Source organism: Strongylocentrotus purpuratus, unplaced genomic scaffold, assembly GCF_000002235.5.
Source record: "Strongylocentrotus purpuratus isolate Spur 01 unplaced genomic scaffold, Spur_5.0 spur5_scaffold_18, whole genome shotgun sequence".
NCBI classification, from domain to species: domain Eukaryota; kingdom Metazoa; phylum Echinodermata; class Echinoidea; order Camarodonta; family Strongylocentrotidae; genus Strongylocentrotus; species Strongylocentrotus purpuratus.
In genome coordinates this window covers 17,446,898-17,547,935 of record NW_022145603.1, presented here as the reverse complement: position 1 = coordinate 17,547,935, position 101,038 = coordinate 17,446,898, and the positions used below count along the sequence as shown (strand labels likewise).

General features: G+C 36.9%; 3 protein-coding genes across 4 annotated transcripts; all 3 read left to right on the top strand.

Moving 5' to 3' along the window:
- The first annotated feature begins 36,845 nt into the window (after positions 1-36,845).
- Positions 36,846-56,709, top strand: LOC576421 (beta-1,4-galactosyltransferase 5). Of its 2 annotated transcripts, XM_003725521.3 has the most exons (9): positions 36,846-37,431; positions 45,188-45,325; positions 47,039-47,263; positions 50,238-50,333; positions 51,021-51,289; positions 52,908-53,024; positions 53,485-53,672; positions 54,536-54,763; positions 55,226-56,709. In XM_003725521.3, the coding sequence occupies exons 2-9, from the start codon at positions 45,199-45,201 to the stop codon at positions 55,389-55,391; spliced, it is 1,416 nt and encodes a 471-aa protein (XP_003725569.1). In that variant the 5' UTR covers positions 36,846-37,431; positions 45,188-45,198; the 3' UTR covers positions 55,392-56,709. The 2 variants fall into 2 exon arrangements, with proteins under 2 accessions (XP_003725569.1, XP_779931.2); XM_774838.5 differs by lacking the exon at positions 47,039-47,263 and having other exon boundaries at positions 36,847-37,431.
- Positions 56,710-64,243: 7,534 nt separating this feature from the next.
- On the top strand, positions 64,244-89,851 carry LOC105437633 (beta-1,4-galactosyltransferase 5-like). The gene is made up of 8 exons (XM_030989320.1): positions 64,244-64,537; positions 79,159-79,302; positions 80,871-80,966; positions 82,874-83,142; positions 85,120-85,236; positions 85,917-86,104; positions 87,409-87,636; positions 89,604-89,851. The coding sequence occupies exons 2-8, from the start codon at positions 79,170-79,172 to the stop codon at positions 89,767-89,769; spliced, it is 1,197 nt and encodes a 398-aa protein (XP_030845180.1). The 5' UTR covers positions 64,244-64,537; positions 79,159-79,169; the 3' UTR covers positions 89,770-89,851.
- A 6,613-nt stretch (positions 89,852-96,464) lies between these two features.
- Positions 96,465-98,832, top strand: LOC587880 (tyramine/octopamine receptor). Its single transcript, XM_787590.5, has 2 exons — positions 96,465-96,605; positions 97,477-98,832. Exon 2 carries the CDS (start codon positions 97,485-97,487, stop codon positions 98,721-98,723), a length of 1,239 nt encoding a protein of 412 aa, XP_792683.3. The 5' UTR covers positions 96,465-96,605; positions 97,477-97,484; the 3' UTR covers positions 98,724-98,832.
- The last annotated feature ends 2,206 nt before the right edge of the window (positions 98,833-101,038 follow it).

Sequence of the window (101,038 nt, the reverse complement as noted above, 5' to 3'; positions counted from 1 at the left end):
AGAGAATTTGAATATTTATGGTTTTTATGAGGATTATTGATGAATGTTCAAGAGGTTTGAGTATATCAAAAGCTCTTCTTACACATTTTGTTAACATTTTAATTCATACTCTCGATTTTGAGGTTTTTCCATATGTTTCTTAGTTAGAGCTCATTTATTCAAGTTTTTGCTGTGTAGTATCCCACATACTGTAATTTGTGTAGGTAGATCAAGCCTTATTCCCAGCAGGTACATGCAGTATGACTCTGAACTGTGAATTTTCAGAACTTTTATTTAGTTCCAGTAACTCCGGTATGAGATAATTGGCGGTCACATTTATGAAATATAATATCTTTTCTTGAAAAGAATTTTTGCCATGTCATTTTACCGAGCAAAATGCATGAACGTTGCAACTTTCTGTAGTCCGGAATTGTAAGTCATATTTCTTTTCTTATGTGATATGCATGTAAATGTTTGCTGGATAACAGTCAGCATAACCATTGAATGTAATTAAACCTTCATTAATTATGGACCATGGATTGTTATTTTAAAAATTTGTTTAAAATACCGGTATTCTTGAAGTTCTAGATATACCTGAGTTGCAAAATGACCTTAACGTCTGCTCAGAGTCCAGAGGGGTGTTTCACAAAGATCCTAAGTTGAACTTATCTTTAAGTTCGTTTTAACAAATATGGAAAGCCGTTAGCATCTATGAAAATATTTGGTAAAAGTTATTTAAAAGGCATAAAATGTTGATTAAAATCATTCATATTTTCTATTATCAAGGAGATTTCATGTTCTTAATGTGGAATTTATAAAAAGTCTAAAATACATGATTTTTCGCTTTTGAATACATTTTTATGGCAAGAACTGTCCTACTTGCTCCCTCTATATAGAAAACTTCCCCAATTGGTTCCTGTTGGTCCCCCATGATCCTCTATTTCTTATGTTATTTGAGAGCTGAGTTGATGAGATAGCCACCTGTCAGTCACCTTGCTGTGTGGTCTAATCCCTCCTAGCCACACTAGCGTTCATAAGCTTTAAGGCTACAAATGGCTCTCCATAATATTTAAGTCCAACTTAGAGTTAAGTTTGACTTTGTGAAACACCCCCCAGAGGGCGTTAGTTATCCCATAGCAGTTCTGGGCCCGGTTTCATAAAACTTGTTATCAATAACAAGTTACATTTACTGTTATAAGCTACTGAAATCATGGCATTTGATTGGCTGAGAGCTCATTTGTCATAGAAATGTAGTATTTGTTATTGAAAGTAAGTTTCATGAAACAGGGCCCAGACTCATTAGCATCCTTTACATACAACGTGCCCCAAGTAAACGAAGAAGGGAGAACAAATAAGTGAATGATTGTTTTGTAGATTATCCATGATGTTTACTTGAGGTAATGAGTACAGCAGCTGTGATATCATCAAAATCTATGTTTAGAATTTCTCAATTTGAACTTCATTATCCAAAAGAGCATCAAAAATGATGTCCAAATGCCAAATGCCAAATTGAATATGTTCAGTATTGGCTGAGATATGGCCATCCGCATAAATAGACTTCACTGTTATTTTGCTCTGGTTCGTAATGTAATGATTGTTTTTCTTTTAATTGCCATGTTGTTAAGTTTTTTATCCCTGAAAACAACATTCATGGTTGAATCTTGAAAATGATCTTGATAAATTGAAAAATTGATAATTTTATCAAATACAACTTTTTTTAATTTCTATACGTGTTACCAATTTAAGGATTTTAAAGATTATATTCCTTTTCAAAATACCTGGTGTCAAACGCAATATGGTCATGCAACTAAAGTGGACACAATGTGTGCCCTATCTTTTCATGCACCTGGTTAATTTCTAGGGCTGTGTATCAAAAGTTATCAAGGAAAACCAGAAAATATGGAATGCTTTGTCGTGAAATGGATATCATGGTTTACAACATCATTGTTATAAAACATGCACCTTGTTAATTTATAGGGCTGTGTATCAAAAGTTTTCGAGGAAAACCAGAAAATATGGAATGCTTTGTCTTGAGAAGGATATCATGCTTTAAAACATCATTGTCATAAAACCACTAACGGCGACTTCCCCCGTCATATGCAGGAGTGCCAAAAGGGGTAATATTTTCAATACAAAAACTTGCAGCATTATGAAATAATTTTTGAATTCTAGTTGGTAATAATCTGATTCTAGGCACATAAAGTAGTGATCTTCCATTCGGATGCAATATTATATATGTTATCTTCCATGTTTTTTGTATTGTTTGGTAGATAATATTGGGCTTGACGTTATTGCATTAAAAAAAAAAACACTTTTACATATTTTTGTTGTTGTCAGTGGCGTAGCTCCGTTCCGCCCATGTATAAAGGGGCACTGGAATGAGGGGGGGGGGGGGTCTTACTTTGAAAATGTAATGCAGGACAAGGCTTCTATGATGGAGGATAGTGCATGAAGTGGTCTGGGAATCTTTTTTTCCCCTTCTCCCTCTTCCTTTCTCTCTATTCTTGCCTTTTATTTCTTATTCTTTTTTGTTTGTTTACCTCTCAATTGGGAAGGGAAAGGCATGCCCCCCCCCCCCTCGCCCCATTTGCATCATTTCCCTGTCTCTTTACCTTTTTTTTGCTTTTCTGCCATTTATTATTTACACCATTTATTTCACAAGGCTAGTCTCGAACAGCCTTGATGTATAAAATTAGCTGCAATCTCAAAACTGGGGCAAAAAAATAAACATTTTTTAAATGTATTTTTCATCATTTTTACATTTTCCATGTACCTCTATACTCGTGACGATTACAAAAATAGAAATTTTCTGAGTTGTAACATGTAGAATGTCTCCATTTTTTTTTCTTCATGTTTGTTTTTCACCCTGCTGTTCCTATTCAGTTTTTTAAATAAATGTACAATTTGTTTTCCTGAACTTTAATCTTGTAAATATATCCTTCAATTATTTTGCTTGTCATGAATTATACCTAAAGCCTCGGTCACAAGTGCCATTGCGAACTGCTACGAACGCCGTACGAACGATTTTCAGACAATGGAAATTCGGGAAGACAATGGAAAAACTGGGAGATTCGTACGAATCATCGTTCGTACGAACCTTTGTGACCGTAGCATAAAGCCTCGGTCACAAGTGCCATTGCGAACTGCTACGAACGCCGTACGAACGATTTTCAGACAGTGAAAAAACAGGGAGATTCGTACGAAATAATTGTTCGTACGAACCTTTGTGACCGTAGCTTTAACAATCATTTTTTTTCCTCCTGGCGTTGTGGAAGTTTTGTGTACATGAGTAAAAAATAAAATTGAAAAAAGGAGTTTATTGATACTGAAAGAGTGTTGTATATTGATGAACCTATTTATTTATTAACCAGTGGATTTGAATGGGATTAAAGTATGATGAATGTTGTAGAACATTTGTAAGACATTTTGTGACTCTCTTAAAACAATAAGCCAATAAATAAAATAGATACATCCAGTTTTTTCAACATTTCCTCGGTCCTCAAGATGTTATTTATCATGACTTGCAAATCTCTTCTAGTTTAATGTGTCTTTGAGGTTTTTTCTATTGTTTAAAAAATATGATGGCTTAGACTGCATGGAATTAACTCAAAGCTAATTTCAATACACTTCAATACACTTCAGACAATAAGCCAATAAATAAAATAGATACATCCATTTTTTTTCAACATTTCCTTGGTCCTCAAGATGTTATTTATCACGAATTGCAAATCTTTCCTTCTAGTTTATTGTTAAAAAAATATGATGGCTTAGACTACATGGAATCAACTCAAAGCTAATTTCAATACACTTCTGTACATTCCATTTGATATGTATGGAAAGTGTAACAGTGGCGGATCCAGGGGGGTCGGCTCCCCCCCCCCCCCCGGGAAAAAAACCCATAAAAACACGTTAATTTTACCTTTTTGGGGGAGATGAGCCCCTCCCCTGGCGCTCAAGGGGGGGGGGGTGCGATTTTTCAAATTTTCGAGGGCAAAAAAAAAAAAAATAGTACTCACTACCCCCTATGTTGGGCAAACCTCTGGCAAGCTTGCAGCTTTATGCATATAATTAGTAAACCGGTCTGTTATAAACTGTTATCGGAAGCATGAATTCTCTTTTCTTTGCTTTTGTAATTACGAGCCGTATTTCACTTAAGGAATTGTGGACCTTATTTCGTTTGCAGAATTATGAACCTTTGGAGTGTAAGACAACTACATCAGATGTTCAGACTTATGAACCATATTTCATTTGTGAAATTACGAATTCCTGGTTTACGAAATTGTGTTTCAAAATCACGAATCTCCAGACAATATAAAGCTTTTGAAAGACGAGAAACCACCCCCTCCCGTTCCACAGTATATTATAGAAAAGTGTTTCGACAAATTCAAGTAACAAGGTTATCTTTGTCGTATGAGGACAATAGCCCCCCCCCCCCCCCGGAAGTTACCCCCAAAGGACACTACAATTACCCCCAGAAAAATATCCCCCCGGAAATTACCTTAAAGAACAATTACCCCTCGGACAAGCACCCCCGGTAAAATTCTCCCCTCCCCCCGAGGACAATTACCCCCTAACACAATTGTCAAAAGACAAGATACCATGTTCGACGACGACACCCCCCCCCCCCCCCATTACATATACACTCACACACACAGGGGTGATTTCCAGAGGGTAATCATCAAATGGGGTAATTTCCCGGGGGGGGGGATTTTCCAGGGGTGATTGTCCCGCTGGTAATTGGTCGGGGTGATTGTCCAGGAGGTAATTATTGTCGTAGAACCATTTTTTAGCCAATCCCCTTCTTTTGGAACCTGTCGTTAATGAGCTGCAAAAGCCTGCAATGAATTCCATGAGCAAATCTTTTACAACCAAATGAAAGCAATGTTTGAGAAGGGAGTAGTGGTACACCCCCTCCCCTGAAGATAATCAAGTTCTATTTGTCACAAATTGACCGTATTTAGCTAGGCGCCGCGATACATGGTATGTAAACGAAATGTGACATGCGCCTAAGTTTACCCCTCTACAATGCTTTCTTTCAGTTGTGTAATAGAATAAAGTAATGTTTTAGAAGGTGGTGTACTTTAACTTCCCTACCCCCAAGGAATATATATTTATACACACTGACCGTGTTTAGCTAGGCTCGCGATACATTATGGTATACATTATGTAAACGAAATGTGACATACGCCTAACTTTACCTCTCTGTCTAGTTTTACAATGTATATAGTGTATTGGTAGTATTTTCAGATTGGGGGGAAATGGATGATAAATTATGGATGATTTGGGTCAATTGTGTAGAACTTTATGTGACATGATCCGATAATAAACAAAGAATTATAATGCGCCTAAATGTACCTCTCTGTCTAGTTTTACAATGTATATTGGTATTATTTCAGATTGGGGAAAAATTTACGATTTGGGTCGATTTTGTAGAACATTTGGATGACCGTATCCGCTAATAAAGAAGAATTTGTGGATTGTCAACATAAGGGACCAGTTTCATAAAGCCTTTTTTCAATGACAAATGACAAAAATCAGTGACAAACCTGCAGATAACCAATCAGAAGCAAGGATTTCAGTAGCTTATAACAAACTCTGTCATTTGTCACTGATGACAAGTTTTGTGAAACGGGCCCCTGGTGAAGCTGATCGAGCCACCCCCGTTTTGTTATGTGCTCTCTGTAAAACGAAACTCAACAAAGTCTGGCCGGTATTCTTATATAAATTGTCAGCAGGTTAAAAAAACATTCTTGAAATTGATCTTATTTGAATTACTAAGGATGGGCATGGGAATCGCCATCCTGATTGTGACGTCAGAGGATCCGGAGTTCATAATAAATATTGTAATGTAACCAAATGTAATGAAGAAGTTTGTGTGAAACCTCGATACATAATTCACCAGCAGTAATTGTATTCCAAAAGTCAGAATGCAAAATGCATGTGCTACGTAAGGTAGGGTAATTAAGCCATATTAGCCGTGTTCACACGATGGCAATTATGGTCGGCGTAAAGGTCGTGTTTATAGCTAGTCGGTGTAAATCCGGGGCGTAACTATGGTAAGGTCGGCGTACAGGTCGGTGTAGAGACCGTCTGAACGAAATAAATCGAATTTTAATTCTCAATACCATTCACAAACACACAAGCGCCCGTCAAACTATCGCCATTATTCTGAAAAATAGCAAGACTTAGGCCTACTGCGCACTGGATCATGATGCGAATCGTGAAGACTTTTAGTGAAATTATTCTGTCCACACACGCAAAAAAGAAAGATTTTTGGATTGCGATGCAAAAATCTGTTTTTAAATCTAACTTTGTGCTGTAGGTGTGAACTCGCCTTATAATTGTGTGTGTCTTTGTCACTCTTTGAATATGGTTGAGCTTTGCAAAAGCTGTTTTTAAATCTAACTTTTTGCTGTAGGTGTGAACTCGCCTTATAATTGTGTGTGTCTTTGTCACTCTTTGAATATGGTTGAGCTTTGCATGACCGAACCATAATTTATGCGTGCGAAACGTTTCTTTGTATACAAAAGAAACCGCTCAACTGAGGCAAACAGCTGAACTAAAATTCCTGTCACAAATGAGATTAAAGAATACCCATTCGTCAGAATGCATTACTCAAAATGGCGTATTATTAAGAAACCATTGTTATATCTGTATTTTACAAGTGAGTGACCTACATCTACCACCTCCCTGCCTAGCTACATTGTAATTAAAATACAGTTCAGTGGGTATCTAACCTGTTGTAGGCCTACTACTCTGACATCACTATTTATATCAAAATCGCAGTTTCCACGGGGTCGAGCAAGAGTTAGCAAGGAAACTGCAAACTTCCCACATAATGTTTTTTTTTGTCAAAAGAATGAAGGTAATCACAAGATTTTTTTTGTTAATCTGGCCGACAATTTGAATGAAATAAGCCAAGATTGGGTCATCAAAACAAAGAGAAAATCATAAATTTTAATATAATTTTGAAAGTATAAATTCTTATTATTTAATGAAACTTGGACTAACGGATTATCAAGTAGCCCCAATCATGTAAGTAGGCTTTCAGGTCACAAAGTCAAGGTCAAATGTAATTTCAGGTATTCAAACTTTGTTGTGGCATCAACATAAAAACTTGACCAAAGGTTAAGATTTTGAATTTTTGTCATAATTTTGAAAGTATACATTTCTTTTCCATGAAACTGAAGCATATAAGGCCTCAAATATCACCAATCATGTGATTAGTCTTTTAGGTGACAAAGTCAAGGTCAAATGCCATTTCAGGTCTACAAACTTAGACTTTGTTGTGGCATCAACATCAAGATTATTATTTTTTTCTTCTAAATTTCAAAAGTGTTTGTTCAAATTCCATGAAACTTGTACCCAAGGGTTATCAAGTATCACAAATCATATGACACAAATTCCAGGTCGCAGGGTCAAAGGTCATTTTAGGTCAGTAGACTTGGATTATGTTCTCACAACTCAATAAGAGAATTGATAAATTAATTTTTTGAAATTTGTTCATATTTCATTAAAGCTATCAATCTTGGTACAAATAATAGTAAATAATTCTTCTGATGATTCTTAGTCAATATTCACTTCAAAATGCTGAATATATTTCAAAGGATTTCATTTTTTGGGGCCTGCTAATAGGGCCACCCTGCATATAAATAATGATCCAATCTAAATTTTAGTGTCTTCATTAACAAATTGCGTAATGTAATGCAGGTGATCAAGACCGCCGAGAGCGTTTCCCTTGCTATCTGTAAATGGGAATCAATTTAAGTTGGGTATACTTTTGTCATACGAACGGTATGCTTAAATTATAACTTCCAAACAATCTTAAGTCTACGTCGTACTTAAATATATCCTTTAATTCTCCCTCATTCGCCCTCTCTCGCTCTCTCTCTCTCTCTCTCTCTCTCTTGATCAGGCTACCGTGATTAAAGGCTACTCAAGTGAACGAGAAGGAAATGTTTCGATGAATTTTGGTAATGACCAAAAAAAAATAACTAAGCACACGTAAATAATATCATTCAAACAATCTTAATATCTTAAACTGGGGCATTTGTGCCGACACCAGCTTGTTCCATGCATGCAAGCTTACTCCCATATATTTGTTTGTGCGCATGTGCGTGAACCTTCCACATCCACTAACAAACTCGTATAACCTATACATACACAGATATGCTTCCACACTTATTTAATTCAAAACCACAATCATGCTTTCCCTCACTTTTCTCTCCTAATTCCGTACATTTTCACCATCGATCTCCCACTACGAACATGACTTACAAAGAAAGAGGACAAAATATACAGTTCCTCATTAGACAAGGGAACATCCCTTCACTGATATAAACATGTGCAAAACAAGTGAATATGCATGTGACACCTGTTCTACACATTGTACTTAATAGCAGTGAAGGGATGTTGTTGCGGGTAGAATGAGGAACTGCATATTTTGTCCTCTTTCTTTTTCCGTCATGTTTATAGTGTCTACCGGTTTCTGAATAGTATGCTGCACTGTACTAGGCTATTCTCTCCCCCTCTATCCATTTCTCATCATATCCACAAATAGAAACACCCCCAAACACACACATTCTCTTTCAAAATGCACATCCGTATTATTCTCTCTCCCTTAATCATACATGGCCTTTATTCCCAGCCCACAGATCAAAATTCCTCTATAATTATGTATATATATGGGCAACAATAGAAATGTAAGGGTTTGCCGTTTGCAACGGATGCGTTAAAGGTACTATGTCCCATTTGCAGGCCAAAAAATGAAAACGTTAAATTCCAACGGCATTTGAAAGACAATACTAATTTAGAGCTTCCCTAAAAAAGGGGGGCTTGAAAATGTCTTTAAGTGGGAAAATAATGACTATTAGTTGTCGAATCGACTTAGAAGCTATAGAGCCAGTAAGTAATAGTCTGATTTTTCAGACCATTGTACCGAATGGTCGTACGTTTTATGCTGCGCAAAGATTCAATCAGTTGAATTTTGGCCGCCATCACAAGAAGTGGGTTATTGATGTAGACAAATGCCCATGTACCCTTTACAGCTCTTTTATGTATGTTGAGTACCAAAGATGAAAAAGCCAGCCATGCAGTCACTCAATAATGTCTGACAGTGAAGTTTAGCAAGTAAACGGGTTTCCTTGTATAATTTGAATATTAGGACACTGCTAACGTTAAAATTTCACAGATAGGACGTACATGACATATTCATAATTCCTGCAAAGTTCTACAGAATTTGATGTTGGCTGCAAAAGGGACATAGTATCTTTAAGCCAATTATTGTCTATGCGACGCGGGAGGGGGGGGGGGTACAAATTATCAATAGTAATACACCATCATTTTTACATTCATATCGTGTTTGGTTTGCACGCATACAGCGCATATACACGCGACTCCGGAAAGAGTCAAGGCTACGGGAGGGACGCATAATTATATACATGTATATACGGGGAATACCACGATGATCGACTTGTGTGTAGATATAGCCACCTTGTTCGTGAGACAGGCCCACAGCGCGCGTCGTGACGTGTCCTTCTTTCACCCAAATCTATTTGTAATATAAAACAATATCTCATGATTTTGTTATTTATTTATTTCTGATATTTAGACAGGGTGACTCATTATCAACAATAATGGTGGTCTTCCATGAGACCCAAGTTTAACAAATATATATATATATAATAATAATATTAACAACAAAATCTTGAACATAAATTTATTACAGCAATAAACAATAAGTAAGAACATGTATACACATATATACAAAGTATTTGGTATCCTCGTAATAAAATGCAAAATACTGCTGCACGTATTGTCACACTTTCTTCTCGTAGAACCCACATCACCCCCATTCTCAAAACTCTTCACTGGCTCCCGGTATGTGACCGAATTATTTTTAAGTTGTTGTTGCTAGTTTTCCATTCCTTGTATGACTCTGCTCCTTCCTACAATATCAAGTTGATTGTTAAGTATAAGCCTACAAGACATCTTCGTTCATCTCAATCCTCCTTATTAGTTGTCCCTAAGACGCGCAGTTCCTGGGGGGATAGAGCATTTTCTCATTCTGGTCCGTCCCTTTGGAATAAGCTGCCAGTTAGTATTCGTAATTTAACTACCCTTCATGCCTTCAAAGTTGCTCTAAAAACCCATCTCTTTCTAAACAGTGCTATCTAATCATGTCAATGTAGCGTTATAATTTGTGTTTTAGTTTACTTTATTTTAGTTAAGAAGTTATATTTTTGTGATAGTAATACATGTATGTACAGCGCCATGAGCGTCAGAGCCTGGCGGATACCGGCGCTATATAAATATCCATATTATTATTATTAAAAGAATGGTTTGTTTGACATTATAATTTAATGTTTCTAAATAAAAAGATTTTTCTTGTTTTTTACACTTACACCAAACCATACCATATTTGTAACATTATCGGGTTAGCATTTCAAAATCGGCCGATAGGTTAGGGTAAAAATGTGTTACATGGCTTGAATGTCGTTGATATTTTATTTTAGAATATGCCAGAGCCTAAATAAATGTCATCAACAATGATTAATAAGTACAATTTACCTGTGATATTTCGTACCGGGGTCGGAGGAATCTAATGTGATCATCTAAAGTGTCAACAAGTGAAGTATTGAAATACGGACCCGTGTGTATTTCTCAATACACATGATGTATATGCCTACTTTGTCTAGTTCTGATATTCTTTTACTAATGTAGAACGTTGCCAAAAAAAAAAGTTTCTGTAAAATTCAGTTTTCCCAATGTATTTAACATCAGCTTTATAACAGTTTTTAAAAAAGCCTTCTTAGGTTCGAATGTAGCATATCAGATAGCTAAATGCATAAATGTAGTCTGGTATTTACGTTTTAGGGTTTTCACTTAATATTTCCCGAATTACATTATGATACATACATATTTCATAATAAGGGACATATTGCTAAGGAGGGTGGACCTGAATATCAGGATAAGTGTCATAAACAGAAGCCAAATTATTTCTTTCAATTTTTCACTTCAGTTATATGCCCGTCTGAGTTTTTTCTCGTATATTATTTAAGCGAGAAATGTTTGTATCAAAGCGAAACGAAGTAATACCCTAATTTGGAAGAGCCCTCACTTCAAATAAGTTTCCATTGTAATTTTACTCTAAAGAAACTATTCGACAAACACGTTTTGAGCTTCTCAGGTTAAAATTCGTGATGTATACACTGATTTATTTCAATGTAAAACTTACCAGCGTGAAAATCATTACAAAGGATTTCAATCAGGGTGCGTTTCCTTTCAGAATGTTCCTTTCAAATTTGTTTTTCTTTCTTCTTTTACCCTTGTTACCAGCTCAACCGTATGACATATCTTATTTACCTGCAGTATTCTGACATGATATAACAAGTGTGCCAGTCCGTAATGACTAATGGGGATCGGTCATATAGATTTGTATGGTTTCCAGGCAAAGTCGCTCTTGTGTCTCTCCTTTTCTCCCCCCCCCCCCCCCCCCTCTCTCTCTCTCTCTGTTAAAACAATTTAGAGTCCATGAGTTTAACACTACACACAAAATCAGTTCATGATGTTTTCAGTGATTCAGCTTTTGTTTCTTCTAAATATGTTTTTAAAGTTACATAACCTTGTAATTTCTTTGTAATCAGTTTTGTACATTATCATGTTTTTTTGTAAATGAATTTCTCGATCTCAGTTGGCGGACTCTGGGATCTGCTTGATTTGAGGACTCTGGGCGCGTGAGACTGTATCGTTTCCATAATAATAATAATAATAATAATAATATGTCTTGTTTACCCAGGGTAGCCTCATCAGTATTCATACTGTTCTCCCTGAGGGCCCTGCAATCTTATTATTATCGTATCCTACTATTTTACATGTTTTAATCGCGCAGATCCTTGAAACACGTTGGTTTCTTTGCCAATCCACCGGGGTTAAGAGGTCCATCCCTTCAAGGGGCCCCAGCCCGGGCCCCACTCACAAGCATAGCTTTTTGGGGTCCCAGTTTGGATCATGTTTGTTCGTCGTGATTGCTATGTCTGGTGTTCTTTAATAAACTGACACTGAAACTGATAACACAATATTTTTTAATTTAGAGAAGAAGATTCGTCATGCTGCGAGCAAAGTTACATGTAGAATCGTCAAATGCCGGGTGACTTTACACACCGGACTTTCGCTGAAAGGGGGGGGCGGGTACGTTCCCCTTTACCAATAATCAAAATCACCATCATAAAAGCAGAAAAACGAGAGAAACAAAATAGTAAAGGATTGAGCAAAAAAAATAGGAAAGATTCGTTTTTAAAATGTCATCAGTGAAACACTAATTGGCAATACTGTCACGTATCTTGCGGGGTCCTTTCCAAATGTACTCTGTACAGAAAATACCATAAACCTTCGTTCTCTTACTTATTAATGTCGGAATAGATTTGTTTCATACAGGGGTTGTACACAAATATATTTCCAATAATTATATTTTGATTTGATTTGCTTTATATTGGTTTAATATGTAGGGTGCACTGAAATTTTCTCTAAAGAGAATGCAAATTGTTGATACTTTTAGTACAAAGCAGGTTGGTGGGGGCCAATTTGCGTTTGATAGATCACAACTTGATCACAACTTAAAGACTCCTAAACTTTAATAAAAAATTGTTCGGATTTTAATTAACTTTTCACTGAGTAGACCTGTTCCTCCCATATTTTCTGTTTCTATCAAAAGCGACTTTTTATCAGGGTGGACTTTCCCTTTAATAAGCCACTTCGGAGATAATATCTTGGGCAGATGAAGGTCATTTATTTATTTTATTTATTTATTTATTTTTATTCATTCGGTTTAAAAACATCAACACGTAAAGTTCAGGAACTCATAATCGTTGATTTACAATGAAATTGGATAGTGTGAACAAAATTGAACCCAAATATATACACTTAAGAAAAATGTGTTGTTTTACGCTCACGAAAACATGGTTACAATACAATATTCAACGGCTGGCTAAATGTAGCAAGACCAAAACGAGAGATGATGAGGAGATCGAGAAAGAGAGAAATGTCGAAGGAGAGAGAGAGAGAGAGAGAGAGAGAAAGAGAGGGGCTGAAAAGGGTAGGGTAGAAAGAAAGAGAGAGAGGAGGAAGTGGAGATACAGAGGGGTAGTGGGGAGAGAGAAGGAAGAGAGAGGAAGATAGATGAAGATAGAAAGAGATAGGAGAAGAGAGATAGGGAGAGAGAGGGTATATAAATAGAGGGGTAGGGAGAGGGAAAGAGAAAGAGAGAGAGAGAAGAAAAAGAGGGAGAGAGAGAGAGAGAGAGAAAAGAGGGAGAGGGAGAGAGAGAGAGAGAGAGAAAAGAGGGAGAGAGAGAGAGAGAGAGAGAAAAGAGGGAGAGGGAGAGAGAGAGAGAGAGAGAAAAGAGGGAGAGAGAGAGAGAGAGAGGGTGAGAGAGAAGGGGATAGAAGAGAGAGAGAGAGTGTGTAGGTGAGAGAAAAGCGAGAGAAAGAAAGAGGGAAGGAGATAGAAAGAGAGACACGGAGGGAGAGAGAGAGAGAGAGAAAGAGAGAGAGAGAGAGAGAGAAAGAGAGAGAGAGGGGGAGAGAGAGAAAGGAGCGACCTTTAAAAAGCGCAAAAGAAAAAAGGTTCGAAAACGAAGCATTAAAACATTAATACATTTCTTCTTCACATCTACACAGGAGAAGGCGCACCGGAGCGTTCAGAAAAGACAAACAATGGATTGACCTGCAACCCATCGTCGCGTCCAAGGCCACGGTGCGCCTGCACATGATGGGCAACATTTCAGCATTTTTCAAGAAGTTCAGAGGACTTTTAGATTTACACGACGAGAGCGTGGACTGCCGCGTGTGACATTACGTTAAGGCACTGGGCCGTGCCCGGCAGTGCCTTAAAAGGACGTCACATTACCTTAAAAGGATGTCACACGTGGCAGTCCACGTTCTCGTCGTGTAAATCTTAAAGGTACTATGTCCCTTTTGCAGCCAACCTCAAATGCTGTAGAACTTTGCAGGAATTATGAATATGTCATGTATGTCCTATCTGTGAAATTTAAACATTAGCAGTGTCCTCATATTCAAATTATGCAAGGAAAACTGTTTGCTTGCTAGACTTCACTGTCAGATACTATTGAGTGACTGACTGGCTTTTTTTTCTTCTTTGGTAATAACATACATGAAAAGAGTGTAAAGGGTACATGAGCATTTGTCTACATCAATAACCCACTTCTTGTGATGGTCAAGATTAAAGTGATTGAATCTTTGCGCAGCATAAAACGTATGACCATTCAGTACAATTGTCTGAAAATCAAGACTATTACTTTTGGGCTCTATAGCCCTAAAGTCAATTTGACAACTAATAGTCGTTATTTTCCCACTTGAAGACATTTTCAAGCCCCACCTTTTTTAGGGAAGTTCTAAATTAGTATTATCTTTCAAATGCAGTTGGAATTTAACTTCTTCATTTTTTTGGCCTGCAAATGGGACATAGTACCTTTAAAGTCCATATTGTACTGTCATTTGTAGAACATTATAAAATTCATCGAGACGACTGCTGGATACGTGTTCAAGTGTGTTTCGTAATCATTACTCATTTATGCATCTCTGATACACAGGTGGAAGTATTCTTTTCCAAAGGACAAACAAAAGCCGGTACAGATGTATACATCACGATGGCATTTGATTGTTTTAAAACGCACAAAGTGAGACCTCTCCTGCCGTAAAAGTCTTTTTGTAGATATTTTATGTGCATGGGGACATTTGTCTTGTGAAGAGGCTTATTTAGGGCTTTTAGATTGTCGCTTCAATATGGTGAACTACGACGTGACGACGTCATTCTGACGATCTGCGAACGAGCCATGTTTTTCCCCGTCCGTTACACGCTGATTGGCCGAAAAAGCATGGCGTCACCAGTAGAACGTCAGTGACGGTCAGTCGCCATCTTTTTTTCGTCTAAAGAATTCCGGAACGACGCAGCTGCCGTTAGTTTCCTCCCGGTAATATTTTACCAAATTTGTATCCATACATTCATTATCTGTCTTGAAAGATTGATAACACAAAGCTCCAACATGTAGCTATAGTTTGAATCAAGTAAAAACAAAAATGAATATTTCAAGGTTTTATGTATAACATTTTCCTTAATATGTTCTGTCAAAAATATTTAAAATCAGACACGTTACGTCATGTCTTTATGTTCCACAAATTAGTAAAGATCCATGAAAGCCTTTTCTTAAAGTAGATATTCATTGATTTTCAAAACTAACTTTATTTTCATTATTGCAATGTCGAAACTTTGATTCGACAAGGTTATCAAAATTCGATGCTTGGAAACATTCGAGGTAATGATTATTATAAATTGCAAAACGCTTAAATACAGCCCCGGGATAGCACCTGTAGAGCTCTCCGAACTCTGCTGAGGTGTTTGAGATCACAGGATGGACATGATTTGCACAATATCAGACGATGTCCCATGACATCTCACACCTTTTCAGTGCCCCAGGCTGGTTTCATCTTCTCTTGAGTTCTTTCTCTTATTTCACTACCGTCAGGCTAAATGTATAATCTGTTGCCTCACTCTAAACCCCGCGCATGGTTTTATTTTGATGACAAATGCAGCGATTCAAAAATAAAGGAATCTGTCGCTTGTAAATAAAATAAGACGCCATTGTATATTCAGCTGCACACACCGCGGTATGTTCGGCGTTTCAAGAGGGAACAAATGCCGTCCTAACATTCCGGGCGTTTTTCAATTTGAAAGTCTGGTCTCTTTGATTGTTAATTAACCCATATATATATCCTGTGTATTTACAAACAAAAGATTTTAGTTATCATAATCGGTATCACATCCGCTTTTGAATGGTTTGAAATGTCATCACATTCATATACACTAAACTCATTATAATTTGAGAAATAATAGCTTTGCAATTATGTTCATTCTTTATGGGATGTCGTCTGCTTGGGCAGTTTTGTTCCCTTATGTGACGTCAGTAAAAAATCGTTGTTTTTTCTGGCGAATCTCTCGTATATCCCAGCTGCTATGGAGGTGGTTGTATTTGTATTTTTGTAAATCACCTAATATGTAGGTGACCTAAAACTTGTACGATGGCCATCTGTTTGCTCTCTCCATTCACTGGCATTGGTCTCTCAAAGGACGTACAAATCATGATCACAAAATTACAGAATTAACAATTTTTTATAACTTATTATTGAAGGAAAAAAAATTATCTAAAGGTCATAACGGTGAGAGCAACCAGTGTCATGAATGGCCCATCATAGTTAAGTCCAACTTAAAGTCGATCTTAGTCTTTGTGGAACACTCCCCAGAAACAGATTTAAAAGTAATGTTCTATGAAATGCAATGTAAATGAAAGTCCGTTTTTCAAATTGTGGTTGATGGACTTGTCGATCTCAAAGTTACCTCGCTGTGATAGTGTTTGTGTGCTCATGGCGAAACTTTTATGTTATGATGTTGCTTTATTTCTCATAAACATTCAAGAATTGTGTATTGTTCGCGATGTGATATTTTCGAATACAAAGCCTATGAAAATAGAATCTTGTATCTAAAATTATAGGCTAGTTATCATGTAGTAATTTTGTTTGTGGGTGACTTGTATTTTTAACGATTGACACTCAGTTATTAATAATAATAATATTTAATTTAATACAAATTTCTCTAAGCGCTTAAAAAAATATACTATTACCCCGGTCATTGGATTCAGTGCTTGCCCGCACACACTATGTGCACAATCTCCACTCCCTGGGGAGCATTCCAGCCGGGCCTTACCGGGTACCCATTTAACACCTGGGTGGAGAGTAGCAAGTGCAGGTTAATATCTTTCCAAAGGATATTAGTGCCGTGTCGGGATTCGAACCCTCGACCTTCGCATCTCCAGTCAAGCGCCTTAAACCACTCGACCACGACACTCCCACTTTTCATTCCATAAGTGCGCTCGCGATAGGGCGTGGACGCAAATTTGTTACACTTAGGAAATATCAGGATTTACAATAGAAAATCTCCTTTATATCACATATTATTTGGAATATCTAGTGAACACCTACATCGCAAGAAGGAATCACAAAGGTAAGCAGACATTTTGTGGGCAAATTGTTTATACTAACACTGTTAAAAACTATCGAATCTTTTTGAAACTCCCGCCTTTTTGTAGTGGCGCCACGTCACTGCAACCATGGCGGCCTCCGCTCCGGAGCAATTAGGCAACGAAACAGAAGATGTTTTTATGACTGTCAGTCCAGGGAAAAAACAATCAGCAAAAAGACGAAGAAAAGAAAGTAGAGAAGTGGAAACACTTAAAATGCACGATACTTCGAATTCGGATAAAGAAAATGATACTTTCTCAACCCCCAAACCACCTGACTTAAAATGCTTTTTAGTCCCAATAGACAAAACGAAAAATCTAAACAATCTGAATCTCCTAGTGATAGCTAAAGCTATACATGCAGTGGTGGGCAATAATCCAGTGGAATTCGTGAAGCATGTAAGGAATGGAATCATGGTAAAGTGTAAAAACTCCAAGCAAATGAGAAGTGTGAAAGAAATTGAAAACATCGGAAATATCCCCGTGAAGGCGGAAGAGTTGAGAAATTGGGTGAAAGGAGTGATATATGGTATCCCCATCGAAATGACAGAACGAGAAATCCAAAATGAACTGACTAAACAGAAAGTTGTGGGGGTTAAAAGAATGATGAGTAGAAGAAATGACAAAAAAGAAAATGGTTCTCAAGGAAGAGAAGACAAAATAAAAGAACCAATTCCCACTAGGAATATCATTCTATCATTTGACCGCACCAACCTCCCCTCTGAAATAACGTTTTGTTACCAATTATTTAAGGTTAAACAATTCTTTCCACCCACACTCAGATGTTTCAAATGCCAACGTTTCGGCCACGGAATAGCACAATGTCAAACCAAGCCCAGATGTGTTCGCTGTGGGGAGACGCACTCCTTCGACGAATGTCCCCACAAAGAAACGCCAAAATGTGTTAATTGTGGAGGCGAACACTCTGCGGCATATTTGGGATGTCAAGAAGCCCAAAAAGCAAAAGAAGTGCAAAGAATCAAAATAGAAAAAAAAGTAAGCTATGCTCAAGCTGCCAAAGTTTGGAAGAATGATCAAGATCAAGCAATGGATACAAACCAAATCCAACACGCTCCTCTTTCACAAGAAAGACAAGCGGTAGACTTTCCGGTACAGATAAACAAACAAACACCCCAGATAAAAGAATCTGAGAAGGAAATTAAAACTTATCCCAAACAACTAAAACAAAGCGAAGGCAGACAACAAAACAGAAATACGAAAGAAAATACTGCACACCAAGATTATTCTGGAACCACGCAGTATGTTCATGAAGGAGGAGAAGTTTGTAAAAATGAGAAAAACTTCGTTGTCAATGCCAGTAATGAAGAAATAATTTCATTTATTGTATATATTCTTGCAAATTTTAATCAAAAGAAAGATAATCCAATAAGCCTGATTGTAGGAGCAGCTCTCAAATTTTTCAATCTCACTAAAGAAATGTTAAATGAACAAAATGTTATTGACCTGGTATTTTAGTCTGTTCGCCTCCGTGACCCTAAATATACTGCAATGGAATGCGCAGGGCATAAATGGTCACGGAGACGAACTGAGACTTCACATTAATAATAGACAAGAAATAATTCATTTAATTTGCGTGCAAGAAACTTGGCTATTAGAAAACGAAAATTTTGATATAAATAATTATGAAGGAGTTTATAGAAATAGAAAAACAGGCATACGAGGTGGATGTGCTATATACTTCCATAATTCGTTAGGACATAACAAAGTTACAGAACATGAAGACATAGAATGTCAAACGGTGAATATATATTTCAATCAATGTATATACACAGTGGTGAACTTTTATAACCCATGTAAAAAGATAACACCACAGATATTGGATAATATAACAAAAAATGCAAAAGAAGCTAAAAGAAAAATTATATTAGGAGACTTTAACGCACATAATACTTTATGGGGTAGTGACAAGACCGACGGAAATGGAAAAATAATCGAAAAATACATGCTGAAACATGATTTTACGATTTGTAACCTTGGGGAAGGTACAAGAATTGACCATAGAACGACAAAGCGTTCAGCATTAGATTTATGCTTTTCATCTCCTAATATTTCCCATAAGATTTCTTGGAGCGTAGAATCTACCACTTTAGGAAGTGATCATTTTCCTATATTGATAGAAATAGGAAATCAAAATGATCTTCCAAAGATTGATCCGGAAGAAATAAATTGGTCACTTGCTAATATTAATTGGGAAACATTCCAACAAGCATGTGAAGAAGAGATGATAAATATAGACGAACATAATGTAGAAGAAGCTTACATTATATTTGTAGAAACTTTGAATAACATAATGATACGTCTAGGAAAAGTGAAATCAAAAAGAAGACAAAATCCTGTTCCCTGGTGGAACAAGGAATGTTCACAAAGTATAAAAGAAAGAAATCACCTGAGATATCTAGCAGAGAAAAGAAAAACTGGAGAGTATGTAGAAGATTACCTGATAAAGAAAGCAGAAGCACAAAAGATCAAAAGACAAGCAAAACGAGACTATTGGATCACCTATTGTAAGGAAATGACTCGTTTCACATCAATGACAGACATTTGGAATATGATACGTAAAATAGAAAATAGTAAGACTAATAAGAAAAATAAAAACATTAAATCGATAATATACGAAGAGAAAGAAATAATAAATCCTCAAGAGGTTGTAAATGTGATGGCTAATCATTTTGAAAATATTAGTGAGAGTACAATAATAAACAATGAAGCCGAAAATATAGTTAAAGAATATATTATGCAAGAAAATGTAAATGACGATCAAGAACAACGTAGAAATCAGTCTTTGAATCAAAAATTTACTATGCAAGAATTCAATCAAGTCCTGAAAAATCAAAAAGATACAGCACCAGGAAAAGATAAAATTGGATATGAAATCTACAAGAAGTTACCAGTACAGATTAAAAATAAAATGTTAAAAATTATGAATAAGATTTGGGAAAGTGGAAACATCCCCCAACAGTGTAAACACGGAATCTTGATACCGATACTAAAAGCAGGTAAAGATCCACAAAAACCATCATCGTATAGACCAATAACATTAACTCCCATCTTTATAAAGATATTGGAAAAGATGGTTTATAGAAGACTAGATTGGTATTTAGAAAATAAAAGTATTTTTCCGAGCATACAGAGCGGATTCAGAAAAGGAAGAAGCTCTACAGATAATATTATACTACTTGAAAATAGTATTCAGCAAAGCTTAGGGAACCATGAACATACTCTAGTCTGCTTTATAGATGTAACAAAGGCATACGATAAGTTGTGGTACAATGGTTTATTATATAAATTACTCAAATTAGGAGTGAAAGGAAACATGTATACATTTATTCAGAACTTACTACAGAAAAGAACCTTCCAAGTGAGGAATGGACAGACATTATCTAAAATATCTACCCTAGCCAATGGATTACCACAAGGAAGTGCCCTTAGCCCAATTTTATTCAACATTATGATGCATGATATGCCATTGGAAAAGGAAGTGAATTTATCATTATTTGCAGATGACTGTGCTATATGGAAATCAGGTAAAAATGAAACGTTTGTTCAAGACAAAGTTCAAACATACCTACATCGGTTAAATGAATGGTTTAAATACTGGGGAATTTCAATATCTCATGAAAAAACAGTTTCGCTTCTATTTACAAATAGTAATAAAAAATGTGAACTGAATCTTGAAGGAGTACCCTTGCCTTTTGTACAGGAGCACACATTCCTAGGCTTAATGTTTGATAAAAAATTAAGTTGGAGACCACATATTCAGGATATAGTAAAAAGATGTAAAATAAAATTGAATATTTTGAAGAAAATAACTGGTATATCATGGGGAAATGACTCCCACTCTATGCTTATTGTATATAAAGCATTAATACGTTCACTATTTGACTACGGATGTGAAGCATACGATTCAGCTTCAAACTTAGTAAAGAATACGTTGAACTCAATACAATATCAGGCTTTAAAAATTATAACTGGTGGCCCTATTGGAACTTCATTACAATCCCTGCTTAAAGAAACAGGAGAAGAACCACTAGATATAAGGAGAAAAATGCTGACGAATAGATATTATTTTAAAGTGAAATCTACTCCCGAACACCCAGTCCGAAAATGTACAATCAACTGTTGGCAGTATGAAAATCTTAAAAAAAAGAAAGGAAAAAAGCCCTTTGGTTTTAGAATTCTAAACGAGAAAATAGTTCAAGAATCGGATGAAGTTGAAGAAAACAGACCAATACCATTTCCACCATGGCATTACATTCCACCCACCATCTCCACTGAATTACATACTTTAATCAGCAAGAATGACAACCCACACTATCAAAAAGCCAAATCTTTAGAAGTAATAAACACTAGATATAAAACACACCTACATATATACACAGACGGATCTAAAGATCCTAAAAGAGGCAACGCAGCAGCAGGCTTCTACGTACCAGCGATGAAAATTCATGAACAGAAACGATTACACAATGACACATCGTCATACAGGGCAGAACAAGTAGCCATTATTATGGCATTAGATTGGATTGAAAACTTGAATATTTATGTTGGTATAGTTATTCTTTCAGACTCTCTGAGTACAATAAATGCAATAGAATCGCAGATAAAAGAAAATTTCGTAATAGAAATACTGATAAAAATAACACATCTTCATTATAGAGGTATAAACATAACGCTAGAATGGATCCCATCTCACTGTGGACTAGTAGGGAATGAAGTAGTAGATAGTTTTGCTAAGAGAGCATTAAAGAAAAACATAGAAATTAACAATGATCTTAATGTACAAGAACTGAAATCAATACTGAGTAAAAGAGTACGAGAAATTGGGGAAGAAAGATGGAAAACGATAGAATCACCTTTAAAACGATTTGAGAATCATTCATGTATATCAATCAAGGTAAACAGATACAGTGAAGTAATATTACATAGATTGAGAATGGGTGTTCTTCAACTGAACCAACAAAAGGCTAAAGTGGGTTTAAGTGAAACAGAATATTGTGATTATTGTAACATCAGTGAAACAGAAGAACATTTTATATTTTATTGTAATAAGTATATCATTGAACGAGCAATGCTTTTCTCAGATTTAGACACCAAAACAATAGAAGAAACAAAAAGAATACTTTTCAAGTTTTCACAGAAGACTCAATATGCCATCCTACTATATATCCATAGAACAGGTCGCTTCAAATAAAACAAGAGACCTAATAAGTTTACCTACAAGTAAAGTAAAATAAGCCAAAAGTACTTCTTTCCCCTATCGCTTCTTTAGGAGATTCTCATAAAGAGAATAAAAGGAGGAATAAATAAAGAAATATAATGTAAGTAGGTATGTAATATATAGGCCTATATAGGTCATATATAATATTAAATAAAGACGTTAATTTTTCAATTGTTCTATTTTTATGCATTGATACTAACAAAGAGCCCACTTAAATGTTTGCTTACAAAAAGTGATAATGTGATAAGATTTGTATATCAATTTACTTGAATGGATTGGAAATTCGGTTTCAGGAGCGCCCCTGTACGATGTGTCTCAATTTATAGTGTTTCTGTGTTTCTGAGTGGTCTAGGCACCGTGCGTTATAAAATTAAAAGATCACTGCGCACGCACGCCGAGTAGCCGAGAAGCCTGTTTCACATCGGGCAAAGCTAGTTTTCCATGCCATCGAAACCGGGCTGACCAGATTAAACTTTAAAAAAAAAAAAGCAGAAACACGAAGTTGCAAACCATCCAGAGACTCCTAAAAAATTGCGTTACTTTTTAATTATATCATTACAAATCTTTATCCTCAGTTTTCTTATTTATAACTGATTTTCCTTATAAAATTAAAAATAATTATGGCGTATATATTCAACATTGAATGAACGCCAATAAACAATTACCCAACAACAACAACAACCACTTATTGGAATCACTGGATGAACCATACCTCTGCTGAATACTTCTTAATTAAATTAGTAATAACAGTAATGACATTGATAATATGCTATTAGGTTTATGCTCAGACAATGACAATAAGAAATGTAGTTCTGTTTGTGGAAACAAAATTATGTTTGATAAAAAAACACATTCAGGCTACTGGAGAGAAAAAAAAAGTTGGAAAAAAATGAGTCTACATTATGAAATCTCAGTTGTTGTTTATTGTCATCAAATATTAAAGCATTGTAGAGACGATGAACAAATGAGAATATTAATACGACGTCGTTAATCACGAGACTGTCTACTTCTATCTATCTTTTATCTTATACCCCGCAGGGTCACCGTCTTCGAACCAGGAAGAATGCGATAAACGACATATTTTTGTTATTATATAAAAATTAAAACAAATAATGTTATAATAATTATGATGACCTTTCCGTCTAGTTCATGAAGTTCAATTCAATTCAATTTCAATTTATTTGCTCATAAAAATCCAGAAAACACATGCAAACATTCATAAATCAACATGATACAAAGGGTAAAATTCACAAGAAAAATTAATAACAAAGTATACATTTGGATTAAGTATGAGAGGGACAGCAAGAAAGGAACAAGCCTTGTGATTAGCTGACCCTGTAACATAATACATTAAGGACGCTACAAAAAATAACAAATCACTTACAACAACATAAAGGGGGGGGGTATGCCTATACATTTAAACAAAAAAAACTTGGTGAATACCTGTCTAAAATAAAGTGCCTAGATTTTGACTTAAAAACATTTAACGAAACTGCTTGTTTAATATCTGAAGAAAGAGAGTTCCAGATTTGGGGTCCTTGAAATAATATTGTGTTTTTAAAAGATGAGAGCCTCGGTTTGGGTAAATGAAAATCATTAGCATTTCTTGTATTGTATCCATGATATTCATTATTGAACTGAAAGAATGTTTTTATATAGTCTGGCAAGAGGTGATTGTTACATAAGTACATAAATATAAGTACCTGAAATACATACATATCATGAAATTTCAAAACACCTGATTCAATAAATAAAGGGTTGGTATGGGCAAGGTAAGGTGCATGAGACATATTTCGTATCGCACGTTTTTTGTAAAATAAACAATCTATCAATGTGATTATTACTTGCATTACCCCAGACAAGAATACCATAATTAAGGTACGGATATACAATTGCATAATAAATCATTTTTAAAATCTCCTTTGGAAATGATCTTAAACAATACATTATTCCTGTATTTTTTGCCAGCTTATTGCACAGACTATCAATGTGATTTTTCCATGTAAGTTTATGATCTATTGTAATGCCTAAAAGGTTTACTGACGTTACACACTTAATATCTGTATTGCACACTCTAATTGAAAGATAATCTGGTATAAATAAATTACTAAAAATAATATTATTTTTGCTACATTGATTATCATTTTATTTGCGTAAAACCACTCAGATATTAATTCAAGTTCAGAATTGAATAGATTATGTAAGTCCTGACAGTTAGGATGGGATAAAAACAGACTGGTGTCGTCAGCAAACATAATACAATGTAATAATTTAGATACTTTACTAAGGTCATTTATAAATAAAAGAAACAACAGTGGTCCTAAAATAGAACACTGTGGTTCCCCACATGAGATACTCCCTTGCTGTGATTTGCATTTAGAAATTTCAACATATTGTTTTCTATTTGATAAATAACTTTCAAATAATTTAAGTACAATACCTCTTATGCCATATAATTCAAGTTTGTGTAATAACATAGCGTGATCTACTGTATCAAAAGCCTTCTTCAAATCTAAAAACATTGCAATCATATATTTCTTGTTATCAAGAGCATTAACAACAGTGTGAACAAAATCAATAAGAGCCGATGACGTCGAATGTCCAGGACGGAAACCATATTGGTTCAAAGATAATATATTGTACTTGCTTATAAAATCAAATAATCTATTGTACATACATTTTTCTAAAATTTTAGAGAAAATTGGCAAGACTGATATGGGTCTGTAATTTGCAACATTTTCACTTGAACCATTTTTATATACAGGAACCACACGAGCAATCTTTAATTCATCAGGAAATATACCTAAATCTAAGCATTGATTGAATATTGCACAGATGGGTTGACATAAAATATGTATAAATTTCTTTATAACCTTGATACTTATATCATCTTACCCAGGACTGCAATCACTCTTTATATTAGACACAATATCAATGATCTCGGAACATGTGATTGGTTTGAAATAACACGTACTAGAATTCCTATCCAAATAACGACAAGGATTCAAATTTAAATTATTGCCCTGATCAACAGGATATTTCAATTCAGATACAATATTAATAAAATACATTACAAATTTTGGAGGTATCATGTAACACCTGATCATTAGATATCAAAAAATTAAATAATGCACTTTTTATTTACACGACCCATTGCACAATTCACTATGTTCCAAGTCTTTTTCATATTCCCTTTGGCTGTTGCAAAATTTTCCATAAAATAGTGTTTTTTTAGCTTGTTTAATCATATTATTGACTTTATTCCGACATTTTCTGTACACTTCTTTTCGATACGGTGTTGGGTTTCTCAGATAAAGTCGATATGAACGACATTTTTTCTTTGACAACTTACGAATATCAGGATTGATCCATGGTTTATTTTTTGGGGGTGTTTTTTTCAAACATTCTAAAGGAAAACACAGATTATATACATTTAAAAACCTCTCTAAAAATTGCACATAATTTACATTTGGATTGTTATTATGGCAAGACCATTGGACCATCTGAAGGGATCTTAAAAAACAATTTATAATTTTATCATTGATTATTCTTAATGGCTTACTCAAATTTTGCTGAGATTGAATATCACTCCAGCTAATACAATATACAGGTAAATGATCGCTGATGTCTATTATAAATATTCCTGATTCAACATTGTCTACATTATTAGTAATTATATTATCAATCAAAGAAATTGTGTCGTCAGTGATTCTGGTAGGATGGTCTCTTAACGGATACATATGATGCGACAATAGTAAATTGATGAAATTATCAACATGTTGCACTTTACCTACATTCAATAAATTGATATTGTAATCACCTAATAAATAAATTATTTTATTTTCCCTATTTACAACGCTAAAAACATTTGAGAATCTCTCTAAAAAAAAATCAACAGACTGATCCGGAGGCCTATAAATTGACCCAACAATTATACCAGATTTCTTATTGACAATTTCCACAAATACACTTTCAATACAGCTATCGGTCTGTTCTAAGTCGGGACGTCTTATATATTGCACATTATTGTTTACAAAAATCCCAACTCCTCCACCCCTTCTTGACAAGCGGCTAACGCCTTCAAATTCATAACTATCTATATTACACAAAGGGTGTATAGTGTGCTCCTGGAACCAGATTTCCGTGACACATAGTACTGTAGGCTCTAGTTTCACACTGTTTAAGAATTCAGTGATATTATCAAAACTATTAAGAAGACTTTTTGAATTCAAATGGATACATGAAAGTGGATTTGGAGATTTTGCTTTGTTTGTAATGTATGTATTAAACTCATCAGGTGTAAAATATTTCTTACAAGGACAAAAATCAATATTATCAAGCGATAAAAATTCATGCAAGGTGTTTAAGTCATGGTTGCATTTACTTAGGCATTCTCTCAAATTGTTACAGGTAGACATTTAACAACAACCAAAAAAAAAATCGATGTTTAAGAAAACAAACAAACAGTACTGAACAAAGGCTAAGTCACCTTAAAAATGTACTTAAAAATGTACTTAAAAATGTATTTAAAATCGTACATAAAAATGGACATAAAAATGGAGTATGTAAAATAATTAAAATGCCTATATAGGTATGGGAGGAATGGATTGGTATATTTTAGTAGTCTGCTTTATAAAAAAGCTGCATAAGTTGTAGAAGTGAGACATTCCAACAAGGTGTTATACAGTATATCATGAATGTGTTTTAATGTTTTTAATATCTCCTTCACTTGCAATAAGTTTGGTGATGCTCTTACCTCCGGTTGCGTTGATAAGAGCAATGATTCGACCGTCGGAAGACCATGCAGCTGTGACACCTGAAGTCTTACGTGTTGCAGACAGAAGTTTCTGATTCTCAACTGTCAAGTCTTCGACAATTACTACCCCTGTTCCTTTCAATATCTTTCTATTGTAGATGACCTCTCTCCTCTTCCTGTAGGTTGTCAACTTGACAATTATGGGACGTGATCGGGCCTTCCTAGCTGATGAAGCATCAGTCGACGATGTACCTGGTGCTGGTGGCTCACTGTTATCATGCAGCCTTCCTGTACGGTGAGTGCGATCTAGGTCTCTCACTGGATCCAAGGTTACACCAAGCTTGCGAATGATGACGTCAGCTACAAGGGCATCTGTGTTTTCCCCTTTCTTTTCTTGCAGACCAAATATCCGGATATTTGATCGTCTAGAGTACTGTTCCATTGCATTGATGGCAGATTCCATTCGGTTGATATCATGTTGTTGATGAACAATTGTTTCTTTCAGGTGTATAACTTCTTTCTCTTTCTCCTCAAGGTTCTTCAGGACATCAAACATATCTCCCCGGAAGTTCAGTGCACATGTTTCAGTGTAGCTCTAATTCCAATGTGAACTGCACTCTCAGTTGATAACTTGGGGGAGGGGGAATTAGATATGATGTTCTTTCTTAGGAAAAATCGTGGGGGGGGGGAGGCGTGTCCCACCCGTCCCCCGGATTGACGCCCATGCATGCAATGACACGACCTTGTGTGAGGAATCATTGGTGTTTACGCTTTATACTGCAGGTCGTGCAGAAGCAGTTGAAGAAAGTCAACAGGAAAATGTTATTTAAAGGTAAAGACTAGTATTGAAAACGCCCCGATTTCAAAAAATGAAATTGAAGCTCTTATTACCATTCATGTGAAAGAATATGTTTTTAATAATACATGATGATTACAATTTTGCCGGGAAAGCGCCTACTAATTGATATATTTGGTAAATTAGTTTATGTATTGGTGTGTGAGAGATAAAAACGCATGTGTCGCGCACGTATGCGTAGTCCCATATACATCTTTCTGTGTACAGTGCTTGTAACTTTATGAAGACAGGGCCAAATTTCTTATCATTTTGATGTTTCAAGAACCTTGCAGTACATTTATGCTAGATGATCAACCTTTTCTGATCGATTTCACAACGTTTCTTTCACAATGCAATCGCATGACCATAACTGGCTTTTATCTTTAATACTGTCAATAAAACACTTCAGATGATGGAATAATGAAATCGGGACAAGTCGTGCTATGATCGATGAAGTATTGTTGAATTTATGAACAGCAGGTGTCAAGGTTTGATGATGTATTAGTCTGGGACGCACCTTTGGTAGTCTGGTATATAAACAATCATTAAAAACATTAAAAAGTGCATAGTGGAAAGGTACCTCTCGTACCTGGGAGGTTCTGGGTTCGAAACCGAGACGATGCACTAGGCCCCTTTGTCTACGCATTGATCACCATGATTAGCTACAAGTTCCTCAGATTAGTGATGAGGGCGTACATGATGTAGGTGCACTGAGCTGGTTGCCTATTTTCCTTTGGTAACGGGTCGAATGAATGATTATCATACTCATCCTTAGTATTATCGTCGACGTCTTCCTCGTTATGATCATCATCAAGATCACTACAACCATGCCCATCACCACTCCATCATCATCACCAGTCGCAATCGCAATCGCCATCATCATCATCATCGTCATCGTCATCACCTCCACTACCACTGCGCATCATCATTACCATCATCTTACCACAACCACTACACAAATCCTTAACCTCGACACCATCATCATCACTATCATTACCATCACCACCATCATCATCACCATCATCACTATCATTACCATCATCATAATCCTCATCACCATCATCATCATCATCATCACAATCATCAACGTCATTATCACTATCATTACCATCATCATCATCACTATCATCATTCTAAGGGATAGAGCAACGTCGATCTGGCGCTGCTCAGTGGCTGCCGGGCTCACGATCAATTGGGCAAAAAGAATTTCCGTTTCGGTTTAATAAAATTTGGAGTGGACTATTAGGCTATTATTATTATTATTATTATTATTTATCATTACCATTTTCATAACCATCATCATCATCATCATCATCATCATCATCGCCATTATCACTATCATTACCATCAATATCATGATCATCATCATAAATCTCATCACCATCATCATCATCATCTCATCGCCATTATCACTATAGTCACCATCATCATCTTCTTTCCAGGTATCACCATCATCCTCACCATCACAATTAATTCTTAATAAATGTATACATTTCTATTTAAACAAAAGTTTAGTTATGAACGATGACATAACATTACTCTGGTGATCCCCTCCTAACAAGCCCTTGAGGCTTTTTTCAGGACACCCTCTTCTTTCATTTATTTGTATTACTAGCTCATATGTATGTACTACTCTGTTATCTTGATGTAAACATGAAATTATGCACGACATACTGTTAACTTGTTTGTTTTTTAATTGTACATATTTGAAGAAATAAATGAGAGCTATATCCTCTCTCAATCAATCAATCAATTATTTAGCCCTTCCATTTTGTTCTGACTCTATCTTTGTCATCGTTCACACCTACAAAAAAAATAGTGAGATTTAAAAATTGTTTTTTTGCATCGCTATCCAATTCGCTTTAAAGGTACTATGTCCCTTTTGCAGCCAACCTCAAATTCTGTAGAACTTTGCAGGAATTATGAATATGTCATGTATGGCCTATCTGTGAAATTTAAACGTTAGCAGTGTCCTCATATTCAAAATTATGCAAGGAAACCCGTTTACTTGCTAGACTTCACTGTCAGACACGTTTGAGTGACTGACTGGCTTTTCTTCTTCTTTGGTAATAACATACATGAAAAGAGTTGTAAAGGGTACATATGAGCATTTGTCTACATCAATAACCCACTTCTTGTGATGGCCAAGATTAAACTGATTGAATCTTTGCGCAGCATAAAACGTATGACCATTCGGTACAATTGTCTGAAAATCAAGACTATTACTTTTGGGCTCTATAGCCCTAAAGTCGATTTGACAACTAATAGTCGTTATTTTCCCACTTGAAGACATTTTCAAGCCCCACCTTTTATAGGAAAGTTCTAAATTAGTATTATCTTTCAAATGCAGTTGGAATTTAACTTTTTTTTAAATTTTTTTTGGCCTGCAAATGGGACATAGTACCTTTAAGTCTAGCGATTCTTCAGAACAATCGCGACAGTTGTCCATGCATGAAGTCTTTCGTTTACGGCTGATTGTCAACGAAATGGAGTTAAGTCTTTTGCCAACTATGTTTGTTGCTACGGCAGGCACCCAATGAAAACGAATTCGTTTGATAAAATTATGGAAATGCAAGCACTACTTTAAACAAACAGAACTTTGTCATTCCTTGCTCATTTTTTCTGATTGAGGTGTCATATGAAAGGGCAAAACCTCAACTTTCTAGAAATGTGATTTTCTCTTTGAAATTCAGATACCGTCCGCCAAATGACTTTTTGGTTTCCTCTCTTCAAATTCATTTTAATCACTCATGCGTATACACTCATACTGTATAGTTGGTATTGCCCCTCCACACGTCAGAAGGTTAATCTTGTCCCAGAAAGAAAAGGACAAACAAGAAAACAATCCACTCCACCCACCCTTCGAACAACAGCCAGTGGACAATCGGCCCAAATCCAGATACAGCTTTCTGCACTCTGTAGAGCCCCTTAATACCAGCCCTCACAACCTCACAACCAAAGGATGACTTTGTGGTCCAACCACCTTCAGACCACTCCACATAAACTCTCCCTCAGCCCGAAGGAATCCCTCGCAACCGGCTCCAGTGAGACTTGGCCTACCTAACCGCCTAAGAACTGGCTACGTTCGATGCAGAGTCCTAATGCAGAGGTGAATGCGGCCAGGAACAGACAATGGAAAACCTGCTAGTCTGCCCACTCCTGCCAGAGCCATACACCCAAGATGACCTGGAAGCTGTGAATTGCCGTGCCAAAGCCTGTGTGGACCACTGGACGGGACTTGTGTAGTGACTCGATAAGAAGAAGAAGTATAGTTGGGAGAATTTAGGAATCGATCAGATCAGTTTTCCCAATTTTTATCATTAATAATGGTCTGTTTTCACTCAAACTTTTAGATTATCTTTAATTGTAGATCTACCATTAACGTTACCATCCGAAAGACGTAACTCAGTTTCGAACCTGCGTCCTCGGCTGAATCACTTTGTAATTTCCATTGTTAGCTGGATTACAGGCGCACGCCCCAACTTACGCCCGCTGTTACCAAGCCCCTTTCACTTGAATTAAAAGATCGAAGAGTTTTTCTTAATTTTCATCTAAACTTCACAGTCATAGGCCTATATTGAGTGAAGGAATAAATTGAACGATATTTTCTGTTTACCAGAAAATTCCTGAGCATACCTCCTTCCTAGCAAACCTTATGTTCAGCTGCAAACGTGGATTAACCCCAAGTAATGAAATAATATTGAAATGGTAGTCGATAGTAGTCATAAAAATAATTTTTATCAGTGCCGTCTTCCCTAAACCCAATCTAATAATAATAATAATAATGAACATTTGTATAGCGCCTTTTCTACAAGTAGATACAAAGCGCTTAATTAACATATACAATAAACAATTAACAAAATAGAAAGATGCTTAACAACAGACATGTATGTAACAATATAGGAATGAACAAAATAAAGGGTAAGACAGGTAATAGAAGAGCAAGAACAAATGCTGGTAAGCGGGCATTAGTTAAACAAGTGTGTTTTGAGGTGTTTTTTGAAAGTCATTAGAGAATCAGCAGTTTGTACAAAATTGGGGAGATTGTTCCATGATTTTGGAGCAGTGGCTATGAATGTTTTGAAAGGTCCTTTATGTTTTCTGGTTCACAGGTATGGAATAATCTCCCTCATTACCTACAAAATGCTTCATCCATAAATGTTTTTAAATACATGTACAAAAAGCTATTTTTCAAATGATTTTCTTCCCTCTCTTCAATCTTCTCCTTCTTCTTCTTCTTCTTCCCCCTTCATCTTGTTCATCCCGAGTCGGTGGTAGTGGTTTCCTTGTTGTTTCAATGATCGGTATGATTCTTCAGGTTTTTTCCGAATTTTATTCAAATTAAAGGTATTACAAAGTTTTGGTATGGGGTCATGAATTTGGTTCAAATTAACATATTGGAAGCATATGCGTTCCTACAACATACATTGATCGTTGTCGCGGTTGAAATCGAGTCTAAAGTTATGAAATTATAAATAATAAACTCTTAATGTTGTATAGCCCCCTCTCAAGGTCAAGATATTAATTTAGCTATGAAACAATGTTTCTTGACTAAAATCGACCGATTAGCTATTCCTGTTTGGGAAATATATATCCCAACTACATATTCTGAGATTTTCATGGTCGCAGCTACCATTGTACCGCCATAGGCGCTATTTGAAATTTATCAAAATTTACCGGGAGCACCGGTAAATTTTTATATTCAATTTTTCTCGAAAACAAAAGTGTTTTAGGGGCTAATTTTTTTAGTGCTTATAATACATCCACAGGGGCATCCAAATATATCAAAATTGTAAAGATTCACTATCCACCCAATTTTCCAAAACTTTGTATTACCTTTAACATATTGGAAGCATATGCGATTTTACGATATTCAATGATCGTTGTCGCGGTTGCAATCGAGTCTAAAGCCTCGGTCACAAATGCCATTACTAACTGCTACAAACGCCGTACAAACGATTTTCAGACAATGGAAATTCGGGAAGACAATGAAAAAACAGGGAGATTCGTACGAAATTATCGTTCGTATACAAACTTTTGTGACCGTAGCATAAAGTAAGTGGTATAGACTATACCTCTCAAGTCTGATATTACTTTAGCTTTATAACAATGTTTCTTGATAACAATCGACAGATTTGCTATTTCCGTTTGGAAATATATATTTTTGATTATTCAATTTCTCGAAAGCAGAAATGTTTTAGGGGCTAAAATTTCTAGTGCTTATGATACATCCACAGGGGCATCCACATATATCAAATTTTAAAGGATTACTATCCATCCAAATTTCAAAATTTCCCAAAACTTTGCATTACCTTTCGATTATTTTGTTTACTTTTGTATTTAACAGAACCGTGATGGAAAACGCATTTGCTGATCACGTTTTTATCCTGTATAAATACATTTCAATAAATAAAAAAATAACTAACTGAAAACTGGGACATGAGGCTTTCTAAGTTGAGGGCTGCGGGCACGTCAAGCTACTTTGCTTATTTCTGTAGCCCTCCTGCATCTAATGTATGTTAATTATGCATTCAATATATTTGTTTAATTTCGTTTATCTGTATAAAATTATATACACTTAAAATATTGTATCAAACCATATTATGTTCATGAAAATGTATGATGAAAAAAAGAAAAAAGATGCAGAAAAGAATAAATAAAATCAAAATCAAATCAAATCAAATCAAATGAGCGAAATAAGCCATTTTCGTAATGTAACTAAATTTAATGCATACGTCTTTGTAAAGTGCCTCAATACAAATTATTTCATTCACCTGATAAGAATAATAGTGTTTCAATAGACAGAATTCGAACTGCATACATTAGTTGTTGGCAGGTAGGACAAACATTATGGCTTGACCTACCTAGAAACACTTAAAATATACAGTTTGCATTCTGACTATTGAATACTATTATTCTTATCAGGTGAATGAAATAATTTCTATTGAGGCACTTCACAAAGACCTATGCATTAAATTTGGTTACATTACGAAAATGGCCTATTGGCGACGTTGCTGGTTGTGCTAAACAATGGCGTCATGGTGGTGATCACACAAGCGCCATCAAGCATTTAATTTGCCCTGCTTCAGGCCGTTGCTCGAATGATGTCGCGGTGAACCATTCGCAGGCGTTGTTGTTTGGAACCAGTAACCTAGACGACGCCGAACGAATATGAATGAGCACTACGGTACTCTATAGCGCTTAAAGAGAAAGTTGAGTTCTGGGAAGAGGTGAAAAATAATGTGTGTGCGTTATCATTCTTATTATGCAAGTGTTGAAGAACATCAGATAAGACATGTTCCCTGAAAAGCATGGCTCTTCAAATGCCTTCATATTCTAAATATGTCATGTTACATCGTAAAACTCGGGGTAGGATTTTTACGCCACGTGTTCGTGTAGTCCCATATACATCTTTCTGTGTACATCGTTTCTTTCACAATGCAATCGCATGACCAGAACTCAACTTCATCTTTAAAGGCATTGTTTATATGCCAAATTTGAGATGCATAGCTCTTCGTGTTATCAGCGCCTGATCGACACATGGTGTAATATTGAAGCTCAAAATAATCATGAAGTGCCTACAAAAAGTAGAAATCTTTGAGTGACCGGTTTTACCTACTCATTTTCCCCAATAGACTGTAGTTTTGTTATAAAAAAAACCGTTGTGAAAACAAATTTTGAAATTTGTAATTCCAATCATAAATATCTTGATAATCAGACGTGCGATGATCGGCTTGTAAACGTCATGGGATTCCTGACTGACCTAAAGGTTTTTAATTATGATTGCAGCATGATCTAAATCCAGGATTTTGTTCAGAGTGTGAGACAAAGATAAACAATCCCTTTAATAAATACGGTGTCTCTTTAGAGCTTTACAGATATTGTAACCTCGGCCATTGGATTCATACTCACTCACCACCTGCAGTATCCTACCATGTTTTTTCCACGAGGGCATACGTTAATTACTAACACCAAGGCTGTATTTTCCTACCAGGTCCCCATTTCTCTCCTGGGTATACGGCGTGGGCAAGTGTATATTAGGGACTTTTAGATTTGCGTGGACTGATACGTGTGACGTCCATTCAAGGCAGTGCATTAAAAGGACGTCGATCGTAGCAATCCACATCGTGCGAATCTAAAAGTCCCTATTAATGGCTTACCACAGACACCATGAAAAAAAAGTGAAAGGCGTAAATATTCTTAAAAAAAAGAATGAAACGCCGATAATACCAAACAACAACAACAACCATGTCAGGAATCGAACCCACGGCCTTTTTCATTTCAGGTAAAGTGCTTGAACCACTCGACTATGTCACCGTCCGTATCTTCTACAGACATACTGAAGTAGTTTAGTCGTCTTATACTCCTCAGCAGGCGTGTACGCAGCGAGGCGGGGGGGGGGGAGGGGGTGACCCCCCTCCATTTTTCTTATTTGTGTGATTTTTGTTATGGAACCCCCCCCCCCCTCCCTCAATTTTTGTTGTTGAATAAAACATAACAAAATTTAAACGTTTTTTAAAAAAAAAATTTGTGCAAAAGGGTGAACCCAAAACATTTACGGCCCGATTGAAAATGTTAACCCCCCCCCCTTGAAAAAATCCTGCGTACGCCACGTACTGCTCTTCAGAGTGAATCGCCTGAATGAACAGAAAGCCGAATCAAGACAATAAAGGAACCACCGAGGCGCGAAACAAAGGGCTGTAATAAGCCATTTTCGTAATGTTACCAAAATTCAATACACATTTAAACCACTCGACTATGTTGCCGTCCTTATATCTTCTACAGACATGGTAGTAAATAGGGACTTTTAGATTTGCATGGACTGATACGACGGTCACGTGTGACGTCCAATGCATTAAAAGGACGTCGATCGTAGCAATCCACATTGTCGTTGTGCAAATCTAAAAGTCCCAAATGTATAATGTGCAGTAGGCCGATACCTTGATACGGATCATTTCATTCTCCTGTTACGAATAATTGTATCTCGAGAGTCAGAATGCGAATTGCATGCCTTATTTATGGTGATAGGGAGGGCAGCGATATGGCTTGCCCTCCCTTCAAGGCAACTCATATCGCTGCCCTACCTATCACATATAGGTCGGTGGGGTGACAAAACCTCGTATCTCAATTTGTTGAGATTTTGATTTTTGTTGTATAATTTTGTACCTAATGGCCTACGACACCACCTGATAAATCCATGGAACGCCTCCTGTCTCGGTTTTTTTCACAAATTCCACACAAAGGACGGTGTCACAGCACTAAATCTGTTGAGACAGGCGCTCTCCTGAAAATTCATGATTTTTGAGATACAAGGTTTTGTCACCCCACATTCTGACTATTGAAATACAATTATTCGTAACATGTAGGCCTATTATTCGTATCGATGCAATTCACAAGGGCTTACATTTGATTACTTGAAAATGACAAATTTGCTTTTTGCCGTAATGCCTTAACTCTTGCAGCGCCAGAGGTGCAAATATGTACCAAATAATTCACACAATGCCCATAGACCACCAATCTCCTTGGCACCTTAAGAGTTAATGTCTAAACTACATTGAATTGTATGCACTCATTCGTTATAAGACTATCCAATATAAGAATTTCAATGTTATTTTATCCTTAAGTTAACATCATATCTCCCATTAATCTTCTAATATGGGAGAGAAAATAAAGAAAGGAAACATAGAGAAAATCTTGTTTGTCACGATAATATTCCTAAACTCGTCATAACTAACGTGTGCCTCGCTTGAATTCATTTTCAATCGAGAGAAATATTGATGGCCGGTTTGGATAAAAGAAATTGGGGCTGCTTGAGCCCCGAAGACCATTTCTAGAGCGGCTATTTCACTTTCATAAATTTTCCAAAGCCTTTTTAAAAGACTAGCAATTTTAACCCTTTCTAGACCGGAGATAAAACGCTATTATTGTACTTCCTGTTCTTATAATCTAGCCATGCTTATGCGGGACGAGCCCCACCGCTAAACTGACTCCGCATTATCTCCGAAACGACCAATTAATGGCTTTCCGCGCAACGTAATTTTTGGTCGGTCTGTTATCGATTCGGCTAGTCAGACTGGGGTCTTACGAGCAGTTTACCGTGTATACGTACCCGCATCTATTGCATGGAATACCGTTAGCAGCGTTACATGGATATGCGGTGCAATATCATTTTGCTGAATACACGGTTGCCTTCACATTTTCAGGGAATATATAATTACAAAAAATGGATTGAATAGGTCGATAGCTAATTAGCTTCGACGTTGGTGTTCGCCGACGCGTAACTACTAGAAGTATTAGTAAACCTTTCACGTTCTACCTTCGAGGAAACGCTGAACATGGACACGCAAACCTACATTTTAAGCGTATGATGGACCATTTTACTGATCAAAATGAGCAGACGATTCATATTTAACGCGATGGTTTGACAAAAGGAGCCAAAAATACGTTCTACGTTTTTTTTTTTTATATAATAGTCACCTTTCAATCGAGCTGCTATATCACATGATTTTGGGATTACGTGGAGATCATTTAAGGTAAGAGTACATTGAGAAACGGTTTTATCGACTCTCATGAATTTAATTGAATTGCAATTTAAGAATGTAATGTGTGTTCATTTTCATGTCCATAACAATAATAATAATAAGTTATACAATACAGTATACATGGTAAATCATACGTTTATATCCGGCAAATCAAACACGTCTAATATTAAAGGTCGCCCGCCCGGCCGTGGAAAACAGAAAAAGAGGCCACTGTCGACAGCTAGCCTTTAAAGAGGCCACTGTCGGCAGCTAGCCTTTCTTAGAGTTTCAACAATTTTACAAAGTCATGTATTTGTTTCTCTAGGGGGACAAGAAATATCCACTATAGACAGTTGCCGTTATCGAGAAATATATGTATGATCATGAAAACAGTATCCAGACCTGAGTGAAGCACACGTACATTCCGTCTATTTCGTAGCATTGAAGTAGTCTGCAGGCACAGACCCTAATTTGACACTTAAAAAAAATCATTGTGCCTTGAGAGAAGTCTAGCCCAGCTACCTACTTGGCTATAACTAGGCGTTGTGGCGTGCGCCTGTAATCCAGCTAACAGTGGAAGTTACAAACTGATTCAGCCGAGGACGCAGGTTCGAAACTGAGTCACGTCTTTCGGATGGTGACGTTAAAGGTCGGTCCCCAGACGTAAATAATCATATCTGATTGATACACGTCTGTAAAAACCAAAATACACACACACACACATTGGCCTATGGTAGTCTTATAGTGCAGACTCACTTTTACGACTGACCAGGGTTTGTGCTTGCAGACTAGCATTGAAGGGCGTTGAGTTAATGAGATTGATTTCCTGTTCCTGTATGATTTTTTTTCCCGATACACAACTAACGCGTTTGTAACTTCTTTGAAACTTCTTTTGTATTTTCTTCTGTTTCGAGGTCTTTCAGAGACACTTACGTAATGCCACTTTCTGTATCACTCTTATAACGTAGGCCTATATTGTGTTTAGTAGTGAGCGATTATAAGGAACTACGGAATGTTCATCTGGATCAAAAGGATTTTCCTTCTTTTGATAAAGTTCTAAGGTTAATTGTCGAAAATCCTCTCAAGCGAATGAAAGCTGACATACTGAATGGGCCATTTTCGTGATGTAACCAGATTCAATGCATATAAGTCTTTGTGAAGAGCCCCCCCCCCCCCTCCCCCTCCCCCACCCCACTCCGGGAACGGAGGGGCCGCATTCATGTTCCCCAAATCTCCGGTACATTTTCACGCAACAAAGTCTAGCTCGTAATACACACAAAATCGGACCGTATTGACTTTATACACCGGACTTAGGGGGTGTTTTAAAAGGGAGGAACATGCATACGCGTACCCTAAAAAACACCTCAATACAAATAATTTCATTCAACTGATAAGAATAAAAGTATTTCGATAGACAGGATCCTATATTTTGTTACCAGGTCGGACAAACATTATGGCTTGACCTACCTAGCAACACTTAAAGGTAAAGACCAGTATTGGAAACGCCCCAATTTCAAAAAATGAAATGGAAGCTCTCATTACCAATCATGTGAAAGAATATGTTTTGACTAATACATGATGATAAAAAATTTGCCGGGAAACCGCCTACTAATTCATATATTTGGTAAATTTGTTTCTCTCATGGTCTGTGAGAGATATAGGGTAGTCCCATTTACATCTTTCTGTGTATAGTGCTTGTAACTTTACGAAGAATGGGCCAAATTTCTTATCATTTTGATGATTCCAGAACCTTGCAGATGCTAGATGCTAGATGATCAACCTTTTCTGATCGATTCCACAACGTTTCTTTCAAAATGCAATCGCATGACCATAACTGGTCTTTACCTTTAATGTATGCAGTTTTTATTCTGACTATTGAAATACGATTATTCCTATCATGTGAATGAAAATATTGTTATTGAGGCACTTCACAAAGCCTTATGCATTAAATGTGGTTACATTACGAAACTGGCCTATAATTTAAAGGCTAAGTCCGCTCCAAAAAAATAAGTGGCTTTTAATAGATGCAGACAATCAAAAAGAACAGAGCAAACAAAAACAGATCTCTCAGAATAACTAAACTTGTTTCTTGAGGTTCGGTTTCCTTTAATAAGCAGGAAAGGCATTAATACTGAAAGATGTCAATTTGCCTTTGACTAATTACAACATTAGTCATTCATAACAATGTTTTCTGTATTTCCTCTTGCTTTAACTGATCTATTTCTCTCAGTGTTCAACCGAATTTGGCACAGACTTCCCCTTTAAAACATATACCCAAGATCGAAGTGTTTCCTTGTTTCGATCAATAGTGTAATTGCAACGCATAACCATTCCATTCAGAATGACCCACACAATCATAACAATCTAGTGTTTATTTTAATGCTTCCAATTTAGAATAATGTTCAGTATATATCCTTTGTGAATAATGTTCAGTATATATCCTTTGTGAATAATGTTCAGTATATATCCTTTGTGAATAATGTTCAGTATATATCCAGTTTGTGAATAATGTTCAGTATATATCCTTTGTGAATAATGTTCAGTATATATCCTTTGTGAATAATGTACAGTATATATTCTTTGTGATTGAATGGCAACTGTAGGCCTCACGTACCAAATTAATGAAATGCGTGTATTAAATTTAACCCTTGTCTCAATGGCATGTCGGTGAACTTGTACTGATGGCGGTTTCGTGCCCTGTCCGTTCAGCCGTTATGAAAAGCACCTAGCTAGCAATTAATTACTTGGTGACCATGACAGCGGCTTCAACATCACGAGCGATGTATGGATATATGAATATATTATGAGCAAGTCCACGATATTTTATACAAAATACAATACTGACTACATCAATACCAGTACCACATGTATTTCTCACAATAGGCCATTTTCGTAATGTAACCAAATTTAATGCATAAGTCATTGTGAAGTGCCTCAATACCAATTATTTCATTAACCTGATATAGGAATAATAGTTTTTCATTAGTCAGAATGCAACTGCATACATTATAGTGTTGCTAGGTAGGTCAAGCCATAATGTTTGTCCAACCTGGCAACAACTAATGTATGCAGTTCGGATTCTGTCTATTGAAATACTATTATTCTTATCAGGTGAATGAAATAATTTGTATTGAGGCAATTCACAAAGACTTATGTATTAAATTTGGTTACATTACGAAAATGGCTTATTGTATCCATCTAGTAATCCTAATTTGAATCCTAGTTTCCAACCAGTATTTTTGAAAATGAGGGGGAGGGGGTCCATGTCATCATTATAACAAATAAGAATAATAATAATGATGTCATAATAATAAGAAGAATAATGATAACAAACTAGACTTGAATTCGTCACTTAGACGAATTAGGCAAATTACATACGTATTAAATACGTATCCAAATTTACAAAATGAAGAATGCATTTTCACGATTTCATAATATTTTATGCAATGCTCCTCCAGTCATGTGCTATCTGTATGTCAAGTTTTAGATTCGGAGCATTACTCATCATGGCATAGAGATTCAACCAATATGACCTTTGACCCTTATTTACATGAAAAAGGGAGCGTTTTCGTTCATAAGTATCATTTTATCATATGATCTATGTATCTTGTTCAATTAACAAGTTGACCAAATTTCAATTGCGTATCCTGTACTGTTAGTGAGATACTAAACCATTAAAAATGTTTGACCTTTGACCCTCATTAACATATTCAAACAATATTTTCGTAATTTGACGTTTTTTAACGAAATGAACCTCTTATTTTGTTCTGATTATTGAGATACCATACCTTGACCTTTGACCCTAATTAACATAATGAAGTAAGCATTTTGGCACATTCGTTTCTATTTTAGGAATTTTTTTGGTCAATATCTTTCTACATGCAAAATAGGAAGACAGTATAGCACTAGCCCTTATGGTATTAAAGAATAAGGGAGTTTACATATACAATCTGCGCATGGGCAGATAAAGGTCATTTGTACCAAAAAGGTAAAACCCACAGAGATGAATACTGGATATGCGCTCATGAAAGTTATGTAACATTTATGCACCAACGGTACATTCTATGATACGCAGGTGGAAGTATTCTTTTCAAGAGGGCAAACAAAAGGTATTCATGAAGCACATCTAGGACTTTGGCAGTTATTATTATAATATGCTCAAAGTGGAACTTCTCCATGTGTGGATATTTGGGGTCATTAATAATTTTGTACCATGTGCTATCTGTAAACTCCCTTATGTTACTGTTTACCCACGATTCTAAACAGATTGGGACTCCTAATGTAATTTAAAAAAATCAACATGATCCCATCATCTGAGCAAACAATGAATTATGATCACACGAGCATGTAAACACTGAATTTTGATTTAGGCTAATCGTCTTTGAAAAGGAAGGCAATTAAGAGAGAGAGAGAGAGAGAGATAGATTAAGAGTAATGGTACGGGTTCAAATTTAGTTTTTTCCCAATTATTAAAGCTTATGTGTCATAGTTTACAGGAGGGATTAGACCGCCCTGCAAGGTCACTGGACAGGTGGTTATCTCATCAACTCAGCTCTCAGTTAACATAAGAAAAAGAGCATCATGGGGGACCAATGGTCACCGATTAGGCATTGTTTGTTGTATAGAGGGCGCAAGTAGCTACAAGTAGTGCAGTATTGGTGACTATTTTTTTCATCTGCTATTTTAATTGCTATATATATATGACGCTACATAAAAAATAGTACCACGGTGTAGTATATGTCAACCAGTTATTCAAATAGCATTGTAGAGACAATGAACAAATAATAATGATAAAACGATGTAATGCTAAAGAACATTCAGTTCTATATCCAGGCGCGGATCCAAGGGCCGATTTTACCTGCCCGCCCCCCCCCCTTGCCTCCCAACCGGTAAAAAATAAGATAGTAACATAAATTTTACCTTTAATTTTTTTTTTTAAGCGGCCGTTCTGACCCCTCCCCCCCCCCAAAAAAAAAAAAAATTACAAAAAAATTAACATTCCCCCTACCCCAAACCCCCCCCCCCCCCACCCCCCGCTAATTCGCCGTTCGCCGGCTGGCTGGTTCGCCGCTAAATATTTTTAGCGGCTGGATCCGCCCCGTGTCACAGATGGGTCGTTAATAGGGACTTTTAGATTTGCGTTGACTAATACGTGTGACGTCCATTCAAGGCAGTGCATTAAAAGGACGTCGATCGTAGCAATCCACATTGTCGTTTGGGACTTTTAGATTAGCGTGGCCTGATACGTGTGACGTCCATTTAAGGCAGTGCATTAAAAGGACGTCGACCGTAGCAATCCACAATGTCTTCGTGCAAGTCCCTAATGTGCAAATCATATGGACAGATTGGATAGATGTGTAAATCATTGAAATTGATTCTTCTCCAACTTCTGGATACCAACCTGAGAATTTTTGTTGCGTCCTACGGGACGCAATTACTCGGTGCTTTTGCAAAATTCGTGCGTGAAATTTGGTTATTTGGTGAGTCCAGAATGCAATAACGCAGATTTCAGCGACACTTGCTTATACATGTATATATTGCTCTACAAAACAAATCTGCCATATGTTAGAGGAAGAGATGATACGGTAGTCGCTTATATTTCAAATTATATTTCAAACAGAAATTTTATTTTCACCTATAAAATGTACTTATGAAAATAGATGGTCAACATTAAATTTGTTAGTCTTTAGCAAGTGTCTCATTTGAATTAAATATTGCTTCAGACCATGATTTACGTCATTCAACAGAAATAATGTGACCTGCCAGTGACACAAATGCGGTATCAAAATATTTGTGTTTCTCTAACCGTCATTGAATGCGTAAAACTTCTGAGCTTAAGGGGCTCCGCCCCCTAAACCCCACACCAATTTACGCTCGCTACCCTCTACTTGATCGTAAATATATACTTTAGCCCCCCCACTTTGATGAACGTTTCGCGGGGCCTACTGTATGTATATAATATATACGCATAAAACACTGAGCTCTATGATGTCTTTAACGTGACATAGCTTCTTCTCCCCTTGCAAACGAGAAATAATTTGTTTGAATAAGCACTGCTGTTCACCAGAATCTTCTTTGTAAAAACAACTTTTACAAATCTCAGCCATGCTTACTGAGTTGAGACGTTCCATTCAATTTAAAGTACTCTTTAAAGAATAATCTGAAAGTGATCTTACAGCACAGTGGCAGAATTGCACGGCTGAGATTTGTAAAAGTCGTTTTTACAAAGAAGATGCTGGTGAAAACCATTGCTTATTCAAAATATCTTTGCATGAATTCGAATCCCAATGATTATTTGTCACATGATCCTTTTATTAAATAACCTTGTTTTCCTTTTTGTTCGCATTGGGAGAAGAAGCTATGTCACGTTAAGAAATCATAAAGATCAGTTGTATTATGCGTATATTATGAATACAGAACAAAATGTTGATTATCAGAATGTCATTTTGGAATACCTCTATAAAAATACCCGATGTTACTGTGCCGATACCACATTGTCTATAGCCCGTATCAGTATTGTATGAGCCAATATAAAGTTATTATTCTTTATTCAGTTCAGTATAATGCTTTTCCTCAATAAATAGTTTCGCTTTTTTGTTAGGGTTGAGATGCTAAGAAATGGTTTCAAAATTACCTTACACAAACCCTGAACCATTGCATAATGATGGTGGTTCTCTCTCTCTCTCTCTCTATTTATTGTAATCACGCATTCTCAACTACATAGAAAACACCAACAAAAAACTTAGGGTTATCTGGGAAAGGTAAAAGTGAGAGTTAAAAAGAAAGTCATGTAAAAATGGCGCTTCACCTCCCCTCCCCGAAAAAAAAATTAGTGGTCCTCTTCTCCAGCATCCCCCCCCCCCCCTGGCTGACTCGGCGCAAAAAAAAAATCCCCCCAAACTGGATCCCCCAACAAAAATATATATATGTGCTCTTAACCCCCCCCCCCCCCCCCCCCCCCCGCTCGATCGCCGGCTGGCTGATTCGCCGCTAAATATTTTCTCAAGATTTGGCGCCCCCCCCCCCCCTCTTGCCGCCGGCTGGATCCGCCCCTGCTTCTAACAGACACAAAATCCTGATAAAATTCTCAAACCACAAAGATGTTGAGATACTTATGGTTTTCTTTGAATACATCACTGTGCAGCGACCTTTTACAGTGATTAACAGTAAATTCTTCCAACCATTTTTGAATTTTCCCAACCGTTTGTTCATGAAACATAAAAAAATAAAAAAAATCTATTAACACTTAAATGTCTGGAATGGTATATGGAGCCGATTCATTGCTTTGTGACGATTTACATTTGCCTAAAATGTAATTAAATTGTAATTATATAGTTGGGAGAATTAACGAAGCGATCAGATCATTTTCCCCAATTTGTTATCACTAATAATGGTCCGTTTTCACTCAAACTTACAGATTATCTTTAATTGTACATCTAGCATTAAAATCACTACCTTAGCACAATTATCTCTCATCTGAACAATTTTACTATTAAAGTCCCTTTAATAAGAAACGGTCATTACTTTTTTTATAATTATTATTATTTTTAGTATTACTATTACTATTGTTGTAGTTGTTGTTGTTGTTAGTATCATTACTAGAATAATTATTGTCATGGATATTGTTAACATTCTGATGAAAATTATTATCATTATTATCATTATCATTATTATCGTTATTATTATCGGTATTATCGTTGTCAAAATTATTATTTTTGTTATCAATATTATTCTTGACCAGTGCTCAACTTAAACTTTAATCTCCCAGATTCCTTCACAATGTCGATGCGGACGTGCCGAAACGCCTTCGCGATGGTTCTCATCTTCTGCTTGTGTTGTGTGGCGCTCTTAGCATTTATGTCAGTCTACATCGACTATTCCGGAACACAGCCATTCAAACCGCCAGGTAAGTTCCCAATAGACCACTGAGTGTTCTTAGATAGCACATGAACACACGTACAAGTCCCACTGTGTGCATATTGTAGATTATACGGTGATGGCGTGGATCCTAATAAAATGATTGGTTGTAAGCGTACACGTGACCAGGTATTTATATTGCCTAACCGCCCTAACGCGTAATTTGGATAATGACCGGTCATTAGAATTGGATAATGACCAGTCATTAGTAAAATCATGTTGTAAAACATCATTTTATAAAACAAATAAAACATCATCTTATAAAACAAATAATACAAACCATTTTGTTCGGGCATTAGTAAAATTACCCACAGTCCGTACACCCTCGGCTAACGCCTCAGGTGTGTTAGACTGTTCTAATGGTACCTTGTGTGGGTAATTCTTACTAATGCCCTTAGTGCTGTGTATTATTTGTATAATAATCACTGCCAAAGTGATGAAGGGGCTAAAAACAATTTGTTTTCTATATTCCCTCTGTGTATCATGTACCAACTGTACCGTCGGTACATAAACTAATCATGAATATATTCATTGCATAAAAATGTATCCAGTATATATTCGTCTCCCCGCTCGGAAGGTCAATTGCACTTTTTTTTTAACCACTCAATATTTCCATTCTCTGCCACCTAAAGCAGGGCTCCCACTTAACAGAGTAGGAGCCTCGAGTTGTGGCGATCTGGCGCGAGCTTATGGCTAGCCGTTTTATCATTAAAACATATTTCCTTATATCAAGAATCCAATTCTTGATATCACGAAATCAAATTCTTGATATCACGAAATCAAATTCTTGATATCACGAAATCGAATTCTTGGTATCAAGAATTACCATTGCTTTACAACGTAAAAATATTTCTTGATATCAAGAAATATGTTTTAATGATAAAACGGCTTGCCATAAGCTCGCCCCAGCTCGCCACAACTCAAGGCTCCAACTCGGTTAAGTGGGAGCCCTGCTTTACGCTCTTGCATTGTCATTCTACTCCGTGTCTTAATGTTCCCTCTGTGTATCATGTACCAACTGTACCATCGGTATATAAACTAATCATGAATATATTCATTGCATAAAAATGTATCCAGTATATATTCGTCTCCCCGCTCGGAAGGTCAATTGCACTTTTTTTTAACCACACAATATCTCTATCCTCTGCCACCCTACACTCTTGTATTGTCATTCTACTCCGTGTCTAAATGTTCCCTTCCTAATTAATTCTTGGTTTCCCTCTTATTATAGTACCTTCTACTTTGCCTTTCAGTAGATCTTTAAAGGTATACATCAGTTTTGGAAACGCCTCAATCAGGTGAAAAAATACGTTTTGACTAATACGTGATAATACAATTTTGCCGGGAAACCGCCAACTAATTGATATGTTTGGTAAATTATTATTTCTATCCAGACTAGATAGATATAGCGTAGTCCCATATACATCTTTCTGTGTACAGTGCTCGCAACTTTATCAAGACTGGGCCAAATTTCTTATCATTTTGATGATTCCAGAACCTTGCAGTACACACCAATACTTATATGCTAGATGATCAACCTTTTCTGATCAATTCCACAACGTTTCTTTCACAATGCAATCGCATGACCAGAACTGGTCTATACCTTTAAAGATACTACTACTTTTACTAATGATGTCATTGTTGTTATTAACGTTGTTGTTATGATAATATCATCAATAACCTTTCTTTGGTTGATCCTTAGCTTTGTCCATAAACTCTCGCATCAGATCGAGAATCAATTCGGAACAGATATTGGAGCACAACAGCACAAAAACATTACCTCTGAATGACAGAGATTATAAAAAAAACAATATAAGTTCCAATACATCAGCTTCTATTGTGACGTCACCTAATTCGACGTCGAATGAGAAGGGTCAAGATGAAACAATAGACCAGGTACAGGCGGATGATCTAAAAGATGACATAGGTAAGTTTTGCATCAGTCACGGGGCGGCACATTTTTTTCGAAGGTTCATATTTCCGAAAGACAAACTTCCAATTACAGAAGGTTCGAAATTTCCCAAAAATGAAAGAGGGTGTATAAATCTGAAAACACGTTCTTATTCTTCTTCTTCTTCTTCAGTCAGGTGGCGCTAGCTGCGCTGCTGTGGCCATCACAAGTTTACGTCACCCTTCTCTGTCTGCTGTTGCTCTCGTTGCCTCTGACAGCTTTTCCCCTGTCCGTATGTGGATGTCTTTCAACCGGGAAATAGCAGGTCTGCCTCTTCTTCCCCTTGCTTCCACTGTTCCTGTTATAAGTGACTTTCCAAGACCATCTCTCCTTACTACATGGCCAAAAAACTGCAGTTTCCTTCTGGCAATATGTTTTCTCTGTATCCAGCTTGTCCAAGACCATCTCTCTTTACTACATGACCCAAAAAACTGCAGTTTCCTTCTGGCAATATTTTTTTTCTGTATTCAGCTTGTCCAGTACATTCCCGTCTCTCTTCTGACTTTGCTTGCCTTCTTTTACTTGCAATGTTCATTGTACTAGTTGTTAGCCATGCCTGTTTTTGCCTTTTCTTCCGTGGTATGTATTCCTAAGCAGTCTTTTTCAGTATATCTGATGAGCTTGCCCACAGCACTTCTGGCTTTACATCTTCTTCTGCCAGTTTTAGAAAGTGCAAGGATCTGTTACCATCTCAGTAGTGAACTGTGCTGGTATATTCATCACATCAAACCTGACTGGTTGATCAGCTATCTTCATGGACTTGAGTCTCACTTTCAATTTACCAGACAACATTCGGTGGTCACTACAACAATCGGCACTTGGTCTTGTCTTAACATCCTGTAAAGTTGTCCTCCACCTTCTTTTAATCATGATATAATCGGATTCTACACTCTCCAGGTCCAGAGTTGCCTCTTGTGATGTTGAAACAAGGTATATCCAATGACTAAGTCATTTGCAGTAAAAAAAAAACTCCACAAACCTCCACATCTTTACCTAAACCAAAGTGTCCAATATTGCGAGTATCACAGTCTCCAATCAGCATTGTGTTATCCCTCCCCGAGATACTGTCCAGGGTATCTTGTAAGAATCCATAAAAATGTCCATTTCTTTCTCAGCTAGTAGCATCTGTTGTTGGGGCATGTACTTGAACTACTGTGATGTTCATGAGATGGGCCAGGGTTGTGTCCCATCACTGCCTTTGACATCTCTTTATTGATGATAAATCCAACACCACTACGTCTTCGTCCAGATTCCCTTCCAGAATAGTACACTGTTTCACCTCCATCTGTATGAAAACCGTCCTTGGCCAAGCCACCAGTGCTCTGCTACTCCCACTATGGGTACATTACATCTCAACATTTCATTGAGTACCACCTCCAGCTTTCCCGTTGTAAGTCCTCTTAACATTCCAAGTTGCCACACTTAAAGCTCGCCGTAGAGGTATGTTGCTCTGTTCCAGTCCAGAGGCATCAGGGACAAGGCTTCATGGATCAGGGTTCGGCCTTGTTCCATCAGTATAACTAGACGTACTTGGTGCATCATTCCTCTCTGCCGCAGTAGAATTTGAAGTATCCTATAGCTTGCAGGCAGGCTTCACCGTTGAATACTATCGTTATTTGCGCTTGTCTATGGTGTATTTTCATGATGACAAACTCGACCAAGTTGATGGTGGGCGGTCAGGTCCTTCCAAGATGATTTTATCGAGACACCATCTCTAGCTAGCTGGCCGTCGACTCAATGAGTTCCTCCGCCCTTTGATGGGTCTTATTTTTCTTCCCACTGGGTTGTTGGCCACCCTCCTTACGAGTTGCCTGATGGCGGTGGGGTGTGTGGGGGGGGGGGGGGGTAGTCACCGGTTGCCCGACTATGGAACAGGTAGTACTGGTTTACATCTTACCAGTAGCAGACCAATGAAGTCTGACCTGACAATAATCTTAATTCTAGAGTCTCGTAATTCCAAGGGTTCATTATTAATAATGATAATAATTGTAATCAAAATATTTAAGATTTGTAAGGCACCAAATAAACTTGCAATCAAAAGTTCATGACGCACTTGACCGGGAAGGAGAAAATGAAATCACATATAAGCATTAGCAATTTAAACCAAAGAACAGGATTATGGTAGATTGCACAAAAATGAAAGAGAACAATTCAGTATATGCCAAATGAAACAGATTCCGAAGGTTCAAAGGTACGTTTTTCTAAAGCTTCGCAATTCCTAAAATGATATAGACATTCTATATATTTTCAGAATTATGAGCCCTACATGAATTTTCATTTTCAGAATTTCGAATCCTTTATCATTTTCGAAATTACAAACCTTCAAAATTCATGGTCGTTTGGATAAAAAATCTGGCACCTTCGTAAAAGAATAAAATTATATAACCTTCAAATCTATAAACCTTCCCTTAAATGATCCTTTAAAAGATGACATGTCTTCTTGTCAGTTCATGCTACTACATTAAATGGCCAATCAACATGGATAATATCTTACGTCGTTAAAGCAAGGCATCGTATCTACATTACCCCCTCTCCACCCAGGTGTTAAATGGGTGCCCGGTAAGATACGAAAATCACTATAGTTTGTGGTTGTTTAGAATATCTAAAATTACAAATGCACAAATATATGTAATTCTATTATTATTTCTAATCACTTTGACATTTTAATTTGGTGACACGGTGTGTTTCAGAAGTAATACTATATACTTATATACTTAACTTATATACATGTTTTTAGCACTATTAAACGGTGTCGGTGTTACATTAATATGGTTCAATTGTTCTATTGATTTTTTATATTTCTCAAAAACCGTAAAAAGGTGTGAAATACACATGTATACATTAAGATTGAAGACAAATGGAAACTAAAAATAAAACACTTGTAAGGCGTAGAACCCGAAGTAAAAGCAGTACAAAACGGCTAAATCCATCACATGTATACTATTTGCAGAAAAACGTGCTGACTTACGACAGCCCACGAAGACCCACGACGTTAAGGAAAAAACAGTATCCTTGAGTCCGTGTCCAGGTTCGATGGATCTTCCAGGTAAGTGTCTGTTATTCACTTTATACAACTCACTCCTATTTCCTATTTATTTTTAATGTTTAACATTTTTCAATTTTGTATTGGTATTTAATGATCGACCACGAAGCTGGAATGATCGATTTACAGAAGGGTTATTTACACCCGATCACGTGTGATTCATTTACTGAGACTTTCCAATGTTTCCTATTACCGTGTTTACAGAGTGACTAGGCTCGGGTCGAACACGCGAGCCGCTTGGATTATTACTGTACTGTCTTTGTAAACGTCCTACAACCTCCCTTTCTCTCCCTTACCCACACCCCTTACCCCTCTCCTCTCCCTCTTTCTCTCTACTTCTCTGATCCTTATTCTCTCTGATCCTTATTTCTCTCTGTCTCTCTCCCCACCCATATTTCTCCCTTTCCTTATTTCTCTTTCTCTTGTCACCTCTCTCTCTACCACGTGCTTCTTTTCTAACTCTTAACCCTTCTCTGTCTCCCTCTCCCCCTCTCTCCCCTTTCTCTCTCTCTCTCTCTCTTTCTCTCTCCGGCCCCTATTCCTCTCTTTTGCCCCTATTCGTCTTTTTTTCTTTAATCTCCATAACTTCTCTAACCCTTCTTCTCGATCTCTTTCTCTCCCTATCCCCCTGTCCCTTATCTCTCTCTCTCTCTCTCTCTCTCTTACTGATTTTTTTTTTTTTTATCTAAGATGAACAGCTTACACCACGCAAGGATCCAACGACCCTTCAAAAGGTCAACTTTGAGCTCTTAGGCAACTCATTGCAGAAAACCCTAGAAGCGACCGACATCGCCAATAAATCCCTCCCAAGCATCATCGTAAAGCGGAAGTCAATCCAGGAAGCAGCTAGCTCCATTGACCAGACGATCTCCGAGATGAATCTTGCTGTCGACTTCGATGATTACCGACTTCTCCCCGGTGGTCATTGGATTCCCTTGTCATGCAAATCGCTTTTGAAGGTAAATATCCCCGTTGAATGCTACCCTATCGTATAGACATGTTATAGTTATTTATTATATACCTCTCTTTAAAAATCTAGCCATCTGATTGGTCGAAATTGCAGTCGTGATTTTGGATATTCCCTTAAAGAGACGAACAAATGTCAATAGTTTATGAGTGATATCCGATGCCCCGGGTAACAGGCCGCATAAATCAATTGTTCTCAGATCCCTATTGTGTTACGTGTTAAAGTTTTTCTTTGTGTGAGCGCGGACACCATACAGTGTTTTTTTGTCTGCGATTCCCAAATGATTGAAACTTTCAGTCATTTTCCAAGCGAAGATAAACAGACAATTTCTCAGATTTCCCGTGATGTTTTTATTAATCTTTACTTAATAAAAGGATAAGGTAAGAATTCTTCGTATATTTTTTGTTTTAATTCGGCATATAAAAGACATATCGACTGCAGGCCTCTCAAAGCAAGCGATATCTCTATAATATTATACTATATAAACAATAAACTTTTTATTTTAATTAAGCTTTCTCAAATGAAAACACGCGTGCACACGATATTTTTTACAGGGTGTCTCTGGAAAATGAAAACCCAAGTTTACGGGCAAATAACTCGATGATTTAAAATTACTCATTGGTTAATGTATATATATATTATTTTGCTCTGGATAGCCCGTGAGAAGCTCTTTCGTTTGCACGTAGAAACACGGGCGACATTGCACGCGCGAATGCATCTATTTAGTTACATATTTTTTTCTTCCCTGTAAAGACGTATAACGAACGAAATGTAGTAGTACTTTGCATATTTTAGACAATTGGGTTTCTGACACTTTTACCTCAGGCTGTCTCAAATCGGTCATGTGTGGTTTCTTAATCATCGTTTTGATGCCATCTGAAAGAAGGGACAAGGAGTTCTCCAATGATGTGAACTAATTATCGAAAAAATTATTACGAATTCTAGAGTAATTTCAAAACAAACTTGGGTTTCCTTTCTTCAAGAAGCTCTTTAACTATATGCTTTTATTGTATACAAGACTAAACATATTGTTCTGTGACGGCCTTTCGCTTCGTGTGAGCAATATAAAGCGTTGAAAAGACGTACTTGAAAGTTGACACAATGGTGGATTGGCAAAACAAAACAAAAGAAGTTGGCGAATATGATCCGAAACAGAATTATAACACGTGTGCACATAATACATGTATAATAATAAATGTGTAAGAAGCTAAGTTGGATGTTGAAGGGTATTTTGAAGAGGTTGTTTGTCATAGCTATCTAGGGCATATCTAGGGGTGTTTTGGGTGTTAAAACACCCCCTCCCTCCTTGGCAAACAGGGGGTGTTTTAAGTTTTCAAACACCCCCCCCCCCCCTTTTGCAATAGGGGGTGTTTTAGAATTTTAGAGGCACCCTTTATCTGTGTTTTTTCTATGGCCCCAACCCCCTAGCAAAAAAAAAGTATATTTTTTCTCCCTCCAGGGGGGTGGGTGGATGTTGAGGGGGAAAAGAGTGTTCACCCCCCTAACCCCTCCCCCGTTGAGCCAAACAAAAAAATAGCGTTTAGTACAAAACCATGGTAATCCATTCTAATTATTGATATTTGTTCTGCTCTTTCCTTTTTCTTTTTTAGGTTGCCATTGTGGTACCGTTCAGGAATCGATTTGATCACCTACCGATATTCCTTCGTCACATTGTGCCCTTACTCAAAAGACAAAAACTTGAATTTTCCATCTTTATATCAGAGCAGGTAAACATTATTATATTTAAAGATTATTATGATTATGACTGTTATTATTATTATAATTATCATTATCTTTAATATTATTGTGATCATGATTATGGTTATTATCACCATCATCATTATTATACTTTGTACAATTATTATTACTCGTATTATGATTATTATCAACAAACTTATTATTATTATTTTTCTTCTTCATTATCATTAATAAAATTTCGATCATTATCATTATTATTATTATTTAACTTTTTTTCGTTATTTTGTTATTATTACTATAATTAATAATGCTTTTATTTTGTCCTTATTATCATTACTATTATTATTAATATTAATAAATAGTAGGCCTAGTAGTATTATCATTTTTGTTAATTTTTTTTTTTAATGATTGTTATTATCATCATCCACATCATCAATATCATCATCATTGAATTTATGGTTATTTCTATGATTATCATAATTATAACAGAGAAACGACATACGATTCAACCGAGCTATGCTGATGAACGTCGGTTTCGTCGAGGCCCTCAATTTCACAAACTTCGACTGCGTCGTCTTCCACGATATTGATCACCTCGCCCTCAACGTCAAAAACTATTTCGGCTGTGAAAATATGCCTAGGCATTTTATATCTGGTGAAGCTATGTGGGGCTGGAAGTAAGTTGCATACTACCAATTATTATTACTACTACTACTCCTACTACTGCTACTACTACTACTACTACTACTACTACTGCTAGGACTGCTACTACTGATATTATTACTACTTCCTCTGCTTCTACGTATCTACTAGTATTACCACTGCTACTTCCAATAATAATACAATAGTAATATCAATATTGGCGATAATGATTTTGAGAATATAAAGAAAATGCTATCTAAAGAAATAATAATAGTAATAATAATAATAATGATAACAATCATGATAATACTACTCCTAATACAAAGAATAAGAATAATAATAGCAATACACATTTCGTCCTTGTTTTCACGAAGTGACGGAAGTGAGGAAAATCGTAACGCAAAGTGAATGCAATTTTTTTTCACTACCGTCACTTCGTGAAAGCAGCGACGATTTACCTGGTCAATTTTTACCTTTTTAGTCACCAAAATTCCCTATCCCTGTATTCAGATTGTTGCAAATGTCTCCCTCAGACGATTTTCGGAATTAAAATTAAGAAGCCGAGCATTCTAATTTAACAACAGGTCACCAAGTTGAATGCACAAACATGAAAGTGTCGCCAAAGGCTCTTTTGTGCAGTTTATCACTGTGTAAATTTTACCCTTTAACATCCCTTAACTTTCCGTCTATAATTTCTCTCTCTTTCTCCGTTACAATCACACGGTAAATGCCACTGAATAATACTCCTGTGTTCTTTCTCTTTCATTAATGTTTTAATCTCTACTCCCCTTCTATCTATGTATTTTTGTGTCTGTATGTGCGTGTGTGCGCGTGTGTGTGTGTGTGTTTCCCTTTCTCTTGATATTCCACCACCCACTCTCGTTTCCATACAATGCAGGATAATATACGAGAATCTCTTCGGCGGTGTTACAGGCATAACCAAGCAACAATTCTACACAATAAACGGCCTATCAAACGTCTACTGGGGGTGGGGCGGCGAGGATGACGACTTCGCTGGCAGGGTACAATCCAAGGGTCATAAACGAACACGACCGCAGGGCAAGATCGGATACTTCGATACAGTCATTCATGGAAAAAAGGAGTCCAGCGCGTTTAATGAAGCCAGGTTCTTATCATTCCTCCACTTTTTTTAAAAATTGAAAAATAAATAATAATTTGCTGGCTTTCGTTGAGTCTGTTTATAAACCTATCGCAAGAAGCCGTCAGGCTGAGTACAATAGATGAATACACACCGCCAAAGTGCGGAAAGATTGTATAATTAAGTCATTCACACGCATCATTTGTATTCTATTGTGTATATTACTTCGAGGCTTCTATACTAAGTGGTGTTTACGTTGACACCATCACAGACTAAAGATTGCATTGTATTCGAATGTTGATAATAATGGGCAGCATACATCTCATCCAAACCGGTTGACAAAACTGTCACGAGGAGTATTTATCTTGTATAATACATGAAGAAAAAAAATGTCGAAGTATTTATATAAAAGTAAGTTACGTTGGGTTGAACTGATCGCTAGTGGGTAGGAGGTTATGCTGTTTTCTTCTCTTTTGTTTGTTGATACAGGTTCTGTCTCCTTAGGTATTATAAACAACGGATGCCGACGGACGGAGTATCCAACTTGAGGTACGAACCTCCAACGATAGAGCTTCATCCCCTCTACACCAACATATCTGTAAACATCCAGAAGTTACCATGGAATCCAAGTTGGCATAGATGTCCGGGGCAATGACATATCTAATACATTATATATGCTCTAGATCGGGGCCATGTTTCATAAAACTTGTTTTCATTGATATATTACAATAATTGTTATAAGCTACTGAAATCCTTGCATTTGATTGGCTGTGAGCAGTTTTGTCATAGATATGTGGCAGTTGTTATTGATAACGATTTTTATGAAACAGAGCCCTAGGTCCCGTATAACGACAGTTGCACTCAATCGCAAAATAGCAACGACCAATCAAGATCATCGTTTCAATAATATATATTGTTCAAAAGGCTTGCCTTCAACCAATCAGAATCGTTGTTGATAATTTGCAATTGATCTGCAAACGTTTGCGTTACGGGATTCTGAATTAGTTAACATCATTAGCTTTGGTAATGATATAAATTGCCTATGTTTTATTTATTTAAAAAAAAATTACCACATGATCATTAAATTATTATGTAGTCCTTTTTTGTAAATGCAATATTTCTTTTTCTTCCTCTCTTTTTTTGTAATAGGTGTTTTGTTTTTACATTGTCTCTAAATTTGTTTCTACGTTGTCTTTGTTTTACATTTCTATATTGCATCTATATTATAAGGCCCATGCCTGTCAAAATTGACATTCGTGGTGCAATTGTGCGAAAATGATATAATTGTGGGCAAAAACCTATAAAGTAATTCAAGAAAAGAAAGCGAATAAATTTGATTTTTTTTTTTTTTTTAATTTTTTTTTTAAAACCTACTACAGAACAAAATTTTGCACAAACAAATTTACTTTAAAACAAGGGGGTCGAGGTGCACATGCTGAAGATATATTTTTAGGTTATTTTCTCTACATATGGTATTAGCTAGAAAACTAGACTATTTTAACTTCATTTTCTCATTTTGCTCTTTTTTAGTTAACGATGACAACCTACAGTTTGCAAACCAAGCTTTCTACTTCATTCCTTCATATGTTTTCATTTGTCTGATTTCAATTTAAATACTAGGCAATTGTATTTATATCTCCGTTCGATGTATCGAAACTATCATTACTGACATGGCCAGAAATTATTGTATATATTTTTATACCTAATGAGAGAATAATTTGTATATTCTGATTGTTATCAGGGAGATTCTTTATGATTTATGTAATGAGTGTAAATGTAAAATTTGAAGGCTAACAATGAAACCGAAACTGAAACTTAAACGGACAGTTTTTTTTCGTATTTCTTGGAATATGTTATGGGTACCTAAAGAGTGGGACCGTATAAACACATTGTGTTATGATTTTATGGTGATGATTTTTATATTTATAAGGTGTTTTATTCTCTCAATAAATGATGATGGTGATAATAATGAATATCGATAATGAACGATAGTGATGATGTTGGATGTCTGATTATGATGGCAGTGTGATGATGGTGATGATGAACGATAGTTATGTTGGTCGCGTGATGATGGTAATGATGAACGATAGTGATGATGTTGGTGATGTAATGATGGTGATGATGAACGATAGTGATGATGTTGGTGGTGTGATGATGATGATGATGAACGATAGTTATGATGTTGGTGATGTAATGATGGTGATGATGAACGATGGTGATGATGTTGGTGATGTGATGATGGTAATGATGAACGATAGTGATGATGTTGGTGATGTAATGATGGTAATGATGAACGATAGTTATGATGTTGGTCGAGTGATGATGGTGATGATGAACGATGGTGATGATGTTGGTGATGTGATGATGGTAATGATGAACGATAGTGATGATGTATGTGATGTAATGATGGTGATGATGAACGATAGTGATGATGTTGGTGATGTGATGATGGTAATGAACGATAGTGATGATGTTGGTGGTGTGATGATGGTGATGATAATAATAATTACAAAAGTGTTAACTTAAAGAGCGCACACGGCCGTCCAGGGACGGTGATGACGAACGATAGTAATGATGTTGGTCGAGTGATGATGGTAATGATGAACGATATCGATGATGGTGATGGTAATAATAATTATGTTGTGTAGACTTAAAGAGCGCACACACCGTCCAGTGACGGTGATGGTGGTGTTGTGATGATGGTGATGATGACGAACGAAAGTGGTGATGTTGGCGGTGTGATGATGACGTTGGTGGTGTGATGATGGTAGTGATGATGTCGGTGATGGTCATGATGATGATGATGGTAGTGATGATGGGTATGGTGGTGGTTATGATGATAAAGATAATGATTTTGATGGACACGATGGCGAGTGTGATGATGGTAGTGATGATGGGTGTGGTGGTGGTTATGATGATAAAGATAATGATTTTGATAGCTAGACACGATGGCGAGGATGATAAGGATAATGATGGGATAAGAATTACTACTTGCCTTTTTTTCAGCCATATGTCAGTCGAGATTATATGACAGTCAGCCTCCTCGATTCGTCGAAATTGGAATCCTCTGCTTCCTTCAATTTGTCATGAACGTTGAAGATATTGACAGTATATTGCTCGGGATAGGAATCTGCCTAAACATCTGTTTCCCCCTTCGGTAGCTTTGATATATGGGTTCGACTGTACCTGATAATTGCACAAGTTATGTACATCTTCTGCACTGCGTTTCATTTCGGTCAAACTGCTAAAGACAAAAATTGAAATGGAGTGCAGAGGGGACAACAATATTTAATATTTGTGCGTGTGTGTTTGCACGCACTAATGTGTGAGTGCGGGAGTGTTAGGTGTCCACGACTGCAGTTTTGAGGTCAAAGATGATGTCAAAAATGTAGTTGTTTTTTGGGGTATCCTGTATCAGTGCTATTAAAAGATACCTGTGGTAGGTTTGGCAGAATATTGGTAAGCTCACGTCCTTTGACAAGGCATTAATCGGCATTTGCCGATCTCCGTCCAAGTGTATCCAATGGGTACCTGGCTACTGCTTTGGTAAGTATAACTGCAGAGCCGTCAGGAAGAATAACCTTGATACTTCCTGAGGGTCAACAAAATTATTGTTACATTGTATTATTGTTGTTGCTATTATTAATATCATTATTTTTGTTAATGTTGTTGTTAATATTTTCACTATTATTACTATCATAGGCAAACAATATCTGTAGATAGTGATATACATGAAGATATCTTTTTCAAAGATGATTTTACAAACTATGTTTGTAACACCTTCTAAGAGAATCCATTAGTAAACATATAATATACGGCAATGAGGGCATTAGTAAAAAAAAAAAAAAAATTACCAACACAAAGTACCTTTGAAACAGTCTTACACGCCCGAGGTGATAGCCAAGGGTGTTAGGACTGTTTCAAACACAAAATGATGTGTATCATTTGTTTTATAAGATGATATCTTATTCGTTTATAAAATGATGTTTTATTTGTTTTATAAAATGATTTTACTAATGACCGGTCATTAGTAAAATTAGGTGTTAGGCAAAATAAATGCTTGCTCACGTGGACGCTTTCAACCAACCATTTGATTAGGATCCGCTTCATATTCTTATAATCTATTCTAGTATATACGTCTGTTACTCCTGTATCTCCTTGCTTGCCTATTTCTTTATAATCTAAGTTGTGTTCAGTCGCTCTGTACTCTTTACCACTATAGTAGTGGTGCAAAATGTATTGTTCAGCTCTCCTTTGGACCACATCAGTAAGGCCGAGAGGGGGATTCTGACGATTGGGCTACCCAGTATCTCCATATAACCAGCCCAGGCTTGCGCTCTGGAGAGGACACTTCAGTGCTACTGTCAAAAGTGGCAGAAACAACACGGGAGGCAGCAGTTACGAGTTATAAGCCCTTTCCGATTGGCGTAGTATACGGGCGCTACGGGTTGCCTTCGACGGTGGGAGGGATCTTCGCGCTCCCGTGACTTTCAGCTACCGCCCACCTCAAGCTGGGCAGCCCCCAGTTAATTAGGTGCTGACCCGCCACAGGCCGCCTGCTTCATCGGGTGCTTGGAGCTTAGAGGATTGTCTCGACAAGCGGACTGAAACTACTGCACCAAGCAATAAACGAAATACAAAGAAAACACCAGTCTTGCGTTTGGCAAGCTGGAACGTTAGGACCATGTGTTCTGGCACAACAGACAATCTACTTGAGGTTGATGACACCCGCAAAACAGCGATCATCGACCGTGAGCTAAAGAAGCTCAACATTGACATTGCTGCTTTGCAAGAGACAAGACTCTCTTCAGATGGCAGTATTAGAGAGGAAGACTACACTATATTTTGGCAGGGCAGAGAACCGCAGGAAAGGCGACAGCATGGTGTTGGATTTGCAGTAAGGATCGAACTCCTTACTCTCCTCAATTGAACGACCAAGCAGAGGCACAGAACGCATCCTCTCACTTCGACTGCAAACCGCACCTCAGGTCCAGTGAACATCCTGAGCTGTTACGCACCAACCCTCTACAGCTCGATCTGTGGAGACTAAGGATCAATTCTACGAGCACCTGGACTCTGTCATTGCGAACATTCCTGCCAACGAGAACATATTCCTACTAGGAGATTTCAATGCACGGGTGGGCACGGATCATGACTCCTGGCCCAAATGCATCGGACACTTCGGCATTGGAAAACTGAACGAAAATGGTCAAAGATTGCTAGAAGTCTGCTCCTATCACGACCTATGCATTACGAACACGTCCTTCTCCACAAAACCATGCCACAAGGCATCCTGAAGACATCCCAGGTCTCATCACTGGCACCATCTTGACCTTGTTATTACACGAAATTCATCCTTAAACAGCGTCCAAGTCACCCGTAGTTACCACAGCGCTGATTGTGACACAGACCATTCACTGATTGCCAGCAGGGTGCGCCTTCAGCCCAGGCGAATACATCGCTCAAAGCAGAAAGGTCGCCCCCGCATAAACACTGCCAAGATATCGAATCCTGACTTGCATGATCTCTTCGCCGATTCCATCGAACAGGCCCTCCAGGACTGTCCTTCTACTAGTGCTGAAGAGAGATGGAATCACATTCGCGATGCTATCCATCACTCAGCCATGGAAATATATGGCAAAAGAGAAAAGCAAAACCCAGGCTGGTTTGTAGCTGGAATCGCAGAATTGGAGCCTGTCATCGAAGCAAAGCGAGCAGCACTCGCTAACTACAAGAGCGATCCATCTGTGGAGACACTCACAGCTCTACGAACAGCAAGGATGGATGCCAAACGGGTTGCTAGACGCTGTGCCAACGATTACTGGTTGAGCCTTTGCCAGAGTATCCAACTGGCTGCAGATAACGGCAACACCCGGGGTATGTACGCAGGCATAAAAATTAGGTCTTCGGACCAACAATCAAGAAGACATTACAACTCGAAGCATCCACAGGGGAGGTTATCACAGACAAAAAGCTTCAAATGGAAAGATGGTTAGAGCACTATCGAGAGCTGTACTCACAGGAGATTGAGGTCAATGAAGCTACCATTGAGAGTATTGAAAGCCTACCTGTCATGGAAGATCTTGATAGTGAACCCTCCTTAGAAGAGCTGAAAAAGGCTGTGAACTCCCTTTCCTCGGGTAAGGCCCCAGGAAAAGATGGCATACCCTCGGACGTAATCAAAGTCGGAAAGGACACAGGTCTTCTACGCCATCATTACCTTGTACAAGAACAAAGGGGATCGCAGTGAGTGCAATAACTATCGTGGAATATCCCTCCTAAGCACTGTTGGGAAGACGTTTGCCCGTGTGATCCTGAGCAGACTGCAAACGCTTGCAGCCCGTGTGTACCCATAATCGCAGTGTGGTTTTCGGGCTGGAAGATCAACAATCGATATGATATTCTCCAGATCGACAACTGCAGGAGAAAAGCCGGGAGCAGAGACAGCCACTGTACATTGCCTTCATCGATCTTACAAAGGCCTTTGACCTAGTCAGCAGAAAGATCCTCTTTAATCTGCTACATGTTCAGTCACAGCAGGAGCTGCACACCAAGAAACTGACTAGTACAACTATATAGCGCAATATTCTATTGTCTTTCGAGACAGACAGATGCCGAAGAAGTGTGTAGTGGTGGATATTTTACCTGACTGCTAAGAAAGCATAAATGCTTGTTAGTAAGCAACCAGAGGACCGACGAATTTAGGTCCTATCCGGTAGACCGGATGCCTTGCCAAAGGGCACTAGCGCATCGCCTTGGTTTCGAACCGGGGCGGCCGCCGGATTATGAGACCACTGCTCTACCAACTGAGCTATCGCGCCTCCCTATATAACAAAAAAAAAACATTAATAATAATAATAATGATAATATTAATAATAACAATAAATATATAATTAAAAAGTGCTCAATACCATGTTTGTTATTATCATATTTGAGTCCACCATCTTTGTTCGTACCTTTCTCCTGGTTATTTCGTCCATACATTTGTATTTCCATTTACAAACTAGATTTGATATGGATATATACAGTGTGTCCCGAAAAAAACTATACACTTTTGAAATGGCTGCCGAATAACAAATCTATGATTTTAGGGGGAAAAGTTTTATATGTACAGAAAGCTCATAAACTCAACTTTCATATGATACCAACAAGTTTGAAAATAATTCATGCTTGGGTGAGCACTGCTCGCTTTTGTAAAGGGTATGGAAATTAGGTTGCGCAGGAATTAGCCTTTCAATTTGTGAGAGGTAAATCCTTTGGAGCTTACAGCATTGAGGGTGATATGATACATTCATGATTTGCTGAGTGAATTTCATGGTTTATTAAACCAAACTTTTATGCACGGAACAGGAATTTCATTCTTTATTGTAGCATGTAACTTTCCTGGTAGACTCAGTGGTGTGTTCATGAGAGTCAGGATGGGGTGATGGTACATGTTGTAATTTCCATGTTACAAACTTTTATTTTTTACATTTGTGACTTTGAATAAAAACCTTCACCCCACATTTCAGTTACCATTTACCTGAAGAATAAGTAGCCGACATCTTGGACATTCCTTTTTTCAACAAACCGTATTTGAATATTCAATTTACATTATCCCTACCTGGGTATTGAGTAAATCAATACGATGTTCAACTAATCTTACAATAATTGAAATGTGGGGTGAAGGTTTTTATTCAAAGTCACAGATGTAAGAGAATAACAGTTTGTAACAGGGAAATTACAACACGAACCATCACCCCATCCTGATTCCCATGAACACACCACTAAGTCTACCAGGGAAGTTACAGTGCTATAATAAAAAATGCAATTCCTGTTCACTCATGCATAAAATGTTAATCCCATAAACCAAACATTTCACTCAGCAAACCCAAACTCATCACAATGGATCATAAATTGGTCATATCATCCTAAATTCCGTAAGCTCCAAAGGATTTACCCTCACAAATTGGAAGGCTAATTCCTGCGCAACCTAATTTTCATACCCTTTACAAAAGTGAGCAGTGCTCACCCGAGCATGAATTATTTTCGCAGGTTTTGGTGTCATATGAAAGTTGAGTATATGAGCTTTCCATACATATATAACTTTTCCCCTAGAATCATATATTTGTTATTCGGCAGCCATTTCAAAAGTGTATAGTTTTTTTCGGGACACACTGTATAGTCACTTTTTCGTATTAATGTAAGAAAGAAAGTTTGATATACCTCTCTTTAATATGTCGAATAAATCTAATCTTCTGAGAAAGATACCCGTGCCCACGGATGACGGGACGCATAGTTAAATTTTGCTGAAATACCCATTGGTTTACGTGTAAAAAGTTTCTTTGTGCGAGCGGATACCATACATTGCAGTGTGTGAGCGATTCCCGAATGATCGTAACATTCAGGCAACTTTCCAGCGAAGGTAGACAGTGTCACAGATTTGTTGTGATGTTTTAACCATTCTATACTCAAGAATAGGATAAAAATGTTATAAAGTAAGAATTTCTTTGTAGATTTTTTGTGTGAATTCGGTATATAAAAGATATATGAACTACTGTAATATTCGAGACATATAGCTGTTTCTATACTCCGCTCTCGGGGACGTTACAGCCTGTCGTGACCCCTCGGCGCGCCTCGCGGGGTCATAGCAGGATGCAATGTTCCCTCCAGCCTATGGAAACAGCCGTGCCTCTCATTGCAGTCAATATATCTATACTATTATGTGATGAATCATTCAAAGAATTTAAAGATTTTCATTATTCCTTTTTGTAAAAAAAAATTGCCTCGCATTGACCGATGAGGGCTCTATATTCATTTTACGTGCTCGGATTTCCGACGTTGTGTCTGACTGACTGCAATCTGAGCCATATTTACCTTTTTGAAAATTTGCACCAAAAAAAATATAGAGAGAGACAGACATTGCTTTACCTTATACCTCCTAATAGGTTTAATCATCTCTCCTCCCTCTTCCTTTTTTAACGATAAACTGAAGTTTGATTGAAAGTATTATAGGTGATATCGTGTCATCATATGCCAGCTACGTCTGTTCAATTACGAGTTTATGCTCAAATGCGTTGTAAACCAGCCTGGCGGAACGCCTGACCCCATATGGCTATAACCCACGAGCGCACACTAAGAATGTATAAAGCTCATAATATTGTGAATGCTGTGCTGATCGGTCTGTAGTTTTGGGGGACAAATGCGAGCTGCAAACTATCATTTCCTGCAATCTGAGCCATATTTAACTTTTTGAAAAGTTGCAACAACAAAAAAAGAGAGAGACAGACATTATTTTACCTTATACCTCCTAATATGTTTAATCATCTCTCCTCCCTCTTCCTTTTTTAACGATAAACTGAAGTTTTAAAGTGATTGAAAATATTAAAGGTGATATCGTGTCATCATATGCCAGCTACGTCTGTTCAATTACGAATTTATGCTATAATTAATGCGTCGTAAACCAGCCTGGCGGAACGCCTGACCCCATGGCTATAACCCACGGGCGCACACTAAGAATGTATAAAGTTCATAATATTGTGAATGCTGTGCTGAACGGTCTGTAGTTTTGGGGGACAAATGCGAGCTGCAAACTATCATTTCCTGGGTAAATTGCACACTTTACAAAAGGCAACATATATACTTCATTAGTGTTTCTGTATTGATTCACAAGTTAAGGTGGCGACGAATTTACGAAATAAAAACTATCAGCGGTAATCCCGTACTCTACTGTTGCGAAGCTCTGTGAACGGAGAAAAACGATTTAATAAACCGTCAGTTTAAGAGACATGAAGTACCAAGCAAGCTAGAAGTCATTAATCGGTAAGTTACAACTCTTGATTTTCTTGTGGCATGGAAAGTACCTTCATTTGTTAAGAATTGCGATGGTAGCTAGCTTGACGTTACTAAATTTTCACTCTTTCTGTACTTTTTTGTTGTTGGTTGACACACCTTCTGGATTTTTATCAACAATTTTCAAAAACCATAATCCTACAATACAAGCATGATATGTCTAAAAATGTAGGCGTTGATATCTTCGGTTATCATACAATTCGTGGCTCGATCCTGCTTGACGCCATTGATGCTAGTAGACCATATACTAGCATGGACAATGCTTTAGCACGCTAAAGGGCCCGGGGGGTCTCGGTTAAATATAAAGGCATGCGTGACCTAGATAGCGTGTATATAAAAGGGGTGTGTTTTTTTAAGATTGGACATGGTCCGTGTGGTATCTCATCATGGGGCTAAAACACGTCCATTTTGGGCCATTTTCAAGAAAAAGGGTAATTTTTCAGAATAGTTCCTGCACATTATGATGTACGCGCCTGTATACGCGTTTAGGGGTATTTTTCTAGCCCTCAGTGTCAGACCGGGGAAAAAAAGGGGGGGGGGGGGGTAATAAATGCCCATTAGAGAGAATACCGGCCCATAGACGTGCGGCGGTCAGTCATCTTTGGTGAGGACGACGGCCGCGAGAACGAGAGGCTGTATCATTGCACGATATGCATATCGCATGCACCCATGGAGTCTTTTTATATTGTTATGCATAGTATAATAAAACATTGTGTACTTTTTGTAAACACTAAATGTACTTTTATTTATATAAAATAGATTAAAGTTGAAGGACATAAAGAAAGGACATATTATGATGGCTGTGCATTATACCCAGGTGCAAGTGTACAGGTTGATGTTATTGCTTCTCTTTGATAAGTAACATTAGTATATCATCTATAGATGCGTGCGAGCGTAGCGAGCGAGCTTTGGGGGAAATTGCTCTTTGTCGCTCGAAATTAGAAATTAGCGTTTAATGATGAGAGGAAAAGGGGACACTTATCAGGAAACAAAAGGAGCATGTGCCAAAGTACAAAGAGTAATTATCAGAGGTGAAAATGGGGCACACACCCTCATAAAGAGGCACTCACCAGGGATGAAAAAAGTCAGTCATGAGAATAGGAAATGGGAATTTCTCGAACGGAAAGTGGCCCCCATCATTTGGGATTGTATGACTGGGAAAACACTCAAACTGTTGCAATATACATATGACTTCCTCTTTGCATTCAATGGTACCAGACAAGATTTAAAATGTCTAATTTCAAAATCAACAAAAGAAAAAATGCAAGTTATATGGGTCGGGAAGCACAGGTCTCTTAAAACAGAAATTGTACACGGATACAAACTGAACTGGATATCTGAAGGTTAATTGTATAGGTATAACATTTTCGAGTCATTTATCACAGATGGTTGAACATAATTATTGTGGAAAAAAAATCAAAGATATTAAAGGTCAAATAGCCCCGAGGTTGAAAAGATCATTGACCCCCTTAGGACGAGTGACCATTGTTAAATCGGTATTTGCCAGTATAAATGCGCCTATACATTAAAGGCAGACTTTACTACTTCAGCTAGAATGGATTAGACCACCTATCGAGCCAGCGAGGTCACTGTGACAGATGGCTATCTCATTAACTCAGATCTCATTTAACATAAGAAAAAGAGGATCATGGCGGCCAACAGGCACCGATTGGGGAAGTTGTCTATATAGAGGGAGCAAGTAGCTACAAGAAGGACAGTGTGCCTTTAAACTACCTGTTTCTATCACTTGCAGAACCAAACCCACACATTATAAGAGAGGTAAATCGATGGTTTTACCCGTTTATATGGGGTAATAAACCTTAAAAAATAGAAGAAAACAAATGTGTCGTTTGTATAAGGATGGGTGAGTTAAAATGACAGATATTTTCATACATATAAATTCTCTTAAGATATCATGGATAAGAAGATTTATCAATGACCCATTGGATGAAATCTTTACTTATCATATGCTTCTTTCGTTTTTGCCTCTGTTATATTCTCTCCAATTATATATGGGATCCGAATATTACAAACATTACAAACATTTCGACATTGTCACGCCTATTCCTTTTTGGAAAGAGGAGCGTTTTGCCTTTTCAGATTTGATTGAAATCACTAAAGATATTATTGCATGTCAACCTCTTTGGAATAAACCCAGTAAAAAAGTAAATAATGATACAATATATTTTAATTTTTGGTATATGAAGGGAGTACTCTTTATCAATTACATTTTTAAAACGGATGGTACGATTCTCTCTTTCTTTGAATTTTAACATAGATTTGATTTAGGCCTACAAATAAATTTCCTTCAATATTATTGGTTATGCAATTCTATTCCTGTCGGTTTTAAAAAGAGTATCAGACCAAAGTTAATGGAACCTACGTGTATTTTACCTCAACCATTACTTCTAATATTGAACATGAAAAAAAAGAGGATTTTCTCATACTTCCCAGTCATTCTTAAAACACAATGTGAAATAATGTAACAGCCTCACAAAACGGAAACAGGGTTGACATCTAGAAGATAAAACATGTTTTTCGTGTTGTCTGATTCCCTATCAGTTAACTTTTCTCTCTAAAGATGAGGTGGTTCCAGTGTATGATTTTAAACAGAATACTTCACATAAAAGATTCATTGCTGAAATTCCAAATAGTTGCTGATAAACATTGGACATTTTGTAACAGCAATGACGAGACTGTTATGTATATTTATTGTTACTGCTCATTTTCAAATATAATCTGTGTTCTTCTATCTTTGTCGTGTAAAATATTGTCTTGTCCCTTTCTCGTCTCTGTTGACATCCCCCTTTTTCTTTCCCCTATTTTGTAGTTTCTTTTGTAGTTACAGATTAGTTAATTTAATTACTCATTATTCCTAAGTTTCATTTGAGGTGTTCACACTTGTACAAGCATTGCTTTTTAGTGGACCCCTCTGTTTCTAATTAACATAATGAGGCCTACACATATACACATTACATATTCCGTGGTAAGAATGAAGTAAGCGAGGGAAAATGGAGGCAATGACAAACGAGTGAGAGAGAAATTTGGCCGGGTTCAAATTAAGTGTTCTTTAAATTATTAGACCCAGTACTAAGGATCTTTTTATCTGCCATGTTATCTGACGGCTTTTGACGCTACATAGAAATGCCGTCTTTTGTCTCCAAATATTGTTTAAATAGCACTGTAGAGACGCTGAACACTAATGCAAAGTCGTAAGCCATGATAATGTCAATTTATATTTCGGTCTGCTAAATAACCCGAACAATAGAATCAACTAAGTGGAATCAACTGTTAAACGAATTTATCATGAGTTCTGAAATTTCAATTTGTTACTGCACGTCATAATAGTATTAAAGAGCAGCAAAGGCGAACGATTGTCGCTAAAATTCAGAAATTGTTGCTTAGATTGTTTAAATTACCAGGAGACATCAAGCTACATAGAGCTATGATCGACACACATGAAATTGTTTCGAAAACAGTCTGAAAAATTGGAGGTAGAATGAATAAGAGATAATGTGGTCATGTAAACAAGTGCATTATGTCCATGTTAATCCCCTAGTTCCAAAATCATGATTGTATTCTCTATTTATTTCTCCTATATAATTTATTTCAATTTAAAATAGAAATTCTAATGTTCCTTCTTTTGGCTTGATAATATTTCAGCAACGAATTGACAGTTTTGGTAGACATCTTGGATGTATCATAGCAATAAATTCTTGGCACATGACGTATTGTGTATACGATAATAATGATAAGAAGAAGAAGCATACAAATAACTATAAGAATAATAACAATAACACTTACTTACTATAATAATGATTATAATTACGATATTTACTATAATTATAAATATAACAATGATTATTATGATACTGCTGCTATTACTACTACTACAACTACAACTACTAAGAAGAAGTAAATGAAGAAAAAGGGGTAGGAGAAGAATCATTTCAGCGATATTAGTGAGTATACTCCCAATGATTGAGGCATACACGTGTATACACATTACATATTCCGTGGTAAGAATGAAGTAAGCGAGGGAAAATGAAGGCAATGGCAAACGAGAGCGACAGAGAGAGAGAGAGACAGAATATGGGCCGGCGGTTCAAATTAAGTTTCCTTTAAATCAGACCCAGTACTGAGGATCTTTTTATGTGCCATGTTTTTTGTTATTTGACGGCTTTTGACGCCACATAGAAATGCCGTCTTTTGTCACCAAATATTGTTCAAATAGCATTGTAGAGACGATGAACAACTACTAACGCAAAAAACGTTAGCCATGAGAATGTCAATTTCTATCTCGTTCTGCTAAATAACCCGAACAATAGAATCAACCAAGTGGAATGAACTGTTAAACGAATTTATCATGAGTTCTGAAATTTCAATTTGTTACTGCACGTCATAATAGTATTAAAGTAGATATTCATTAATTTTAAAAACTAACTTTATTTTCATTATTGCAAAGTTGAAGCTTTGATTCGACAAGGTTATCAAAATTCAATGCGTGGACACATTCGAAGTAATGATTATTATAAATTACAAAACGCTTAAATACAGCCCCGGCATAGCACCTGAAGAGCTCTCCGAACGCTGCTGAGATGTGTGAGATCACAGTATGGACATGATTTGCACAAGCAGACGATGTCCCATGACATCTCACACTTTTTCAGTGCCTGTGTTTTCATCTTCTCTTGAGTTCTTTCTCTTACTTCACTACCGTCAGGCTAAATGTATAATCTATTGCCTCACTCTAAACCCCGCGCATGGTTTAATTTGATGACAAATGCAGCGATACAAAAATAAAGGAATCTGTCGCTTGTAAGCAAAATAAGACGCCATTGTATATTCAGCTGCACACTACGCGGTATGTTTGGCGTTTCAAGAGGGAACAAATGCCGTCCTTAATATCATTCCGGGGGTTTTTCAATTTGAAAGTCTGGTTTCTTTGATTGTTAATTAACCCCTATCCTGTGTATTTACAAGCCAAAGATTTTAGTTATGAGAATCGGGTCATATCCCTTTTGAATGGTTTGACATGCCATTACATTTATACACTAAACTCATTACTTAGGTACATCGTTGGATCGGTGTATTGAGCGCTATATAAAAAACCGGATTATTATTATTATTATTATTATAATTTGACAAATAATAGCTTTGCGATTATGTTCATTCTTTTTGGGATGTCGTCTGCTTGGGCAGTATTGGTCCATATAGTGACGTCATTAAAACATCGTTATTTTTCCGGCGAATCTCTCGTATATTCCAGCTGCTATGGAGGTGGTTGTATTTGTATTTTTATAAATCACCCGATATGTAGTTGACCTAAAACTTGTACGATGGCAATCTGTTAGCTTACCAGTTTCTAGTGATACATTAGTTGACATATTTGTGATTTTCTTTGAATTTCACCTTTAAAGAGCAGCAAAGGCGAACGATTGTCGCTAAAATTCAGAAATTGTTGCTTAGATTGCTTAAATTACCATGAGACATCAAGCTACATAGAACTATGATCGACAAACATGATATTGTTTTGAAAACAGTCTGAAAAATTGGAGGTAGAATGAATAAGAGATAATGTGGTCATGTAAACAAGTGCATTATGTCCATGTTAATCCCCTAGTTCCAAAATCATGATTGTATTCTCTATTTATTTCTCCTATATAATTTATTTCAATTTAAAGTAGAAATTTTAATGTTTCTTCTTTTGGCTTGATTATTTCAGCAACGAATTGACAGTTTTGGTAGACATCTTGGATATATCATAGCAATAAATTATTGGCACATGACGTATTGTCTGTACGATAATTATGATCAGAAGAAAAAGCATACAAATAACTATAAGAATAACAACAATAACACACACTTACTATAATAATGATTATAATTACGATATTTACTATAATTATAAATATAACAATGATTATTATGATACTGCTGCTATTACTACTCCAACTACTACAACTAGGAAGTAGAAGATGAAGAAGAACGGGGAGGAGAATCGTTTCAGCGAAATTAGTGGTTATATTCTCTATATATTATGATTGAGGCATACACTCAAATTTAAATCATAATCAAACAGGCATCTGAATTTTTTAGATGCTTACTATTTGCTTCATGTTGTTGAGAATCGCCCCCGGCTGGATCGCACCCTGCTTCCCTGAATCAACAAACAAACTTTGAGAAAATATTTTTGTCTCCCTTTAATTCAAAGTCGTTTTACATACTTTTTACCATCGAAAAATACCCGCATTAATTCAGCTAAACTTGACACGAGGTTATTTTCGGCTAATTGTTTATCGTGTATTTTGTAAAAAGATACAAACCCTCGTGTAATTTAAATAACGTTGGAAATTTGGAATTGAATTGGGGCCTTGAGCAAAGAATACACGTTAAGATGACCAAAAGTGCGAGGTAGTTTGCACTGCCCATGGGATCATAAAATATGTAATCCAAATCGTTTGCCTGTAGGTCTGGAGTATCAAAGGTCGATAAATTTAAGATCAGACTTGCGAAGGGTCATTTTATCCAATTTTGATCTGACAAATTTGAAGCATAAATAAAGAATCAAAAGCAGTTAGAGAAAAGACATCTCCAAGTCTCCAGCGGTAAGACAATTGATGACGAGCACAAGTGAAGACCAATCTAAGACGCGTTTATAGTGACGGCAGACTTCTGTGGGACGTTTAAAATTTTACTGCGATCATTTGAGTTCGATCGTCATCATAAGTGCGTGTAAAAACTGAAGTTTGATTTCGACTCGTCGTCTTTGACCACAAATTTCGTCATGATCCCGTCATCAAAATGGAAAATAAATGTCACAAGTAGTTTAAAAAATAACCTCAGCAACAACACAATAATTTTTTGGGGGAGAAATTCGAATAAAGATGAACGATATATGGTCCAACGTGCATTGTCATTATTTACTTAATCAATTAAAATATGAAATTTGATGTACAAAAGGCATGGAGAGTTGTCCACAAATGATGTCATCAAATTGAATACCGCCCTCTAGTGACTAGTCATTTCAAAAAGCTCTTGGTATATGGTATATGGTAGCGATATACTTCTTTATTGCTTGCAGCGAGGAGCCATTACGGTCCTTCAACTCGGTGATTGCTGTAGCAACCATCAATGCAGAACACGGTAGATTTTTATATGCTTTGCATAGCGACGTTTCAAAGCCCATACATAGACAAGGCCTATCTCGCAGAGAAGAATGCTTGATACAACAACTAAGAGTAGGTAACAGGGGCCCGTTCCTACAAACCGTCATAAGTCTAACTTCTTGACTAAATCAGCGTTAGTGAACAACTTGTCCGCTACGTGTTTCACCAAGCCCTCTTTGCCTAGATCAACGACAACATCCTGACTAAGGAGTTATGACACCTCTGACACCGTCGTATCTCTGTCATAACTATTTAGTCGATGGGCAGCGCCATCACATGTCATTTATTGGGTAGACTATGGCTGGCAAAAAAGGACAATAAATCCTCCAACTATGATTTTCTACACATTCACTTAAACAGTAAATTATCGTTTTTTGTATTTGATAATCTCATGAAAATATGCCATGTTTGTATTTAAGGATTTTCCCACTTAAATAAACTGATTATACGCCTTTATTTCCACATTGTAAACTCATCGAAGGGATATGTATTTTGCCACGGCAGGCAAGCCATAGTTTGAAGTGTATTCTTTAGTTTTCAGACCCATATTAATTTCGAGATGAATTTTATTTTCAATTATGCAAAGTGAATGGTTTAAACATATGTTTTAACATTTGAAATATTGAAGTTTTGTAATTTTTATATTGTACTGACGCCAAAAACATTGAACACAAATTTCATTACATCGTATTTTTTCAAAGAATAATACAAGGGTGTATTTTTATAAACTATCAAATGAAAATATTCGGGGGGTGCCCATCTCAACAACAAAACTGATTCACTGGTCATGTAATGAAAAACTCACAATTATATTTTACAAGTACTCCAATTGTTTAATCTACACAAATTTGGAAGTATATTGGATCTCTTATTTCTTGGTATCATTTTTAATCTTTTTTATTACTAATTCATTTAAATAATTGCATTTTCCCTAATATTAATTTTGTAATAATCTGGTGGTATTGCGACTAAGGCTAATTCTCGGCTCCTCTTCTCGCCGATAATATCGATCTCACGAGATACTAGCTAGTAAGCTCTTCGTGAAACGGTTTAGGAAGATCACAGACATCTCCGTAGTTGGCGGATAAAGTTATGACTGTCTTGTCGTTTGTTTCTAGGAACGAGCCCCTGTAGTTTAAATTATTACCTTTTTCAAATTAACCAACACGATACTGGTCTTTGTGAAGTTTGTCAAGAAGATGAAACAATTAAACATTTTATTTTCTATTGTACAAAATACGACAAAGATAGACGTCTCTTAAAAGAAAGGATTAAATTGAACAACCCCAATCTGAAACAATTATTGATGTCTAACCCAATTTTTACTCGTGAATTATTGGGTTACATATACGATACTAATCGTTTTAGATAGCTTTTAAAGCTATCAGGGATCCCCTTAACTTATGTCGATCCTGTAATAATATATAAAATGAAGTATTTGCGGTTTTTCCATGAACAATTGCAACTAACTCCCATCTCGCCTTTTATGTGCATTTTATGCAATTTTAACATTGCAGCTTTTTTTTTTTTTTTTTTTTTTTTTTTTTTTTTTTTTATAAAACCATATCACTATTAATTTCATTTCACCAAGGAAAGTCGCTCGTGGGCTTGATTTCCGAAGCCCACGCCAAAGCTATACACGAAATTGACTGGCGCAAATAATCTTTGAGATTGAAGAGCGCCATCTAAACGAAGAACCAACCAACCAACCTCTTACTTCCTTATTCCTTGCCTGATTTTGTTCAAATTTTCACTGATATTTTTCAAATATCTTAAAATTTACAATAAAAGTAACTTAGTATGGAGGTTTGGGTTTCCTTTAACGTTATCAATCTTCTATTCTCCTAAATAAGCCTGGGAAACTTTAAAATTGCATTAAAATGTGAATTCATTGTCAGTGAAAATTTAATACAATATAATAATAATAATAATATGACAAATTTATATAGCGCTTGTGACAAAAGTTTCAAAGCGCTGTACATGTACACAAATCAAAATTACTTCAAACAAAATCGATATTACTAATGGAATTAACATTACTCAAATTACCAAGAAAACAAAATATTACCTACATAACTTAACTAATTATCATTACTTATATTAACAAGAAAATCAAATATTTCTATCATAACTTAACAAATTGACATTACTCAAATTACCAAGAAGATCAAACATTACTAACATTACTAAAGAAATTAACAAAACATGTAAATTCCTTGGAAATTAACACATTATATCAGTAATAGTAATAATTTGAAAAGACATAATGAAGGCATGGTAATATTTATTCGAACTTATTTTAGAGTTATTTGGGTTGCTTTTGGAATAGATGAGTTTTTAGATTCCTTTTGAAAATGTCAATCATTGACATTTTCAAAAAGAATTCTCCCCGCCCATATCCAGGACTCACCCATGGTGGGTGAGTCCTGGATATGGGCGGGGAGAATGTTCCAAAGAGTGGGGGCACAGACTGAGAAGGCCCTGTCACCATAGCGGTTGTGGGTGACAACAATGGACACAGAAATGTTTCTAGACCAATGGTTTAAGTTAGAAGAACTTACATTTTATATCTAATCTGTTACAAATCCTGAAATCCTTGTAACCGTGAAAGGGTGTATTTCGACCTTTGATCGCGTACGTGTTCATGTGTTATAGTTATCTCCCTGGATACATGCATCTAATCGATGCTTTTTGTTAGTCCGTTAAAGGAAACTTCACCCCCAGAGAATAATTCAGTGGAGGTATTCTGAAAATGAGATGTATTGCATGCCCTTTGATGTACAATATTCCTTACAAAAATCTACAAGCCATATATAAATGAAGATATTCTTCGCATGATGTGATGCATTTTAGCATGACATAGGCGAAGCCATTTTACTTGAAAACGTGACGTACCAGTTAAAGTTGTTACAGGTATCAAGCGCCAAGCTTTAAATAGAAAGACTTTTAAAATCGATAACAAAAACTTTACTTTTCAATGGGGTAAAATCATAGCTGAGAAGATAGAAATGATATTTTTGGTAACAAATATATAACAGGAGACCATTCTTTTTAAATACTAAAATATAGCATTTGCCACTCTCCACCCAGGTGTTAAAATGGGTACCCGGTAGGATGCGAAAGCTAATGTCGTTTAATTAGCAATGGCGCTTGTAAAATGGCGACTGGCTAGAATGCTCCCCAGGGAGTGAAGAATGTGCATACCTTGTGTGCGGGTAAGCCTGAATCCGATGACCGGGGTAATAATATGTTCCGCGCCTAGAAACAAAGTATTAGGCGCATTATAAATGTGAGCTATTATTATTATTATTATTTCATTTCTGGGAAACCTTCAAGCCAAAAGAACATTAACTTATTTATGCAATTTGCGTTCTGGAAATTGCTGTACAAAGTTTTATAGCAGGTGAATGAAATGCTTCATCACATATGAAGGAAGCATTCATAATTTTGAATACATTGACTTGAAAAAATGACTTCACATAGCACATCTAGTTATCAAAAAGTGGCAATGCCCATGTCAGGCTGAGAAACTGTACTTTCTTGTTGCTTTATGCCTCTCTCATATACACTTTGGTGGGGAATCTTGTAGTTTTTGGCAAGAATATAATAAATCTCTTAGAATATAAAATAAAGTTTTTTCTCGGGGCGAGGTTTCATTACAGAAAAGAAAATGTCAAGTAACATTAAACATTAAGGCGGGCTCAAGGAAGGAGAAAGGGACGACAAACTGGAAAACCAATTTTATTTGGCTTTAAAGCTCTTGTTTAAGACCTCAAATGCCTTTAAAGAGAAGGTTGAGTTCTGGGAAGAGGTGAAAATAATTTGTGAGCGTTATCATTCTTATTATGCAAGTGTGGAAGAACATCAGATAAGACAGGTTCCCTCAAAAGCATGGCTCTTCAAATGCCTTCATATTCTAAATATGGCATGTAACATCGTAAAAATCCGGGGTAGGATTTTTACTCCACGTGTTCGTGTAGTCCCATATACATCTTTCTGTGTACAGTGTTTGTAACTTTACCAAGACTTGGCCAAATTTCTGATCATTTTAATGATTCCAGAACCTTGCAATACACACAAATTCTTATATGCTAGATGATCAACCTTTTCTGGTCGATTCCACACCGTTTCTTTCACTATATGAACACATTTGACCCACATTCGGCCAAAAGATCAATGAGGCATTTTGTGTACCTCCCACACAGACGACGAACGTTCGAGTGCACTAGAGCGTAACGCCAAGGTTCCAGACTCGTCGATATTTATGAAATAGGGGTTTATCGTAGAAAACTGGTAAGAGTGTGAATGTCAACACCGCTGTGCGAGCGTGACTTGTCAACTCTCTCTCTCTGTCTATCTCTCTCTCTTCCCTCTTCTTCTCCCGAAAAAAGAAAACAAATCAGGAAATTATATATGTTAGTCTAGTAGATGCAGATGCACATCACAATGCAAAAGTCCATTGTCATCCCTCCGTCTAAGATGGGCGGGATCACCCTGCAATATGAATACGCGATTCCTTCACTAGCAGATCGACCATGAATATTTAGATCTGCTCATAAAGCGAGTTCAGAGTGCCACTAATTTGCTAAATTTCAGGAAAACTAAAGAATTCAGTGTCTCGTGAGAGATATAATCTAATCCCTACACATCTTTTTTGTAAAAGATCGTCAATAATATCTAAATTCCCTTCAGTAAATTGCTGAAATCAACATAAAATGTGTCTTTTCCATCGCCGCGGAGCTGATTCAAATTTGATGGTCGAAATACGCACGGCTGCGAGCACGGTGTGTAATTAAGCCTCATTGTCCGCTGTGTAAAAACCTCGCTTACGCACAATGCATAAATTACGGAGGTCGATGCGTACATTTCTGAAAGCTTCTTTTTATTGGATTGAAATTGGCCCTAATTTCTCGACAACCAATCAAATTATGAGTTACATCAGACGACACAGGATTATGTACCCTATGATTTGGCGCCCGAGATGGCCCAATAACAAGTCGCAGTTACGAGCATTAGCTCCTTGAAGTATACAACCCCAGTGAAAAAGACGAATTTTCCTGTGACCTCCATAGAGAAATCACAAATTGAATGATTGTTGTCCATTTTTGAAGACGAAAAGGCCCTATTTTCCGGTATTCAAGTCAGTTCGAAATTGGTATCAGTGGAAAGAACAGTATTTGAATATGTGATTTCCACCCGAGATGGTGTGTAATCAAAGTTTGTTTACCTCGTAGGAGCATTTCTTTGCACACTTAGCGCATTCTTAAAGACGATTTCACGTGTTGTAGACCGCGTGAGCAGATGCCCGAAATTTGTTCATGACCAGAACTCAACTTCATCTTTAAAGTGCATGGTTATCGCTCTTAATCGTATTTATGACATTTCTAGTGCCCTTTAGAACCTACAATTGTTGTGAAGGTGATTTAAACCCACAAATGTGTGAATTTAGATTGAATATAATCATACCAATTCAGCTCCACTTAAAAAAAAATACGGTGACCATCAATTAATTAATTAATAATAACAATACACGGGCCGGCTTGGTAGTGCTTATCATATCCGACACGAAAAAGCCAACAAAAAGCCAATATTGGCATTGGCTGGAATAAAACGTATAAGGCGCTATCTCGTTTTTCAGTGGCTGGTTCAAAATTACCGAATATTTGTGGGGCACCACAAATATTAGAAATGGTTATATTTATTGATATTTCAGCCGTCTCTGAACCGATTTTGTTCAAGCAAAGATGATTTTGTCATTTAATGGTAAACGTGAGTTCTGGTCATCCGATTGCATTGTGAAAGAAAAGGTGTGGAATGGATCAGAAAAAGTTGATCATGTAGCAGGTAAGTATACTGCAAAGTTCTGGAGTCATCAAAATCATAATAAATTTGGCCCGGTCTTGGTAAAGTAACAAGCACTGCACACATAAATATGTATATGAGACTACACAAAATGGTGTCGGGGCTAACCTTGATTTCCTAATCTTTCTATACTCATTACTCAGCCAGTATACATTTTCTACCAAATTTGTTTGGCAAATGACATTTATTTGTAATCTTGAACATTTAGTGTAAATTTCGTTTGATTCTGTGATAATTCATTTTTTTTTGGTTACCAGAACTCATGGACTAAAAAAAAAATCAACAGAGAGAGAGAGAGAGAGGGGGGGGGGGAGAAGGAGAGACAAAAGAGTGACTTTGCCTGATCTATTTCTATTTCTGATCTCCGTTAGTCATACCATATGATATACGGACTGGCACACTTGTTATATCATGTCAGAGTATCGTAGGTGAATAGGATATTTCTTACGGTTGAGCTGGTAACAAGGGTAAAAGGAAAAAAGAAAACAAATTTGAAAGGAACATTCTGAAAGGAAACGTACCTTGAATGAAATCCTTTGTATTGACTTTCACGAAGGTAGGTTTCACATTGAAATAAACCATTGTATGCATCACGAAGTTTAAACATAAACTTTAGTACTGGTAATGCGATTGCATTGTGAAAGAAAAGGTGTGGAAAGGATCAGAAACAGTTGATCATGTAGCATGTAAGTATTGGTGTACACTGCAAGGTTCTGGAGTCATCAAAATCATAATTAATTTGACCGAGTCTTGGTAAAGTAACAAGCACTATACATAGAAAGCTATATATGGGACAACAACACACATGGTGTCGGGGCCAGTACTACCTTGATTTCCTTGTCTTTCGATGCTCATTACTCAGCCAATATACATTTTCTTCCAAAATTGTTTGACACATGTCATTTATTTGTAATCTTGAACATTCATTGTAAGTTTCGTTTGATTCTGTGAGAATTAATTTTCTTTTTTTTTACCAGAACTGGAGTTTATCTTTAACCTGAGAAGCTCAAAACGTGTTAGTCGAATAGTTTCTTTAGAGTAAAATTACAATGGGAAATTATTTGAAGTGAGGGCTCTTCCAAGTTAGGGTATTACTTCGTTTCGCTTTGATACAAAAATGTTTCGCTTTGATACAAACATTTCTCGCTTAAATAATATACGAGAAAAAACTCAGAAAGGCATATAACTGAAGTGAAAATTGAAAAATGTTGTTTATGACACTTTAACTGATATTCAGGTCCACCCTTCTTAGCAATAGGGACTTTTCGAGTAACAAGCACTGTACATAGAAAGATGTATATGGGACTACACAAATGGTGTCGGGGCTACTAACCTTGCTTTCCTAATCTTTCTATGCTCATTACTCAGCCAGTATACATTTTCTACCAAAATTGTTTGGGAAATTACATTTATTAGTAATCTTGAACATTGAGTGTTAGTTTCGTTTGATTCTGTGAGAATTTTTCTTCTTTTTTTAAAACCAGAACTCACCATTATCTTTAAATTGTATATTCTTTCAAATTTGACACTCAGTTTTTCATTATCTCTTTAATCTCTCAGATTCCTTCACAATGTCGCGGACGTGTCGAAACGACTGCAACATGGTTCTCATCTTCTGCCTGTGTTGTGTGGCGCTCTTAACAGTTCTTACATTCTACATCGACCTTTTCAGAACACAGCCATTCAAACCGCCAAGTAGCCTAAGTAAGTCCCACTGTGTGCATTGTAGAATGATCACTGCCCGGTCACTGCCAAAGTGATACCATTCGTTTGCCATCTTGAGAAGTACACTTCCCCCTGAGTATAATAAAGTGTATTGCCAGTACATGAACTAATCATAATTATACTTATTTCATGAACATGTATCCAGTATTCGTCTTTGGCTGCGTTCATGCTTAAATTTTGAAGGCAGAATGAGCGATCTGAAACGCTCATCGTAAACGCTCATCGTGATCGCAGTTCCACGATGTCGTGTTCATGCTTACTTCTCTGGCTCCCCCAGGCAATTCTCAGTGTGTGGCCTTAATTGGTCTTCCAGCTGGATTCGCAAACCTTCACTGTGCATGCTACGTAGACCCACTAGAGGTCAGTGCGTTGACCCCATTTAAACGCGTTTACAAATTGTAAACGCATCTTTTTGTGAGTTTACGATCGGCGATCGTGATCGCCGTTTTTCGGTGATTCTACAAAAGTGAGCATGAACGCAAGCGTGTTTTAAACTTAACGCGTAACAGATGCCTGATTCTGGCCGTCAAAATCAAGCATGAACGCGCCCTCAGAGGGTTTAATAACATCATGCAAATGAACTTCATCTATACATGCACAATTGTACCAATAAAGGTGAAAAACTGGTGTATCTAGAAGAGGGGCAAGGGGGTTTGCCACCCATGTTTTTCTTTAAAAAATACAATTCACATGTATTGAATTAAGTAATTAAAGGGAAAGTCCACCCCCAAAATAAGTTTGTTTCGATAGAGGCAGAATAATAAGAAAATCAGGTGAGTGAAAGTTTGAGCAAATTCTGAATGAAAATAAGAAAGTTATGAATTATTGAAGTTGTGATCAATCAAATACAAATTGGCAACTCTGTGACTTATTATACGAGCTCTCCTTCATTTGCTTTGTGCATAATATTCCATAAAATCATGTTTTCTTCGTTATTGATGACGGAATATATATTTGTTCCTTGCAGGGGGAGTATAGAAACATATTTGCAATTATTATATTTAGGGTGCATGTATGGTTGAAATTTTTCTTGAGGGAAAATGAAAATTTTAGATTTTTTTTAGTACTGAGCAAATGGAAGTTGAGCTCGCATGATACGTCATAGAGTTGCCAATTTGTGTTTGATTGATCACAACTTCAAAAATCCTAAATTTGCTCAAACTTTCACTGACTTGTTTCTCTCATTTTTCTACTCCTATTAAAACTAACTTAATTTCAGGGTGGACTTCCCCTTTAAGATTGTCAAATATATGTTGTAATTGTGAAATTACTGTGAAGCAAGATTGTAATGGAAATATGAACAATTATCCTCTATGGACATAATACATAAATGAAATGAAATGAAATATGGTTCAATTTTGATATTGATTCTTTTTCTAATTCACAACAACCTTAAAAGGTGTTACACACTGTGAAGTATACATGTGTTCATTAAGATTATAGACAATTGGAAGTATACAAATAAAATACATTTAAAGCGGAGAACTCGAAGCAAACGCAGTACAAAACGGCTGATTACATCACAACTACGTTCATACTATTTGCAGAAAAATCTTCTGGCTCAAGGCCGAGGGCTCAAAACGTTAAAGAAAAAGAAAAACCAGCATCCTTGAGTCCGTGCCCAAGTTCGATGGATCTTCCAGGTAACTGTCTGTCATTTCAATTTATACAACTCCTATATATCCTATTCAAATAATTAATTTGACGCGGTCACGTGTGATTCATTTACTGAGACTTTCCAATGTTTTTCTTTTCATGAAAAGGCATGCTATAGTTTCCAGGACTATCCCACGAGTTGTGAGTACGCGATGCGCAACAGTGCGCGCGGAGGTTAGAGCGCTTTTCACTGTGTGTGCGCTTAAGTAAGCCTGTTATAAAACTAGGGATTCTGATTGGTCAGGCATTTCATGAAACCCCCCAAAATAGTTTCCTCCCGTAAAAATTGTACGCGGGGATTGACCTCCATGAAATAACATATGACCGATCTCCCGTACATGTGCTTGTCATGACTAGTTCTCTTAATACGCTACGAATCAGGCGAAACGTTTACCGGCTCGGGAGTTGAATCCATGAGCCGTGCTCAACCCGGCAATTAGTCCACGTCCTGGACGATTTTTATTGATGCGCACCCCCCTCACATAACCAACAGATGGCGCAGTCATCTTACCGCGCTCATTCACTTACCCTAGTAATTCACTTTTTTCCCCGCGAGAAAAAAAATCCGACTATTCTGCATTTGCGTATGTATGTTTGTGTGCTATACTATGGGGTGTGCGCTCAATTAACCAGAACAGTCCTGGGGTGGCCTACCCGGCAATACACCCCTTCACGTTTAAGCTCGCAATTTTAATATGCGCGTAAAAATTGAGTCTTTGATGTTTTCAGATGCGCATGTATTGTAGCGTCACTTCCTGGGCTGTGCGCTCACATAATATTTGCATGGGCGCTATCTTAATTTACGCGTTAACCACTGACCTCTAGAGGTCAGCGGAGGTAAACAACTTTGTTCACCCGTAAATAAAAATGGCGACCACCTCAACGCATGCGCAATGTTGAAACCGTATAACTGTATAAGGGTGTATTATATGTCATGTAAACGTGATCTCTGTGATCCGCGAGCCGTGTCGAACCCGACTTTGTGGATCCGCCAGAATTGTATGTTTCAACCCACGAGCCGTGCTCAACACAGCAATGTATGTTAATATGTAAACGGGATTTTTGTGATCCGCGTGTCGAACATAGCTAGCTAGCGTGTATACCTTCTCTGCCTGTGATAAATAGTAAATACCCCGCATCGTTACGTCATTGTGCTCCGCGGGTGGTGTTGAACTCGCATTCTTTTGTTTCCGTATATTTGTTTCTGTGTAAACACGGTAAGGCGAGTTCAACACGGCCCGCGGATCACAATGACGTCTCAATGCGGGGAGTTTGCCACTAAAATATTCAGTATCAGCAGAGAAGATACGCGCTAGCTGGGTTGACCACGGCGGCTTATCACAGAGATCCCGTTTACATGACATAAAATTGCCGTGCCTAAGCACCGTTCGCATGTTCAACCCCCGAGCCGAGCGACTGTGTAAACACGGTAATTGGAGCTCTGACTGTGTCGCGCCTAATTTGCGCTAATTTTGAACCATAATACACCCTTATACGGTTACAACAGTGCGCATGTGCAGACATGGCAGCCATTTTAATTTACGGGTAAAAAAAAAATTCATTTACGTTGTTTTACCCGCTGACCTCTAGAGGTCAGTGGTTTACGCGTAAATTAAGATGGAGCCCATGCAAATATGATGTGAGCGCACAGCGCAGGCAGTGACGCTACAATACATGCGCATCTGAAACCATTGATGACGCAATGTTTACGCGCAAATTAAAATGGCGGCCTTAACCGTGAAAGGGTGTATTAGGGCATAACTCCTCACGCATTTATTCCTTTCTCCCCCTCTATCTCTATCTCTTTCTCTTTATCTCTCTCACCCTCTCTCTCTCTCTTCCTCGCTCTCTTCTTTAATCTCTCTCGCTTTCTCTTACTGATTTTTATTCTAAGATGAACAGCTTACACCACGCAAGGATGCAACAACCTGTGAAAAAGTAAACGTTGAGCTCTTAGGTAACTCATTGCAGAAAACCCTAGAAGCGACCGACATCGCCAATAAATCCCTCCCGAGCATCATCATGAAGCGAAGGTCAATCAAGGAAGTAAATAGCTCCATTGACCAGACGATCTCCGAGATGAATCTTGCTGTCGACTTCGATGATTACCGACTTCTCCCCGGTGGTCATTGGATTCCCTTGTCATGTAAACCGCTTTGGAAGGTGAATATCATCATTTTTAGTATATTTGATATCAAACTATGTAACATATATTTTTCATTTCAAAGAAGCTTTCTCAAATGGACGATTTGAACACACACACACACGTGTGCAGCACATTATTTTTAACAGGGTGTCCCTGGATAATAAAATTCCCAAGTTTACTGGCAAATAAATCGATGATTTCAAATTATTTGTTAATTAATGTTTATAATTATATGGTTAGAAAGCGTATTTCGCATTGTTTGATATTACACGAGAATTATGATCAAGAAGTCACGCATGACTAGTTTCAGACAGTCCGAAGCGGTCAGAAACCCAATAGTCAAAAATAAGTGGATGGCCTTAAGTTTCGGGTCATTATGGTTTTGGAATGAGAGAATATGGTGTAAAATTCATTCCTTTCAAACATTTACATTTAAAGCTCATAGTCTCTTCTTTCATTCGAGACAATAACAATAATCAAAGGATCACACATAAGTGAACACGTGGTATAGTTTGCAAGGGGTAAACGGATGCCATTTGCTTTAAGAAATTAATGAATTATTAAAAGGCAGTTGAAAAAAAATGGACTTTACCATACCCATTGCAAAGAGTGGCTGCTCGGTCCCAGAGTTATTCTTCCATTATGATTATGGTACCATGTGGTGACATTACGAGCTTTTAAATGATTTTGTATTTCAAATAATGACATGTTTTATATTCTCTTTAAAGAAGCATAATGAACGAAATGTAGCAGCCATTCGCTTATTTTAAATAATTTGGTTTCTGACACTGTAACTTCAGACTGTCTCAATACACAAGTTTATGGTTGAATCATTGCGCATGCGCAGACAGTTGGCCTCGGGTCATTGGCTTTGAAACAAAGCCAATGACCCGAGGTCAGTGGTATTTATGCGTAAATTAAGATTGCGCCCATGCAAATGATGATGTGCGCGCACAACGCAGCGCGTAGGCAGTGATGTCATCATAATTTGCATGGGCGCAATCTTAATTTACGCATAAATACATGACCTCTAGATCATTGGCTTTGTTTAAAATGGCGCACACAACCGTAAACTGGTGTATTGGTCATGCGTGATTTCTTGATCATGGTTTGGTGGCGTTTGAAAGAAGGGAAAAGGAGCTCTCCAAGTGTACAAAATTATCGAAATATTTATATTGTTATGCGACGGAGAAGATTTGAAAAGAGTTCTGTGATGAGCCTTTAGCTCTTCCCCCCCCCCCTCTCTCTCTCTCTCTCTGTCTCTCTACATTTACACATTTATCTGTATGCTCTTTTCAAGCAAAAAATAGATGTGCGGTCTTTGATTTTTGCAACAAGGCAGACAAATAAAATTCCCCTATCCATCCAGAGTCGGAAGAATAGACCGATGAAATAACATTATTCTAATTTTAGGCATAATCTTTTTCAACAAAGGTTGTTCTTCACAACATGAAAACTTTCCCGAGGCTTGTCTGACATATAGCAACAAGTAGTGATTGATCCCAAGTATTGTAGTTCATTCATTAATAACGGGTTAATCGAATAAATCGTCACTATAGGTCCCCAGGAAAGAAACATCCCGAAATTTGAATTGTTAGTAAATTGATCCATTGAGTTCTGATTTTGAATTTTCATAATTTTATCGTGTATATCATCATCCAAGATTAAACACGACTCTCTTTAAAATTAAAGACTCGGTCGGATATGAAGCGGTAAGCCGGTAAGCCGTTCGGATATGAAGCGGTAAACCGGGCGGTTTATTTCATAACCGGTACAGGAATGACAACTGCGTGCAACAATGCCCCTAGGCGTATACACTGAACCATGTAATAAGATACAGAAATGTCTTAATTAATATCCTTAGTATCTTACAAACTTGCCGCGGTATGCCGCTGCATTTCTGAACGAGGCTTGATTTACGTCTTAAGTACAAAACCATGATAATCCTTTCGAATTGTTGATATTTTTTCTGCTCTTTCCTTTTTCTTTTGTAGGTCGCCATAGTGATACCGTTTAGAAATCGATTTCATCACCTACCAATTTTTCTCCGTCACATTGTGCCTTTCCTCAAAAGACAAAAACTTGAATTTTCCATCTTTATATCTGAGCAGGTAAACACCATTATGATATTTAAAGAGAAAATATTTCTGGATCTATGCCATTTTAGACTTTCACGATTAAGTATGCCTTAGATTCAACATAGGTCAATTATTATTATTTTCATTATTATCATTTATACAGTATTCATTGTTATTAATATTTGAATTTTTTATTGTTACATATTATCATTACTATCATTAAAGATAAACTTGAGTTCTGGTAAAAGAAGAAAATGAATTCTCACAGAATCAAACGAAACTTACACTGAATGTTCAAGATTACAAATAAATGTCATGTGCCAAACAATTTTGGAAAACTGGTTGAGGAATGAGCATATAAAGATAAGAAAAAAAGGTAGTACTAGCCCCGACAACATGTGTTTAGTTCCATATACATCTTTCTGTGTAGAGTGCTTGTTACTTTACCAAGACTGGGCCAAGTAGTATGATTTTGATGACTCCAGAACCTTGCAGTGCACACCAGTACTTACATGCTACATGAACAACTTTTTCTGCAACTCACCTTTATCTTGAATATTGCTATTATTTATTATTATTATTGTAATTATACAAATAATACACAGGTGTCGTGTGTGCGTTATGGTTGATGCAGTGCATGAGGGTTTTCACTATGGTGCAATAAAATTCACGTGGCTTTATTACTTTTTCTATGATTATCATTATTATGACAGAGAAACGACATACGATTCAACCGAGCCATGCTGATGAACGTCGGTTTCGTCGAGGCCCTCAATTTCATAAACTTCGACTGCGTTGTCTTCCACGATATTGATCACCTCGCCCTCAACGTCCAAAATTATTTCGGCTGTGAAAATATGCCTAGGCATTTTATATCTGGTGAAGCTATATGGCGCTGGAAGTAAGTTGCATACTACCAATAATATTACTACTACTACTACTACTACTACTACTACTTCTATTAGTATTACTACTACTTCCTCTACTTCTACGTAACTACTAGTACTGTTAGTAGTATTACCACTACTACTACCAATAATAATACAATAATAATATCAATGTTGGTGATAATGATTTTAAGAATAATGATAAGAATGATAACACTACTTAAATATTTATAACAATAATAATGACAATAATAATGATAAATAATAAAAATGATCAAACACCTACTAATAATAAGAATAAGAACAAACATAGTAATATACATTTTCCTGGTCAATTTCACCTCTTTTTCACTCAATTCCCTACCCCTGGATTCAGATTATTGCAAATGTCTCCCTCGGACGAATTCTGGGATTCAAATTAAGAACCCGAGCATCCAAATTTAACAACAGTTAACAAAGTTGAATGCATGAACATGAAAGTGTCGCTTAAGGAACTTTCGTGCAGTTTATAACACTGTGTATATTTCAACCTTTCACATCTCTTATTTCTCTCTCTTTCTCAGTTAAATTCGCAAGGTAAATGTTACCGAATAACACTCATGTGTTGTATCTGTTTCATTAATGTTTTATCTCTACCCTCTTCTGTATTTGTGTGTCTGTGTGCGCGCGTGCGTGTGAGTGTGTGTGTGTCTCTCTCTCTCTCTCTCCTCTCTGTTTTCCTCCCCACCTACCATCCTCTCTCTATATCTCTCATCACAATCACCTTCTCTCTCTCTCTCTCTCTCTCTCTCGCTTGCTCTCTTCGTATTCCCTCTGCCCCTCGCCCTCTATCTATCTCTCCCTTCGACCACCTCTCTCCCGATCTCTCACTCTCTTTCTCTCTCTCACTATCCAACACCCCCCCCCTCTCTCTCTCTCTCTCTCTCTATATATATATATATATATATCTCTCTCATCACAACCACCTTTTCTCTCTCTCTCTCTCTCTCTCGCTTGCTCTCTTCGTATTCCCTCTGCCCCTCGCCCTCTATCTATCTCTCCCTTCCACCCTCTCTCTCCCGATCTCTCACTCTGTCTCTCTTCCCACTCTCTCTCTCTCTCTATCCCACCCTCTTTTCCGATCCCATCCCTTTCTCTCTCTCTTTCTCCCTCTCTATACCACAACCCCCCCCCCTCTCTCTCCCTCTCTCTTTCTCTCTCTCTCTCTCTTTCTCTTTCTCTTTCCTATATCTGCCTCCCCCCTCTCTCTCTCTCTCTCTTACCCTATATATCCATCCCCACCATATCCCCACCCTCTCTCGTCTTCAATACAATCCAGGATACCATACACGAAACTCTTTGGAGGTGTTACCGGGATAACCAAGGACCAATTCTACACAATAAACGGCCTATCAAACGTCTACTGGGGGTGGGGCGGCGAGGACGACGACTTCTTTAACAGGGTATATACCAAGAATCTGACTCGAACACGACCAGAGGGCAAGATCGGATACTTCGATTCAGTTCGTCATGCAAAAAAGGAGTCCAGCGTGTCTAATGAAGCAAGGTTCCTATGATTCCTTCACCTTTTTCCAATTGAAAAATAAATAATCAGATGCTGGCTTAAGATGATAGTAATAATGATAAAAATAACATAAATAACGATAATGATGATAATGATGATAAAAATACTACTAACAATAATGGTGATAAGTGAAATTGTAATAATGCTGATAATGATAATGACTTTTATCATCATCATTATTTGTATTACAATAACGATAATAACAATAATAATGATATGGAAGTAGTTTTGTTGGCAAATTAGAGCAAATTGTTAAATTTGGGTGTTTAGTCCCCGTTTATAATTAGTGTGTAAAAAAACGAAAAGAGAACTTTACAGTACAAACATAAGAGAAGAGAAGTACACACATGTAAAGAAAGAAGAATATCCTATCCCTTTCGAAATCAGCCTCACGCAATTTGAATAGCCTTGTCCATCAGTAAGTTTGCATGTGCGACCATCACAAGATTTTACGCAATCGCTAAATAATATCTATGGGATAAACACTAAGGTATTGAAGTTGCCCTGGAGTTGATTTTGATCGTGTTTGATTGAAAAATCGAAAATTCAAATTCACCATAATAATGAAAACGTTTTATCATCCGCTCAATCTGACTTGCGTGCAAAGAACAAATAAGCATTTTTGCATGAAAAAATTTAAGTTTTCAAAAAAATTGCGTTTCTTTCCAGCATTGGGGCGCCCGGAAGTCACTTAAGTCACATTTCAAAAAGTATGATATGAAGTAGTAATCCAGCACATTGTCGTCTCTTTTTGTGTTGGAGAAGAACAAAATAGCGAGTTTCAATTGCACTTCGGTCGCTCTCGCAATTAAGTCCTCACTCGTTCCATTGTGGTTTTTGGGTGAGCGGCTAATGAATATACAATTTCCAACATTTTTTAACGAAAAAGCATGCAATTATTTCCAAGACTATCGAACGAATTTCAAAAAGCGATGCGCGGCAGTGCGCTTGTACTGCGCGTGGGCCTATGTTTGCGTAGTACTGCGCGTAAACGCGTATAAAGAGGTCACAGTGTGCTTATCTCCGTGTGTGCGCTAAAGTAATTTAACTTGGGATTTATTTGTCAGCTATATTAACAAGAAATAATTTTGAAATCCCTTTTTTAAAAGTTGAGATGACAAGTACATAGGAGTTTCGTTGTGTAAAACATATGTTGCGCGTTTCATTCGTTCATTACAGGATCTATCCGCTCTTGTTCAGTCTGTTTATAAACCTATCGTACGAATTCGAGCCGCCAGGCTGATTGCGATTGATGAATGTACACCGTCAAACGAGTACCGATAGATCTTATAATCATTGACCTACTAATATTAGGTCCATGGTCATTCTCATGCATCATTTGTATACTATACTGTATATTACTTCGAGGCTCAGTTCTATCCTAAGTGGTGTTTAATAACGATGACACCTTCACGGACTAAAGATTTCAGTGTACTAGAATATTAATAATATTGGGCAGCATACATCTAAAAATATGTATAAATATAATATACTTGTATATAACCGTACATGGTACATTAACATGACATCTATAACCCTAAATGGTACAGTTGTACATTGACAGGACATCATAAAAGCTGGTATATTACCCGAACCCATACCTTAACCCTAAATTCAAAAAAATATAACTAAATTAAGCTAATGACTAATAATTAATGTTTCTTGGGCGGCCTTTAAGTTTCCGCTGCCTGCAGACGTACGTAGAGCAGTAATTCTATTGTCCAATCGGTAACAGGACATTTTCATGTCCTGCTAATGATCATGTCTACTGACCCATTTTTTTCACGACACATCTCCGTCTAGTGACGCTGTAAGATGTATAGCCTATGTATACATATATTTACACAAAATTGTTTCTTCAACTAAAGGAAAGCTACGTTGAATTGAACAGATCGTTAGTGAGTAGAAGGTTATGCTGTTGTCTCTTTTTCCATTTTCTATTAAAACAGGGTATGTCTCCTTAAGTCTTATAAACAACGGATGCCGACGGACGGAGTATCCAACCTGAAGTATGAACCTCCAACGATAGAGCTTCATCCCCTCTACACCAACATCTCTGTAAACATCCAGAAGTTGCCATGGGATCCAAGTTGGAAAAGATGCAAGGGGCAATGACATACTAAATATATTATAAGCTCGGATCGGGGACCTGTTTCATGAAATTTCTTTTCAATAATAATGTTAGGCCAAATAAAATTTTTAAAACATGTTTAGCGTCCTGTTTTTTCGAAAAATAGGAAGGTGGAGGCCCTTTTTGTTTTTCTTTCAAAATGGCCGCTCAAAATGGCCGCTCCGTACATTTTTCCTGACAGTCGCGCTATTTTTCAAGATGGCCGCCGATCTTTTTTTTTCTTTTTTTTTTTAAATCAGAAATAGATACATTTTAGCAGTGTTTTTCTTTAAAAAAAAAAAAATCCAAAAAAAATAGGAGGCGGCCCCCAAAAAGGAAGCGAGAGGGGACGCTGAACAAGTTTATATTGTTTTAATGGCCTTACGATACTTGTTATAAGCTACTGAAAGCCTTGCATTTGATTCGCTGCGAGCAGATTTGTCAAAGTTATATGGCAGTTGTTATTGAAAACAAGTTTTATGGAGTAAGGCACTGTGCCCCGTAAAACGACAGTTGCGATCAATCGCAAAATAGCAATAACCAATCAAGATCATCTTTTCAAGGACACATTGTTAAAAAGGCTTGCCCTTTACCAATCAGAATCGTTGTTGCAAATTTGCAATTGATTGCATACATTTGCGTTTCGGGATCCTGAATTAGTTACCAAATTAGTTTTATTTTTATTTACTACATGATCCTATTGTATTTTGTTTTGTTTGTGATGATATCGATATCATTATTTTGTCGGGGGTAATGGAATCATAATATTATGTACAGTATTGTTTTTAAATACAATACGCTTTTTTTCTCATTTCTTTTGTTTAAGGCACTTAATTATTTGTACATTTCCGCTGCATTTGTTTCTACATTTCTATATTGTTTTTACATTTATAAGGCGCCATGTTTGTCAAAATCGACACTCCTGGTACATTTGAGCGAAATTGAAGTAATTGTGAGCATACGACGGTAAAGTAATTCAAGAAAAGAAAGCAAAAAATCATTTGATTTTAACCTACTTTGGAACATAATTTGGCACACAACACCCCCCCCCCCCCCCCCCCCCCCCCCCCCCCGAATTTTATCTATACAGTGAGTATTTCCAAGGTATTTCCTAGAAAACTAGAATATTTTACCTTTATTTCCTCATGAAAAAGAGCACATAGACATAAAGCATATTTGTTGGCTAAGGATTGGGATAAAAGATAGAAGGAGAAATATTTCATAGGCCTATATTTTGTTAGTCTAAAAACTTTTTTTGTGCTGTTCCCCCCCCCCCCCAGTATTTTCTGACTAGTTTTTAGACTAGTTTTTAGACTATTTTTTAGACTATTTTTTTTTTTTTTTACTGAAGAATAGATGAGATCTTCTTCCTGATACCATACTGCTCTATCGTTGTTTTAAGTCCATCGTCTTATTTTTTCCTCTCTCGTTGTTTATAATCGTTAATTTTGTCGTTGAACTTAATTAACATGCATAATATATAATTTACAGTTTAAAGGCCTTTCTTTTTACTACATTCCCTCATGTTTCATTGCAAATATTTTTTATATTCGTCTGATCACAATAAAAAATATTGTGCAATTTGTGTATATTTCCGTACGTTATATCGAATCTATCATTACTTACATGGATTAAAATCATTGTATGTATTATTTTGTATACCTAATGAGATAATATTTTGTATATTTTGATTGTTATCAGGGAGATGCTTATGATGTATGTAATAAGGGTTAATGTGAAATTTGAAAGAAATAAAAGAAAACCGAACTGAAACTGAAAGATTCAGTCTCTGCATTCCTTGAAATATGTTATGGGTACCTGGAGATTGAGACCGAATGAGCGCATTGTGATAATGATTTGATGGTAATGATAGTGATGATAATAATGATAATGAACGATAGTGATGATGTTGGTCGCGTGATGATGGTGATAATGAACGATAATGATGATGTTGGTGGTGTGATGATGATGATAATGAACGATAGTGATGATGTTGGTGGTGTGATGATGATGATAATAATGAACGATAGTGATGATGTTGGTGGTGTGATGATGATGATAATGAACGATAGTGATGATGTTGGTGGTGTGATGATGATAATGAACGATAGTGATGATGTTGGTGGTGTGATGATGATGATGATGAACGATAGTGATGATGTTGGTGGTGTGTTGATGGTGATGATGATGATGAACGATAATCATGATGAAGATGATGAAGATGATGTGTTTTTGATGGGGATGATAATTATGATGATGGTAATTTTGTTTCTTCATAGGTTTCACTTCTCTTCTCTCATAACGAAAATTGTACATAATTTATGACATTTTATACAAAATGACAAATAATCTCCACATAGGCCTATATCAATTTTCAAGTAATCTCTAAAATTTCCATACAAAGTAACAAAAATAAATTTTCATATACACTGTTGGTCATAATGGTGGAATAATTATTTTTATCCCCAATTTATTGAATGATTTTGACAATGATTTATTCCTAATAGATCTAGATAATAGTATACATTCTCAGATTTTATTGAATGACAATTGGGGAGTGTTTGTTTAGCGTGACTTCTAAAGCATGAGTGTGCTACTATGCTAATCAACTAGGGGACCTACTTCCTTAAGGCATAACTGACAGTAATGGGGATTAATACCTCATAAAAGGGCACTAATATAGCACATCGACACGGTTTTGATCATGGGGGCTCACAGTAACAAGGCCATTGCTTAGCCAATGAATCATGACTGTGCGCAGCAGGCGCTAGGTTACGTCGACGCCCCCACAAAAAAAAAAAAAAATGCAATAAATTTTCAATAATTCATTGCATTTTCCCCCAGTCCCCAACAGGAAAGATTCCTCTGTAGAGCCATGTATTGTGGTTCAAGGCATGCCCACATAGAAGATTTGTGTGTTGGGGCTCGGGGTAGAATGCAATGAATTATTTGATGTACTGTATGAAAGTGGTTTTCAAGAGCAGACTACTTTCATTTTTTCTCGATAGTTGTTGAGGATGCTTGAGGTCGCTTAAGAGAATTGTTGAAGAGGCTTAGGGAAATGTATCGCTACCTTAATTTGGTACTTCACACCTAAGAAATATCACAGACTTACTGTTGCTGAGTGATCCCTAGAACTCTCTTCCCTAGATTCCCAGCTAGTTGCTAAATCCAGGACGATCAGTAGAGGGCGGTCTTTCTTGTTCCTCATCAGGAGGTAATGCAATACGCTATTTTTACACTTTTTTGAGGGCTCTTAAAGAAACTATGTCCCTTTTGCAGCCAACATCAAATTCTGTAAAACTTTGAAGGAATTATGAATATGTTATGTATTATTATGTCCTATCTGTGAAATGTAAACGTTAGAAGTGTCCTAATATTCAAATTATGCAAGGAAACCCGTTTACTCGCTAGACTTCACTGTCAGTCACTATATTGAGTGACTGACTGGCTTTTTTCATCTTTGGTAATAACATACATAAAATGAGCTGTACATGAGCATTTGTCTACATCTACTTGTCTATTTGTTTAGGGGAGTTCTAAATTAGTATTGTCTTTCAAATGCCGTTGGAATTTAACCTTTTCATTTTTTGGACATAGTACCTTTAATATTACATTTAATGTTGCTAATTGTGTCCCACTCTTAGAACAGCTTCATGATAATTATAGGCCTACGTGCGCCACAGATTGATGTTTGATCATTAGCATGTACAATTTGACTTTATGCAAAACTGTGTGACCATACTTTACATGCAGCAGCATGAAATCATGATGTCATGTATCGACTATTCAATGCTTGATGTATCCTTAAAATGTTGAAGAAAAAAATCTTTTGTTTCCTGCTCTCATCTGGTAAATATTTGCTTTGCAAAAATCTATAAAATCTCCTTTCATAGGGCCATGTTTTAATACAGGAAATACTGTAAATATTTTTTACCTTCATAGATTTTGAAACTCAAGCGGAGCTAGCCATTACCTGTACATTTATTTTGAAAGAGTACCTGTATTTAACCCTTATTCATATTTGTAAACTTTTGATAACATTACTTATATTATTTTGTTTATATTAAGAAAATAAAAACATCTCAAATGTGGCACTTTGAGAGGGGATCAATTCCCCAACGTGCCCAATTTAAGGATTATTTTACTCTAGATTGCGTGCAAACAATCACTCGCCAATTTGTGCATTTATTCATATCCTTTGTTGTAGTATTCATACCCCAAACATGTGAGCATTGTCGGCATTATCCAAACCTTCTCCAACCGTGCAAAAAAATATCGCCACAGAAAAGTATGACCTTAATATTGAACTTCAACATGTCACCATGGCCATGAAAAGGTGTGGATATTCTTTTTGGAGTTTCAAAAGAGTGGAAGAGAGAGACAAACCAAATCGATCACAAAAAACAACCCCAAAACAAGACCAAGAACAAAGAAATGGTGGTATTACCATTTACATCAAGGGAACTACACTGAGAGGCTCTACAACGTGTGTTTATATAAATCAACCTTGCCACAGCAGCAAGAAATCATCAAATTAATGATCAAGAGGTTACTCGTACACCCAAAGGAATGTACAGTCAAACCTGCTTTAGTGACCACCTGTCTACAAAGAGCGATCCTGTCTACAAAGGCCACAGTTGATGTTTCCCTTGAAAATGGCTTCTCATTGAATCATGTAGTAAAGACCCCTGTCTAAAGAGACCACCTGTCTAAAAAGACCACCTGTCTACAAAGTCCACTTTTCCCTTGGGTGGTCGCTATAGACAGGTTTGACTGTATATGGAGAAACAAGTAGACCTTTCGGTATCAGTATGAACACAAGGATGAAGTCTCCAACACATCACCAAAACTCCCTTCACAAGAGCCAGAAAACAAAAAGCGGAAAACATCATGCATAAATCTGCCGTTGGGGATCTTGTAGCAACAAACAACCACTCAATAAACTTCTATCTATCTATCAGGCTATGCTTCATCCAGACGTTGGACAAAGCCCTCCTCATAACATTTCCATTCTCTTCTGTCTCTAGCTGTCCTCGTCCAAGCGGCCGTTCCCATGTATGATGTGAAAGAGAAGAAGAGGAAGGCAGAAGAGAAGATGGAGAGATGACATAACATCAATAAACTTGAACACGTGCAAAACATTGACTAAAGAGGACCAAAAGCAAGCGAGATGGATACGGGAGTCTTTCAAAATCTGAATCAATTCCCTCAAACGGATCAACCCCATTCCCTCGCAGCTGTCTATAAACGCCACCTACGACGGCCTCAGTCCGACGAAGATTGCTGTTAGCGTTCGAAAGGTACGACAAATTTCAAATTGATTATATAAAGAGAAGTTTTCAACCAGTTGTATTTAAAAAAAATCTTCGGTATCTTAATACAGAGGGAAAAAATAGAAGATGTGACAATAATAGGGTTTTACAAGACAAAACTTTCAAACTAGGGATAAGTTTTTGCGCGCCAATAATTCATAGTGTTTGTTTTTAATGGATTTAAGCTATTGTTGTTGATTTATATTCAAAGTAAAATGTATTCCCAATGTTTAAAAACTATGCTTCTTCCGCTTTTAACCATTATCGAAAAATTGATAAAATTGAGATCACTTCTTGGTGCCGGTCCATGCGGCTTCTGATTCAGTTACATTGAGCTTACTGTCAGAGCTATAAGAACATTAATTGATTTATACAATTGAGAAATTTCCTCTCTTGTGTCAAATAATGATTTAAAAGAGTTATTTGAGCCTTCGGTAAAACATCTAGAATCATCTACTATAACAAAGAAATTCTAAATCCCTTTTCTTCTACTGGGATACTTTTTATAAATCCGTTTTGTCGAATAGCAAGTGCCATAGTTTCAATAACTAATAAAAACAAATATGGGGATAGAGGACACCCTTGAAATAAGCCCTTTCCGATCGGTTTAGTTGAATTTCAATGATTCAGAGCATAGTTTTTTCTACCGGAGTTAAATATTTGCATCTAAATTCATTACTAAAATTAAATCGTTTTAGCACATGAAGAAGGAATTCCTGATGGACACTTTCAAAAGCTTCTAGATATCCAGAAGGAGGATTAAACATTGAATATTTTATGTTTTTTGTATACGAACAGTACATCTTTTTGATGAAGAGTGTGAAAACAAATTTCAGGTCTGTTCGGTATTATTTTCAGTTTGCAAAATGTCAGATGAAATTCATTACCCTTTTTACACATTATCATAGGTCACTTTAACATTATTTCAGCTGAATGATTGTTTTAAAAACAAACTCTCACCTGGGACCCGTTTCACAAAGCCTTTTTTCAATGACAAATGACAAAAACCAGTGACATATCTGCTGATAACCAATCAGAAGCAAAGCTTTCAGTAGCTTATAACATAAATTGTTTTTTGAAACGCCCCCCTGGTCCCAATATTCATATTATACTCTCTAAAACCAGATTTATCAGGGTAAATCAAGTGTGAAGCCTTTAGGATATTGATATGTGGTAAATAATACGGGTATATGACAGTGTCATACCCGCTTCTTGTACAAGGATTTGACGTTACGCTTAACATCTTGTTAGATTAGACAGACCATCTGACAATGTCATTGAAACAAGAAACAGCGTGCTTAGCCTGAAATATCAGACGGATATGTTAGTACAGGGAAGCGACACCGCCGGCCGTGAAACAGAACGCGTAAAACGCGTAAGCGCACGTTCAAAGTTAGTTAGGAAGTGAGCAGAAGGCAGCTGCACAATCACAACAGAGATTCTTGGCAAAGCGAGAGCATCGATTTATGGTTGCTTAGACCGTTCATCCATAGCTACAGGCAAATGATTTAGGATACTCTAAACAGGTATGTGTGGCTTATTTATATCGTATCATGTACATGGATATAATGTTTACACAATTCTTTAAGCAAATTTGAAGATGGGAAAGCATTATTATAGTAGTAGAAGTAGTAGTAGTACACTGACATTGCTCATATAGTTGGAATTTTTTTTTTCACCCCAATTTATGGAATTATTTTGACAATGATTTATTCCTAATAGATCTAGATAATAGTATACATTCTCAGATTTTATTGAATAATAATTTGCCAGTGTTTGTTTGGCGTGACTTCTAAAGCATGTGTATGCTACTATGCTTATCAACTAGGGGACCTACGCCCTTAAGTCATAAATGACAGTAATGAGGATTAATGCCCCACAAAAGGGCACTAATATAGCACATCGACACGGTTTTGATCCTGGGGCCTCACAGTTACGAGGCCATTACTTGGCCACTGAACCCTGACTGTAGGGGGCAGTTCCCACAAATAAAAAAACAACAAAGAAAATGCATTAAATTTCAATAATTAATTGCATTTTACCCCGGCCCCCAACATAACAAAATCCTCTGTACGACCATGCATTATGGCTCAAGGCATAGGCACACAGAATTTCTTTTCCTCTTTAGGACCGGGGGGGGGGGATTCAATAAATTATTGAAAAATTTATTGCATTTTATTTTTATTTCATTTTTATTTGTGGGAACATATTTCAAACACATTTTATTTTATTTGCGTAAATTATATGATTTGCATGCAATATGACCTTGATTTCCGTCCCTAAATTAAATTTTAAAATGGCTATATGCTTCTGATCAACACCTTTGTAATAACTTTCATTATAAAAAGAAAAACATCTTGTGACTAATGTTACTGCTTTTGTTCTCTTTCATATTAGAACACGAGATGAGCATGGAGAATATCACGTTTGTGAATGGCTCGGAAGAGGCAGAAGTTGGAATGTCACGTGATGCTAATGGCAATGGAACGATTGACCCGGAAGAGAAGGTCAGCATTGTCGCCATGATCTTCTTGCCTATCATCATCTTTGTAGGTATATTTGGCAACACATTAGTCTGCATTGCTGTCGTCAGAATACAAAAGCTTCGTACTGTGGCTAATTCCTTCGTGGTCTCCCTGGCCATATCTGATCTCGCTGTGTGTGTGATCGTCCTACCATTGGGTCTGTATGAGGCACTGAACTTTGGATCTTGGCACCTAGGCGATGTCCTCTGTACTACTTGGCTATCCTTGGATGTCATCCTCAGTACAGCTTCAGTCTGGAACCTCTGCGCCATCGCGGGAGATCGTTGGCTCGCCATCACCAAGCCCATCTGGTATGCCAACAGGAGATCTGCTAAGCTAGCCAGTATTGCCATGGCAGTGGCTTGGGGCGTCCCCGTGCTTCTTACATTACCTTCCATGGTTCTCATGCATTACAACTACCGTGAACCCAACGTGTGCTACCTTAATGTCAACTTTCCATATGTTATTACGGCCTGCATCATCGCCTTCTACCTACCGTGTCTTCTCGTTCTCGGGGTCTATGTCCGTATCTTCATAGCGGCAAGAGACCACTTCCTCCGCAAGCCTTCCGCTGTCCGCAGACGAAAGCAGTCCTCAAGTTGTCCCGACAGTATGGGTGATAGCAGTGGCAATGCAAACGCAGGGATCACAATGAACGGCAAGACAGAGTATACAACAACGACCGGTAGTATGGGAAACATCAACGTTATCAACAACCCTCTCCGCAAGATCAGTACATCGGCTTCGACAGAGAACTCTCTTGATCTTCTGGACAAGCAGGACACCCGACCTCCGTTGAAACGGCGGACGTCTCGCATTCCACGTATTTCAGTGAGCAAGGAGAAGAAAGCGGCCATAGTCCTATCGATCGTAGTAGGTGCGTTCATTATCTGCTGGTTGCCTTACTTCACTACGGTTCTCATCTACGCTGCTTCACAGGGAGAAATTATGGCCTCAAATGAAGTTTTTGTTGCATGCTCTTGGTTGGGTTGGATGAACAGCATTATCAACCCCATCATATACACTATTTTTAACAAGGATTTCAGGAAAGCTTTCAAATACATCTTAAAATGCCAGTGTGATAACTGGATCTCTATGCGTACATCAAGCTCTCGTTAACTCTTGCAGTGCCAGAGGTGAAAATATGCACCAATTAATACACACAATACGCACCATAAGAGTTAAATTGATCACTGACTGAAATCTATCCTCCGGAAGGGGTGGATATCTTCGCAGATTAAGAGTTTTCGTTGATACTCACTATGAATATGACGGACAAAGAAAGCGGACAAAATATACAGTTCCTCATTCTACCCTCAACATTTGCTGTGGTAGACAAAGGAACATCCCTTCACTGCTATTATGTAAAAATATGTAGAACAGGTGTCACATGCATATTCACCTGTTTTACTCATTTTTACATAATATCAGTGAAGGGATGTTCCTTTGTCTACCACAACAATTATTGAGGTATATGTTGTCCTCTTTCTTTGTCCGTCATGTTCATAGTGACTTCGGCACTGTGGGATCGTATTGACATTCACAAATTTGGCAATAAATATAGACGATAGCGCCAAAGCGATGAGATAGTACAAACATGGTGAATGTTAACGAGCATTGGTTTATGTTACATAGACTGAGGCTAGACTACGAAGTAAATGAAATAAGTCATGAACTATCTAACAGATAGCGGTGAATTTTGCATCGCAATCGTCAGTTTATCCGAGCATTATTCCAAATTGGCGTTGCTCTTTTATAACAAGTTTATATGATGTAAAGAATTTAACATATGTTTTAAGGTACAATTCCTTTTCAATGTTTCTGGCTATTTATGCAATAATAAATAATGGGTAATTAGTTAAATGCATTCATGATTAGTGAATTTTTAGTACATTCCCTAAGACATATTAGATTGGTTAGTTGTAGGTCATATCCTCTATTGCACATCTTGTTACAAGACTCGTTTTTATTGGTTATATGTAGTCCATACCGGGTAACACGCAATACATTAGCTAGATGTGTAGCAGAAGTTTACATCACAAGTTTGATTAGATAATTGTAATTCATGCCAAAATAAATATTTTTATGAGTGGTTATTTTAAATATTAGCGGCTTTCACTGATATGCCAGTACTGAATTTGATCATTACTTAAATATTTGTTGACATTTTAGACATTGTGGCCCAAATTCACTTTTGTTTCGACAAACCTCCTTTTGTTTTTTACAAACCAAGGTTTGTAAAAACGCGTCGAAACGCGTCGTATGACGCACATAAACCTCGGTTTGTCGACAAACCTCCTTTGTGAATTCGGGCCTGTGGCTTTAGAATATTTGATGACATTTTTTAATTTCAATGTAATTGTACACAGTAGGCTTATTGTTTTCTAGACCATCCATTATGCGTTTATTTTAAGCCAACCCACTAAACGACGCCGGGGGTGTTTCTTCTGAACTACATGTAATCATAAGGAGTACCCTACTGCAGTTATATTTGGTTTATAGCCGTTTTAATAAATATCTTCCTGCAGTGATAATTTACGTTATTTGTCTTAACAAATGCATTTTACTTGTTTAGCCACTAATCATGAAACTTTACACCTAATTGATATCCATAGGCTATACAGTTGTTGATCAAAACAAATAATCGTTTACTCGTATTATTTAGCGATGATTATATACCCAGTTTTACTACTGTTGTGTTTTTCCCCATTTATTTACCATTATGAAACAAAAACGATAACAACGTCACAACATCATCCTAAAGACTGTCAACGTTAATAATAATGTTAATAATAATATTGATATTTATGCAGCGCCCATATTCACCATGCATGGTGCTCAAGGCGCTCCAACTATTACCCCGGCTTAGCTAGGCAGCCGATTTCGGCGCTCATAGCATTCAAGAAATTCCTTCCTAATAATAATAATGAACATAGTCATTAAACAGTTACGCATAGCTTACTTTTTGTCCATGTGTATTGGTCTTATGTTTATCGGCCAACCGTTTAAATTCTTTGCATTAAACAACTTTTGTTTATGTTATTGTATTAATCAATTCTGACAATTTTGATAAAAAAACACAAAAAAATATAATGATTACTGGTGTATATATTATGTTACTTGTATATATTAAGTATAATCAAATAACTCGAAATGTTGATATAATTTTTCTTTTAAATATACAGATTACATGAATTTCTTGAGATATTGAATAATGATTAAAATGTGTATAGAATACTATTATGTACCGGGATTAATCGTATCACAAAATGTATTACTTTTCTCTTATAATAAAGCTACTATCTTTCGATATAATGTTCTATTGTTTCTATGTTGGCGTTCTCTCTAAAATAATACATCGATTATACTATTTATCATTACGAGTTCCCTACTGAAGATGTTTGGTGGACTGCAGACAATGGGATCTAGAAATA

Coding starts and splice junctions, on each gene's coding strand:
- LOC576421 (XM_003725521.3), top strand. CDS start 45,199: ATGTCGATGCGGACGTGCCGAAACGCCTTCGCGATGGTTCTCATCTTC. Junction 45,326..47,038: donor ACAGCCATTCAAACCGCCAG/GTAAGTTCCCAA, acceptor GTTGATCCTTAG/CTTTGTCCATAAACTCTCGC. Junction 54,764..55,225: donor AGCGCGTTTAATGAAGCCAG/GTTCTTATCATT, acceptor TTGTTGATACAG/GTTCTGTCTCCTTAGGTATT.
- LOC105437633 (XM_030989320.1), top strand. CDS start 79,170: ATGTCGCGGACGTGTCGAAACGACTGCAACATGGTTCTCATCTTCTGC. Junction 79,303..80,870: donor CAAACCGCCAAGTAGCCTAA/GTAAGTCCCACT, acceptor TACTATTTGCAG/AAAAATCTTCTGGCTCAAGG. Junction 83,143..85,119: donor CATGTAAACCGCTTTGGAAG/GTGAATATCATC, acceptor TTTCTTTTGTAG/GTCGCCATAGTGATACCGTT.
- LOC587880 (XM_787590.5), top strand. CDS start 97,485: ATGAGCATGGAGAATATCACGTTTGTGAATGGCTCGGAAGAGGCAGAA.